The 118,680-nt window shown below is 37.2% G+C and overlaps 10 protein-coding genes and 1 long non-coding RNA gene across 13 annotated transcripts in view; 8 read left to right on the forward strand and 3 right to left on the reverse strand.

The window, feature by feature from the left end:
- EIN2 (NRAMP metal ion transporter family protein) overlaps positions 1–2,546 on the forward strand; it is a 7,015-nt gene extending 4,469 nt beyond the window's left edge. For both annotated transcript variants that reach the window (XM_089062510.1, XM_048081838.2), the window contains 2 exons: positions 1–1,672; positions 1,909–2,546. The exon at positions 1–1,672 is cut by the window's left edge and continues 923 nt beyond it. In XM_089062510.1, the coding sequence (XP_088918636.1) occupies positions 1–1,672; positions 1,909–2,307 (2,071 nt within the window). In that variant the 3' untranslated portion in view covers positions 2,308–2,546. The remainder of the gene's footprint in view (positions 1,673–1,908) is intronic.
- Positions 2,547–38,623: 36,077 nt separating this feature from the next.
- On the reverse strand, positions 38,624–43,989 carry LOC125220995 (protein FAR1-RELATED SEQUENCE 5-like). The gene is made up of 4 exons (XM_089060357.1): positions 43,980–43,989; positions 43,339–43,490; positions 39,043–39,770; positions 38,624–38,900 (listed from the first exon to the last, which is right to left on the reverse strand). Exons 1-4 carry the CDS (start codon positions 43,987–43,989, stop codon positions 38,624–38,626), a joined length of 1,167 nt encoding a protein of 388 aa, XP_088916483.1.
- A 1,233-nt stretch (positions 43,990–45,222) lies between these two features.
- LOC125220994 (protein FAR1-RELATED SEQUENCE 5-like) lies at positions 45,223–47,944 on the forward strand. Its single transcript, XM_048123118.2, has 6 exons — positions 45,223–45,268; positions 45,677–46,439; positions 46,602–46,823; positions 46,869–47,088; positions 47,181–47,405; positions 47,510–47,944. Exons 1-6 carry the CDS (start codon positions 45,223–45,225, stop codon positions 47,942–47,944), a joined length of 1,911 nt encoding a protein of 636 aa, XP_047979075.2.
- Positions 47,945–60,775: 12,831 nt separating this feature from the next.
- Positions 60,776–61,641, reverse strand: LOC125219906 (large ribosomal subunit protein uL3z-like). Its single transcript, XM_089063285.1, has 2 exons — positions 61,232–61,641; positions 60,776–61,034 (listed from the first exon to the last, which is right to left on the reverse strand). Exons 1-2 carry the CDS (start codon positions 61,630–61,632, stop codon positions 60,776–60,778), a joined length of 660 nt encoding a protein of 219 aa, XP_088919411.1. The 5' UTR covers positions 61,633–61,641.
- A 2,574-nt stretch (positions 61,642–64,215) lies between these two features.
- On the forward strand, positions 64,216–66,900 carry LOC125219905 (phenylalanine ammonia-lyase). The gene is made up of 2 exons (XM_048121999.2): positions 64,216–64,692; positions 65,009–66,900. Exons 1-2 carry the CDS (start codon positions 64,328–64,330, stop codon positions 66,756–66,758), a joined length of 2,115 nt encoding a protein of 704 aa, XP_047977956.1. The 5' UTR covers positions 64,216–64,327; the 3' UTR covers positions 66,759–66,900.
- Positions 66,901–72,629: 5,729 nt separating this feature from the next.
- Positions 72,630–73,418, reverse strand: LOC125223351 (protein S40-4-like). The gene has a single exon (XM_048126466.2). The coding sequence runs from the start codon at positions 73,348–73,350 to the stop codon at positions 72,880–72,882; it is 471 nt and encodes a 156-aa protein (XP_047982423.2). The 5' UTR covers positions 73,351–73,418; the 3' UTR covers positions 72,630–72,879.
- A 10,226-nt stretch (positions 73,419–83,644) lies between these two features.
- LOC125217796 (large ribosomal subunit protein uL11) lies at positions 83,645–84,345 on the forward strand. Its single transcript, XM_048119334.2, has one exon. The coding sequence runs from the start codon at positions 83,696–83,698 to the stop codon at positions 84,194–84,196; it is 501 nt and encodes a 166-aa protein (XP_047975291.2). The 5' UTR covers positions 83,645–83,695; the 3' UTR covers positions 84,197–84,345.
- A 9,989-nt stretch (positions 84,346–94,334) lies between these two features.
- On the forward strand, positions 94,335–95,554 carry LOC125219698 (putative aquaporin PIP2-5). The gene is made up of 2 exons (XM_048121741.2): positions 94,335–95,018; positions 95,103–95,554. The coding sequence occupies exons 1-2, from the start codon at positions 94,431–94,433 to the stop codon at positions 95,361–95,363; spliced, it is 849 nt and encodes a 282-aa protein (XP_047977698.1). The 5' UTR covers positions 94,335–94,430; the 3' UTR covers positions 95,364–95,554.
- A 1,877-nt stretch (positions 95,555–97,431) lies between these two features.
- ORC3 (origin recognition complex subunit 3) lies at positions 97,432–104,801 on the forward strand. The gene is made up of 18 exons (XM_048121739.2): positions 97,432–97,585; positions 97,674–97,841; positions 97,908–98,085; positions 98,190–98,359; positions 98,469–98,599; positions 99,309–99,582; positions 99,694–99,771; positions 100,095–100,168; positions 100,260–100,350; positions 100,729–100,928; positions 101,207–101,276; positions 101,622–101,704; positions 102,100–102,189; positions 102,622–102,697; positions 103,407–103,534; positions 103,766–103,942; positions 104,039–104,157; positions 104,591–104,801. The coding sequence occupies exons 1-17, from the start codon at positions 97,523–97,525 to the stop codon at positions 104,142–104,144; spliced, it is 2,157 nt and encodes a 718-aa protein (XP_047977696.1). The 5' UTR covers positions 97,432–97,522; the 3' UTR covers positions 104,145–104,157; positions 104,591–104,801.
- A 4,729-nt stretch (positions 104,802–109,530) lies between these two features.
- LOC148933499 (tocopherol O-methyltransferase, chloroplastic-like) lies at positions 109,531–111,510 on the forward strand. The gene is made up of 5 exons (XM_089063259.1): positions 109,531–110,074; positions 110,389–110,663; positions 110,748–110,951; positions 111,024–111,126; positions 111,198–111,510. Exons 1-5 carry the CDS (start codon positions 109,693–109,695, stop codon positions 111,305–111,307), a joined length of 1,074 nt encoding a protein of 357 aa, XP_088919385.1. The 5' UTR covers positions 109,531–109,692; the 3' UTR covers positions 111,308–111,510.
- A 1,040-nt stretch (positions 111,511–112,550) lies between these two features.
- Positions 112,551–114,116, forward strand: LOC148933500 (uncharacterized). 2 transcript variants are annotated; one of them, XR_016134469.1, is made up of 4 exons: positions 112,551–112,767; positions 112,999–113,175; positions 113,272–113,647; positions 113,828–114,116. It is a non-coding gene; the product is annotated as an uncharacterized LOC148933500 (long non-coding RNA). The 2 variants fall into 2 exon arrangements; XR_016134468.1 differs by having other exon boundaries at positions 112,619–112,767; positions 113,272–114,116.
- The last annotated feature ends 4,564 nt before the right edge of the window (positions 114,117–118,680 follow it).

A 118,680-nucleotide genomic window follows, 5' to 3' on the forward strand; every position in this document is an offset into this window, starting at 1 on the left:
CTTGAGCACAGAATCAAAAGACGTGGCGGAGAAGATGTTGAAAATTGAGGGAGATATCCAGGATGAGAAGGACTATGAATCAGATAAATGGAAGCCCCACGAGTCAATCAAAGATGTTTCTGAGAGTGGCCTGTCCTCAGATGGTCCGGGATCTTTCAGAAGTATTGGTGGAAAAAATGATGACGTGGGAAGTGGTGCAGGAAGTCTGTCAAGAATAGCAGGGTTAGGCCGTGCTGCAAGGCGCCAGTTAACTGCCATACTTGATGAGTTCTGGGGGCAGCTGTTTGATTTCCATGGACAAGTTACACATGAAGCCAAGGCTAAGAAATTGGATGTTTTGTTGGGGGTTGATTCTAAGGGAGACTCAAAGTCTTCATTGGCTTCAGTTAAACTTGAAAGCATCAGTAAAGATTCTACTGGATATATCCCTTCTCCTGGTGGTAGAGGACCTGATCTTTTAAGAACTCCTAGCTTTTTCAATTCTTACATGCAACATATCGGACAAAGTAACATTGCATCACCTCCTGGGGTTCAACAGGGGTCACCAATGTGGTCTAACCAAATGCATCTGATAGATGCATATGTGAGAACTCCCAACCACAACACCCTCGACAATAGTGAGAGGCGCTATCACAGTGTGCATATCCCATCATCATCTGATGGTCTTGGTCAACAACCAGCAACTATTCATGGTTATGATATATCATCATATCTGGGTCAAATGCCTAAGGAAAAAGGTTCTGAATATCAGAAAAGCCAGTTGGAGTCATTAAAACAAACATCGGTACCCTCAGTTAAATCAAACTCTATAGATTCGTATGGTCGACCGTCAGGGCAGAAGCCACAAAATGGGCTGCGCAAGCCACCAGGTTTTCACAATGTTCCCGCTGTCGCTCGAATCAATTCATTAAAATCTGAGAGACCTTTTCAGGACATTAGAGTTCATGAACCCGTGGATTACAATAATAACTCGCCCAATGTGAAGAAATTTTACAGCATGCCAGATATATCTGGACTCTATATCCCTCATCGAAATTCCCCTGATAAAAGCTCTCAAAGGGATAATTCAATTAGCCGCCCAGCTCGAGAGCCGATGAGTTCAAGTGCTTCTTCATGGGTTGGCACTGCATTAGGATTTAATGAATATTCTCCTCCAAAGGTTTGTAGAGATGCTTTTTCGTTGCAATTCAATTCTGGTTCAGGTGCTGGTTCGTTGTGGTCTAAGCAGCCTTATGAACAATTTGGCGTGGCTGATAAGTCACCCTCAAAAGCTCCAGAGGCTGCATCACTTATTGAAATGGAAGCGAAGCTTCTGCAGTCTTTTAGAAGTTGCACCTCGAGACTTCTGAAGTTGGAAGGATCTGAGTGGTTGTTCCGACAGAATGATGGAGCTGATGAGGACCTCATTGATCGAGTAGCTGTAAAGGAGAGAATCCTCTATGATGCCGAAACTAGGACTGTGGACAGAAAGCTTAGTACTGTCATGAGAATCGATGAAACAGACCGGTCAAAGTCTATGTCAGTTCCTAATTGTGGTGATGGATGTGTTTGGCGGGTAGATCTCGTTCTAAGCTTCGGGGTTTGGTGCATCCATAGGATTCTTGAACTTTCCCTCATGGAAAGCAGACCTGAGCTATGGGGTAAATACACCTATGTACTAAATCGTCTTCAGGTAAAACATTATTACTACTATTTACTATAATATGCCTGTGAGAACATTCTGTTATAAACTGGTAACAAGCAAGGTTTCTTTGTTTTTCTTGTTTTGTTGACATCCATAGACATTATTTTGTTGTCAGCTTTACTGATAGATAAAGGAGCATTTCTAATAATCGATCAGCTGCATATTTTTTTCATCATGTCAGTAGATTTCCATTTTGATCCTACAATGTATGTTCGCTTCTGTAGGGGATTATTGATCCAGCTTTTTCAAAGCCTCGTTCCCCAATGACGCCCTGCTTCTGCCTTCAGTTTCCAGAGGGCTACCAGCAAAAGTCAAGCCCATCTGTTTCAAATGGCAGCTTGCCACCCCCTTCAAAATTAGGACGAGGAAAATTCACAACTGCAGCAATGCTTCTAGACATGGTTAAAGACGTTGAACTTGCTATATCTTGCCGCAAGGGGCGAACAGGCACTGCAGCGGGCGATGTTGCCTTTCCTAAAGGCAAAGAAAACTTGGCGTCTGTTCTGAAAAGATACAAGCGGCGGTTGTCAAATAAACCTGTTGGGGAGAAGGCAGAAGCCGGACAAGGATTGCGGAAGGTAGCTGGTTTATCATCTCCATTATCATCTCCTCAGGGGTTGTAGTCATAGGCGCTGGGATGAATGCTTATTGGCATGATTCTGGAGGAGATGCAGTTAGTCCCCTTTCTCCTTCCCTTGTGTATTAAAATCTTCACTGCACTTTTAGTACTTTGTCGTGTATACATAGGATAAAACTGTGGTGCTGGATGCAACGCATCTGCAGAAGGAAACGAAAACGGATTAGAAGAAGAAAGGTGGAAGTCTATTTTTATTGAAAGTGGAAACTAGTTTTAACTTGGTAACTGGTGTGGTATTCTGTGGTATGGTATATAATTATTCCTACGATGAAGCAACCGCCAAAGCTATTTTGCAGACAGCTTGCTTGCTGAAGCCTTCTGTTTTCATTACACTTCACCTTTCTACGAACTTCCCAAGTTCACATTTTAGGAGTAGTATTTAAATTCCAAAATTATTAGTGACTAGAGGTTTTATCAGCTTTCATGTTCTCGAGGTTATGAATAAATGCAAAGTAGTACTCCCTCCGTCCCAAGATCCCAAGATAAGTGTATTCCTTTTTTGGGTGTCTCACTATAAGTGACCTATTTCCATTTTTAGCAAAAAGTCATCTCTCTTATTTTATTCTCCACCTACTTTATTCTCTCTTCTCTCCTCTATGTTTCCCTCTCTCATACTTTACTCTCTCCACTTTAACTTATTTAAATACCATTCCTTAAATCATGTGCCCAAAAGAAGTAGGTCACTTATCTTGGGACGGAGGGAGTATATGTTAGGAAAAGAGAGAGCTTGGGGATGAATTATTTTGTTGATTTTTTAGAGAGTACTCAAGTCAGTTACTACTATTTCATAAAAAGGTTAAATAGAGGTTACAACTAGAAGAAAGACAACAATAAGAAGAAAGGTAAAAGGTCTTCTTTCGGCAGTTTCCACCAATTATCCACATTGGTTAAGAGTCTTAAGCTTCAACCTCTTCCACACGAAAAATGTACCACTCCCTCCGTCCGCGAATAGGAGTCTCGTTTTTATATTTTAGTCCGTCCGCTAATAGGAGTCCCGGTTCACTTTTACCTTAAATGGTAATAGGGTTCCACCTTCCACTAACTCATTCCACTCCATTTCATTTAAAATTAATATATACAAGTGGGACCTCTATTCTACTAACTTTCTTTCACCCATTTTTCTTAATATTTCTTAAAACCCGTGTCATCCCCAAATGGGACTCCTAATGGCGGACGGAGGGAGTACTATATATGCATGCATGTAGGCATTAAAGATAATTCTCTAGAAATTGTTACTCCCTCCATTTCCTCATAGTTGAGGTGAAACTTTTCGGCATGAAGTTTAAGAAATGAATGTAATGTATTAAATATATAGATAAAAAAGTAAGAAAGTGAAAAAGGTAGAGAGAAAAAAGTAAAAAGAGAATAAAGTAAAGAGAATAAAATAAAAGAGAATAAAGTAAGAAAGAGAAAAAAGTTACCCCCTCCGTCCGCCATTATTTTAGTCAGTCCGTCATTAGGAGTCCCGATTCACTTTTACTATAAATGGTAGGTACACATCACTTTCCACTAACTCATTCTACTCACATTCTATTATAAAACTAATATATAAAATTGGGCCACATAATTCACTATTTTTTCTCAACCACTTTCTCTTACATTTCTTAAAACTCGTGCTGAACTCAAATGAGACTCCTAATGACGGATGGAGGGAGTACTATATATGAAAATGACTCAACTATGAGGAAACTTTTCGAAATGAAGTACTCCCTCCGTTCCATAGCAATAGAGACATTTTGTCATTTTGGTACGTTCCACAGTAATAGAGTCATTTCCCCTTTTAGAAAAGTCAACACATTTTTCCACACCTATTTTACTCTCTCTTAGGGCTCGTTTTGTAGCATGGATTGGATATAACATGATAGGTAATTTGGGATAAAATTTTCGGGCCAAAAGCAGGATAGTGTATGGATAAGGTTTTCCGGATGTTGTTTTATAGATTGGATTATTTTTAAGGTTAAGGTATGTACAAGATGTACAATGACAAAATTGTCCTTCCTATAAATATTCTTACTTAGAAAAGAATTAAAAAAAGTGTAACTGAAAATTCATCAAGTCCTGCAAATCATCTTTGATTCTATTTTCCAACCCAAAGTTCATCAAGGGTCTTATATTCTCCAAAAATTAACAAAATTCACCAAAAAACCAATTAAGCATAAAAGTTAGCTAAATTAATTCATAAAAAATTAACATAGAAGTCAAATATAACAAGCAACACTGAAAAATTGATGCAAATATAGGTACAATTTTTTTAGCAAGAATTAGATAAGGGCGAACAGCCGCTTGCTCGAAGATGATATGGTGCAAAGGTTGCAGATTACGTTGGGGAGCCTCGCATAGAGAAGAAAATGGAGGGGAGTAAGGAGGCTGGAATCTCCTTTGGAAATTCATCACAGCCGGATTTTGCAAATTTCCAATTTGAGAATGAAACCCAGAAAATCGACTCACAAACTCAGGAACGAACACAGGAAATTTTCAGAGCAACAGTCGCCACCACTACAGCCTGGTCACAAATGACGGCGGATGAGGCATCAACGACGGTGGCTGATTCGCGGGGATCGAGGCCCATCACCGCCACTATCGTCGGCGGCCATGGCACGGATGAAGGCGAGGGAGATATGAAGGAGAAAGGATTGCTGAGCATAAGTAGCTGGCTATGGCGGAGAAATCATTTGGGGGAGAGAGGAAAGAGAAAAGGGAAGGAGGTAAGAGAAAGGGGTAGGAGGGGGAAACCTACTGAAATAGTGCATAAACCCACAAAATTTTTGGGATTAATTAACCAAGCCCAATAGTGAAAAATAACACTATTCACGCGGGCCTGGCGGGCCGCTGCCTTTTTTTTCGGGCCTTGGGTTGCATTTATCCAAGCTACAAAACAGAGGTTTAACCTTGATAATAAACCTTTTCCATAAAAATCCAGTCTATAAAACGGATCCTTACTTTATTCTCTCTTCATCTGTCTAACTTTTTCATTTTCCACTTTACTCTCCCTTCACTTAACTCACCTAACATAATTTTTCTTAATCTCCGTGCCGAAAAGAAATAGCTCCATTACTATGGAACGGAAGGAATATTAAATTTGAAAGGAAACCAGAGACTTTGAATTCACTTTTTATTAGCATTAGCATAAAGCACAAATATTTCTACATATATGCACAACTATAGTATCAACGTAGACCAATAGTTAGAATCTAACTATTGCGATTGAGACTTGAAATACTATCTAGACCACAAAGTTTTGATTAGTTATTTATAATTATTAAGCAGAAACTAAATTTAAAAAAATGTAAAGATAGCAAGTACTCCTATGGCATTGCTTTTTATTGACTCTTTAATAATTTTAGTACAAATCTAATTTTTAATTACTCCCTCCGTCCCACTTTAGGAGTTCCAGCTTATTACTTTTGGGTGTCCCATTTTAGGAGTATCGGTTGGAATATTTCATAATTAGTAATAAGCCCCACATTCCACTCACTTTTTTTCACTCACATTTTATTATAAAACTAATATATAAATGTAGGACCCACGATCCACTATCTTTTTTACCAACTTTCCTTTATATTTCTTAAAATTCGTGCCGAACTAAACCGGGACTCCTAAAGTGAGACGGAGGGAGTATGACTCAAGTTATATTAGTACGATTAATAGTACTCCCTTCGTCCCATAATATTAGAAAATGTTGTTTTATGTGTTAATAAAGAAAGAAAATAGTATATTTATATTAGTGTGAGAGATATAGTAATTTTTTCCAAAAACAGAAATATAACATCTTTTGTGGAACAAACTAAAAATAAAAGTGTGACATCTATTTGGTACGGGGGGAGTATAATTTTAATACTCTCTCCATCTTTCATTATTTGTTACTACATTCCTTTTCGGTCTGTCTGTCAATACTTATCACATTTAACTTTTACTATTTTTGGTAATGGATCTATCATTTCACTAACTTATTTCATTCATATTTTTTATAAAACTAATAATATAGAAGTATGATCAACATTCTACTAACCTTTTCAACTCATTTTTCTTTAAATTTTCTTAAAATCCGTGTCGGTCAAAGTGTGACAAATAATGGCGAAGAGAGGAAGTAGTTGATTACAAACTTGGTTAAATTCTGAATCATGAGTATTTAAATCCTCCTAACTGGTCCTAAGATCTAAACATCCTTAATTATTGGTTATATAATAAAAAATACTAGTAACGAACAAGTATTATTAAAGGAAAAACGACGTCTGATTGTTGGATAGCTAACTAGACAAATATTCAAGTCAAATACTCTAAAAATTCTAGATTTCTATGAGTTTAGCTACTCATAGATAGGTAGCTTAGAATAAAAACAAAGGAAAACATAGTTCTAGTGATCAATGTACGTGATGCTTTGGTTTTATGGTTTGTGTATGTTTGTGTACTTCTCCCATTTTTTTGCTCTCCTTTTTATTTGTGGATGAAGTTTCAAGAATAAATACAGGCTTGAAGTATGCAAGTGTTTTTCAAAAAATATTCTTGACTTACATTTTCTTTTCAAGAATTATTTGACCAAATCCGAAGATGAAATGACATGTCTACTCGGCAAAATTCTTAAAGTGACCAAAAACAATGACACTGTTGCCGAAGTATGATAAGCAAGAAATACTCATGGTCAAAATCATATGTTTGGTATCCAAAATTATTTTTGTCACGAGGTATAAAAAATGATACTCCCTCCGTCTCTGATTAGGAGTCATATTCTAACCTGACACGAGTTATAAGAAATGTAAAGAAAAGTTGGTTGAAAAAGTTAGTGGAAGGTGAGATTCATTTTTTTATATTGATTTTATAATAAAATGTGAGTGAATTGAGTTAATGGGATGTGAGACATACTTACTATTTATGGTAAAAATAAAGTGCGACTTTTAATTGGAGACGGACTAAAGTAGGCAAGTGACTTCGCAGGTGAATTGCTGATGGCGCGGAAATGGCGACAAAATCGCAAAGAAAACGCAGAATTATGTAGGAATTAAATAGGAATGGTGAAATGTAAATCCAACCACGTTGGCGTGATATCATTTTGACGCCACTAAAATAGGAATTAAAAAGCAAAATGCCATTAAGAGTTTCTAATTTGTCACTCTATATGAATGAGACGTTGATCTCCACCAACTTTCGCTCCCCCTTAATAAAATACCCACTCTCAAGATTTAAATGATTTTTTTATTTCTTGGCTCAAGGTTTTATCTCATCAACATTTGGAGAATCAAGCAAGAAAGCTAAGACCGGTGGATGGGTTAGGTTGCTGAGAATAACTTTAGCCGCCAGACAAGACCACCAACCTACTTATCTATCCAATTGCAATTTTTACTCAATATGGAATGTGTGATTCTTTTCTAACACAACTATTAAATTTAATTAGTACTCCTAGTAGATTTCAATGAAGAAATTCCATAACTTTGTCCACAAAATAACTATAATCACGACTAAAATAATTATGAAAAACAAAGAATATGTATTTATAGACAAAACCTAAAGAGTGTGAAGTCACTTATAATAAAAACTCTTCAGTTCGTCAAATCAACATATTAACCAATCTTAATTCGTCATAAATCATTAATCATTAATATAATAAAACATAAAAAAAGATTAGACATGCTTTGAAAAATCTTGACATTAAAAAATAGTAGTAGTAATTTTTTTTATCTTCTCTCACTTGCAGCAATAAATAGTATTTTTGAAACTTTATAATTATAATAGTCATATATACTACTCCTAGTACTTACTTATAATATATATTTTTTAACAAAACAAAAATTTTAAAAACATTTTAGTGGTATTTCTTAAAATAGCTCTAAAACTCTTAGTTTCAATATATTGGTTAAATTGGTCAGAGTTGCTAATATTTTCAATTAGATGCACAACTGCCTCATTAAATTTTCGAAGTTCAGTTTTCCAGTTTCAGTATGATGCCTCATTTATTTATATGAATTGTCTCCATTTCTAAACACTAAACATAAACAAGTACTGTAGTACTATATACCTCATTTTGTTTCTCCACGCGTCACCCTTTTAGTTATGCGCTATAATATTTTTTAACGTGGCTGATCTATATTCCATAGCCATTATCTGATACGTGCATTAAATAAATTTCTACTTTTGTATGCAAATTGCATATGCATTAAGTGTGACTGTGTGAGAGCCACATAATGACATAAATACTCATCAGTGAGATTTGACATTATGACTGGATTTTTTATATTTAGTAAGTGTTCGCCATGGCAAAAATCATTATTCATATACGGCATTGCTCGGCCGTAGTATTAGTATTTAGTAGTATTAATATTTAAATTGAATGAATTACAAAATTGGTACTTATATTTTTCCATTCAAACGTTACATGTATCTATACTTTAAAAATATTCTCTCAAACATCCAAGTAGAATTATAATTAATATTTTTTAAATATTTTGAGTCTTTTAAATATTAATTATAATTAATTATATACTACTCCTAGCATCTTAGGACTCAGTTATTTTTTAAATATTTCAAGCCTTTTAAGTTATTAATATTTTTTCTCTCTTTTAACACTTACGCCGTCTTTCCCATTTTATCATCATTACAATCTGACTTCTGTCTTCTTCCCTTCTTTTTTTCTTTCAAATCGTGTCCAGTTTCTAGTACGCTTGCAGTTGAATGTAACATCCCGCTTTTTCGAACCTTAATTTTTATGACGTGAAATTTTTTTTGCATTAAATGCTTTTAATGCTATGGTTATGTGGAACTAAATGATGAGTGATTTATTACAATATTCTTTGTGACCTAATTGCGATATGGAGTTGAGTTTGAGTTGAATAGTCAAACTTGTTGAATATGTGACGTGACTATTGAATAGTCAATATTGTGGAAATTATGACGTGACCGTGGAATGGTCAAAGTCGTTGGAAAATGTGAAGTGGAGGTGAAATTCGAATATGTGGATATTTTAATGTGGGGAGAAATAATAATTGTGATGAATTATTTTCCTAAGGGATGAGTGAGAATTAAATAGGAGCATTATTTAATTATGTGGAATTTTCAACCCCTCCTATTTATTGGAAAGAAATCCTATTTTTCTTGGATTTAATTATTGTTTGGGATAATTATCCAAATTAAATCCAAAGTCCGGATATTCCTATTTATTCCATGAAGAATTCGAAACCCATATTATTTCTTGTAGATTTTCAAAAATCTCTTATTATGGGAGAAGAGATTATTTTTATTATATTATTTGATCCCTTGTTTATTCTCTTCCATAAATAAATTCAAATATCCTAGCATATCTTGCCAAATCTAAGAAGATCTTGTCATATCCTATTTAAATTAGGATTTTAATTAAATTCTTTGTGGAGGAATGAAAATACACGCCTAGTTCTTTATTTTTTTATTGGGGAGAATTATTATTTTTATTCTTGCTCCGTGATATTTTATTCTACTCCGTGAAATATTCAAATTAAATCATAGGCTAATTAATATAGTCTAAATTTCGAATTCCCCCTTATTTCTCACTAGAAATAACGCCAATCACTCCCTAAATCTTTCCAAATCTTTAATTTTAATTAAAGATATTATATCTTGCACTCTATAAATAAGAGAGAAGACCTAAACCCTAGCACAACAGAAATCGCCCCCCCCCCCCCCCCTCTCTCTCTCGTCGTTCTCTCCTCTCTCCCACTCTCTCAAATTTTTCTTCTACTTTCTTCATTAATTCTTCATCTTTTGGAGAAGAATTGAAGCTGCAATTCGAGAATTTGTTGAAGAATCAAGATCCTACTTGTTTCCTACCGATTGTTCTATTGAAAAGGTATTTTTATTTTGATCTTCTCTTCTTCTACCGATCAATCGGTGTTCTTGAGTCCACATGCATTTAGATCGAGTGAAGGGGGAAATTAATCGATGATTTTGGATGCATGTGTGTGTGTGTGCACGCCTCAGTAAGCGTGCACACGTGTGTTGTGTGAATAAAAACGATATGATAAATCTAGAGTTGTTGTGTGAATAAAAACGATATGATAATCGTACTTTGATTTTGAATGGAATATTGAAAATAATCGATGGGAAAAGGGAAACGTGAGAACATGCATGATATTGATCCATGATTGAGACTTATTTGAAATAGATGAACTAAAGGTGATAGCTCGCGTTCTCGGTGTGATAACAAGAAGAAGTACGTACTTGAAATCAAAGGAAATCGAGGTGGGCTTTATTCTTAAACTCTTCTATGTTGCAAATTTATGATATTGGAGAAATAAGGGTGGATTAAACTGTTATGTCATGCCTATGATTATTTTGGATATTGTGTGTGCCTGATGCCTAGTTTGCGAGTGCGCTCCATTAGGCTATAGGGCTATATAAACGAATTCGGGTCTGAGTAGGGCTGCAAACCCTATCAGGCTAGTGTACACGGGAGATCGGGAGCCGTCCTTGCTAGTCGGCCGATCTTGTGGGCGAAAGTGTGGCCACACTTCGTCGCACCATATGAATTGTTGATTGATGAGAAAATGGGAGGTATTATTTGACTGGCCAGTCCATGAAATATTTTGTGATACTCGATGCTATTCTTTAAATAAATGCTAAACCTCGAGTTCACTATGGTAAGGGTGGCATAACTATTAAAACGTTTTGGCATGAGCCCACTGAGTATGCTTAAAATACTCAGCCCTGCATGTGTTTTCTCTGTGTGTAGGTTGAGCGGCGATGGGCGGTCAGTGGTGTTGAGACAGTAAATCGAATAAAATGGATAATTGGAACTTTAAGTGTAGTCGTGTCTTCATACATGGCTCCGCTTTCTCTTGGTTTGCTTCCGCTGAATATTTTGAAACTTATTATCTTTGGTTGTTGTGAACTTATTTCTTCGATTTAGAATATGGTGAATTATTGCGCTTTGTTGGAGCTACAATAAACCTTTGACTTTTGAGCTTAGCCTATATTAGCTATTAAATCTTGTTTTTCGTATTTAAAGTCGTTGACTTATTGCCTTGATCTTCATTTAACACATGGTCAAATCTCTTTAAATGAAACCCTAGTCTACATTTTTGTCGCCTTAAGTTCGCCTAGTTAACAGTCGCCGTATTTATTATACCCTAGAAATGCCGGGCTGTTACAGTTGGTATCAGAGCCTCAGTTCTTTCCGCTCTGGACCCAAGAGTCTTGTTGTAATAAAATCTAAAATTTGTGGGAAGTGATTAAATAATATCGTCGAAAGCTCAACACCACGACTCGTCTCCGCTCAACCACGATGAATGAGGTAACATGTATCTTTAAATATTGATTTGAATTATGAAATGTTGGAAGTTGAAGCGAATGAGAGTTGTTGTGATATTTGGAAATTTGTGTTGGAGTATAAAATGATGATTATGCATGCATGCGAAAATTCAGATTGTGATTATGCAAAACAAATGATGAATGTTGTTATGCAAGTGATTATATGTTAAGTCCGTTATGAGTTGAACGAACAAAACCCTATGGAAATTCTATATGATTTGTGATTTCGTGATTGTTCGGTGAACAACGTTATGAGTTGAACCTGAGCATGCTGTACTTAGTTGTAAATCGTGTGGTGATTGGAAAATTTGTATGACGATATCGAACTTGGAGGCATAAAAACGCCGAATACGAGGCGAACGACTTACGAGAACGAAATTGCGAACTACTGAAATGCGAAATATATATATATATATATATATGTATATATATATATATATATACGAACCTTTTGCCTCGAAATGAAATTCCGTTCATTCTTGATATGATATTACCTTCACACCTCCATCGTTCGACCCATATATATATGTCTATCATACTCTCAGCATCATTTGAAACCTCATACACTATTGATATTTTCTTCGATCCTTGTACTGATGCTGAGATTTCCTTTGTAGATGCTTAACCGGTATTACGCACCGATGCGCGACCATTACGCGAAAAACAAGGTTTTCCCTGTCGAGACCTACCAAGATTTTGAGTGGGATGGAAAGTCTTTTCTCCTAACCTACGTCACCGAATTCTACGATCGCTGGATGGATGCATACGCGTATGGAGGAGCTACCCATCACGCGGGGATCTCGAAATTGATCCACAGCCTGCCTTCTCCATGGAGTGAATGGACTGCTCAAGTTGCGTTACCGTTTACGTGGTTCAGTCCGCCCAAGTACAAGACGCGAGGCGATATGATTGGCTTGATAGGAGTGCTACTCCCAGCCATGGCAGCTGCAAGGGACGGACCGCCGCTTAGTCCCCCCAGCGCACAAGTATCCGCCGAGTCAGGCCCGTCGATGGAGATATCGTCGTGACAAGGAGCCGCATGTTGATCGTGTCCCTACCAAACCCAGACTTAAGACCCGTACGTCTAACCCGTTGGTCATAAATGGGAATGTGGAGGACATGCGTGTGATAACCCCTCCGCCCCCGGATGTTGGTGGAACAAGCGAGGACGAGGAACCTTACGAGGAAGGACACGATTTGGACATGGGAAATGTTGATGAGGATTAGGACCCCGAGGAGGATATGAATGATATTGACTAGGAGTGTTGGTCGTGGAAAACGTTGTTTTGCTTCCCCCATATTTTGATTGTTTTGCTAAACTCTTGCCGTACCTTTCTACTTTTGCTCTTATGATTTCCGTTGATACTAAGACCTCATTGAGGCAATGTTTTTGATTAATATGCTATGGGGAGAATTTTTTTTTATACTCACCACCTTATGATGCAATGGATTTCCATATTGTTTTCCCTTGCCATTGTGGAAAATTATCTATCACTATGTTATCATGCCACCATATTACCATACCACTATATTTGAATACCTTATTGCGCCCTATGCTTGCCACTTAAATTGCATAATTGCCTCTTGATTACAATTACCTTGTTGATAAGGACCAATGTTTCTTTTGATACCCTATGGCGCAACCGACTTTGTGATAATAATGCTTTGACACTACTTATGAAATCCACCTATGTGACGAACTTTTTGCTTGGCCATATGCACCAAAACAATTATCCCATGCGCCTTGTTAAATCATGCGACTGTTGCTAGAATTTTGAGAATAATCCGTGTATTGATAAATCAGAATGCCGCTAAGACGCAATAACCGTCAACCGACACCTCCGCCTTCGAGCGAGGAGAGTGTGACGCAGTCAATTCAGACACCGCCGCCTCCCCCACCCCCAGTTAATCGGGAAATAATGAAGCTGTTCTTGGAGCAGAAACCACCTGTGTTTGATGGACTTGGAGAACCGGCCAAGGCCGAATCATGGATCCGCGCAATAGAACGTATCTTCGCAATCTTGGGATGCAATGATAGGGAACGGATGAGTTGCGTTACTCACCAACTAACCGAGGCAGCCGACTTTTGGTGGGATACTAGACCGAATACCCTGGCGCGAGACCAAGTAGAAGCAATGACGTGGGAAGATTTCAAGACTGAATTGTACAACAAGTATGTGCCGAAGAGCTACCGGAAAGCAAAGGCATCCGAGTTCCATAATTTGACTCAAGGACGCATGACTGTGACCGAGTACGATCGAGCGCTCAACAGCATGACCCGATACGCCCCTGATCAAGTCGACACTGACGAGAAGTTGTCTGACAAGTTCCGCGAGGGACTAAGGTCCGAGATAAATATGTCGTTGGCCAGTCGAGGGAGACTCACCTACGCTAAAGCTCTGACACTCGCATTGGATATTGAAGCAGCGATGCCTAGAGAGAGAGCCAAGGAGAACTCTACACCGTCCTTACCCCCATCACATCATTCCCGGGAGAAGAGGAAGTGGGAGGATGCTAGGACTGTTGGGACTACCGCAGCGGAAGACACGTAAACCAAACAGGTCCTTGACCGGATCTATTTAGGTGATTATGCATTCGACTCCAATTTCATGCAATAAACATAGATCTATAGATATAACATCAAATAAACACATAATCATGCATATTCGATGTAGATTCGATTGTTACCTCATAATCCATCATTGGATTGACGTTGCTAGCTGCACCACCCGGGGATCCTTGGTTTATCGACCACGAATCTTCCTTACTATTCCCTTGTCCTTGATTCTCCGTCCGTGTGGGCGGATCTTAGATTATCAATTAAATAACTTTGAATGGATCTAGGGAAACCCAATACAAACACCAAATTGTCTAGATCTAATCCTATGAATTAGGATAGATCAAGAACAATAATCAAAACCCTAATTCTCCCACGTGATAGGCACGAAAATCGAGACCAAGAGGGAGAGAGAGAGAGGCGCCGATTTTGGCGGCTAGGGTTAGGGTTTAGTGTGTCTTGGATTGTGTGTTAGGGTTTCCCTTTCATTCATTATTTATAGTGGACCTTATTGGGCTAGTAAGGGGATCCATGGAATGACTTAAGTGTTGGGCTCACCCATTAGATAAATTACTAATTAAATCAAATGAACCATGATTTAATATATTATCAATGGAATATTATTTTATTCCACTAAAGAATAATATTGCACTCCCACTTAAATCACCAAATTACAAATAACTTGGGTCCATTTTATTTTATAATATTTCCCGCGTTTAAGATTATCTTGATCCATCAATTTAATTCTTTTGTCTGCTATGTGACTAGAATTAAAGTAATTCTCCAAAGAGTTTTTCTAGTTTGAAACTTTATTTATTATTCGTGGAATAAATTCCAACTGCGCAGATTTCTGAATAATAAATTCCTCTTTCAAACACCTCATTGGGGATCACCCTTTTAGGAATTTAATCATACCACACTGGGCACGCGAATTATATGAAATAATATTCCAATACCTTCATGTTATTCAATTACTACCACCCAAGATATCATGAACTTGAGTTACGTACAAACTCTCACATATTGATAAGTCAAAGTGGCGTTTGATTGAATAAACAATATTGATATTAATATCATAGACTAGAAAATACTAAACTTTCTGAAATATATTCTTTCAGTAGATAGCAATAAAGAATACATTTCGGATTAGATCCTTTCAGTGCTTTACCACACCGGTGTTACTAATCTCTTCTTAGGTAAGAGAGAATTATCACAAACACCGCAACCGTACCAATAGGTAGCCAAAGCCTATCTAGGTTGTGAATACGTTTTTCTTCTTACTAGATCTGGCCAAGTCCCCTACTGGAAAACTCATGAGGAGATTCATCGAATTTCCCTACTTGACCTTCTTAGTAAAAAGCCTTAGACTTGTTTATCATATTTCAATAATAAACCATTATATTATATTATTTATTCTCATAATTAGGTAAACAAGTGGACGTGGCGTTTCTCGTATACATGCACAAGCTGACTGTACAAAGGCATGTACGCTCGAAGCATCTTTTAGTATACAAACCCCAACAAGGACTTCCTACGACGTAAAACCGGCACCAGTCGAATCAGCATCGATCTCAGCACGGAGGAGGGCAACATACGACTAGCCAGAGAGGAGACTATCGACCCAGGGCACCGCAGTGCAATGTGTGCTCTAAGTACCATTTCGGAGAATGCCGATATCAGAACGTCGTCAAGTGCTACACCTGCGGAGGAAACAGTCACTTCTCTAGGGAGTGTGCAAATAACAAGGTAGGATCGGGATCAAGGCAGAACGATCAAGGATCCCGTCAGCAATCGAGGGCACCGCAAAATGAATCAAGAGGAAATCGTGACCCATCGTCGCGGCAGCAACAACCTCACCGCCCAAGACTTCCTCCACAAGCTAGAGCGTTCGCGCTGGAACAAAAGAAGCCGAAGAAAGAGCAAGATGATCGTGAGAAAGGAAACTTGACAGGTATGGGCAAAATTCTCGATACCCCCGTTGTTGTGTTATTTGACACGGGCGCATCGCATTCATTTATATCTGAGCTATGTGTGCACACTTTGGGCTTGCCTACTAGCGAATCTAAACATAGAATGATGGTGTCCTCACCAGTAGGAGGAATGATAGAAATATCTAGAACATGCTCGAATATAGAAATTGTTATGGGAGAACTTAAGTTAGTCGCTCACGACCTGCAAGTTATGGCGATGAGAGATACCGACGTAATCCTAGGAATGGACTGTTTGGCCGCGAATTTCGCGACGATTCATTGTAAGGAGAGACAAATATCTCTACAAGCTCTGGGAAGGGAACCCATCGTGTATCATGGAATCTCGATGAACCAACGAACCGCTATAATCTCTGCACTGCAAGCTACCGCGATGATGAGAAAGGGGCGACCTGCCTATCTCGTCTATCTTCACGGCGATGAGAATGATGAAAGAAGAGTGGAAGACGTCGCTGTTGTGCGGGAATTTCCAGACGTTTTTCCGAAGTGTTACCTGGACCGCCGCCGGATCGACAATTAGAGTTTACGATCGATCTCGAGTCGGGAGCCGCACCCGTATCCAAAGCACCATATCGAATGGCGCCTAAGGAATTGGAGGAACTCAAGATACAACTCCAAGAGCTCATGGACCTAGGTTTTGTTAGGCCTAGTGTCTCGCCATGGGGCGCACCAGTACTATTCGTAAAGAAGAAGGATGGATCGATGAGGATGTGCATCAACTATAGGGAGCTAAACAAGTTGACTCTTAAGAACAAGTATCCACTGCCGAGGATAGATGACTTGTTCGATCAACTTCGAGGAGCCGGAGTCTTTTCAAAGATGGACTTGAGGTCCGGATATCATCAACTAAGAGTTCGAAGGGAGGACATACCGAAGACTGCGTTTCGCACAAGATATGGACACTACGAGTTTGTCGTGATGCCGTTCGGCCTAACGAATGCCCCAGCGGTATTCATGGATTTGATGAATAGAATATTCCATCCGTACTTGGATAAATTCGTCCTAGTATTTATCGATGACGTTCTAGTCTACTCGAAGAACGAGAAGAAGCACGAGGAGCATCTACGAATCGCTTTGGAGACTTTGAGAAACGAAAAGCTATACGCCAAATTCAGCAAGTGTGAATTTTGGCTGAAAGAAGTAAACTTTCTTGGACACATTGTATCGGCGGAAGGAACAGAGTGGACCCCGCTAAAGTTGATGCCGTGTAGCAATGGAAGTCACCATCAACCCCAAACGAGATTCGGAGTTTCCTAGGCTTGGCAGGATACTACCGAAGGTTTATAGAAGGGTTCTCTAAGATAGCGAGACCAATGACGCAACAACTTAAGAAGGGAGTCAAGGTGAATTGGACCCCAGAGTGTGAAGCAAGCTTTCAACTCCTAAATGAGAAGTTGACCACCGCGCCAATGTTAGCTGTGCCAGAGTCTGGAGTGAACTACGTAGTCTACACCGATGCTTCGAAGGTTGGACTAGGATGCGTGTTGATGCAAAACAACAAGGTGATCGCATACGCCTCACGACAGTTGAGACCGCACGAGTTGAACTACCCAACACACGATTTGGAGTTAGCATCAGTAGTTCATGCCCTAAAGAGTTGGAGGCATCATCTCTACGGAGTTCGATGTGAAATCTTTACGGACCACAAGAGCTTGAAATATTTCTTTGAGCAGAAGGACTTGAACATGAGACAACGAAGATGGCTCGAACTAGTGAAGGACTACGATTGTGGTATCAATTACCACCCCGACAAAGCAAATGTAGTGGCAAATGCTTTGAGCCGTAAAGACCATTCACAACTAGCTTTCCTGACGGAAGAGGAAAGTTTGATACGAGAGTTTAGTAAATTGCGATTGGAAGTGATAAAGGCACCTGAAACGGTGGAAGGACGAATCGCCACCTTAGTGGTGGAACCAGATTTGAAAACAAGAATCGTTGCAGCGCAACGAATGGATGCAAAACTCGAAGAGATTCGAGTGGAAGTGAGAACGGGCAAATCGGGAAATTTCGGTGAGGAATCCGATAATGCTCTCATCTTTGAAGGAAGACTATGCGTGCCCGACAACGAGGAACTCAAGAACGAGATCATGAGCGAAGCTCATAAGACTCCATACACTGCTCACCCTGGAAGTACAAAGATGTACCAAGACTTGAAGAAGTCATTTTGGTGGAATGGCATGAAGAAGGATATCGCGACATTTGTGGAGCGTTGCTTAACCTGCCAACAGGTGAAGGCTTTACATCAACGACCATATGGAAAATTACAACCGTTGGAGATACCCGAGTGGAAGTGAGCACATCACCATGGATTTCGTGACGGCCTTGCCATAGACTCTCAAAGGAAACACCGCCATTTGGGTGATTGTAGACCGACTCACCAAATGTGCGCATTTCATACCGATTCCCATAACTCATGGATCGGACAGACTAGCTCGTGTCTATATAAAAGAAATCGTGCGATTGCATGGAGTCCCAGTGACGATTATGTCTGATCGTGACCCAAAGTTCACTTAAAAATTTTGGATTAGTCTACAGCGCGAGCTTGGAACACGATTGAACTTTAGCACGACGTTTCACCTGCAGTCCGATGGACAATCCGAGAGGACGATTCAAACTCTCGAGGATATGCTAAGAGCCGTAGTGCTCGACCGAGGCGGAAGTTGGGAGACCGCACTACCGTTGATCGAATTCGCTTACAACAACAGTTTCCAAGCAACGATTAACATGGCGCCGTATGAAGCATTATATGGAAGAAAGTGTAGATCACCGCTCTACTGGGATGAAGTTGGCGAACGAAGGGTACTCGGACCCGATGCAGTCGAGGAGATGATTGAAATTGTTCGACGAATTCGTGTGAGAATGAAAGAAGCCCAGGACAGACAAAAGTCATACGCTAACGTCCGACGGACCGACTTACAATTTCAAGTCGGTGATAAAGTATTTCTCAAGGTATCCCCGTCGAAAGGGATAACGCGTTTTGGTGTCAAAGGAAAGTTGAAACCACGTTTTATCGGACCTTATGAAATTCTCGAAGGAGTAGGACTTGTAGCCTATCGATTAGCGCTACCGCCAAACCTTGGGAACGTTCACAACGTCTTCCATGTGTCACAGTTGCGGAAGTACGTGTTCAACCCGAAACACGTGATTCACTACGAAAAAGTTGCTTTGAATCCAGATTTGACTTACGAGGAGCGACCTCAGATGATCTTGGACCGTAAAGTTCAAACTTTGAGGAACAAATCTATGTGGATATTTTAATGTGGGGAGAAATAATAATTGTGATGAATTATTTTCCTAAGGGATGAGTGAGAATTAAATAGGAGCATTATTTAATTATGTGGAATTTTCAACCCCTCCTATTTATTGGAAAGAAATCCTATTTTTCTTGGATTTAATTATTGTTTGGGATAATTATCCAAATTAAATCCAAAGTCCGGATATTCCTATTTATTCCATGAAGAATTCGAAACCTATATTATTTCTTGTAGATTTTCGAAAATCTCTTATTATGGGAGAAGGGATTATTTTTATTATATTATTTGATCCCTGTTTATTCTCTTCCATAAATAAATTCAAATATCCTAGCATATCTTGCCAAATCTAAGAAGATCTTGCCATATCCTATTTAAATTAGGATTTTAATTAAATTCTTTGTGGAGGAATGAAAATACACGCCTAGTTCTTTTTTTTTTTATTGGGGAGAATTATTATTTTTATTCTTGCTCCGTGATATTTTATTCTACTCCGTTAAATATTCAAATTAAATCATAGGCTAATTAATATAGCCTAAATTTCGAATTCCCCCTTATTTCTCACTAGAAATAACGCAAATCACTCCCTAAATCTTTCCAAATGTTTAATTTATTTAATTAAAGATATTATATCTTGCACTCTATAAATAAGAGAGAAGACCTAAACCCTAGCACAACAGAAATCGCCCCCCCCCCCCCCCACTCTCTCTCGTCGTTCTCTCCTCTCTCCCATTTTCTCAAATTTTTCTTCTACTTTCTCCATTAATTCTTCATCTTTTGGAGAAGAATTGAAGTTGCAACTCAAGAATTTGTTGAAGAATCAAGATCCTACTTGTTTCCTACCGATTGTTCTATTGAAAAGGTATTTTTATTTTGATCTTCTCTTCTTCTACCGATCAATCGGTGTTCTTGAGTCCACATGCATTTAGATCGAGTGAAGGGGGAAATTAATCGATGATTTTGGATGCATGTGTGTGTGTGTGTGCATGATGGGGTTTGGAGCCCCTTTGCACAGCGGAAGACTTGTACAAAACAAATAAATCAGACGTAGGATCTATTTGACTGATTATGTGATTAATCAATTCACATGTTAAACAGATAATTGCATGCTAGAACGCAAATAATTCACGCTCATAGAAAATAAATCCTAAAACATAAATTCTACGGTTTAGGGTTACCGATTTGATTCTCCAAAGAATCGTCGATTGCTCGCGCCTTCTCCACGTGATGATCTTCAATACTAGACCACGAATCTTCTCTCTGGTTCCCGAACTGTATCTCGATATCAGGGTGGACTGATCTTATCAAAATACTAGGACTCGAATAAAGAAGACAAAAGAAATCCTTTTGGGAAAAGGAGTTGAAATCGAAATCTCCTTCAGCTGGGGGGCCGAAAATTTCAAAAATTTTAAGTATGAAAATTGTGATCATTCTGTCTCCTTTATTCTTCTATTTATATTAAGTTCCTTTTGGGCCCAGACAGAGATCTATGGAAGGTTTTGGATATGGGCTCCCCCAATTAGCTTTTTATTAATTAAATTGAACCCACAATTTAATACAAGCTTATATTGGAATATTACGAGCAGCCACTACAGAAGTAATATTGAACTCTCCCCATCCAAAGCCGAAATTAGAAGTAATCCGGGTTTCCGTTATTTATTATTTATTTCCCGTGCTTAAGATATAAATGTCCATTAATTAATTAATGTCTGCTATGGACTTAATTAATTAATATCTTATTAATTCTAAGAGTGGACTTAGCAAGAAACACTTATTTATTATTCATAGAGTAATAAAACTCCAACTGGCCAGTTTTCCGAATAATAAAACCTTGTTCGAGCTCCTCTTGAGGACATTATCAAACGAGACTCACCTCGTGCACGTTTCAACATAATAGCAATCCTAGCACCGCTAGATATTAATCACTACTACCCAATATATCAGGATTATTGGGTTGCGAAAAACCCGCACCATTTGATAAGTCAAAGTAGTGCATAATCAATACCGTATGCTCAATGCTAACATATGTAGATTAAGAAATAACATTTTATCAAGACCTAGTCTTTCAGTAGATAGCATAAAGACACGTCTTGCTGTTAGATCCGTTCAGTGCTATACCACACCAATGTCAAATTATTTCAGTAAGGCTTAGAAATATGCGGACTGACATTGCAACCTTTCACGATAGGTAGCCAAAGCATATCTAGGTTGTGAAATTCTTCTTTTTCTTTTGCAAAGCATTGCATAGATCTGACCGTGTTACCTTAAAGTGGACGACGCCCACAACCGGTCTACTAAGCAAAAGACTTAGACTTTGTTTACTTCTTATGCATTTAAATGTTTGTAAAACATCTTATAAATGCACAAGCAAACACAATGTAATAATAATAGTGATTCTATTCGTGCGAGACTGCTCGAATAATACTGAATCGGGTTAAAAGTGGATTGTAGAGTTTTACGTATACAAGCAAGATTCTATTCGAGCGAAACTTGCTCGAAACATGCTTTTTAGTATACCAAACCTAACAATCTCCCACTTATACTCAAAACATGCTTTCGAGTATACCCACTGCCAAAAACTCTCCCACTTATACACAAAGCAGGTATTGATACTAGATATATCGAACTACCATTCATTTCACAAGGTGAAAGAAAAATCTACTTGGTTGTTCTTTGATAATATCTTTTTCACCATAATGTCTTTGCTGCGTACTTGATCTTTAATTAATTTCATCCCCATATGTGATTGCTTAGCTTAATAAACTCGTGTGTCCCTTGAGTTAGCCTTTACTAGAGTAATCCAAAAATAATACTCGTAGGCGTACTCAAACTTACGATTAAAGCTATTAGGAAGATATTCCTAAGGTAAACACATATTCAGAGGATGACTTACTCGATCATTGATTAGTCATAAAACTAAGACAGTGTAACCCCAAGGACATTACATGAATGACTGGTAAACTAGAATATAGTTACTAGTCTTTCTCAAGCACTAGGGTATATTCATTACCTCAATCAAAATCCTTTGCTATGGTTAATATGATATATACTTGCAATGCATAAGCACAACTAATATCAAACTTAGTACACATTATAGCATACATGAGACATCTATCTCCAACACTAGTCTCATTATTCTTAATCTCACTAAGCGTCAAACGACACTTGAATAGAGACAAGACAATTCCATCTTGAGAGGTATAAACCTTTTCATGGAATTTCTAATGCTTAAATGTTCCAAACAATGTGTAGATATAGGATTCCTAAGAGAATCTCAACATTCTTTCTAGCATCTTAAAAGGACTTAGATGCTAAGAATGTTACTAGTTTCTCTTAAATCATTTATCTTAAACTGGGTAGACAACCAGTTTCCTACGCTAGATGCCAATCTTAGTTGTTTGCAACTTTTGTAGATTTCATCATTGTAGAGTACCAATAATACCACATTTAATGAACTTTCAACTTCCTAGTGCTTACAGCACTGCAATGGGCAAAAGTCAAATTCCAGACATTTGACAATTTTGATAAAAACACATATACTCTGATTTAGATGCTTGCCTAAGACCACGAAGGTCTTTATAAGCTTCCAATCATGCGTTTCTTGCCCTTAATTACATATCCATTAGAATGTTCTAGTAGATGATTTCCTCAAGACTTCTATTTATAGAAGGCTGTCTTGACAATCATAATACATACATTCTAATTTATGTAAGTTCTAATAGACAATAGGATCAAATAAATCCCGGCACAATGATAGCGAGAAAATAATTCTCTTTGGGCATAACCCATTGTCATTGTCTAGCCTTTTGAGATCCATATTTACACTTGCAAATATACTAGCTCCCACTGACTGACACAGCCTATAGGTAGTTTTGCAAGTCTTGTAAAACATGTTGTCTATCTTAGATTGTAGTTTGGAATCTATCACCTTTTCAAGGATGAATATCCAAATGAACCAATACTACATTGTAGTTAAAGGGATTATGTTCAAGTTGATCTAAGACTTAGTCTTATGACACTCTTAGACCCATGAACTTGTTGTGTTCCAGTGGAACGCTCCCACTACGATATGATTCTTACAATCTTAGGTACTGAAGTTGATTTTATTAGTGCAAAAGTTTCTAATGGTATGACTTCTTGTTAATGTGGAAAATCCGATATCTCTCTCTTTATTTTGAGAGTTATCACGCTGTTAGGCTTGTAGTTCATCTCTAGATCTTCATACAAGAATTATATCTTTGAAGATTACAGAACTTATAACCTTACATCATTTGGGAAAAACCATAAAACATGCCTCAGTACACAACTCCAATTTCTTGGACACTTTTCCAACACGTGTTGGAACAACATTACACCTTGAGATGTGCTAGACTAGAGACGCTCTAGTCCACAACTCGTGTTTTGTAGAAGGTACTGATGTTGGTAGTGTCTTTAATGCTTATCCCATCAATGATAAGATTTTAATGAGTACAACTCATCACATAATCAAACTTGTCTTAGAAAGATTTCGATTCCTTCTTACATAACTATCCCATTCATTAGATGAATGCTTGGATTCGTTAATGGAGATTAGACTCCCACTACTGATCATAACCCTTTGCTCGTCTTCTTATGGTGTAAACCATTGAGACTCGCTAGTCTTTCTATGTTGCACTTCTATAAGTATTCTGAATCTCTTGAAAAATCAAATGATTCTAACTCATAGTGCATCAAATAGACTTTCTCAACTCTCAAGCTATTTAACGAAATGTTAAAATCTGGATAGTCTAGATCAGTTCGAACAATTTCTAAGTATTTTCTTGGCCTTAAGGCCAAGAGCCATAAATACTTAATCATTCAATGATTAAGAAGTTGATGTGTTGTTGAATACTCAACCTTGTCGCACTTATATTATTTTAATACTATGATGCCTTAAGCATCAACCATAAAACAATAGTTGAGCATTAATAGCTCCCACTGCAACAAAAACCTAACTGGATCAAGATCTCTTACTTAGAAGTTGCATTGTCATGTAAGTCTTTGTCCTTCTATAAAACAGGTCAATCCAACTCACAAAGCATCTTTTCTCACTTTAAACAAACTTCGATGACAATCCAGGCTCTCCCATTTCCATATCTAGTCTTTTGTTCAAATGAACTAGGACTTAAGAAAATTGCAGCCTTTATAAATTCGTCATCTATCATGTTACTTTCCTCTAACAGTAACACAACGACTATTATTCCGAAGATTTTCTACTTTTCAGTTAAACCTTCTTATAGTCATTTCTTGTTACTTTAGGCGATGACTTGTGTCAGAAACTATTTGAGTGATCAAAAGATCCTCAAAACATTATATCACTCTAGGATATTCCAATCGAATCATCTTGACAGATTCTATTGATATCCATCTTTCATCGTCATTCACCAAGACTTGTCGAGCTACTTAAAGGAAAATAGCTTGACCTTATTCCTCAAAGAACTTGTCAAGTACATGCATAATGCATTCTCGAACATTCTTCGTGGAATTATGTCGAGGAAATGGAGGACATGAATCATTGAGCTTAGCCTATGTTAGCTATTAAATCTTGTTTTTCGTATTTAAAGCCGTTGACTTATTGCCTTGATCTTCATTTAACACTTGGTCAAATCTCTTTAAATGAAACCCTAGTCTACATTTTTGTCACCTTAAGTTCGCCTAGTTAACAGTTGCCGTATTTATTATACCCTAGAAATGCCGGGCTGTTACATTGAAGGTGGGGATAGAGCTTGGTGATGACGTAGAAGAGGATATGGAAGTTATTGGGGTTTGGATCGATGGTTGATTTCTTGTGGAAGAAGCTGAGATATTTGAGCGAAGAGAGAGAAGATTTAACTAAATTCTTTCATATTTTTGTGGGGAGCTTTGTTCTGCACGTTTTTTTCTTTTCAAAATTCTTTCATATTTTTGTTCGAATTTATCAAAATTCTTAAGGCCAGGAAAATATTTCTCTCTTAGTCATCTCTCTGACTCTTGTTTATACTATTTCTTCCACTTCTCGTTAAATCTGTAGCCAATGACGGATCCAGAAAATGAAACTCGTGGGTCGGATATAGTGAAGAGTATTATTCTCGTGTTTCGACACCGATGAGGTTTTTCTTTGTGGCTTCATTTTGTCGTTATATATCACCCTCATTATCTCCATTGAAGTAATCAAATTGTGCACCTCGGATATCATGTAAACTCTTTTTTTTTTTCCAGATAAAATACATCATCCAATTATGTGGCCTATGAATTCAATACTCGCATCGAACACCATCTCATTTTTTTTGCTTCACTTGCAAAAGTTTGAAATTGATAAAGTAAAATCAATCAAAATAAGAAGTCTTTTCCAAAAAAAATACAAAATAAATAAATTTATTAACACTGAAAATTTAATTTCAATTCTTAGTTTGAAATTGATAAAGTAAAATCATATAAATAAGAAGTCTTTTCCAAAAAAATACAAAATAAATAAATTTATTAACACTGAAAAATTAATTTCAATTCTAAAATCATTTTATCCAATCACTTCACATAACTAACTAGAGTTTTATGAAAATATTACACTATTAATTTTTAATATTTAAAATAATCTATTTTACAATTTTCCATCAAAATAAGATATATCCATAGCTACGAATCCATTAGTATTTTTTTTAAAATATGAATTACATTCTTAATGATTAATTTAATTTAATACTACTACTATTAAATGCCTTATTTTCTCAGCCCATCAACTAAAAGTTGGTCCCGCAATAAACTTTTCTTCTTCTTCTTCTTCTCAATTCATCTTTTCGCTTTCTGCAACTCATTTTTCGAATTTCTTCTTGGAAATGTTCAAGGTGTTCCTCTCTCTTGAGTTCTCGTCAAACTTATATAGACTCCAAACACTGCATGTCTGCATCTGCTATCATCTCCGCCCCGACACACCATGGGGTCAACGGCAATTTCAAAGACCGGAAATAATGGAGTTTCTCGGCCCGCGTTGGCCGGCGGTGGGGTTGGTCGACCCCCTCGACCCCACCTAGATCCATCATTGTCTATAGCATTTATAAAGATAGTTAATTAAGTTAATTGATTTATCTGTCTATACATATATAAAAAAGCTGAGTTTTAGGAGATTATGAATAATTAATTTATGCATAGGATGTAAATGGAATAAACAAAAGTTATTAATTTGGTTAATTGATTACCATCATAATCATATATATATTTGGACGGTTATGATGTTAGGAATTTATTTTTCTAAGAAATGATGAGAATAAATTATTAAATTGATTAATTGAATACAGTTATAATCATAGGGTTGTGATAAAATGCAAACCCTATATTTGTACAAACTCCAAACTCTAATCCTAGCCCTTAGATATATTAAATCAACGGTTTTGTTATAAACAAATTAAAATGTCAATAACTTCTATGAATCTGTCAACAAGGGTTAAATTAGGGACAATTGAATTAGACGGTTTTTTAATTTTGGTAGGATTGTGTAATCCCAATATTAACGGACATCAAAAACTGACTCAGTCAATCCTTCCCACAATTGGAGTTAATTATACAGTATCAATTCTCTCTTACCCCACCTTCCCAATTTCTCAATACACTCTCTGTTCGTCTTCTACAAATTTCTGGCAACTTAATTTGCTTGTGTTGATTTCACGTTGAATTTCCAATTTACCTGTATTGAAGTCGCATTGATTTTGCGTTGATTTTAATGGGGAAGATGAATTTGAGTTGATTCTGTGAAATTAACACAAATTCAGTGTTGATTTTGTGTTGCTGTTGATTTTGTGAAATTAACAAGATTTGGTGATGTTTATTTGTCGATTTCATGCGCTGATTTTGAAATTAACAAATATTTTGTGCTTGATTCCTTTTCTTATGTTCTTCCTTTTCTGTTGATTTTGTGTCGATTCTATAATAAATATCAACACGATATCAACACAATAGAATAATATCAACACGATATCAACACAATAGAATAATATCAACACGATGTCAACACAATAAAATAAACTGCAATATGTTAAATCAACATAACATCAATAAATATCAACATAGAATCAACAACTATACACATCTATGTATAAAAATGTCAACATAGAATCAACCACGTTCCATGAAATATCAACAGAAAATAACAAAATCAACATAGGAACCGCGTACAAAAATAGAAAGATCCTAAAGAAACAAAAAAATAAAATACTACTCCATTAACTAAGAATCAACGTTGTTAAATGAAAAATCATAAAAAAAAATGCAGATGATTAAGTTTTCAAATCAATTTTAATGGTGTTACGATTCTTTTCATGAAATGAATAATTTCAGTTTGGAATGTGGGAGTAAATTAAGGAACATATAAACTGCAAAAAAACTTGAGTTACAGAAATACCCTCTGTTGACAAAATACATGCTCTTGTTGATATTAAAATTCAGCAATGTTATAACCATAGATCTATTATATTTAATGGCTAGGATTAAAGTTTGGAGTTTGTATAAAATATATGGTTTGCATTTGATCACATATCCCTATAATCATATATATATATTGGTTACGAATTTATTTCTCTAAGATATGCAACAACCAGATAATTTTTCTTACAAATATGTATATATGTGTACATTGAAATTATTTTTAAACTTACTACATTTATATATTTTTGTTATATATATATATATATATATATATATATATATATATATAGGTTTGTGTTAAAATGACAACTCCTCTTAAAATGACAACGTGACAACGCTTATACAGCAATATTATAAACGCTACACAGCAATATCCAACACGTTAGACAGCAATCTATAGATTGCTGTCTAACGTGAAAAAAAAAAAAAAAAAAAAAAACCAAAAAAGACGGGCAGCAATTTTGTAGCCTTTAAACAGCAATTTTTCTTGAACAGCAATATCAACACGTTAGACAGCAATCTATAGATTGCTGTCTAACGTGTTGATATTGCTGTTCAAGAAAAATTGCTGTTTAAAGGCTACAAAATTGCTGCCCGTCTTTTTTGGTTTTTTTTTTTTTTTTTTTTTTGCCACGTGGCAGCTTATTATTCGTCCACGTGTACAAATGATTGGCTAGAAATGGTGGTATGGTGTTATTTTAAGGGGTGGTGGCACCCTAACATGCCCCTATATATATATATATATATATATATATATATATATATATATATATATATATATATAGGGATGTACTAAGATGACAACCCTCTTTATTGTAACACCATACCACCATTTTAGGCCATTGGATCTGAAAATCGTGTGCTTGTCATGCTGGCACGTGTAAAAACACGGAGGGATAAAATAGGAAATTTCTAATTTTATGTTACCAGATTGCAGTGCTGTTCATTGAATATTGCAGTCTTACCACAACAATATTGCAGTTTACCACGACTGCAATATCTAATACAGTAGACTGCAATATCTAATACAGTAGACTGCAAAACCGTGTTTTTTCACGAAACTTAATCCTAGGCGTCCATAGATGAGATCTAACGGACTATATTGGTGGTATGATGTTATTTTAACTATGGTGACACCCTAGTGCACCCCTATATATATATATATATATATATATGCACATTTATCAATATAACGATTATATAATAAAATTAGGGGTAGCTGCCTCAAAATTCATAAACTTTCACTATTTTTCGGTTTTTCCCATCAACTTTGAAAGTATCGTGTAATGTCATGAACTTAACCCCGTGTTGCCGTTTACCCATATCGGATTCTCCGGAAATTAGGTCGCTTACGAGGCATAATTTATCTGATGTGGCTGCTTAGTGGGCGTCAAATTGCTTAGTGGGCGTTAAATTGCTTAGTGGGCGATGAGTTGGTGAGGCGATTAAAATTCCACACTTAATCGTTTTTCACTCCAAAATCAAAACTCCCAAATTATACCCCAAATTGGAACCCTAAATCGACACTCCAAAACTCCTCCCAAATCGACGCTCCCATCAACACTCTCAAGCACGACGCTCTAGCCCCACCAGTTCAACTACGAGGATGGCAACAAAGGCTGTGATGGCGACCACAGTGACGACGACGAGCTGCTAGAGTTTCCTCGCCAGAAGCGACGAACTGCTAGAGTTTCCTCGCCAGAAGCGACGAGCTACTAGGGTACCCTCTCTTGAAGCGATGAGCTGCGCGATGTCAGTTAACCCGTAAGTGTGACAACCAACCTTCTTTGTTGATTAATTTGATCATATCGTTCCCCATGTTCCCCACATTTGGTTTTGTTTAATCCTTTTGGAGAAATGGTAAATAGACCCGATGTTGTATAGTTGTGTTGATTTTAGTTAGTCATATTTTGTACCCAATTGCATCGCCGTTTGCGTTAAATTTGACTAAGATTTATTTTTGAATCTATCAGGAAGTCATTTGACATTTTTTTTCATTATGGGGGCAGTTTATTCCCGATGGGAAGTTTGAGAGATATGAAGGTGGAGAACTTGTAGCAGTAGGTGGTGATTTTGATCCTGATAGGTTTGGTTATTTTGATTTGGTGGATGAATTGAACAAGTTAGGGTTTCAGAGGTGGAAGAGGTTTACCTTTCAAAAGCCATGGTCAGTAGAGCAAATAGACATAAAAGGTGATGCTGAGGTGATGGAAATGATATCTCGTTTAAAGGAAGTTAGAACTCAGATGTGCAAAGTGTATGTTGTTGATGTGCAAAAGGGTGAGCAGGACAATTCTGTGGGAACTAGTGTGGTAGAGAGTTTGGGTGGTAAAGGTAAGAAGCAGAATATTATTCACTTTGTGAAGAAGTCTAAGGTTGAGTCTGTGGCGAAGAGTAACATACATTCTATCGCAAAGGCAAAGAAGGAAACAACTGTGAAAAATGGGAAGAATAAAGCTGTTGAAGATACTGTTGAAAAGACTGTATAGAAGAGTTTGTTCCAATCTAGAGAAGAGTTAGTTGTTGATTTTACAAGTGCATCTGGGAGACAGGATGTGAGAGCTTCTAGAAGTGCATCTAGGAGCATGACTGAAAGATGCTCTGGAAGTGCATATGGGAACAAGAATGAGTGGAGTACATCTATGAGCATGACTGAGAGAGGCTCTAGGAGTTCATCTAAGAGCATGAATGAGAAAAGTGCATCTGTGAGTAAGATTGAAACAAAATGTGTGTTAGAAGGGGTAGGTGAGGGACTAGGTGCTGGAGCTTGTGAGGTAGTAGGTGCTGGAGCTTGGGAGGGATTTGATGATAGTGATGAAGATGAGAGTTATATACCATCTTGTGAAGAGAAGAAAACAAATGATGAGATGGATGCTGAGGAGTTAGTTTCTGAAGATTAGGAATACACACAAGGCGGAAGGAAACTGAAACATAAAGAGGTGTTTGTTATAACTGATGACATGTTTCTAGGGTTGGTTGATGGAGGTAAGAATATTGACTATGTATCAGACTATGAAAACTCTAAAGAAGATGCCATATACTCGGATTCAACTGATTTTGAAGATGAAGCTAGAAGAACTAGGGACAGACATGCTAAGGTAATGTATGATCCCAGGTGTGATCACAAGTTGATGAAATTATCTGTGGGCATGGGCTTTGTTGATGGTTATCAAGCTAGAGATGCAATCACAGATAATGCAGTGGAAAATGGATGGTAGATTCATTTCAAGGGAGCAAACAAGAAACAATTTGAAGCTGCTTGTCAAAAGCCTTACGAATGGTGGTGTTCAGGTAGTTTGGTTTCTAAAAATGGTGTTGTGGTAATAAAAAATTTGATTGATGTTCACACTTGTCCTAAAGCTATGGGAAATAAGATTGTGACATCTAGTTGGATTGCTAGGAAATATTTACATGTCTTTAGGCTTAATCCATCTATGAGTTGCAAGGATTTGGGTAGAGACTTAATGCAACGACATGCTTTTGATGCAACAAAATGGAGGTTCTATCATGCTAAGCGGAAGGCCATTGATTTGTTGGTGGGCACTGTGGAAGAGTATTATGCAAAGTTAAGGAGCTACACATTGTATTCAGTGGGTTAAAGAGGTTTCATGGAGAGATGTAGGAAAATCATTGGGTTAGATGGTGCTTTCCTGAAGACCTACTTAGGTAGGGGCATATGGTAACAATCAAATGTACCCTATAGCATGGGCTGTGGTTGAAGTTGAAAATGAGGTGTGTTGGAGTTGGTTCATTAAAATTCTGGCTGAGGAGTTGAACTTGGGAAAAGGAGTGGGAATTACAATCATAAGTGACCAGCAAAAGGTATATTGTGAATTCTGGACATGCATGTAGTGTACTATATTATACTAATCGATATGTAACATTGTACTTTTTTTAATTTTTTAATGTAGGGGCTTGAGAATGCAGTGAAAGAGCTCATTCCAATGACAGAGCATAGAAATTGTGCCAGACATATTTATGCAAAATGGAAGAAAACTCACAAAGGCCCAGCATTGAAGCAGCTTTTTTGGAAGCTAGTTAGAAGTATATACATGGAGGAGTATGATGGTGCATGTAAGAAGTTAGAGAAAGAAGATGGGCAGGCTTATGCTAATCTGATGGACAAGAACCCTAACAGATTCTGTAAGGCATTTCTCACTCCACTTCAACGCTCTGATGCAATTCTAAACAATGTGTGTGAATGTTTCAACACATATATTCTTGAGGCAAGGAGTAAACACATCATAGACATGTTTGAGGATATTAGAACTGCACTGATGGAGAGGTTGTGTAGGAAGAATGTAGACATTGAGAGTTCTGAGAAGAGTTCAAGCATATGTCCAAAAGAGAGGAAGAAAATTGGTAATATGATTTATGAGAGTAGAAACTGCACAACTATTCCCTCAATAGGTGGGATATTTGAAGTTAGACACTTCCGAGATTGGTTTGTTATTACTCATTCCTTGAGGCAGTGCGGTTGTAGGAAGTGGGAGTTGACTGAAATCCCTTGTGTGCATGGATGTGTTGTTATTAATTTCCTCAAGCATGATGTGGATGACTATGATCATGAGTACTTTTCAATGAGTAAGTACAAGTTGGCTTATGGTTATGGGCTGCTAGCTTTGAATGGAGAGAAACTATGGCCGTCTGCAGAAGGCTATCCTGTTGTTCCACCACCTGTTAGAAAGATGTCGGGTAGGCCTAAGAAGGTGAGGAGGAGGGATCCATATGAAAAGGATCCATCGTACCCCAATAGGATTAGGAAAATATGTGTGATGACTTGTCAGAATTGCATGCAAGAAGGCCACCTATTGTATCCCAACAGGGAGTTGCAAAAATGATACTATTGAATTGTCACCTAAACCACAGGTAAGTAACTGTCAATATTATACATATTTGGTACTACCTTCGTCCCCCAAAATTTGTCCCACTTTGACCCTGCACGGGTTTTAAGAAATGTAATGGAAAGTGAGTTGAAAAAGTTTGTGGATTGTGGGTCCTACTTTTATATATTAGTTTTATAATAAAATGTGAGTAGTAATGAGTTAGTGCAATATAGGTCCACTATCAAAAATGGTAAAAAGTGAAATGGACAAATTTTCAGGGACCGAGGTAGTATTTAGTTTGATTTCTAAGTCTTGTGAAATAACTACTCAACTCTCAGGCCAAAATGGGGAGACCTCGCAAGGCGCCACTGCAATCCACGACACGAACTGGCACCACTGTTGTTCCAGGGAGAGGCAGAGATCGAATTGGAAGAAGATGGGGGGTCGTCATGGTGGAGGTCGTGGTCGAGGTAACACTGAGGGAACTGGAGCTATAACTGGAGCTGTTCTTACAAAAGAAAGTCACACCGGCATTTGAAAATTTGACTACTGTTGTCATTTGGATTTGAAACGTGAAACAATTGTGTCAGTTGACTGATTGAGTTTGTGTATTTTGTATGGATTCCAGACAATCATACCATGTCATTTAGCTTGACTGATCTAGTTTGGACTAATGGATGGATTGTCCTATTTTGTTACTGATATGTGATAATCCAGTTCTTACTAATGCTCTGTTTCATCGCATTAGCTCATTTACAATTTTTTAGAGGAACAAGTGCATGAATATCACAAAAATATGTGATGGAATTCGACTACATAAAAACACAAGATCAAATGACAAAGTAGTTGTCCATAGTCTATTACAAACTAAACACCGGAATTGTACTACATAACCTAGATAATTAGCCAAATGACAACACATAAAAAACACAATAGCCATTTTCAGATTTTTGTTTGTGCAACGCAGATTGTCGACAACATGTTGGAGTGCTTCAATGTCATCGTTTTTTGAACAAACTTCGTCTTGATGTATATCTTGCATAGCAACTCTCCTTTGTAATGCCTTTTCCATCTTCAATTTTTGAACATAGTACTCTTTATTTGGCGACAGAAACAGATCAATCCATCGAAAAAATTTGCAATCGCCATGCTTCCATACTTGGCAACGATAGAAACGTCGTCCAGGATTCGCCTCCGTCTTCGATGTCACAACATCCGCTTCAAGGCCGTGGTTACAAACCACTACTTTAGGCGGCCTTGGCCAAATACGCTCGAATTCGACGATGTGGACATCCAACACAAATATCAAGCAAAACACACACATTATGTTCGAAATACCAAACTGAATTCAAACTTGAATTCGAAAAATTCGAATAACAAACTGAAATCGAAATTCTGAATTCATTGTTCCATGGTGTTTGAAATACCAAACTGAATTCAATCCTTGAATTCGAAAATTTCGAATGCCAAACTAAATTCAAAAATCTGAATTCATTGTTCCAAATTCGAACACCAAACTGAAATCAATTGAAATCAATTCGAACTCCATTTTGGGAGGGATGAAACCAATTGAAATCATTTCGAACTCCATTTTGGGAGGGATGAAACCAATTGAAATCGCACATTGAATTCAAGTCGAAGTCGCTGCGATATCAGTTGAAATCAATTTCAAAATCCTCACCTCAACTAGCCCACGTCGAAGTCCTCACCTCAACCAACCCACGTCGAAATCGCGGCGAAATACCCAGAAGACGCAAGCCAAAAACCGTAATTATTACCCACAAATCGATGCGAAATGGCTGAAGCTATTGGTAGACCAAATTCACCAAGGGAGGGATACGAACCCTAAAGGACATGAAACTAGGGTTCTAATTTGATTTGGGAATGGTTTAGGGATGTATATAGCTGATTTTGTAAATTACCATGTGAAACGATGTCGTTTTGTATGTTAGAAACGACGTCGTTTCACATAATTCCTCCGATTGCCACGTCCTACTTCAGGCGTGCTCTGTTAGCATTTTTAATGCCGGAAAACACCCGGGTCGGGTCAAACAATTCAGTTTCCACCCATCAATCAATTTTCAAATTAATTATTCAGTTTTATACTTATTATTCATATTTAAAGGTGAAAATTTATAGACTTTAATTTGGAGAAGTTAAATCATCTCATGATTATTTTTGACCTATAAATATGACATTTGAAGGCTTACTATCCACACATTCCTACTTATCTTACAAAACCCAAGTTTGATATTTTAGTTCATACCATAGGAAGAAAGGTCGACATCATGGAACAATTCCACAGTCCACACCTTGCTCAACGATCTAGAGCCTTCCACAATTTATTCGGTAATTTCAACGTTCGTTGTATTCACGTTTATGAAGCTACCGCTCATAAAGCCAAACAATATCCTCAGTTTATAGTGTGTATTTTTATTACCGTGATGTATGTTGTTTAACACGATGTTTTATGTTTGTATGCAAATTATATAAAATCATTAATTATAGACTTTCTCTTCCTCGGGAAGTTAGTATTCAAGCAACTTTTCCGTGAAATTCACACACAAGATTTGGTGCAATGCTTAAGGAGATGAGGGTTATTAGTACAATTTCAGGTTCATTATTTGTTGTATTTTCATTGCGGTTGTGAATTTTGTTTTATTTTGTTTTTTTTTTCACTTTTCCCGACGATAAATTATAGTATCATAGAATGAGGTAGATGGGCATGATGTGGACGAAGGTGGACGTTTTGATGAGATTTCTGTGTAGCGTCACCACTTGCATACTCATGTCCAAACATATCTGGATTAAATCTTTTTCAATGTTAATATTATTATTAGTATGATATATTGTAAATTAGATTTATTCACGAGGATGAACTATTAGACTACTCATCAAGTTTAGACTTCTCTTTATCATTGTCCTTTTGGTTTAATCTTCTTCAATATTATTTGTTTGACTAATTGTAGTTCATTCTTTTAGTTATAAGGATCAGCTATTAATTTATTCAATAAGTTTGAGCTTTTCGTCCGTCGTATATTTGGTTATGCAGTTGTCCTCATTGTTTTGAATCACTTAAATAGATATTACTTACAACTATATTCTACTATATTACTCTAATATATTACTAGCAATTTGTTTATTTTGTATTATCATAATTATAACTTTTAATGTCAATAGTAATCATTAGAATCTTAATTGTCTTTTTATTAAAGAAAATGGCCATTAGTAATTTTTTAACATATCTATATAGGTTGATTTATGGAAATACCAATGCTATTGGTAAATTAACTATATTATAATTTAATTTGTTTTTAATTTTTATTATTTTTTTATTTTAATATTATTGGAATCATTTAGCTAATTATTTTTTATTATTTATTGCACTTCAATTTTTTAAATTTGTGGTTATTACATGTATTGAGTTATAACAAAATAGTAGTAATAAGTTAATTTAAATTAATATTGATTTAAATTTATTTATTCACGATTATAAATTTTTTATACAGAAATTAGTTCGCTTATGTTATAGTTTCGAGGATATAGGAGTAGTATTTTTAATTTTGCTATGATATGTTGATTCATTTTATTCTTCTTAGACCTTAATGAAATGTTATTTCAAATGATCTCTATTCATATACTGTGAATCAAAGCTCTCCAAATTTTTGTAATTCCTTATTAAATATTTCAAGTTTAATTTATAAATAATTTAAAATTAATATTTTAAATATCTTAGTCTGTGCATCGCAAATGTGTGATACTAGTTGGTTCAAAAGATGAGATTGAGTAGATAAGATTGGTACACAAAAAGCAAAATAACTCATGCATCTACCAAAATACGCAGAAACGTTAATTTGTTGTGCTGTGGATATGAACACGTTTTTCTATTCGAATAATCAGTCACGACAAATAAGTTCTAATCTATGTGGAAGAGGTTCCTTACTTTCGTTGCTCACGTGTTTATTTAACTGTTCTGTTAATTAGTACTGTGGTATTAACTTATCAACACTCAATAATTCAATATCCTAGTAGTATTACATTAAAAATTACAGTTCGCACACACAGACTAAATCACAATGTATCTTAACAACTAAATTCTACTTTACCACTAATTATATAGTACTCCTACTATTAAAGATTCAGAAATGTATAACGCACATACATATAATAAATATAGTAAATTAACTAATTGGAATCCAAAACTGAAACTATATAGCCTCTAAACATCGGCCAGAAATATAAGTTAAATCCAAATAGAAACTTATGTGACAATAAATAGCTTGTCGGGTAGTACTCTCTATCTTTTAGGGTTGATAATTTTCAACTGACACAAAATTCGATATAAACACGCACAATATTATGGATATAGTCAAAGTTCTATTGAGTCCGTCTCCTTATCGAATTGACCCTTTAAGACTTCTTACTTTCAGATTGAGTTCGAGTTGAGTTTAGAAAATCCATTAAAAAGAAACATAATTATTATAATTATTTTTATTATTTAAAAAAAAATACTCCCTCCGTCCACAAAAAATAGATCACAATTATCATATTTGGCCGTCCACAAAAAATAAATCACAATCATATATGGAAAGATTCTCTCTTACTTTTTTCTCCTTCTCTCTTACCCCACATTCCACTAACACTACATCTCTCTTACTTTTTTTCTTTTCTCTTTACTTATTTCTCTTATCTCTTACTTTACCAATTCTACATTAAAACTCGTGTCAAACACAAAGTGATCTATTGATTGTGGACGGAGGGAGTATATAGTACTAGTACTTTAGTTTTATTCGTTAGAATGTGTAAATTAGGTTTAAATCATGCAAATCAAGTGTTTAATTCTACAATATAAGATTTTAATCATATAAATGATAAACACAGATTTTGCATATTTTTAAGGCTTAGATTTGGCTCGTTTTCAATTTAAATCATGCACATTATGTCTATTATCAAAACTATAAATATGTTAGTTTAAAATCCTATAATAATTGTTGACGTCCGAAAATATTAGTAAATTTTTTAAAAGTTAGGCTTTTTTTTGCTAACCATATGTACATTAGGTTCGGAGGTTTAAATGGAGACCAAGGGAGCACTGACCCCTGAAATAATTTTAATAATGAAAATAAAGATATAGTAGTATGTCAGTTACAATTCTAGAATCGTTAATGCATGATTAATAGGCATTAAAATGCCCAAACCTCGTCATTACTTATTATCTACATGTATAAAAAATTAAAATTCATAAAAGTCAGCCTTTTTAGGCTAAACATTTATATTAATTACTTATAGTGGGTGCACTTGATCACTGAAGTAATATTTATTATCAAAATTGAAAAAAATAGAGTTTGAGTTTGAGTTGAGTTTAGATAATTGTTCCTAAACAAAACAAATATATGGCTGCACAGATCCCTGCCTACCGAAGAGTTTGCAATCGCACGAGTAGGACTCGTCAGTCTTGTCGTGTCTCACAAGTACGAATTGCGCTTGTTGTCTCCAAGTTTGTAGGTGTCCACCATATCAGTAGAAGTAAAGCCCAACACTCGGCATCTATCATTACCCTCAACAATTTCTTCTTGTATTTTCTTTAACATACTGTCTGTGAACATCGTCGAAGCATGTTTCTCAAATGGCATGGCAATGGCCAAGATAGGCAGAGCAGTTGAATCATGGTAGTCAAGCTTTGTTCTACTATTGCGCTGAAATTCCAGAGCATTGTTAAAATTCAAGTAGAATTCGGCAATGTTGGCGCGTGGCTTCAAAAAGTTTTTATAGAAGCTGTTCTCCGATTCAGATATCGAGGTAGTCCTGATCATGGAGCCAAGTGGAAAATCTCTGAAATATGCAGGTATCCAGACTTTCCGATAGTCGTACAACGTGTTGAACCAACCAATCCAGTCCATAATGTTCCACAACTCCATTCCACTGTTCCTCGAATTCGTCGAGTTCAAGCAGGTCCGACCATACACAGGCATTGAATTCTTTTTTGAAATTTCGTCCCTCAGTAACCTGCCCGGAACTTTGACAGACAACTTATGCATAATATGCCACATACACCATCTGTGGCGAGTCCCACAAGAATCTCTTCAATCGTTGATCTCATACCCAAATCTTGATCTGTTACGATCATCTTTGGAGCAACACCCATGCATTCAACGAAATGTTTGAATAGCCAAGCAAAAGCACCTGTTTTCTCGCTGCACACCAAACCAGCAGCGAAAGTGACGGGTCTCCCAGGATTGTCCTTTCCCGTGAATGGTGTGAAGATCATACAATACCTATGTATGACTAGCACATAAGATGAATCATTAAAAACGAATAATGCATAACAGATGCGTAGTAATGCAGAGAGTCATGTAAAAATCCAACTGCTATAATGTAACCTTATGTAATGCAGTATAATTAGTAAATAATGCATACATGTTTGTGTTATAGGTAGAGTCAAACGCCACAATATCACCACACATATGGTAATTCCTCTTCATCAAACCATCACACCAAAACAGGGCCACCAACTTATTACTATCATTAACTTCATACTCATATGTGAACGCGTCAGACAGTTCCTTCTTCCTAGCCATATCATCCAACACCATTTGTACGTCGATCCCATGTGCATATGCTTTGATGTCTCGAGAAGCATTCCTGATATCCCCAACATTGCAACCAACACGACCAAATCTACCGAGAATTTCCTTCATCACCTTGAACGTAAGAGTAGGACCTATGTTAGCCTTCGAACAGTCAAGGATGAATTGGTGGTGTACATCTTCCAACTGTCGATTAAGTGACATAAACTGTTGATGCTCTGACTCAACCATATAATGGTTATGCACCTCGTTGAACTCCTGGATAATATAACCTGGAAGCCCTCCTTCAGAGAAGAACTTGAACGAAATGCTTGCTTTACAACCACAACGCTTGGATAAGCGTCTACGTTTCATAGAAAAACCAGACCGTGCATTCAATTGGTCATCGCCGTTTGACTTCTTGCTGCCTTCCCTATTGCATACCACATAAGACCAAGTAGTAACACCGTCAGTCTTCCTTGTTCCTTGCTTGCGTGTATCAAATCCAACAGCCCGGGCATACACATCGTAGAAAGCAAAAGCAAATTCTAGCGACTGGAACTTCTGACCGACTACCGGCTTCAACTCCGAAGAACAACCAAGTACAACAAGAATTGCATAAAATCATAACAAAAAAATATTATGAAACTTATGCATTGCATTACATAGATCGTACATTACTAATCACATAAAATACATTATACAAACATATTTGTACATTATATTCATCATAATACTAAACCCTAGTCGAGAGAAGAACTACACCCTATAGCAATGGCTAAAACTCGTCAACTTTGACGGCATACGTTTTACTTACATACTAGACCCTAGCCCCAACAATGGCATTATGTTTGTGCATTATGTTTGTGCAGTAAAAACTGAACTATAGCTAATATGATATCTAAACCTAATATGATATCTAAACCCTAGCAGTAATCACTGAAACTGGAGGAGATTACTGAAACTCGAGGACTTGGGCCGCTGTTGAGTGAATTAATTGATACTACACCCTAGCGCCAATGATTTGTAATCCCTAAGGAAATAAATTAAACAAGCGCTAACTATTGCAAACGAGTCAGATGAAATAATACTGCAGAAATCGTTTTTTTTTAAGATTACAACAAAGTTCAATACTTCTGGAGTGGAAGAAATTAAATTACCTTCTTCCATTGTTGGAGAACAAGAAAAAAAATCACAAAGGGTCCAACTTTTTTCGGTTCTTGTAATTCACAAATTTGTCCAACTTAACGATACATTCACCACTAGAAACTTGGAGAGAGTTATCAGAATATTCAACGGAGAAGAAAAGATTAGAGTTTGGAGAGAGAAGAAAGATTTCGTCTAATTCAGAGAAACCGCTGTGATGTGTTGATAGAGAAAATCACGCTAGTTACCATAACTAACAAGATTGTGTATTCCTAAAAGGCCCTGACCGATTTTTTTTAACATTATAATTAATTCCAAATGGCATTATTTTGGGCAATAAGATCTTGATATTGAACCGCCCAGATTGAGTTAAACAATTGAAGAAAACATGCAAAAAGGATATGAATACATCCCTAGGAAAATGATCAATACAAAAATGCATCTCAATACAAAATTCAGACCAAATCCTGACCATGAGATTTTTCAATCTAATGGTCAATAATTGAAGAAAAACACAGTGGGTCATTATAAAGCAGTTTTAGGCCATATTATAAAATTTGGGTTTGAGGTCATGTTAAGATCCTTTTATGTCATCCTTATTATAATGACATAAAAATAAGCTTACGATGACCTAAAAATGACCTATGTATGCTTGGTTCTGTATTTTTGTATTAAGAATGGGTTTTACATAGATCAAAACTCTACATCCCTATATATATATATATATATATATATATATATATATATATATAGGGTATATATATATATATAGGGGAGCATTATGGTCCAAGTGGACCTTAAGTGTTAAGTTCAAATGTATTTCCAGCCTCAGGATTAACTTGATGGATGGTTGAGATTCATAATGTACATCCTTCTCCGTGTTACATTATTAGCACTTCCGAATTACATTATAGGGGTATATTTGGAACATCACCTAAATCACACGATTTCAAAATGGAAGTTCCAAAATCTGCGCCAATTCACTGCAACCAACCTCCCACATTCCCCTCACTCTCGATTTCTCACTCCAAAAGGCAGCCCAATCGACAACAAAACCTAGTTCCCTAAAATTCTCTACACATTCAACCCTACTCTTCTTTATCACTACATTCCCTCACTCTCAATTTAGCATCGTTGACAAAGATCCTAGGCGAATCCTTCTCCACTTTGCACGGCTACGGCGGCGGTGGGACACGGCGACAGCGGTAGAATCGACCCTAGCTTATACAATTGAAGCGGCGACGGTGATTTTTTTTTTTTTTTTGTTTTTCTGCACTGTAGTCCATTGATTCGACTGAGTTAATACCATGATTGGATTTTTGGTTTACATTATTGAGATTAATTGTTGTATTGTGATGTTTTAATACCAACATAATGTTTCATTCATTTAGTTCTAAACGATGGAAAAAGGGAAGAACATGGTCAAAAGAGGGCGACCATTCAAGACCAATTTGAACACCGAAGATGGTAAGCTTTGTCTATCTGTTAAAGATTGTGATCTTGAACTCTGAATAATGTAACATCATTAACAGATTAAGGCTTGTGGTGACAATTTTTTCATGTGCTCTGTTTCATTGTTAAGAACAGACTGATACATTATGCAATAGGCAATCCAGAATAATGTATAGCATATTTGTTAACATTGTTGTCATTCGTATGAGGCCTGGAATGCAAAGTGTTTGTGCTATACGTTACATTATTAAGCCCAATCAGTACGTTAAAACAGTGCTTAGACAGTAATGTATGATAACAAAAGCAATAATGTAAACAAATGTGTCTTTAGGTTGTTGTGCATATACATTATGCAGTTGGTGTTGTTACATTATGCTCTTTTAGCATAATTATATAGTAACACATGTGTGAAATACCATATTTCGTAGTTGGTTTTAAGTCGTGTAGATTTTATGTACTTATATACAGGGTCCAAGAGGGCAAGAGTCGGTGATGGTGCTGATGATTCTTGGGAAAGGGAAGAAGATCAAAGGCAGCTTCAAAAATTGGATCGAAAATTATGGGTTTTAATGTGTTTTATGGCTAGAATTTTGGATTGTAAATCACTATTTTATTTTTAATGTATCTTTTTGGTACCCTTTTTAGAATCTAAGTATAATTATTCCAGCCTAATGATTCAGCTTTTAATAATGTAATGATGCAACTCTAGTCATGTCATGATGCAGCACATCTAATGTAATGATGTTGCACGTATAACGTAATTATACAACGCCTATAATGTAACTCTGTAAAAACCATAGGATTTGCTGTTAACAATGCAAATTAGTGCTAGTGCAGACAAGGCAAAAGGGGTCGAAAAACCTAGTACAGTTCCAGTAAATTCAAGTTCATATTTTACATTTGCGCCGATAAGCTCTAGTAATGTAATTATGCAACACGTCTAATGTAATGATGTTGCATTTATAATGTAATTATACAACGCCTATAATGTAACTCTATAAAAAAACATAGGATTTGCCGTTAAAAAATGCAGATTAATGCTAGTGCAGACAAGGCAAAAGGGGTCGAAAAGCCTAGTAGTGTTCCAGTAAATTCAAGTTCATATTTTACATTTGGGCCGATAAGCTCTAGTAATGTAATGATGCAGCACGTATAATGTAATGATACATCACGAGTAATGTAGTGTATCCTTAATTGTTACATAATGCAAAGGGTATACGTGAACAATCTTTAACAAATTCTATACAATCTAGATGTCAGGTTGGAATAATGTAACAGAAAACTCATTGTGTCAATTAATCTACAACGTATATTCATTACAACATAGATCTAGTTGAACATAATACGTGCTTATTGCAAAAATGATGCTCAGTTTAAATTATGAAAATAGCAAGCCCATAATGTACGATATGCCAGCTTTACATCCACAGCTCTTCGATAGCCGTCTCTGTTTCATGGTAAATCCACTTAGAGCGTTCATCTGATCTGACTCCTATGATGACCACTTTAAGCCTTCCCTATTGCATACTACGTAATGCCAAGTTATTACATTATCCACCTTCCCCGTACCTTGCTTTCGTGTATCAAAACCAACCGCACGTGCATAAACGTCATAAAAGGCAACTGCAAAATCCAGTGAGCTGAACTTTTGGCCGACAACTGGCTCCAACTCTAGAGAACATTCCGGAACAACTGATGATACTGCATAAATAAAAATCAAACAGCCAATGAAATTGGCCAATATTGAATCACACATGCACACTAATGTAAATCAGAAAATTGACTATTGTAAAACCACTACAGCTATGAACATGAAAATCACTCAAATTAAGTAATTTATAGTTATTAACTGGCTTGAATAATATGTTACTTATCTGGTACACAATGACACACAGTGATATGGAAAATCCGATAGGCTACCCCAAAAAAAGAAATACATTATCCTATTCATCAAGTTACATTACGTGCATCGAATTCCAATGTTTCTGTATAACTCCATCAAACATGACGCGATTAAAATTCCTTCACGATACTCATATATTGTCGTGCACATCCCAAAAAAATTAATCGCAAAACAAAACCAAAATACGATATGCATTCATCTTTCTAATGATCTGTAATATACAAAATTGGCAACGATTTTAAGAACGTAAATTCAATACAAAAATCGTGTACATAGAAAATACTTACATTCTTCCATCATTGATAACAACAAAAATAGAGTTGAGATGATGAAGAACAGCGCAGAGTTTCTTATTGCGGTTGAGTTCACGAAAAAAAAACTAAAAAGAAGGAGTATTCTACGAATTTTGGTTTCAATTACAAAATGGAAAATAAATCTTGCTTTAGAAAATTGGCGTGAATCATGGAAACTAAATAACTGCATAATATATCACAGTCCATCTGATCATATAAACCCTTTTATGGTTTTTATAAATATTAAAAAAAAAGGATAAAATGGAGTCATATAAACCGTCAGATCCATAAATTGAAGGGATGAGATTGACTTGGATATTTGACATAAAATGAGTTATGGACCTGATCACATCCCTATACATATATATATAGGGATATAGGGGTGCGTTAGGCTCCTTTGCACCTTAAGTGTCCTATTTCCTTCTTAATCTCAACCCTTGGATCCTTGAATTGGATGGTTGTGATCAATGCATTATTAGTCTATAATGTTGTATTATTAGCCGTTGTGCATTATTAGAATGAAAATGTGCATTATTAGTCTATAATGTTGCATTATTAGCCGCTGTGCATTATTAGAATGAAAATGTGCATTATTAAATGACACGTGGCATTAAACTAACCGTCAGATGACAAAATCGTGGGGCTAGGATTAAGAAGGAAAAAGGATAAAAGATATGAAAAGTATTTGAATACATCCCTATATATATATATATATATATATATAGGGTTGTGCTAAAATGACAACACCATTTAATATAACATCATACCACCATTCTAGGCCCTTAGATCTGGAAATCCTAGACTTATTAAGCTGCCACGTGGCAGCTTATTTTAATTAAGTTGAACCCATTAAAAACTCCGAAGGGTAAAATAGTAATTCTCTATTCCTTAACAATTTCAAGAGTGAATTAGACGATCAATTCAGTTTTGATCGCGACGATGAATTCTCAGTTCATTGCTCGCTAAAAATTTTCAGAGTCACGCTCAATTCATCGATGAATTCTCCATCCAGATTCTCAATTTCACGCTGAATTTCACTCTTCGTTTTCTGCAATTGGATTCTCAACATCAACAACTGAGCTGAATTTCACTCTTCAATTTCTAATCCATATTCAGCAATTCAATTTCTCCATAATTCGTTTTCTGCAATTGGATTCCGAATTTTCAATTTCAGTCCTAATTTGAGAACCGAGAAATCTCCAAATCGTTGTCTCTCTTCATAGGTTTCTGAAGATCTATGGGCGACTCGATCATCAATTTTGATTTGGATGTTTTTCCTGAAGGTGAGTATCGACATGTTTAGCTGGAAAATAATGGTCAATTATTGGACGATTGTGATGACGAATTTGTTTACTGTTTTGACGATTATTGATCTTTTGTTTGAAAAATTATGCTTCTATTTATGTTCAATACTGGTTGAAGAGTAGTTATCGATGAATACTTGTTTAGTAGAGTATGTTTCTACTTCTGTTCAATATTGGTAGAGGAGTAATGTTCGATTTCATAAAGCATAATGCAGAGTGTTAACCTATGATTTCATCGCAATACTCTGTTTCTGCTGATTCTGATTCTGTTTAGTATAGTTTGTAGTAATTGCTGGTTTATGTGTATCACATTGTTGTTCACCTTATCGTTTATTGCAGTCAATTGTATCTGAACTAATTAGCCTCATGTTTTATCTTTATATCCAGTTGCATGTGTGCCAGCATGCTCCGACGAACTCCGTCCTTATGTTGGTAAGAAATTCCATTCATTAGATGAGGGTATTGCCTTTTATGAAGGTTATGGGCGTGAAACTGGCTTCGATGTGCGTAAACGTGGAATCAAATCTACTAGAGATGTTGTTACGTGGCAATATCTTGTTTGTAACAAAGAGGGATTGAAGGTGGGGATTGAAATGGATGAGATGCATGCACAAGAGGGTTTTATAACCAAACTTAGACGCACGTCCAAAAGGTGTGAATGTAGGGCGCGAATATCACTCAAGTATGTATTTGAGGCTGGATTTTTGGGGTATGTTGTTCAAGAATTTGTGGAAGTTCACAATCATAGTATGATTGAACTTCTGTTTAGATGTTACATGCATATTAACCGTAGGTTGGGTGAAGTACACAGGCGATTCATATGGGACTGCATGAAAGCCAATATTGGACCCACCATGACATTCAAATTCTTGAATGAGTTCTTGGGCGGCTATGACACTGTTGGAATCACCGTGGCAGAACTTAGGAATTATGTCCAAGGTCTGAAAACTTATGTCGAAGGTTCTGATGCACAAATGTTGTTAGATGAAATGGCAAGGAAAAAGAAGGCATGTCCTGATTTCACATATCACTATCAGCTTGGGAGTTCAAAAGAGTTGAAAGCGCTTTTCTGGTGCGATGCAATATCTAAGCGGAATTATCAACTGTATGGTGATGTTGCCTCCTTCGACTCCACATACAATACCAATAGGTAATGCCTTGTTCGTTTATATATAAATTCTGCATTCCATGTGTTAGGTTTCTGTTTGGATAACATTGTAGATTAGGACTCTAATATTTGCAGTCTATTGTGTATTATATTGCAGTTTTTGGACTCTAATATTGCAGTCTACCATTTATATGTATGAAACAGGTATTGCATGATATTTTCACCCTTCACGGGCAAGGACAACCATGGAAAGCAAGTCACATTTGGAGCTGCACTCTTATCCAATAAGACCACAAAATCTTATTCTTGGCTCTTCAAGCATTTTTTGGAATCCATGGGTCAAGCTCCTAAGATGATTGTTACTGACCAAGATAGAGGTATGAGAGCTGCTATTCGTGATGTTTTGGTGGATACAAAGCATAGATGGTGCATGTAGCACATTATGCTTAAACTTACCGACAAAATTCCAAGGAGATGTCTAGAAAATGAAGAGTTGAAAAAAGAGATCAGTGCTTGTGTGTGGTCTGAGGTGCTAGAGCCGGAAGAGTTTGAAGATTCATGGATGGGGATAATGGAGCGTTATGAGCTTCTTCATGTCGAGTGGTTTGTAACAATGTTTGACGATAGAGAGATGTGGGTCCCTGCCTATTTTAGAGACTTTCGCATGGGGTCTCTTATTAGGACGACGTCTGTTTCCGAGTCTGAGAATAGCTTTTATAAAACATTCACCAGACCTCGCTCCAATCTAGTTGAGTTCATTTTGATCATGCCTTGGCTGCACAGAGAAATTCTAGCTCGAAGTTAGATTATATGGATTCAACTATTATACCACCGTTCTCCAGTCAGTTGGTATTAGAAAAACATGCTGCAACAAAGTACATTGATCACATGTTCAAGAGAGTGCACCGTGAGATAGTTGACGCATTGCACCATTGTAGCACTGATGGTTTGTTGAAAGATGATGTGTTAGAGATCTCCACAATAAAGGACAAGTATAGTAAATCTTGGGTTGTTACCTACACGACCAGTGAGGATTCATATTCATGTTCTTGCAAATTGTTTGGGAGAGAGGGAATTCTTTGTAGTCATATATTTTTGGTTTTCAAGAACAGGTTTTTGAAGTTATACCTGATAAGTACTTCCATGTGAGGTGGTTGAAGACTGCCTTAGCTGATGCTATTTGTGGACCAGCTCGATGTTTGGGAGATCCTGAACTTTTATCAGATCCAAACCAGTTGTCAAAGAATAAAGTTGCTGACATATTTTTCAGTTACATGAAAAAATTTGATGGTGATAGTGCCATCATTGATTTGTTTTCAGCTGGAATTGATGAGCTTGGGAAGAGTCTTATGACAAGAATCCATGAACCATCTTCAGCAGACAAGGATAAACTAGTTAAAGATTTCTATTTTGCTGAAAAGCCAACTGTGGTTAGAGTACAGCCACCATCAGTTGTGTCCACCAAAGGTTCGAAAAGTGATTCTAAAATCCGTTTGGTGTCCGCGAAGGAAAAGGCTATAAAGTTGAATAGCAAACCATTGCGTTAGTGTAAAAAATGTGGCGAATTTGGTCACCATGACTCTAGGAACTGTGGTCGACAAAAGGGAAAATAAAATTGTTAGTTCATTTTTACATTATCAGGTTGCAGTCTTATACAGAAGATATTGCAGTATTAGGGTAGATATATTGCAGTCTAATGAAACGAGTGCAGACACACTATTTTCTTCTTTCTATTCTTTCATTTCTATTAATTTTATACTATTGTTTCCAAGTTGCCTTTTATTCCATTAAATTGTCTAACTTCAATCTTTTTTAATTACAAATTTTTACAGTACCTATATTGCAGTCTTATTCAATGAATATTGTTGTGTTACCACAACAATGTTGCAGTTTACATATTATTGTTACAATTGTTCTTTCTAATGTAGTTTAATAAAACGAAACTATAGCTAGGTGGTACACAACCTTAAAGTCAGTATTCTCTACAATCGAAGTATAATTAGCTTTCAAGTGCTAGGAAAACATCACATGACTTTAAAGAAATGTTCACTCAAATTCCATTAATTTCATTCACTAGATGATTCTTTTAAGTTTCTTTTATGCAAAGTCATGACATTTACACTGCAATAATTTCCCAATAGAACTCCCTGCTCTAACTGAATCTTAGATTTCAAATCAAAATAGGTCCTAAACACTTTGTTACACCCATAAACTAATATGATCTGCAATTAATCTCAAGCATGCAAGCATATTATAAATAACTGCCATCAAAACAATTATGGATAAAAAGTCAAACCAAATTAAGTCAGTTACATTGTCTACCCCAAAATAAAACTATAAAACGAAATGTTTCAGCACAAGTTCATTCAAACATCCAAGACTTCATGGCAAACATCCAAGACTTCATTGTTGCAGCAGCCTTAGGCCCTATTTTCATTGTGAGGCACGCCAAGATGGTTTGTTCTTGTACTCCGCTACCATATTCTCCACATCAATCGGTCTTGTCTTTTTTGCCTCAGTATATTGATGTGAGGCAAGTCTTGACACACACCTCAAGGCCCTATTGTTGTTGTTATACAGCATTGTTGTACAATATTTGGCTCGAAGAAGCTGCAGAGGCCTTGATTGTTTGTTTGTCAGATCACATTTCCAGTCAGTGACCTTCATGCCCATATAAGTCTCCATATGGCGCATTGCATACAGGCCACAATCTGTAGTGTCTTTTTTAGCACTCCATTTCATTTCTAGAACCTTCACATTTTCTTTTTGGAGCATGCGACCGTAGCTAGCACAACCATACTTGTCCAGAGTGTAGACAAAGAAATCTATCTGCAATTTATTAAATAAGAATTGTCAAGCTGATGATATTTGCATATTTATATACTGTATATTGCTGACTAACATATATAACATTGCTTGCTTACTAGCCTATAGACTTGGTCGCCATATCTAACCCCAACATCAGCTTCTTCTGATCTAACATTATCTATCACGCAGATTGTTGCTTTCAAGAAATCAAAACAAACCACATAGTAGTGGTCGTTTGCATATATAGGGGAAAAAACCTGGTGCATAAAAATGAGTATATTCAATTGCATTCCACTAAGAATCATATTGTAGTTCAATGTATTGATAGTTTATTACCGGACTGTAATTTTCCCATTTGAAGTTTTGGATATACTTCAGCTCATCAATGATTCTTTCATGAAAGACCTCCTTTGTCTGATCATTGCTCCAATCAGTCTTTGGGTCCACAACTATACCACTCTGCAGCCAAAGAAAATAAGAATTAGGACAACCATATGAAAAGTCTAATATGCATTAAGTGTTTGAGACATACGAAGGTGAAAGTAGACAGAAACAATCTGCTGGGTGATGTACGGGACTTGAAATTCTCATTCAAATTTAAGTAACAACTCCACCCATCTATGACTGCAACATGGATCCTTGCATATGGCAGCATCGACATTAGTTGAGCATGAGTAATTTTGAAGTTGTTGATGTTGAATACAATCAGCTCCATGTTACAAAATGTAGGATGTTATCATTCTGTACAATTATTGAATAAATACTTGGTATTAAAAACAATTTTGTACGAAAACGTACGTGGCATTGATTTCAGTACTCATCATCCAAAAATACAGTTCCTCTCATCCCCCGAAAGTTTGTTTGACATTGTAACTACACGCACAGCATAAGGAGATTTGATCGCATCACTTACTTTATGTTTTGTCTTGTCACGGGTGGAGATTATTTTTTGTCCCTGTTGAAAATTACAGCAAACAAGATTACAATTATTAAACTTAAGAATGCATAGTATAATTTGGCAAGATGCATTATATACATGTTCCTCCTTTTCTTTGGAAGGATCATTCACATTTGATGCAGCATCAGCCTTTTGCGTGTCCTTTGAAGCTGCAGTTTTCACTCCTTGTGGAGGCTTCGAAGGTTCTTCACAGACATTCTACAATAGCCACAAACACAAATGCATTATAATGTGAAATATATAATATAGTAATCTGCAAAAATTCAAATTGTGTTATGCAATGTATATCATACCTCTACAGGAGCTGATGTACTATCATTTTGATCCTTTGAAGGCTCATTCATTCAAGTAGCTGCAGCTGGGCTCGATGAGCACGTAGCCTGTGAAGGCTCCTTTCTTGCTTCAATTGCATCACCCATCTTTTCCTTTCCACGACTTTGATCTGCAGCAGGTGATTTCTCACCTCTCGAGTGGCCACCTTGTGCTTGCACATTCTGCATATCCATAAAACCATCATTACGAACAATATCCAATTGCAAAAGTGTAGTGAAATTTCAAATACAATATAAATAAACCACATATTGTTATCAATAAGAAAAACTTACTTGATTGTCATCACCATCAAACAGATTCCAATCAGGCATATAATTTTCCAATTCAATTTTTTTATCTAGAGCACTCATCATTTTTTTCGATTGCTGCCAGCCAGTCAGGATTCTGCAGATCCTCGTCATCCAAATTTTGAGCAAGTGTTTCAACTTGATCTTTTGTTTTCATCCGTCTCTTCTCTCTCTTTCCATTAGTCAGCATTATCAACCCCGCTGCAGATGCTACCTTAAAACTATTCATTTCACGTATGTGCTCTGGTGGTGCATGTAACAGAGCAGCAAACTTGAATATTCCATCAGCCAAAAGATTTCCAGCAGGATAGACATCAGCAGTATATTTCCTTGCTTCTCATTCCTCGTTGTGTTGCTGCTTTGTTTCTGCTGAAGTTGAAGGACCAGCCATATCATTCACCTCATCCAAGATTTGTTGCTCTTGCGCTCGGATTAATGCTTTGTCATCATCAACAAGTTGTTGTGGCATTCGGTCATCATAGTAACCCAGCCCAAATCCACCAGCACTGATCTCTAGGGCTTCTCTTGCTTTTAATGCCTCCAACTCCCACATGTTAATTGATGGGAAACGTCGTTCAACTGTTCTTCTTCCTACTATCATCCTGTCCACTTAACATCCCTGACATACAGAAGCATAAAAAACTTTAGTATATGCATTTTTTAAAAATCTTTTTAAGAAAGTTACACTTACAATAAGGAAAACTATTGGACCAGTGTAGTATCTGCTAGAGGAGCTCAACCATCTGTTATGCACATCTAACAGAACATTGATGACGTATTCACACCAATTGTATTGATGGATGATTGACAAATCATCCAAGATATGTAGGATCTTTGGGATAACAGGTCCATCTGTTGGGGTCTCTATAAAACAGTATTCCATGAGTACCAAGAACAATCTCTTGAATTGGTCACCACCATCTACCTCATTCAACATCAAGATGGCAATGTCATCAACATATATATTTTTCCTTGGTTTTTTAAGAGACTTTGCAACGGCTTCCATCCACGACAAATCATGCTTCCGGAGTTTCCGTTCAATACGATTTCTTCCTTTAGGAAGGCCAAGCGTCAAATGCACATCAACTTCGTCGATGTACCTGTATTTTGTCCCTGGCCCTCCTATAGGTAACCCACAAGCAATGGGATTGAAGTATGATGCAACCCAGAATCCTAGTTTTGGAGGTATGAAATTTAACTTGAAATTCAGAAGTGCCCCAAACCCCAGGTCAATTATATCCCTTTTTTGCTTTCCATTTAGATACTCCATGGTATTTCCAAATATTTCTGGCTTTAATCTGAATAGCAGGGCATTCACACCCTTGTTTAATCTTATCAAAACTACAAAAAAAAAAAAAAAAATTCAATACTACATTATCATAAATGATGGACTGCAATATAGAACAACAAATACTGCAAGATGATGATGCATTATTCTAAATGATGTACTGCAATGTATAACAAGCAATACAACAATATATAACATTAAATAAAGCAATATAGCATGCAAAACAACAAGATGATGCATTATCCTAAATGGTGGTGCACTGCAATCTATAACAAACAAGACTGCATTATTTTAAATGTTGCACTGCAATGTATAAGAAGTAAAATAGCAATATGACATAAATTATCTTATTTGTAGGTCCCTCATTTTAACTAGTAGAATGATAAGTATCTAATCATGTCATGATTTAGGTATGAATTATCAATAATTGCTATAACTAATATCACTTGAAACAGAATTCAAAATTAACAAAAGTTCATTTAATCTATACAGTAATGCTTAGATTTTGAACACTGTTATCTATTTTGTTACTTGCACTAACTCATATATAGACTAATTTTGTCAGACAAAGATCTGTCATATAATCCAAATCAATAGTGTAAATATGCAAAACTGCAAGATCATGATGCATTATTCTAAATGGACCACTTCAATATATAACAAATAAGACTGCATTGATATAAATGACCCACTGCAATATATAACAAGTAATACTACAAGATTTTTCACAATACCTTCACCTCCCGGTCCTCTTATTTCTTCATTCGTGTTTATTCTTGTGCTTGTTTCAGCTTCCACTTCTTCCTCATTCATATTTTCATGATTACTTCTAGTTTCAGCTTCACTTGTATCCCCTCTAGTTTCTTCCTCTTCTACCTGTGATCTTGTTCTTTTTCTTGCCATTTAAATTTGTCTTTACACTGCATTAAACCAATAACATCCAAATCATCCACAAAATGAATCATGCAGTAACATAACCCCTTTTATACATTAATACAAGCAAATCACTAACTAAGCAAATCACCAAATCACCAATTCACTTCGAGTACAACAATACTTAATCCAATAGACAAAAAATCACAATAGTCTGTCACAACGTGTAAAAAAACCCTCATACATGGAGCAAATAGCTATAAAATTTCGAAAATCACGAAAAACAGACTAAAACCTCGGATCGAAACATTAAACAAGACATCAATTGAATGAATAATACACATACATAAATCTGCATTCACAACAAAGTAACATTCTGGAAACCTATTTCGTTCAACCCTAAACGGAATCCAATTAACATACCTTGTGAACTGTTTTCACCGATTACTTGTTGTAGGCGTTCGGAATTCCAGAAATCAGCCCTAAATCACGCGATTCACGGTGTAGTTGTGGCTGGAAATTGAAGTTACACGGTGTAGAGGCGGAGGCGGCGGGATTTAAAGGCGGAGGCGAAGGGATTTAGAGTTGGAGGCGGCGGGATCTAGAGGTGGAGGATCGGCGAGATTTTGGAGAATCGGAGATTTTGGAGAGTCGGGGAGAGAGAGAGAAGAGTCAGGGAGAGAGAGAGAGAGGGGCGAATTTGGAGAATGACAGTATTTTTGGGGGTAACCCTAATTTGAATCGGTTTGAAATGACTAAGATGCCCCCGACAGCAATTCGGTATACACTAGACAGCAATCTCAATTCTGTTCACGAAATTAAATCTTGATCGTTAAATTTCTGGATCTAAGGGTGGATATTGGTGGTATGATGTTATTTTAACTATAGTGGCAACCTAGTGCACCCCTATATATATATATATATATATATATATAGGGGTGCATTAGGCTCCTTTGCAGCCTAAGTGTCCTATTTCCTTCTTAATCTCAGCCCTTGGATCCTTGAATTGGATGGCTGTGATCAATGCATTATTAGTCTATAATGTTGCATTACTAGCCGTTGTGCATTATTAGAATGCAAATGTGCATTATTAGTCTATAATGTTGCATTATTAGCCGCTGTGCATTATTAGAATGAAAATGTGCATTATTAAATGACACGTGGCATTAATCTAACCGTCAGATGACAAAATCGTGGGGCTAGGATTAAGAAGGAAAAAGGACAAAAGATATGAAAAGGATTTGAATACATCCCTATATATATATATATATACATTTTATTCATGTATAATGTACTGTCAGCATAATGTACAGAATTCATATAATGTAAATGTACATTATTAGTGTGTTCAATATTTAGAACAGTACATTATACATGAATAAAATGTACATTATTAGTGTGTATAATGTACATTATTTACATGGTTTGATGTTTTAATATACATTATGGTTTTAATCTGAATACACCCCTATATATATATATATATAATTTATTATAATTATTTTTATTCTTTAAAAAAAATATAGTAGTACTTTAGTTTTATTCGTTAGACTGAGTAAATTAGGTTTAAATCTTGTTAATCAAGTGTTCAATCATGTAATATCAGGTTTTAATCGTATAAATGATAAACACAAATTTTGCATATTTTTAAGGCTTAGATTTAGGTCGTTTTCAATTTTAATCATGCATATTATGTCCATTATCAAAACTATAAATATGTTAGTTTAAAATCCTATTATCCTTTGTGTGTGATTGATAATTTTTGTTCAGCATACACTAAAATGCCTAACCCTCGTTATTACTCATTATTGACGTCTGAAAATATTATTTAAATTTTTAAAAGTTAGGCTTTTTTTGGCTAAACATATATGCATTAGGTCCGGAGGTTTAAATGGGAACCACGAGAGCACTCACCCTTGAAATAATTTCAATAATGAAAATAAAAATGTAGTAGTATGTTAGTTACAATTCTAGAATCGTTAATGCATGATTAATAGGCATTAAAAGGCCCCAAACCTCGTTATTACTTATTATTTACGTGCACAAAAAAATTAAAATTCATAAAGTCAACCTTTTTAGGCTAAACATTTATATTAATTACTTATAATGGGCGCACTTGATCACTAAAGTAATATTTATTATCAAAATTGAAAAAATAGAGTTTGAGTTTGAGTTGAATTTAGATAATTCATTAAAAAATATATATAATTATTATAATTATTTTTATTCTTTTAAAGAAATATATAGTACCAGTACTTTAGTTTTATTCGTTAGAATGTGTAAATTAGGTTTAAGTTATGTAAATCAAGTGTTTAATTCTATAATATCAGATTTTAATCATATAAATGATGAACACAGATTTTGCATAATTTTAAGACTTAGATTTGGCTCGTTTATAATTTTATTCATGCACATTATGTCTTTTATCAAAACTATAAATGTGTTAGTTTAAAATCCTATAATCATGTGTGTGTGATTATAGTTTTCGTTCACCATACACTAAAATGCCTAACCCTCGTTTATTACTCATTATTGACGTCTGAAAATATTAGTAAAATTTAAAAAGTTAGGCTTTTTATAGCGAAACATATATACATTAGGCCCGGAGATTAAAATGGGAACAAGGGAGCACTGACCCCTGAAATAATTTTAATAATAAAAATAAAGATGTAGAAGTATGTTAGTTACAATTCAAGAATCGTTAATGCATGATTAATAGGCATTAAAAGGCCCAAACCTCGTCATTACTTATTATCTACGTGTATAAAAAATTAAAATTCATAAAGTCAGCCTTTTTAGGCAAAATATTTACATTAATTACTTATAATGGGCGCACTTGATCACTGAAGTAATATTTATTATCAAAATTGAAAAATTAGAGTTTGAGTCTGAGTTGAGTTTAGATAACTCATTAAAATATGTATATAATATAATTATTATAATTATTTTTCTTCTTTAAAAATAATATAGTAGTACATTAGTTTTATTCGTTAGACTGAGTAAATTAGGTTTAAATCATGTTAATCAAGTGTTCAATCATGTAATATCAGGTTTTAATCGTATAAATGATAAACACAGATTTTGCATATTTTTAAGGCTTAGATTTGGGTCGTTTTCAATTTTAATCATGCATATTATGTCCATTATCAAAATATAAATATGTTAGTTTAAAATCCTATTATCCTTTGTGTGTGATTGATAATTTTTGTTCAGCATACACTAAAATGCCTAACCCTCGTTATTACTCATTATTGACGTCTGAAAATATTATTTAAATTTTTAAAAGTTAGGCTTTTTTTGGCTAAATTGAGATTTTTTATTCTAATTGAGATTTTGGCTAAAAGTTATAACCCATTAATATATATATATATATATATATATATATAGGATTGTGATCAATTGAGATTTTTTATTCTAATTGAGAAATGAGATGCAATATCAGCCACTCATTTTTATTAAAAGCAGATTTTTCCACATGGAAAATATCGTTAGATTAATTAATTATGAAAGGGCAGAATGGTAATATCATGGTAAATTTTATTCAGTAAATATTTTTTTTAATTTTAATTTAAATTTTTTATTAATTTTTTTAAAAAAAAATTAAATTATTTTTTAATTTTTTTTTAATTTTTTTTTTAAAAAAAATTCGTTTTTTTTTTTTTTTTTTTTTTCAACTACATATACAATTCATGTCAACTACACACATATAATGTCAATTATGTGTACAATCCATGTCAACCACACACACAATTCATGTCAACTACACACATATAATGTCAACTATGTGTACAATCCATGTCAACTACATATACAATTCATGTTAACTACACACTATAATGTCAACTACATGTACAATTCATGTCAAATAGTATTTATTGAATAAAGTTGTTGACATTTGATGTGTACTTGACATGAATTGTATATATAGTTGAAAAAAAAAATTTTAAAAATAATAATAGAAAAAACGAAAAAAAGAATTTAAAAAATATTAAAAAAAAAATTTTTAAAAATTTAAAAAATTAAAAAATTAAAAAATAATTAAATTAAAAAAAGATTAAAAAATAAAAAAAAAAAAAAATTACAATTATGCCCCTCTGTTGACATAAACTACATGCTGTTGACATTTCACAAATATTCTGGATGAGTGGCCCATATTGCATCTCATTTCTCAATTTAGCTAAATAATCACAACCTAACAAGCCATATATATATATAGGGGTGCGTTAGGCTCCTTTGCACCCTAAGTGTCCTATTTCCTTCTTAATCTCAGCCCTTGGATCCTTGAATCGGATGGTTGTGATCAATGCATTATTAGTCTATAATGTTGCATTATTAGCCGCTGTGCATTATTAGAATGAAAATGTGCATTATTAAATGACACGTGGCATTAATCTAACCGTCAGATGACAAAATCGTGGGGCTAGGATTAAGAAGGAAAAAGGACAAAAGATATGAAAAGTATTTGAATACATCCCTATATATATATATAGGATATATATATATATATATATAAGATTGTGATCAATTGAGATTATTTAGGCTAATTGAGAAATGAGATGCAATATCAGCCACTCATTTTTATTAAATGAGTGGTCCAGATTTTGCCACACAATAAATATTTTTAGATTAATTTAATATGAAAGGGCATAATTGTAATTCACATCCATCTCTCCTCTTCTCAAAATTCATTTTTTTCCAAATCGCTACCACCAATCGCCCTCCATCTTCATCTTCATCCCTCCAATTTCGCCGACGACAATGGCGATTGCCGCCGCCATATCGCTGCTGCTGATCGCCGTCAAACACTGCTCTCGTTCACCAGCCTCGTCTTCATATCTCAGTTTCTCCTTTTCGTTAATTCATGAAAAAATAATCTTCGCTTCTTCTCCGCCTATCTGTACGCAATCGGCCGCTTCTTCACCTGCTCTGGCCTGATCGATTCTTCCGACGATGAAACCGAGGCTGGCTCCTTCTCCGCCGCAACGTCTCCTTCACCACCGCCTGCAGGTACGACAAATCGTCGATCCGCGCTTCCTCGAATCCGTTTCCTTCTCCGACGACGCGGCGGAGCTCGTCCTTCGCCACCGGGTGGCGGAGGAGCTCCACCATCGCCCACTCGATCGTGCTGTTGTCATCTCCGATCTAGAGAGGAAAAACTCTTGTGGTAAATTGAATCTCAAATCGATGAATTAGGAGTTTAATTAATTATTTAATTCAATCAATTACCATGATGATAATGTGGTGTTGATGATCTTCATGATTAGAAGCAACTTAATCCTTCTAACTATATCTCAATTTCATCAGCAACAGTTGTTCTCAATTTCAGACTTGTCTCACTGATTTTGAGTGTTCAAGGTATCCTATGTTTTCAATTGAATACTTCTACAGTAAAGAGAGGTTTTGTTTCTGCATAAATTTCCTACATCTGAGGCTTCTTTATTCGTTTGGATATACCAGTTGTTGTTGCTTTGATCTTTCTGCAAATTTCTTTTTTGTTTATTAATTTTTGTTTGGCTGAATTGAATTTTTTATGTAGTTGTTCAGATTTCGAGAAATCTTGTTGCGTTTGCCTATGGGTGAAGGTTCAATTCGTAGGAGTACACTTCATATTCGGTTCAATTCGAATCTTCCCAACGCTGCTGGTGGTGGAGCTGCAGCGGCATCAGGTGCCACATTTGCACGGTGGGAGATGATTCGCAGGCTTTGATTTAGGACCTCTTGTCGATGGGGCAGCCGGTGGAGGACGGATTGGTCCCGATTGTGGCGTACACTGCCGAGGCAGAGATTGAGCAGCTGCAGTGGTCGTCTTCGCAGCCAGATTGGGTGGCGATTGCGTTTTCGAACAAGCTACAGATTCTGAGGGTATGGGTAGAGTAGATGATGATTCTGTTTGTTAATTAGTGGTGCTTTACTGACCATTGTTGGTAGCCAAACAAGGTTTATTTTATACAAACATTGTTCAGTTTTGTTTAGTCTTTCAACTCTAATTGCAGTTTCTTGATTGCACGCCAATAGAAGTCGTCGTCGGTGAAAGCTGTTGACATTTTGCTATAAACTATTGACATTTGATATTCTGGCTAGTGATATATGAATTATAAGTGTTATTTTAGTTGTTGACATTTTAATAAGAGTTGTTGACATTTGATATTCTGCCTATTGATATGTGAATTATAAGTGTTATATTTTAGTTGTTGACATTTTAATACGAGATGTTGATATTTGATATTCTGGCTATTGATATGTGAATTATAAGTGTTATTTTTTAGTTGTTAACATTTAATATTCTGGCTATTGATATGTGAATTATAAGTGCTATTTGTTAGTTGTTGACATTTTAATAGAGTTGTTGACATTTGATATTCTGGCTATTGATATGTAATTATAAGTGTTATTTTTTAGTTGTTGATATTATAATACGAGCTGTTGACATTTGATATTCTGACTATTGATATGTTATAAGTGTTATTTGTTAGTTGTTGACATTTTAATAAAGTTGTTGACATTTGATATTCTGGCTATTGATATGAAATTATAAGTGTTAGTTTTTAGTTGTTGACATTTTAATACGAGCTGTTGACATTTGATATTTTGGCTATTTATAACTGTTATTTTTTAGTTGTTGACATTTTAATACAAGCGGTTGATATTTTATATTCTGGCTATTTATAAGTGTTATATTTTAGTTGTTGACATTTTAATACAAGCTGTTGACATTTGATATTCTCGGTATTAAAATGTGGATTATAAGTGTTATTTTTTAGTTGTTGATATTTTAATACGAGTTGTTGACATTTAATATTCTCGGTATTGATATGTAAATTATAAGTTTTATTTTTTAGTTGTTGACATTTTAATACGAGTTGTTGACATTTGATATTCTCCGTATTAAAATGTGAATTATAAGTGTTATTTTAATACAAGTCATGTCAACTACACTTTCAAACTATGTCAACTATACGTACAACTCATGTCAACTACACGTACAAGCCATGTCAACAACAATTATAAGTCATGTCAACTACATATACAAGCCATGTCAACTGCACGTACAAGCCATATCATGTCAACTGCACATATAAGTCATGTCAACTACAGTACATATCGTCTCAACTCCACATACAAGTCATGTCAACTATGGTATATAATATGTCAGCTAGACGTACAAGTCATATCAACTACACGTACAAGCCATATCAACTACACGTACAAGCCATGTCAACAATTATAAGTCATGTCGACTGCACTTTCAAGCCATGTCAACTACACGTACAAGCCATGTCAACAACAATTATAAGCCATGTCAACTACACTTTCAAACCATGTCAACTACACGTACAAGCCATATCGTATCAACTGCACATACAAGTCATGTCAACTGCACATACAAGCCATTAGCTTCTCCAGTGAATCTGCAACCCTACCATGGACTCTCAACCCTATTCATAACCCCTTCCTCCACCCACAAACACAACAGCAGGGGCTTTTGACTATTTTGTAATAATTTGATATTTGAAAATTTTGTATTCTTATGTAAAGTTGATATGATTCAATGACATTTGCTTCCAGCCCAACTTAACTCATTCCTGCTGCCTTATTTCTTTATGTCATGTGCCACAGCATGCAAAGTTGAAAAATCTACGAGACAATTGGGTTAAAAAAACAATTGGAATGAATGAAAAATCAATCAGAAGATTACAACTCAATACAACAATGTAACTCCCACAAATTATCACGAAAAACAAGTTGAGAAAAAACTAAGTTGTTCAAGACTAGTGCAAAAATGAGCCGGCCATTAGATGCCAAATAATGTAATTACTTTTCAGTAAATAATTTATGCCTTGACCCGACCATAATACTTCAGCTTCTCCTCAGTGGTCTGGAAACATCCATGTCCAAACTTGGATGAGGTATCCACAAACTTCAGCTTAATCTCCTCGAGGGCAACACGAGATGTCTGTTTGAGGAGAGATTGACGAAGAGTTACAACACTTTTCGTAGGACCCACACACCCGCATTTGATCATCAAGTAATCATCCTTTACTTCACCATAGTGAGGGAATCCACCTATTGGTGTAATATCTTTCTCAGTCCTGCAATCAATCAACATACAAGTCATTAGATAAACAAGAAAAACATAGTATTTCCATACATTAGATTGTACTTGGATCTGTTCATTTACAAACTAACAAATCGTTATTTGTTTAAACTGATATGATCAATTTCAATTGAAAGAATTGACAGATGGAAGTATATATAATGCAAATTGCAAAGATGCTAGTGTTGGAACCTGTCAAACTCAGTAGAGGATGTGTGTTCTTCTTTCCCAACCTTGCCAAGCTTATAGATTTTCTTGTTCAGTTCAGTTCGATGTTGGTATCCATTATGTCCAGCCCTAGCAACAGTGAAGGAAACTCTAGCAGGATGCCTTGCACCAATACAGACGATCTTACGAAGTCCCCTGTGGGTCTTGCCGGGAAGCCGGGTGACTCCCCAACGTGTAACCACACCTTCATACCCTTTACCCTTTGTGACACCAATAATGTCAATCATCTCATCCATCTGGAAAACAGCATCAATGGGGACCTGTTTCTCAAAGAAACCATATGCAAAATCAACCTTTTGTGCTATAGTCCCACCATTCACTTGTATCTCCATCATGTGTGCCTTCTTTTGCTTCAATCCCTTCATTTTTCTTATCTGTACAATAGCAATAGAAAACTTTAAACTTATAGTCAAATTTGATGAAAAAAAATAATTAGTGATAAAATTTCAAAAAAAGGAAATTAGTTTATACCTTAGTGTGAGCCAGGACACGAATGACGCAAGAATATTTCTTCAATTTCTCCAGCTGTGCCTGGGTGTCTTTCTTCCCCTCGTTAGTCTCCAGCTTCTTCGAGTATTTGGAAAATGCCTTCTTCTTTGACTTGCACCAATTCTAGTAGAACCTTCTCTTTACCTCCTCACTCAAGTGCTGAGCCCAAACTGTATTTAGGCAGCGAAGACCACGAGGAGTCTTCACATACCCAACGATACCAACAATTACCATAGGTGGTGTTTCAATCATGGTGACAGCTTCACATGTCTCCTTCTTGTGAAGTTCTGCAATAAATATTTCAATACAGAATATTCACATTTCGTGCTTTCAATAAAACTTTAGCCTAGTTCAACACAAAATCGCTGTAATATAATAGAACATGTCTACCACTGGAATGACAAACAAATTAGAAGTCAGTAGGAATGCACATCAATTCAAATATCAACAGATTTGCAGTTATGTGAACAAGAAATTATCATGATAGCAACAGAGAGTATACATGATATCAATAAACATAGAATGTCAGCAAATCTGCATTTATGTCAACAGAGTATAATTCACCAACAAAGTACAAAAAAGTCATGATAATGAAAATCAAACCAAAATACCTTCAACATTCATCGACGCCGACTCTGAATAAGATGAAGAATCCATCAGATAACACCTTAGGCTTTGATTATGAAGCGTACTCGAACCTAAAAATGAAAAAGCAGAAAAAAAAAAAAAAAAAAAAAAAAAAAAAAAAAAAAAAAAAAAAAAAAACTGATTAGGAACAAATTTGACTGGGCAACAACAAATAAAGCATAAAAACAGAATCGAAGTCGATAAAATCAACCTAAAAACTTCAGATTCAACCAAACTCCATCGAATTAGTCGTCTGTTGTTCAAAAATTCTTCAATTTTCGGATGAACGACGATTTTGAATGCCGATTTTGAAAATTCATCAACCTGAAGAAGTCGCTTCAACCACCGCCGATTTGGAATGTCGATTCTCTTCGATCGTTGCTTCAGCCGATTTAGCTACAATCGTTGCTTCAGCCGATTGTCTTCGATTTTGCTTTTCTATCGTCATTGCACAAAACTGTTCGATTTTGCTCTTCGATTTTGAAGGTCTATGAATTGAAATTTGAAGATCAGCAGATTTTCAGCGAGATTTGCAGGTCTTCGATTTTGAAGGTCTTCGATTTTATGAAGATTTGTATGAAGATTTGCAGGTTTTTAGCGATAGTTTTAGAGAAGATTTTAGAAAATGGTTTGAAATATAATTTTATGTTTTCTGCCTTTTATTAATGAAATTACAATTATACCCCCTTTTTTGACATAATGTGTTATCTGTTGACATTACATGAATCTTATGGATTAGTGGCTCATATTGCATCTCATTTCTCAATTAAGGTAAATAATCTCAACCTAACAAGACCCTATATATATATATGTATATATATATATATATATATATATGTATATATATATATATGTATAATATAATTATTATAATTATTTTTATTCTTTAAAAAAAATATAGTAGTACTTTAGTTTTATTCGTTAGACTGAGTAAATTAGGTTTAAATCATGTTAATCAAGTGTTCAATCATGTAATATCAGGTTTTAATCATATAAATGATAAACACAGATTTTGCGTATTTTTAAGGCTTAGATTTGACTCGTTTTCAATTTTGATCATGCACATTGTGTCCATTAAAAATATAAATATGTTAGTTTAAAATCCTATTATCCTTTGTGTGTGATTGATAGTTTTCGTTCAGCATACACTAAAATGCCTAACCCTCGTTTATTACTCATTATTGACGTCTGAAAATATTAGTAAATTTTTTAAAAGTTAGGCTTTTTTTTGGCTAAACATATATATATTAGGTCCGGAGGTTTAAATGGGGACCAAGGGAGCACTGGCCGCTGAAATAATTTTAATAATGAAAATAAAGATGTAGTAGTAGTATGTTAGTTACAATTCTAGAATCGTTAATGCATGATTTATAGGCATTAAAATGCCCAAACCTCGTCATTACTTATTATCTGCGCGTATAAAAAATTAAAATTCATAAAGTCAGCCTTTTTAAGCTAAACATTTATATTAATTATTTATAATGGGCGCAATTGATCACTTAAGTAATACTAGGTATTTATTATCAAAATTTAAAAAAATATATAGAGTTTAGCTAAGTGGTGTAGAAAGAGCAAAATGGCTGGAAAGAAAACTAGTTGTAACTAACTCCCCCAACTTGTTAATCCCATTTTGCCACCAACCCCGCAAGCTTTCGGACAGATTAGAAAATCGTCCTCACCCACATCTCGTCAATCTGGAGCGTTGATGAGATACGATCAACGGCCGAGATCCATCCTCAACAAACCCCCCTCATATTGCTCACCTACCAAAATCTAAACACACACCTCCACCATTCTCTATTTAAAACCACATAACTTACTTAACCCCAATGCATATATACCTATAAAACTCCCTTTCAAACACACATCTTAATTAGCCAAAAAAACCTCTCCATCTCTGCTCCTTCCTTCCTCCGACTTTATTCAATCTAACATATCAATTAAATGGCGTCGGAGAATGATTTCTGCGTGAAGCAGAGCGATCCCTTGAATTGGGCTGCGGCGGCGGAGTCGCTGAAGGGGAGCCACCTCGATGAGGTGAAGCGGATGGTGGAGGAGTTTAGGAAGCCGCTGGTGAAGCTCGGCGGGGAGACGCTCACGATATCTCAGGTGGCGGCGATCGCGGCCAAGGATAATGCGGTGGCGGTGGAGCTGGCGGAGTCGGCCAGGGCCGGTGTCAAGGCCAGCAGTGATTGGGTTATGGAGAGCATGGGTAAAGGCACCGACAGCTACGGTGTCACCACCGGTTTCGGTGCCACCTCACACCGGAGGACTAAGCAGGGCGGCGCTCTTCAGAAGGAGCTCATTAGGTACCTTTATTTTTCTGATTTTGCATGTCATTTTGTACCAAGCGGCCGACAAATAATTATGTATTCTTATCGATTTCAGTTCTGTGAATATTTTTTAGATCAAATTAGTAATTCACTCGGTTTGGCTGTTTCGGTAAACTCTTAACGATGGTGCAATAAATGTAGTAGTTATGTCTTTTAGGAGTAAAACTGTAGACGTGTTGTTACTATTATTAAAAAGAAATTAGGTGGGAAATTTTAAAATGAACACAGTTAAGTTGAAATTAGGTGTAAGTAACGGTAACGGAATGTGATGAGATTTAAAAAATGGAAACAGGTTCTTGAACGCCGGAATATTCGGAAACGGGACGGAATCAAACCACACGCTGCCGCACACGGCAACGAGAGCGGCGATGCTGGTCCGGATCAACACCCTCCTCCAAGGCTACTCCGGCATCCGATTCGAAATCCTGGAAGCCATCACCAAATTCCTGAACCAGAACATCACGCCGTGCCTCCCCCTCCGCGGCACCATCACGGCCTCCGGCGACCTCGTGCCCCTCTCCTACATCGCAGGGCTCCTGACCGGGCGCCCCAACTCCAAAGCCGTGGGCCCCACCGGCGAGCCCCTCAACGCCGAGGAAGCCTTCAAGCTTGCCGGCGTCAAGGGCGGCTTCTTCGAGCTCCAGCCCAAGGAAGGCCTCGCCCTCGTGAACGGCACCGCCGTGGGATCGGGCCTCGCGTCCATCGCCCTCTTCGACGCCAACATCCTCGCTCTCCTCTCCGAGGTCATGTCCGCCGTGTTCGCCGAAGTCATGAACGGGAAGCCGGAGTTCACCGACCACCTGACCCACAAGCTGAAGCACCACCCGGGGCAGATCGAGGCCGCCGCCATCATGGAGCACATCCTGGACGGCAGCGGCTACGTGAAGGCCGCGCAGAAGCTGCACGAGCAGGACCCGCTCCAGAAGCCGAAGCAGGACCGATACGCCCTCCGGACCTCGCCCCAGTGGCTGGGCCCACAGATCGAGGTCATCCGCACCGCCACCAAGATGATCGAGAGGGAGATCAACTCCGTCAACGACAACCCCTTGATCGATGTTTCCAGAAACAAGGCCCTCCACGGCGGAAACTTCCAAGGCACCCCCATCGGTGTCTCCATGGACAACGCCAGGCTCGCCATCGCCTCCATCGGGAAGCTTCTCTTCGCTCAATTCTCTGAGCTCGTCAACGACTTCTACAACAACGGATTGCCATCCAACCTCTCCGGCGGCCGCAACCCCAGCCTCGACTACGGCTTCAAGGGCTCCGAAATCGCCATGGCCTCCTACTGCTCCGAGCTCCAGTTCCTCGCCAATCCCGTCACCAACCACGTCCAGAGCGCCGAGCAGCACAACCAGGATGTGAACTCACTAGGATTGATCTCTTCACGTAAAACAGTTGAAGCTCTGGACATTCTCAAGCTCATGTCATCCACCTACCTCGTTGCGTTATGCCAAGCCGTTGATCTGAGGCATTTGGAGGAGAATCTGAAGCACGCGGTGAAGAACACAGTGAGCCAAGTAGCTAAGAGAACTCTAACAATGGGCGTCAACGGCGAGCTCCACCCGTCCAGATTCTGCGAGAAAGACTTGATCCGGGTGGTCGACCGCGAGTACGTCTTTGCATACGTGGACGACCCCTGCAGCGCCACCTACCCGTTGATGCAGAAGCTGAGGCAGGTGCTGGTCGATCACGCCCTCAAGAACGGGGAGCTGGAGAAGAACACGAGCACCTCGATCTTCCACAAGATCGAGGCCTTCGAGGAGGAGCTCAAGGCCTTGCTGCCAAAGGAGGTGGAGAGCGCGAGGATCGCCCTCGAGAGCGGGAGTCCAGCCGTGGCCAACAGGATCGCGGAGTGCAGGTCGTATCCGTTGTACAAGTTCATAAGGGGGGTGCTCGGGGCAGGGTTCTTGACCGGGGAGAAGGCTGTATCGCCCGGGGAGGAATGCGACAAGGTGTTCACGGCATTGAGCAATGGCCTCATTATTGATCCGTTGTTGGAGTGTCTTCAAGGATGGAATGGTGAACCTCTGCCTATCTGCTAGTTTGTCTTTTTTTACTTTTGATTTCTCCTATATTTTTTTTTTTTTTCTGTGGTTAATTTGCTCTGTTTTTTTGTTAATCTGTGTTTGCTGGGGAGTCACCACTTATTTGTAAAATTTGAATGAAGATTCCCACGTTTGAATACTCTATGTGCTCTGCATAATATTTTTTAAATCACTTTTCACAAGATCATTTTTTTTTAGCTCAAACAAAAAGGCTAATGAGTAATGAGACATGGGATAATAACAGTGTACGCTTTCGTAGTTTGAAACTCTAAATTCACTTTTTATTAGACACTGGTAAATGAAATTAAAAGAAAAAAGAAAGACATGTCAAATTGGTGCTACTAATGTTTGCACCAAACCCCAAGGGCGGATTGACGTGAGAATGAGCTTCAACATCACGTTGTTTATTTTTTATTTTGTTTTTTAAAATCACGTCGTTTCTATGTGTCAAATTTCTTCAATTGTGGTTTGTTTGGTAGCATGTTCACATTAAAATTAAGATTACAACCTCCACAAAAACCACCAACCCCATCCCCATTCACCTCCACCTGCTACTCCCATCCACCCTCAATCCCCAAAATAAATACTAGTATCACTCCCAAAATTCAATCAAAATTCCCAACACTGCATTTGTATTGTTGAACAAAAAAATTAGTAATAATCTAATATTGACCTAACTGATCTCATCCACACCCTTGTTGAGACTAGAACTTTTTTTTATTAATAGTGAGGTAAACAAATTGGTACTCCAAAATCTGTTGATAGTTGCAACATCTTGAAATTTTGTTTTGATTAAATATTTTAGATTCGATAGTTTAATCACGTTAAGACGTGGGTAGTTCGCAACCGTTACTAAAAAAGCAAAATGAATGAATCTAGCCATCTAGGTTTATGTATATAAGTATGCGGACCGCATAAATTTAATTCTTTGGAGTAGACGTAGTTAATTAAGACCACATTGTGATTGAATGCCGCTGCTTGAACTTTCCAACTATTCACCTTACCCACTGTCGCCAATTAAGCTCTTTTTATCAGGGACTCTTTTACTAGAATCCTTCTAGAATGGAGTATAAACTCTTTTTTTTTATGTATGAATAAATAAATAAATATTTTAAAGATCGCAGTGGGCTCAAATCCAAATTTTTTGGTTTTATGTATTACCCACTCTACCATTAGATTATCTCACGCATGCCAAATAATCGAACCTCAAATTCAAATACTATCAGCTCACATTGAATCCAAAGGGTTTTGGGCTAACTTTATTTGGATTGCGGGCTAATAGGGTGCTGGTTAATCGAGTTTTATTATACTTCATTCGCCCACGAAAAATAATTATATTTTTTCATTTTGGGATGTCCACATAAAAAGTGTCATTTCTAAAAATGAAAATTTTCCCTTTCATATTTTACCCACTTTTTCTTCTCTCATACTTTACCTAGTTTTTATCCCTATCTCTCTTATTTAACCTACTTTCGCTTTTTCTGTCTTACTTTACAAATTTCTCATTAAAACTCGTGTTTTTCACAAATGAGATTATTTTTTATAGACGGAGGGAATATATGGTTATAAATATTCAACCCACCCTAAAGATACCAGTTTCGGGCCAGCCCAACAGGCTAATTGGGTTGATATTGATAACATTAACATATAATCAATCCAATACATAATGATAAAAATTAGTCATAATGTAAAACATTTAATTATAATAATTTTAGCTTACACTCATATATGATTGATTAAACACTACATTAGAATTTGTATAAATAAAATAAAATGTTAACATATTTTGAGAAATTTTAATTTATGGTTTAGAAATTAAAAAAGTATATTTGAATTTTTTTTAATTTATTTTTCTATTATTATAATAATTAAATCTAACGTGTATGAATATTTAATGAAGTTTTTTTTTAGTTATTTATATTATAGAAATTAACAAACGGTGTCAAACATGCATAACAATAGACAATAATTGTACATTTACAACCCATTGGGTTAGCTCATTAGGTACCGGGTTATCCCTACTTGGATTGCGAGCTAATCGGATTGTCATATTATCGGATTATAAGTTTTCAACCCTAACCCTCTAAATTTAGCCAGTTATTCAGATCACCCCACTGCTTATGCACTGTAATGAATCCCTGTCTAGAACCATGCATATAAGTAAGCGAGATTACTCGGTTAGTTGGTTATCCGCTGGCTAAACCGATTAAGATCGGTTAATGATCAAAATTTGACTACATAACCGATATAACTAAAATCAACCTATTATTTAATTGTTGATTTAATCATTAGGCTCATTCCCAATAATTATATTCTGGCTATAAATCTTAGCCTAACTATATACACGGAAGCTCGTTTCATCTAATAATTATTGTAATATCACCCAAGCCACAACCAAAATTTGTAAACGAATTGAAAGAAAATGTACGTATCATAGGAGTAATTGTTACTGAATTAGGCTAATTCCCTATTTGGATTCAAACATAGACAGAATATTATTAATACTGGTGGGGGAGAACATAATTAGATGTTTAAATGTCACTGTGAATTCAACTAATATAGATATCCACATATAGCTCAACGTTATATACGCTATAGTATTTGTATTTCATTGGTTATAATAATTGTGTTTCAAGCAATATATCGGGGGGTTTAACTCTCTGACAAACGTATTCAGTTATAATCAAGTAGTATTAGTTCTTGTCGATTAACCAACTAATCAAATGGTCAGTAGGCTACTGATTTCAGATTGATTTCGATTTTGATACGTAATTAGAAGGTAAACCTTAATCGGTTAATTTAACCGACTAATTAACCAACATTGCCTATAATAAGCCTCCAAAAAATTCTACGAAACATTTTAACCAAACATTGATGTTGTTAATAGAAGAACAACACATATTTTATCAACTCTGACCAGCGACCACAATGCTGAATCTCAATTAAAGAACAAAACTAAGATGATGGTTGGGGATAAGGATAAGCATAGATATTCGGTACATTTTAAGGCCATCCGCAGCGGCAGCTCGATGCTGTCTCGGTCTCGTCTCGGCGAGACGAGACAGCATCGAGCCAGCGATGTGACCACTCCGTCTCGTCCCGTATCCCTCCGCCGAGATCATGTTAGCGAGTTGGCTCGCCACGCGCGTTGGCCACGTGGCGAGCAGCGGTTGGGTCGTGACGCTCACTCGCCAACTCTGCGAGTGGCGTCGATTTTAATTATTGTTTTTCTAAAACATCTTGAAAAAAAAAATTTATCGTTTATTTTGTCCCTTTCTTTTTGAGGAACTTTTTTTTATTATTTTTTAATTTTCTTTTTTTCCTATATTCATCTATAAATAACCCAATTTCCGTAGTTTTTAATGAATTTATGAAATTATTAGGATTAATTTAATATTTCAGTGAAATATTAATTGAATTTTTTGAAAAATAAAAATAAAAATGAAATTGGATGAATAGTTAAAGGATGAGATGGTTAAGGATAGAGGGTTGCAAATGTTGTTTCTTAGTTAAGAGATGAGGTAAAAAGTGCAGTGGGACTATGAATAGTTAAGGGATTAGACGATATTGAGACAAAGATGTGGATGACCTAAATCTCGTTTAGTGAGTAGAGTTATAGAATTGCCCTGAAAAAAGGAATTAAATTTGTTGAACAAATCAAAATCTTTTTATATAAGATGACAATACGAATAGGGTAATTGTACACTTACCTCGATTTTTCTCACCCTATTATTATTTAGATTTGCTAATTTACCCTATATCCCCAAATTAAATGTTCTAATAAAAAACCTTAGCCAATATAGAGCCTCCAAAATGTGTATATGAAGATCGTACAATCCCAAAAATTAAAAGAACAGACAAAATAACATGTACCCATGACCCATCAGATTGGAATTTATTTAGGTTATTCCAAGTTTTTTTTTTTATAAAAAGAAAGGCTCAAACCATTCAACGTGGTGAGCAAAGGAGTACAAAACTTAAATAAAAAACTAAATCTCCCCAAAAGCAAAGAAATGCCGCAAAAATATCATACCAAACACAAACAACCTACAACCACCGCAAACAAAGCCAGCCCAAAAGGAACTCTCGACAAACCAAAAACTACTAGCAAAGTGCCAAACATCCACACCAAAGATGAAAAGCCACAACTCACCAGGTATACTTCATTTGTGTCCCAACCATCTTCTAATTTTAATTTTTAGGTAGGTCTTCGCATATTTGTTCGGGCGAGTAAGGAATATTTGGACACCATCCTTTAATCCATAATCCAAGCCTCCAAAGAAGTACTCCCTCCGTCCCAAGGAAGATGACCCCTTTCTTGGGCGGCACGGGATTTTATGCAACTTTATTTTGTATGTTGAGTGGAGAGAGTAAAGTAAGAGAGAGGGATAAAGTAGAGATAAATGGGTTTCCATTTTTGGTAATGAGTACTCTTGGTTGGGACAAACTAAAAAGGAAAGTGGGTCATCTTCAATGGGACGGAGGGAGTACTTGTTTCTCTACATCCCAATTTGGTTTCATCTTTTCGAAGATTACTTTATTCTTGAACCACCAGATTGACCAAGAGATCATATAGAAGAGAGAGCTCCAAATTTTCTTATCAAATCTCGTGAGCGGTGTGTCTATCCATGTAATAAAACAAAATATTGGGTCCTTGGGCATGCAAAGGTGAGATTACAGCAATTGCATCCAAAATACCATAGGCTACTGGAAAATCTACAATTAAAAATGATATGGTCAATTGTTTCTGGTTCTTCTCTACACAATACACAAAGCTCATCTTCGACTCCCGGGTAGCCAAATCTAAAGAGTCTCTGTCTGGTGTTTACTCTGCCCTGCAATATAAATCAAAGTAGGAGTTGTGCACGCGGTGGTTCTACCTTATTTTTTTCATCTTTCTAATTTTAGGACTATACTGGTTACATTTTATAATTAATGAAAATTTTGAATTTGAGACTATAAGGTGAATTAATAAATTCACTATACATAAATATTGTTATTTTTATTAAGGGAGCTATAGTAAAAAAAAATGAGCTATGTATAAAATTATGATATTATATATCTACATAAGAAATATGAGTGATGTAGGTTTATTGGGCCACCAGCCCAGTTCCAACATCACTAAAGTTAGCTGTGGTTGTGTTCAGATCTGAGCCCAACATAAAGGTTGGCCTCCAATTTCATATTCATACACTTATAGAAAGATTAGTCTACAACTGTAATACTAATAGTAACATTAATTCATTGAAATATATCTGAATAAATCAATAGTTTGGTGCAAAATCAGAATAAATCAATAATCAAATCATTTATCTGATTTTAAAAGTAAAACAATTTAGAAGTCATAAATAAATTATTTAGGAAAATGGGATACTTGATCTGACGAATATACGGAAGTTGAATACGGTGTCGTGGCATTTTTGGGTGCTATGGACAACCAAACCCGCACAAATTTGAATGAAATACAAACACACAAGTTAAGATTGAACCAAATGTCGACACATAAGTGAATTCATAAATGAGTGGATTTTACTTGAAGGGGTTGTTTCAGTTAGCCAGTTGTTTTCTTACCTATACCATTGGCATAATATTAAAATGTAAATAACTGACTTTTTCAAAAAGAAATCCACCTTTTAATTTGCAATCAATTTTATTTTAGGAACCGTATTAATTTAAATCATTTGCAATCAATCCACCTTTTAATACTTTTGTTTTGTGTGGGATTGCATTTTAGTACTATTAATTTACAACTACAATCAAGCATGAAATTTAGTTGTAAGTCAGCATTTAAAATAACAATAAACGCAACAATCTGTTGATCAATCGTTAGGCAAAGTTATGAATGACAAGACCAAAACAATCGCCAAATTAGCAAGATTGATAAGTTTATTCCGATAAACATTTTACATAAAACATAAAGAGAAAACACTAAGCAAGAAATTTGACCCCTAAATGAAGAATTAATGGCACAAAAAAGGTCGCCATTTACCTAAATCCAAAAGGTAATCTTCAATTCCCCCCTCCCTAACGTAATGAGTAGTAGTAGTAGTAATAGGAGCAATCCTCTGAAATCAAAGCTAACAAAAAAAAAAAAAAAACAGAACTCAGAGAATCGGTGCTAATCTTCGAAGCCGGTCTGTTTCCAAATGGCATTCCTGACCCTGCTCAAATCCCTGCCCTTGAGAGTCCGCCCGATCCCTTCGTGAACTGACAGCGACGCAGCTCTCGTCCTTGCCAAATACTCGTGAGGGGGCATTTGGTAATTTCCGTCGTCGTCCTCATCCTCGTCATCCTCCTCCGTACATTCACCGGCGCGTGCCCTGTACTCTCCCCTGAGGATCTTCGACCAGTCAGGAATGTTCACAGGGAGGGATTTCGCTCCGATCGGGGACCGTTCCGCCGCGGCTTTCGGCAGAGGCTTTTTAAAGGGGCGCGGATTGGAATTAATTGATTTTCTGCTCTCCGTTTGATCGGTGTTGCTGTTGTTGCTCCAGACGTCGGCTTCGTCGAATTCGAATTGATCGGCGAACTCCGACATGGAGAGCCTGGCTGCGCCGCCGAGGTAGCGGTGGCTCTTTGTTGCTGCCATTGAAGTTTAGAAATTGAGAAATATGGTTGCTGAAAAAGACTTTGTAATTGTAGGTGGGATGAGTTTGGGTGTAATAGTCCCACTATATATAATGTTTGTTTTGGATAAGCTATGCAATGCTATGCCAATAATTCTGCCTTACCTATTCTTTTTCTTACCAATAGAGAATTGTAATTAAATATATTGCAAATGGTAATAATTATTTAATGCTGAGTTTTTTTGGAAGGTAAGTTTTTTTGGGATAGGATTTTGCAGTTTGTTGCTTAAATCGTATACTCAATACGAAGTTTGTGTTGACGGGATACGTATATTAATTTGTTATTGCCTTCTATTTTCTTTGGGTTTTTGTTTAATTGACAGGTGTATCCTTATAAGCTATACGTATTAGTAGAATAAACTTTACATTGACGTTGATGTGATACTATGTAAAGCACCATTATGTAGATTAATATTGGTGTTTTGTCCTCAGCGATTAAAAAACTTTAAGCCACTTTAATAATATACAACAATATCTTTTTTCAAATTTATCATCTTCACATAAATGTATAGCTTCGTTCTATTTAGAAGTAAGGGTCAATTTTGATCCTAAATATATGATCAAAATACAAATTTAGTATAAAACGTTCACTTATTCAAAAATAGGTCCATAACAAATGAAAATGTCGACAAAGTAATCCTTTTGTTGACGGTTCCATCAAAAAATTAACGGTCAACGTTAATTGCACAATGACATAACCGTTAGTTTTTTGACAGAACCGTCAAAAAAGGACCACTCTGACAAAGGATTTCATTTGTTATGAACCTGTGTTTTCAAAAATTGAATGTTTTGGACCAAATTCATTTTTTGATCATATGTTTAGGACCGAAATTGACATTTACTCTTCCATTTAGTGTCCCAAACTTATGTCTTAACCAATTATTTCCAACTTATATTTTCTTTTAAAAAAATCCTTAACTTAGGCACAAAATTACTACTCCATTAATTCTTATTTCTTGTTTAGAGCATCTCCAACAGCGGACCGCGGAAGTCCGACTGAACGTCCGTCGTAGTGAGGAAACTGGTAGGACACGGACGTCCCGTGCGCCCGTCGGATGGGCTCGGATATCCGACCGACGAGCGGGCGGATGTCTGCCACTGTGGCGTGGGGTCGGACGTCCGACAAAAAATTATTGTTTTTTTTAAAAAAAACTCTATAAATAGGGATTGTTGAACTTCATTTCATTCACACCACTTGTGTTGACAAGTTTCTCTCTCTAATCTACAAGTTTCATTTCTACTATAAAATGGAGTACAATAGGAACTCCCCCACCACGAGCGGAGGAAACACACCCACGTTTCCCGCCGGAACGGAGGGAAACTTTAATGCGCGGATGAATCCCCAAATGGCGCGGATGAATCCCCAAATGGCAGGGATGGCGGGGATTACTCCCCAAATGTTCTACAATATGTACAATTGGATTAGTCAGATGGGTGGGATGATGCCCGGGGCAGCAGGGATGGGCGGTATGACGCCAGGGATGGCGGGGGTGGGTGGGATGATGTCCGGGGCAACGGGGATGGGGAGTATGCCGCCAAATATGGCAGGGATGGGGAGTATGATGTCGGGGATGGCAGGGATGGGTGGGACGATGCAGCACAGGAGCCCGAGGACGCGTAGGGAATCTGTCTATCGCTCATATATAGATTTGTTGTCCGACGATCCCCCTAGTATTGTTCCGAAGACTCAGTACGCCGGCATCGAGACTTTCTCTTTTGAGGAGTTGGGGCAGGAGGTTGGGCTATCGCCGATCCGTGAGACTCCCGATGAGGCGGAGCCTGCTGCAAGGGGCAGGGGCAAAGGCAAGGGCAAGGCCAGAGGTGGGGGTAGGGGCAAGGGCAAAGCCCCAAGCTCTTCCTCGCAAACGGGGGCAGAGGAGGAAGAGGGTGAAGAGGAGCGGGGGAAGAGGTCGATCTGGACCGTGTGGGAAAATACCGCGCTTGCGAAGGCTTGGGTCGGTGTAGTCGAGGATCCCTATGTCGGGGCGAACCAGTATATTGACCGATTGTGGCATCGCATTAGTGAGGTCTACCTCACACTCAAACCGGCTGGGGCGAAGCCTCGCACTCCCGAGCAATGCCGGAAACAGTGGGATCGGCTGAGGCCTAAGCTCAGTCGTTTTGCCGGTCTCTACCAAAACAACCTGCGCATGGCAACCAACGGCATGTCTGAGGAGGATGTGAAGAACCGAACCTTGTCCCAGTACCCCGACAAATAATTGAAGTTCAAAGAGTTTGACCAATGGGAGGCATTTCTCGTGGTCAGGAGTTCGCAAAAGTTTTGTGCGGGTGTCGACTCGGGCTGGAAGCGAACGAAGATCAACTCTTCCGGTGAGTACAACAACAGTGTTGGTTCGCCGAGCTCCCCGAAGTCGAGGAAGTGTCCCCGCTACCACGATCAGACTCTCGCCGTCGTCGTCGCCTGATGGGGCAAAAGGCTGCGCAACAAATGGCGAGGGGAAGTGGCAGCCGTAGCGGGTCCTTCGAGGTCGAATCGGAGGCCCCTGAAGCCCCAGATGAGTACGACCGTCTCGCCCGCGCGCAGCTAACGAAGACCCTGAGTCAGAACATGCATAGGTGGTTTAGCACGCACGATCCTATGTACAAAAGGATGTGCAAGGATGTGATCGACGCATGTCGGCGCGATTTAAGAATGCCACCCATTGATGATTATGGCGTCGAGATTGGGGACGGGGACGTCAGAGGCGGCAGCGGCACGGGCAACGGGGACGAGGATGAGTGAGAGCTGAGGGTTGTATTTCTCGACTTTATATGATTATGTAATTTTTAAGTATTATGTAATTTTTTTTAAGTATTATGTAATTTTTTTTAATGAAGTATTAGAATTTTCCCGTATTCCGTGTCGACATTTTAATTCCGTAAATTGAATAATTGTGAATTTAATTTTATTGCGGGAAGTCCTAGTGATGTGGCAGTGGAATGGGAAGTCCTAGTGATGACGTGGCAGGAAGTTTTTGTGGGAAGTCGTAGTGGGAAGGGCGCCACCGGAGATGCTCTAAGGGGAGTGATAAATGGAACGGTAAAGTCATATAACTACCATATTTATCTTTTCTCCATGAAAAATCATTCTCCAAAGGGAGAAGTATTTGAGAAAGTATTTTACTTTTTCTCACTTTATGTTTTTTAATGCATTTTGTACTACTATTTTATTTTATTTAAATGATATACCTTTGTATATACTCTTTTTCTTTTGGAATGTATTACTTTTTTGGAATTGTATATTTCACTTTTTAAGAAGGTAAATAGATAATATACCTCTTTCATTTACCTTTCCTTATTGGAGATGCTCTTACCATACTTCGGTAACGGAGTCATAGTTTTGGGTCACTTAAGAATTTTGCAGAGTAGACATGGCATTTCATCTTCGGACTAGGTCAAATAGTTCTTGAAAAGAAAATGTAAGTCAAGAATATTTTTTGAAAAACACTTGCATACTTAAGCCTATATTTAATCTTGAAACTTCAATCCACAGATAAAAAGGAGAGCAAAAAATGGGAGAAGTACACACACATACACACACCACAAAACCAAAGCATCACATACATTGATCACAAGTACAATGTGATAAATAAAGGTTAAGGTTATAATTGATGAGCAACTGTGTTCTTCCCACCTAGTTCTAGTTTCCTTTATCCTTAACTTTTCTGTCTTTAAAGCTTGTAAGAAATAACAAAATATTTAAGAAAACGTTTCATAAGACAAAATGAATAAAAACGAGAGGCATCCATCTGCGCAAAAGGCCAAAAGTTCAATCATGTCGATGCATGAACTTGCCACACCATATACTTACTATCTTCATTCTAAAGTCTGGTGAAAAGGCACACCATTTTTTCGATTTGCTAATTTTTAGATAATATGACATGATAGAAGATAAATGTACATGTACATAAAAGTTATTCTTTTCTTAATAATTGCAACAGGGTTAATATATAATACGAAGCTTTAATTTATTTAAATTATTTAATTTTATGAAGTGAAATGAAAATCGCTAAAATGGCCAATTATGTACATGAACATTTATATACATTAATCACTACCTAAATGAAATTATAACATCATAAAAATTTGGCTGAAAATTTGGGGGTGATGTAATTGCATGCATATGAAATAAAAGATAATTTTGTGATTACAATAAATATCGAGTACAGCTTATATCATTTTCTTTTTAAAAAGTCATAAATTCTCAAACAAAAAAAAATACTTAACTGACATTCAGAACTATTTGGTGGTCGGTATTGAAGTTGAAAGATAAAACAAATAAGTTATGGCTATACCTTTCAGACAAATAACAAGAGGGCAATTATTCAATTTCATTATTTAATACACATAGATGAGATTCAAATTTGACCAAAACTTGTGTAGGCCGGAAATTTCCATCTTCTACAATATCATACGATAATCATGATGTGTCCGATCTATGTGTAAAAAATAATTATGATTAATTGCCTTTTTCACGTTAAAGCTTATCGGTTACAGTTGTAGGTAAAGGAGTTATACAAGTGGCAACTCAACCAAGAATTTGTCTAGTCAGGCAGTACATGCTAACATAATCTTGTGTGGCTAATTGTTCAATATTGCAATAGTTATATCAATTCAACCGGCTTGGCCTATATTCAGTGCACCATAATTCACAATAAATTAGATAGTACAGAAATTTACACTAAATAAATGGATGTTGATAAATGTACATGTATATAATTGGGTAATTTAGATATATTTTTTATATTGAAGTCTCTTCATAAGCATTAATTAATTTAAAAATAAATTTATAATTCATATTAAATACTAATCCTTCTGAAATAATTTAATATTGTATTAGAGCATCTCCAATGCAAATAGGCCAGCTATAGGTCAGCCATTCTCTCTCTCTGCCACGTCAGCAGCACAAAAAATCCACCTGCCACATCAGATTTAGGCCAGCCATAGGCCAGCCGCAATAAAAATAATTCAAAATATACTATATTTAAGAAATTAAAATTACGATTAAATTACGGAATTAAATTTACGACACATATACGGGAAAATTAACCCATTCCATTCAAAAAAAGTACAAAGATTTAAAAAAAAAGTACATGATTTTTTTATTTAAAAAAGGGCTTCCACACACGAGCCCCGCCACTCTCTACTCCTCATCGCCGTCGCCGCCGTCCTCGCCGTCGCCGCCGCCGCTGCCGCCACCCGTGGTATCTGAGCCCACGTCGGAACCCCCTAGCCGTGCCCTCGCGACATCCAAATCAACCCGCATGCTCTCGAGCATCGAGTGAAGAAACATCTTCTCCGTGGGGTCAGTGGCGGTCCTCCAATCTTGGAAGACCTTGTACATCTGATCCCGCGTTTGGTTACGCGAATAGAGAGTGTACTCGAGTGGGGCGGGTGGGAGGGCGGAGGACTGGACCTCGCGGGGCGATAGGGGGGATCCTCCCCTCGCAGCCCGTTGCGCCCGCTTCTGTCCAACCGGGCGAGGGCGACCAGCAAATGAAGGAGGGGATGGAAACTCCTCAGCATCCGGGGGGAGGTCGTGGGATCCGCCGCTGCTGCCGCTGTAGTCGCCGGTATAGTTCAGCCTCTGCTTCTTCGGCCACCCAGCGTCGCACCCCGCACGGAACTTCTCGGAGTCCTTCAACAACTCATAGCACTCCCAAAAGTGGAACTCCTTGTACTTCCCCGCCAAGGGGAACTGACTCTCGGCTATCCTTCGGGCGTCCTCCTCATTCTGCCCACTAGTGAGCTGACGGAGGGCGTTGGCGTACAACGCCGAAAAACGGCCGACCGCGGCCCTGATGCGCTCCCACCCCTTCCGGACCTCCTCCCCGCTGAAGTCCTTCCCGTGCGGGCAGTGCCTCCTGTAGGCAGCTCTAATCTTCGCCCACATGTTGACGACCCGCTGGTTGTTCGCAACCAGCGGATCGTCGCACACCTCCAACCACCCCCTGGCCACCCCGACCCCGGCGTACTCATCCTCCGTCCACTTCCTCCGGCCGAGGGTGTCGTCAACAACGGGCTGCGACGACTCGCCGACTGCCTTGGCCTTCCCCCTCGTCTTCTTCTTCTTCGCCGCTGCCCGCCCCGCTGGAACGGGAGTGTCCGGATCGCCGAGATCGATGCCCATGTCATGCAATGACAAAAGGTCATCGCCAGTGAACTGCGTCTCCACTAGGGTCGACGTGTGAGACGAAGCCGTAAAAAAATCCAGAGAGGGACGATAAACCGTGTCCCCCCCCCCCGGTGACCCCTGCATCCCGGGATGCATACCCATCATCTGCTGCATCTGGGGCATACCTCCCCACCCCTGCCCGCCGCTGGCCTGTCCGCCGCCCGGCATACCCCACGGCATCCCCCCTGGTTCCCACCCCCTGGCGCTCCGGCCATCATCCCCATCAGCTGATTCCAGGGGACGTTAAACCCTGGGCCCATCTGCCCGCCCATCTGGCCCCATCCAGATCCCACGGGTACCGTGGGAGTCTGAGATCCACTCGTCGTTGGACTGGACTCGTTGTTGTGATCCATCGCTCGATGATGCTCTTGTACAGAAAGTTAGAGAGAGAGAAAACTCTTTAAAACAAGTGGTGCAAATGAAAATGAAACTAAAATCGCGTTTATATAGGTTTTAAAAAAAAAAAAAAAAAAATTCGTCGCTGGCCGATCGGGCCGCCACAATGGCGGCCAGCGCTTCGGCTAGCGACGCGCGTTCGGCTAGCCTACGCCGAAATTTCCGCTGGCCGCCTCCAATGGTTCGGCTAGCCGATCGGCCAGCGCCGCGAATTGGCTAACCGGTCGCTACCCGACCATTGGAGATGCTTTTAGAAGAGGGTAGAGTTGGATTGCTTGGTGATGAAATTCTTTAAAATAATTAATTATATCTGTATTAGGATTAAAGGGTAAAACTGTAATTTCAAATGCTGAAAGTGAGGTGGTCCTAATGACACATCTCGCCTGCCAAAATCAAAGTCGTTGTCGCGTACAAGGATTTTTCCTTTCCATTGTTATATGTGGCATATTTTTTGTCATTACGCTAAAACTCCTCGAATCTATGAAATGGAGTAATTAGTAATGCTCATCTTCTTGTATGTATCCGTCAAATTTTGATTTGGTATGTGATTATCTAAATGCATCTTTGACTTAGAGTGGTCACTTTACATATTACTGGAAGAAAGGGAATATTAGGCATTATCTATAAACATGCTATACATTTAACTTAAATACTTTGACATTTCTTGTTATGGTAGTATGGAATGCAAATGAAATAAAATAAACCGGTATTATAAAATGATGGTACAGTGGAATGAAATAAGGTGATTAATGGAACGAAGACGATATCTTCACATTTTCATTTTATTTCTTCATTTATTGTGCCGTATAAAACAAATTAATTATAAGTAGTAGAATAAAAGTTCATTTTATTTCTTCATTTATTGTGCCGTATGGGACAAATTAATTATAAGTAGTAGAATAAAAGTATGAATAACCATCTATTCCATCATTCCGTTCCATAACATAAAAAATGACCTTAATACAGTAATTACTTTAATCTATATATAAGTACTATTACATTTGGTAAACATCCTCTAATAGCATCCAAAATACTCTCTTATCCACTTTTCCGTAGGTCTATGATTGCTTTGTTTTGGTTGGTTGTGGGTTTGCCGATTTACTTGACCTTGTCTTTATTTGGTGTTTAATTTGTAGTAGTAGTATTCTTTTATTTTGTTTATTGTCAGATTTTGTGGCATTTGACTCGTCATCTCTTAGCTTTTATTTATATCTCTTTATTTTGTTCTGTGGGCAAAGTTTGTGGCAGTAAATATTTGTGATGTCCTACTATTTTTTTTAGCTGCCCATATTTAGTTTGAACATTTTGTATTTCATCTAACAAAGATTAACTTTTCAAATTTAAAAATCAATATTTTTTTTTAATTGGACATGTTGATTATAAGTGCATTTCAACTCATATGCGCATTTTATTTTACATTTTTTAAATTTACCCCTCGCTACTTATACAATTCAAACCAACACAAATGTATGCTGCTATTAAATGATAAGCTAGTAACTGCTTTCTAGACATAAGAAGTAGCGGTTTAAACAAACGCAAGGAGATTGTATTTTAGTTGAAAAAAAAAAGATATGAGCACTATTTTTTATAGAGGTAATCGATTAAATTTCAAATAATTTATGAGTCACATATATGTATCTCAATGCGTTGGTGGGCATGCATGTTTGTGTAATCATATTGTACGTGTCTTTGTGTCTATCCCTCAATTATTATAACCTCGCAACACGTGATTCACTTTTATCTATAAGTTTAAATTACGAATTATTGTTGTCCATCTTTTTCTTGCACTTTAATTTAATCAATTCCTAATCAAGCCAAAACCAGCTATATGTCACCATAGTCTTCAGTTTAGTCAATGCGATCAACTTTAGCGGCCATATTCCATGTAGTTACGGGATTTAGTACTTTTAAAAAATGCAATCCCACATTTTCATATTTACATTTATGAAAATGCAAATATGAAGGTTTCCCACTAGTATTTTACTCGAAATTTTATTTAGGTACTCTTAAAAATCTTGGTGTAGTGGTAAACACCAAATCATAAATATGTAATCAGGCCAAATTTCCTATTCCTCATGGGATGGACCCTGCTTGGCTACCAACCAATAATATTTCGAGAAGTGGGAAACAAATTTAATTGAGCTAGAAAGTCTAAACAAGGACAATTCCAACTGCTTATATTAGACTTATCATACACAACTAATTAAAAAACTAAAAACAACCTAATAGAGAGAAAGACGTGATAAATATAACTCAATAATCAAGAATTCCATGGTAATAAAGTTGAGCAACAACTGATTACTGCAGTAAAATTGATATTCAGGTCTCACCTTTTGATTTCCAAAGTCACGTGGCTGAAATAAAACACATACTATGTGAGTCGACCTAACATAAAACAGATGCAAGATTAACGTGTCTAAATTAGACATTTCCACCCCCAGATTGATCACAATAATGGAGGAGCAATTATCTAACATAATTAACTAATCCCACTTATTAACCATATCACTATGAAGATTTCATGCAAGATTGACTTCGCTAAATAATGATAGGGTGATGCTTGCGTAGCATCTTCAAACATTTAGAGATTATATAACCATATACAAGTATGGCTGTCATCATTGGTTCACTAATTATTTAAATATTTCATTTATTTACTTTTTTATTTTGAATTGTGTCATTTTAATCTCTTAATTTCTTATCTTAAACATGTTTGTATAATGTGCTTGGCGAGAAAGTGAGAAAACATTATTACTCTTTAGCCTTTATTTACCTTTTTACACTTATTAGGGAGTACTAATTAGAGGTTTAGCCTTCGTTCCCAAAAAATTGAGGATCAGTTTTTCCAATTTTACTTAATCTGGAATCGGGACGGATTAATTTTCAATTAAAGTTAATGGCCCTTCAAAGAATCATGCCTAGCTCAAATGACAAAATTAATAATCCCTTCGTTTGCAGTAGTGTCGAGATGGTTGAGTTGTTTCATTTTTTTTTTGATAAAAATAGTAATTTATCTCCTATTTTATTATTTTTTTTTCACTTTTACTTAATTTGATTTTCTACTTTATTCTTTATTCATTTAACTTCTAATCAAACATTTGGCCGAAAAGAAATATCCAAACCAAGGTTAGTCGGACTCGGAGGCAGTACAACTCAAGATTGTCCGTAACGAGAAGTCTTTATGTGAACAGTGTTTATTTTCCAATAAGTTATTGTGAATTTGTGCTTCTAAAAAAAGCAATTGCTTGGGTGTAATGATAAGTTTAAGTATATGCACGTCTTGATTAACTTATCCCGTCACTTATAGTAGTACTAAAATAGAGATATAGAATTCACGTGCCATGGGTTAAGCTATACTATTATTAATAAGGAATGGATGAGTACAGACTCTTATTTAACATGCGTTGCATTATTATTGACCTAGTTTAGCGAATCAGCAGCAGGAGATGTACTTTATGGCTGCCTAACTATTTGACTTGGTGTCCATCTGTATTAGCAAATCCACAATTCTCATGCCTGGTTAACAATTACACCCCTATAGGCCCATCGATAGTCCATACCTTATCTGTAAACTATTGGGCATTTTATTAGTAAAACTTGTGCCAGAAGAGTAGCTAAAGAAAGCCCAATGCAAGCCCATCTACGCAAAACCCTAGCTAATTACTCAATATAAGCAAAACCCCTCCAATTAAATTAAGCGCACCCTTCATCCTCTTCCATCAACCCTAGCCGTCACAATGGCGCCCAAGTTGGACCCGTCCCAAATAGTCGACGTCTACGTAAGGGTGACCGGAGGAGAAGTCGGCGCAGCCTCTTCCCTCGCCCCCAAAATCGGTCCCCTTGGCCTCTCCCCGAAGAAGATCGGTGAGGACATCGCCAAGGAGACCGCCAAGGACTGGAAGGGTCTCCGCGTTACCGTCAAGCTTACCGTCCAGAACCGTCAGGCTAAGGTGACCGTGGTTCCCTCCGCCGCCGCGCTGGTCATCAAAGCTCTCAAGGAGCCCGAGCGCGACCGCAAGAAGACCAAAAACATTAAGCACAACGGCAATATCTCCCTCGACGACGTGATCGAGATTGCCAAGGTCATGAGATCTAGATCCATGGCCAAGGATTTGAGTGGAACCGTGAAGGAGATTTTGGGGACTTGCGTCTCCGTTGGCTGTACGGTCGACGGGAAGGATCCTAAGGATCTGCAGCAGGAGATCACCGATGGAGACGTCGAGGTTCCTCTCGATTGATCTGCTTTCGTTTTTCTACACCTTTTTGGTTTTTGATATCATTTTCTTCTTTTCAATTTTGTCTCGATTGGATGATTGGTACGGATATTCACAGCTTTTTCAGCTGTGTTTTTTTTAATATAGTGAGACTTGAGTTCAATTTTGGTAAACCGTGTTTTCATTACTTTGTTTAGTCAGTAAAATGCATGATGATTATAAATATTGTCAACAAATCTTTTTTTATTAAACTACCAATTCTCATTGTGAGACTCTAGCTCTGCAAATTTTGGTGTCTAATTTATGGAATCATGCTACTGTGATTATAATTTTTAGTGTGATTATACTTTTTCAATTTGTTCTCACAAAGCAGATCTTAATCTTATTAGATTGGTAATTCTGTTTTTCTTGTTAATCGCATGAATGTGTTTATTTCTTATTACGTTGTTAGCATCGGATGATTGCTTATGCTCTGTTTGTCTTCTAGCATTACTAAATAATTTGTCCTTCCAAATTTTAAATTTCTTCTCCATGCCTTCCCCTTAAAAATCCGAAATGAAATAATATTAATAATAATAAAAGTGTCCACGTAAAATTCTTTTCTTTGAAATGAATGTATTCTTTTTCCAATATTCCAAATTCCAAACAAGCGTAGACGTGCGCAAAAACACTATTTGGAGGGTGAGAAAAATTGTGGCTATTAACGCAGCACGTTTTGCACATACGCTTAATATTGAAACAAAGTGGTGATTCCACCAAACTTTTGCCGACATCTTCGCCTCCTATAAATCCCTCTTCAAGACTGCAACTACACTCACACTACTTGCCTTATCTCCAGACAGACTAAAACCTAAAGCGTTCGATGGCCAAGCATGTTAACTTATTGAGTTGTAGGTTTGAAGTTGCGCCGCAGCTGATTGTTCTTCCTCGTCGCCACTCCACCCCTCCTAGGCTGGAGACCATTGCAGAGGAGGAGTCTCATCAAATCCCTTCTCACCAACATCTCATAAACGAAGTAGCTTCGTCCCCCTAATTTTGTTCTCTTTCCACTTTTTTTGGTTATAAATTAATGGCATATGCTATTGCTTCATGTATTCTTTGTTGATTCCTTTCCATGCCGAGTTTTTGGTGCTTTTGTTTGCGTTTGCCCTCGTGTATGTATCCAACTCTTTATTTCTTTGACAACATTTGCATCGGACGATTTGAGGTGCTTTTACAAGCTAAAAACAGATTGTTCTATTGGCTTTTGTCTTCTGATAATAACCACCAAAAATCACGCTAACTCAATGTAATTTGAGAATCAAGCAGATCCACATTGTAGCGAACTAGCTGTTTGTATGAAATTAGTGAATTTGGCTGCATGAGTGAATGTTGTTGTGATCAAGCTTTTGGTCCTATTTCATCTAATATTATATATAACACTTTTATAGGGAGTCGGTATTATCACAATTCACAAATTCACAAGTAAAATCATAAATTAACATCTATAAATTGGCAGTCACAATGGGAATTAGGAAGGTCACCAAAAGGTGTTTTGTGTGTTGCGGATAAACTACGAATGGGCCTTAAACAGACTTAAAAATGTACTTGGGCTTATGCCATTGGACTCAATCCATAAGCATACCAGATCTAAACTTATTTTTCCTATTTCCTTTGTTAAGCAACTAAACTCGTACTGTTACTAGTGCAATAAATATAAGTTAATAAATAACGTTCTAGGAGTATAAATTTGTTAACCCGACTTAAACATCAAAACCGCCCGATTATAATTCTATAAATATGAGACTAGACATGAGTTATAAACCTCACACACCTATTCTTCTTGAAAAATACTTTTTGGAAATTTGAATTTCAAGCTGAAGTTTTGTTTCTCTCCTACCCAAGTCCTATGCTCCATCGTCCCATAAAAAATGTCACACTTGTTGAATGACCCGTCCCATAAAAAATGTCACATTTGTGGAATGACGCGAAATTTTAGAAAGTTTCTTTTGTGTGTTAAAAGGAAAGAGAAAACATATTTTTATATATTAGTGTAAAAGAAGACTTTTTTTGAAAAATGGAACTAAAAAGGAAAGTGAGACATATTTTATGGGACATGTGAAGTATTATTTTATAAGATTTGCCTACAATAAAGGTCAAAAAAAGAGTCTAGGAAACAGATGGAGCCATCGCGCCATCTTCGAATCTTTGGAGAGTCATTAATGATTCAGCATTATGTTTAACTAACAGTAGAAATCTTGTATTAGGATTTACACTACAAAACCGCTTGCTTCCAAACACTTTTTTCCAAGCATATGTGCGCGCATCATTCCGAGCAATCAACAGACCACTGAGCATTTCTTAAACTACCGTGCGGTTCAAGCACCACTAAGGTGCTCAAAAATTTCCATGACTTTTCCAAGCATTTATAAATCGTTCATGAAAATTTTTCGAGCAGAGTATAGGTGCTCGAAAATTTTCGAGAACAAATGCAGGATCTCGAAAATTTCCTATCACAATTATATGGGTGCTCGGAAATCATTTTACTCATGCACAGATCCAGTTTCATCTCTCTCATTTCCTAGCATTTCTATTTCTTTTTTCTTCTCTTTTCTTGCATGCGATTTCTTCGAATTGGAAATGTTTCCTTTGCCTGTGGTCGGTCATGCTTGTTACTTTCCCATTATATAAAGGTACAACTTTTATTTGGTAGCTATTTTCCTATATTTATGGGTTAAATAATTTTAAATATTATTATTTGGTTTGGTTTATACTCTCTCCGTTCCACAAAAGATGTCACACTAGTGAGACGACATGAGATTTTAGGAGGTTTTGTTTTGTGTTAGATGGAAAGGAAAAAATAATATTTTTATTATTGTGAGAGATAACTTTTTCTAAAAATGGAAATGTGACATCTTTAGTAGGAGACTAAAAAGAAAAATGAGACATCTTTTATGGGACGAATGGAGTATTATCTTTGTATGATAGAATAGTGAAATTACAAAATTTGGGGAAGAGAGTGGATGTATAATAAAAAAACTTCCCACCGGAGAATTCAATCGGGGTTTTGTTGACAAATTAGATATGTTTATAAATTTTGTTGTGCTACACCCCTATAGAATAGATGGATTAAAAATTAGATATCCATGTGCATGTTGTGATTATAACAAATATATTCATATACACAGTGAAAAAGCATCTTGTAAGAAGGGGTTTACTCGTAATTATTTTGATTGGAGATTTCATTGCGATGTCGGAGCAGCGTCCAACTCAAGACAAACAGAATCCATGCATTTTTATCGACCGATAATCCATACGAACATATGGTGCACGATGAGTTGGGACAATCGGGGAACTTAATGTGATTGTGTTTGGTCCGAAGAATCCAAAATAGAATATTGATCGTTTTCTAGAACCTATGATTGCCGAACTCAACAATTTGTGGATTGAAGGAATTCTAACCTATGATATATTAAGAAAACAAAACTTTCAATTGTCCGCAGCATTAATGTGGACTATTATCAACTTCCTTGCATATTCAATGTTATCGGAATGGAGCACATTTGGACATTGTGTGTGTCCGTGTTGTATGGAAGACTCACATGCTTTCTCCTTGAAGTATGGATGAAAAACCACTTGGTTTGATTATCACTATAGGTTTCTCAACAATAACCACCGGTGTAGGAAGATGTAACACCTGGATATTTCTCTATAGTGATTTGAACAGCTTACATGCATAAACACTTTGGATAAACTGACAATCATTATTTTTTTTTTGTGCATAAACATGCTAACATATAGGTTGATGATCAAAACTTCCACAAGATTGCTTTTGATAGAAATATAAAATTAGATACGGTAATTATATCTATAATTTGAAACAGAAGAAGAAGAAGAAGAAGAAGAAGAAGAAGAAGAAGAAGAAGAAGAAGAAGAAGAAGAAGAAGAAGAAGAAGAAGAAGAAGAAGAAGAAGAAGAAGAAGAAGAAGAAGAAGAAATTGACCTATTTCACCGATGATTTGTGAAATGATTACTCCAATGCACGAAAGACGCTTGATCATATTGAGGCTTCCAAAAGATACTCTGAAAACCGCAAGCAATGTCAGCAGACGGCCCCTGGAACATACAACAACAACAGTGTTTCATTTGTAGAGACAACGAAAAAAATAGTTAAAATTTTATTTTTCTAGTTTAACTTGTTTACATCTTTAAATAATGTTGACTTCTTTTTAAATAATGTTTGTAGATCAAAGAGAATAAGGGGAAGCGCCCTACATTCTGTGAACTCTTTAATAAGACTCACAAGCTAACTAGAAAGACTCAATGAGAAGTTTTTGCACCTAATAGGGAAATTGAAGAGACACCGTCGTAGACGACGACGACCGCTATGGCCACCGAGACAGTGACAACTCCACCCCAAGAGCAGCCGACGACAACGTATACCACGCAAGCAACGACTTCTGTCATATTTTTTTTCGGAATTCTATAGGGTTCGGCGACGCCGTCACCACCGAATACCGTTCGAACTCCATTCCAACTCCGAAGGATTTCCTCCAAACCCTAGCACGGGACAGCCGAAATTACATCTGTCACAACAGTCTGCCTGAAAAGACCACACTTTTGGGCCAATATTGCCTCAGCTGCTTGATTTTATATTAGTAAATTTTTAAAATTTCTCAAGCTTACATAAGAACAACTTCTGTTATTGTTGAAGAATTCGGCAACAAGGAGGAATATGGATCTCTGTTTATGTGTACATTTGTAGGACTTACTTGTTCACCATCAGTAATGGTTCTTACTTCATCATATATCTATCATCAAGAACCAGATCTAGTTGAGGCATAGTTTTCATAAGGAAATATGCTACTAACAAGGAGATCGAAAGGAAGAAATGGAAGGTCAAGAAGCTCTTGTAACAATAGGAAAACAACCATTAGTTCATAAATGACAAAATGATGATGAAGAGCTTATAAAAGGAAGAAAGAAGAGAGCAAGGACTTAAATATGTCACTATAAAGCTGTAAAGAAATGTTCAGGTTCTTTGAAAGGGACAATGAGCACCGGATGATTAGGAAGAATTCTCGATTTGTAACTGTTGATTCCTGTAAAAGTTGTATTAGTATTATAATAGTATAAAATAATAATTGTGATGTATAATTAGTAGTTAAGAAATTAGGGAATAAAAATAGGCCCGCAACTCAAAAAAGATTTTTTTTTAATTCCCCAACTAGAGTGAAAAAACCTCACGCTCCCCGGCTAAGCATGCTAGTCCAAAAATTTGCCAAAAAGAAGTCTTAAAATACAGTTCATTTATTACACAGTCAGCATCTCATTTTACCTCCAAAAAGGGTAAAAATGTCATTTCACCAAACTGGTACTTTAGATTATAGTAGATTTAATTATTTTTCAGGTAAGTTGCATGAAAAAATAAATAAATAATTGCATTTTAATTTACTTAATAGTTTGTTTCTTTCCTTGAGTATGGTAATATAGATAACTTATTTACTATATACTACATTTGTCCCGGTTAAAATGATACAGTTCTTAGTTGTCATGAGATTTTTGGAGTTGTTGGTTAAAGTGTTTAATTGGTGAGAGAAAATGAAGGTGTAAGTATTCCCTCCGTCCCACTCAATATGTTCACCTTTCCTTGTTAGTTTGTCTCATTCAAGATGTCCACTTTCTATATTTGGAAAAAAATCTCTCTAATGTCTCTTCTCATTAAAATATTCCACTATATTTTTTCTCTCTACTTACTCCATCTAACAACTCCTCATAAAATCTCGTACCATTCAAGAATGTGGATATCTTGAGTGGGATGGAGATAGTATTAAATATAGAGAAAGGGAGTTGAATATTTTAATTGGAGAGAAAAAAATGGCTGATAATATTAGTTGGAGAGATAAAGGGAGTTATTGTTTTCTAAAAATGGAAATGTGTCATATTAGTTGGGACGAAGGGAATATGTGTATGTTTGCTCGAAGGAACAAGTTATTGCAAAGGCTGAAGCATTATGGGTTTATGGGGTTGAAGATTTGGATTATGATGTCATCTTCGCTTTGAAGAAGAGAAAGCAAATCCCCGGTGTCGAAAAGTAATGAGTATATATTTTCCTTTTGCTACCAGCTCGCCCACCTCTGCAGTTGCGGGGTTCAGCCGACATTAGCACTTACGAGGTTGAGCGACGAGTACAAGAGATGCGTGAACAAGTTAGGATGAGTTTATGATTGGCGTGCAACAAAGAATACAGATAGTGATGCACGACGAACTTGCAAAAGTTCGTGCGGAGTCGGATAAGCAAACAACGTCGTTTCAATGACAATTGAAGATCCTTAGAGAACCATTCAACCAATTGAGAAGAGGGTAAATAATAAAATAGGGTTGTGAACTCCTTTTGAAGTGAAACAATTTAGTATTTGATGCATAAATTATTATTACTACAACAACCTCCAAGTATACAACACAGAAGTAGTATAGCTAAAAGTAAGTATAAGGTATCGAATACAGGGAATAGTCACATACTGTTTACCAAATACTCAACTTCATACACTATTTGAAGAAACAAGATTTGGTTGGATATTAAACTAATTAAAGTGATGAAATAAGTAAACAAAAACAATTAAACAAAACTGAAGATCAAATTTATGAGAAAATAGTGAAAACAAGGAATTACAGGGATAAGATTTCACTACTTTAGTTTATTCAAAACACAATTATGATATCCAAACAATGACTTCAGGGTTACTAGGCATAGTCACCTAATCATTGTCGTTGCCTGGTCAACATTAGTAATGTAAGAGACCCCACATTCCGCTAACTCATTCCACTCACATATCATTTAAAACTAATATATACAAGTGGGACCCCTATTCCACTAACTTTCTTCCACTACTTTTCTTAACACCTTAAAACCCGCGCCATTTAGAAATGAGACTCTTAATCGTGGACGGAGGGAGTATAATCAAAACTGGCCAAATCTATGTTGAAATGAGCCCCAATTGGGCTATTTTTTTAATACAAGCTGATACGCTTGGATTTTGCACGGTTTTAAAGCCTTTATTTGGTCCGTTTTGAATGTCAAAGTTGCATTACATGTCTATTATTTGCTTATTTTATACATTTTGGTATTTTGACATATTTTGTGAGAAATGTGCATATTTGAGCCTAAAAAGGGAGTCAAAATGCGAAGTAGGGAATCTGGAGTTTCAACCACCACCCAAGAGTCGGAAACTTCGGATCAATGCATGGCGACTGCTGGACAAGGTGCAGCGGTCCGCCACAAAAATGCGGCGCACGACAGAATGTGTTCAAACTCATTTTTCCAACGATCCTGGTTGATAAGGGCGTTCTGCATGTCATTCTCTTTGTCTTCGAAAGATCTTCGTGTTAATTGGTACCAAGATCATCTCAATCGGAGTTCTTTGAAGAAAGTTATGGCCGTTCTACCAAAGTCGCGCAAAGCTGTCAAGTGTAGAATTTTAGGCAGAAATTTAAAGAAGGAAAGAAGACATTACCTTGTTAAAACAAATATTTTCCTTATACCATGGGGCACGAAATTTCTATCTTTATTATTGCTTGGAGGGAACTTTTAACCAAATTTAAATCCTTTTCAAACCTATATATACCCCATAACCTAATTCAATATTCACCCTTCCATAGCCCCAAAAGGGGAGCCTCCAAGGCTCCTCCCTCTCCACTCCTTAACCTAATTCTTCCATCATTCTTGGATATTAAAGCAAGGCAAGAGGAGCATGAAGGCTTCAAGATTCAACCTTGGGTTTTGTTTGTTTATTCCATGTCTCGTACTTTAATTATTGTTTTAGTTCGTCTGTCTATGGATTACTAAACAATAGAATTTTGAGGTTTGATAGTAATTAATTTTATGTAGTTCTTTTTATGTTTAATGTTCAGAACTTGTTCCACTTGATTTTTCTTGAACTTTTGTTCGACTGATTGGTCGTTATCTTGATTATTCTCAATCTTTGATCGGTGATAATTTTGATTGGTTTATCTTATATGTTCATACAATAATTGTGACATGAGTATTGATGCACGATGGGGAGAAATCGTGGTAAAACTTGAGTCGGATGAACGTAGAACTAATTAGAATAACTAAAGAGTTAGTGAAATCATTATGCTTCAAATTCCTCTATTTGCCCGATTCTATATTCTTTGCTTTTATTGTTTTACTTTATTGATTTATCTCTAGTTTTAAAATTTCAAACCCAAATCTATGTTTCTCTAGATAGTATTTGATGCCTAGTACATGATAGTCAGTTGCAATTCTATTCCATGTGTTCGATATCTCGGTACTGACCTTTAGCTATACTATTTCTGCCTTGTATACTTGCAAGTAGTTGTAGTGCTAAAAAATAGTGCATCACAAGCTCAGGCCCTGGACCATTAGAAATTAGCCTAAGCTCGGCTTTGATCATCCCAAATAAGACCTAGAATTACAAATATTATTTTATACTCCTTCCGTGTCGTGGTAGTTGAATCGTATTACTTTTTGTATCATTCCAAGATAGTTAAGTCGTTTCTTTATTTGAAAAATTTATATTCTTTTTCTTTCTCTATTTTACTTTCCTACTTAATTCTAATATTCACTTAGCATTTGCAACTCATTTCTTAACTTCTATGCAAAAACAAAAGGCCTCAATTAAGGTGGAACGGAGTGAGTGATTATTTATCTTATACTAATAATATAATAATTATATTCTTTTATTTTTGGACTGATACAAATTTTAATATATTATTGATAAAGTAAGAGAGTGATAAAACAAATTCGAATATTGTTAAATGTTAATAAAAATAATGAAGCTCACTTCATTTAGAGGAAAAAAAGTTACAAAAGGAAATAACATATTTATAAAATAAACCAAAGTAAAAAAAAAAGGTATCTATGTTATACTATATTTTTAATAACATTACTTTCAGGAATGAATGTAATCAAATATAAATTTTAAATATTATACAAACTTCAAACTATGTGTTAATACTGTATTGACATATTTTATTATTGTTATTTAATTAATTTTTTTATATATTTTGATAGTCCAAATTATAATTTAAAAGTTACTATAATATTTAGAGTTTTGTGTTTTATCTATCCATTAATTTCATGATAAATAAACGAAGTGGAATGCGGCTTCATTTTATGTGGTGCCAAAGTCGCAGGATTGGATTATTTTACTACCGCCAACCGACCAAATAAGGTAGTCCACATCTATAAAATAATAATTTAAAAAGTTCAAACGCATTAGACAGTACCACTATTCTCTCGACACGTGGCAGTTAAACAGCAGATATTAGCTATTTGCATGGGCTGTTTTAGGATGAGTTGATTGGGTGTTTTATTTGTTGTTTAGCTTAAATGATTGTTGGAGTGAGGTGGCGGGAATCTAGTGGTTGGGAGGATAGTGGTGGGCCAAGGGGCGGTGGTGCTGACGATGACTCTCTACATTCTTCCATTTTTTCCATCATAATTCATGGTCGGTTCTGTCACACTACCACTGTTATTTGATATGCCTTCAATATACATTGTATATGAGTTTCAACTTTCAATCAGGTTTTTGTTATTCACATGTAACATATGTTTTGATTGTTCGTGTTCCCTTGATTTTGTTTTCTTGCCTTCACACACCGTAGTGATTGATTGAGGTTATTTGATCGAATTCGAAATTATGTTGCAAGAGAGGGTATAGCAAATCTATTTGTACAAGATTAATGTCATACATTTAGGAATTATATTTATTTTATTTGTTAATTTCACCGATAAGGAATGGACTAATGCTACAAATTCAGAAGCTTTCAAGCGGAATGCCACCACACAAATTGTCCATCTGCTCTCATAAAAGTAAAGCAGAACACTTTCACTATACATGTAAAAGTAATATTCGGCACATCCCATTAAACTAGTTTATCGATATTACTATAAATTATTAGAGCGAGAGATTTGTTCAAAATTAGTGGAAATTATGTTGGCGGATAATTATTAATTTCCAGTGCTGTTGGATGCATTTCGCCTGTTTACCAATTTATTTTTAATAATAATAAAAAAAAAGAAACAGGGCGAGGTTGTTGATGTTGAGTGGTAGTAGGGTCGAGTGAGATTAAAATGACAAAATGGGGCGGCGAAATTCAACCCAATCAATCATTCCAGCTCTTATGAGTTGAGTTCTCCTCGTATAAATAGCCCCAAATCCCAATCACTCTCATCATCAACAAAGAATCATTTCATCTATTTACCAACTTAGAAGAAATTAATCAAGAAATTAAGATGACCAAGGATGTAGAGGTCGGCGGCCACGACTACGGCGCCAAGGACTACCAAGACCCGCCTCCGGCGCCGCTCATCGACATGGAGGAGCTGGGCAAATGGTCACTGTACAGAGCCGCCATCGCCGAATTCATCGCCACCCTCCTCTTCCTCTACGTCACCGTCCTCACCGTCATCGGCTACAAGAGCCAGAGCGCCGTCGACCAGTGTGGCGGCGTGGGCATCCTGGGCATCGCCTGGGCCTTCGGCGGCATGATCTTCGTCCTCGTCTACTGCACCGCAGGCATTTCAGGGGGCCACATCAACCCGGCCGTCACGTTCGGGCTGCTCCTGGCCCGGAAGGTGTCGTTGGTTCGGGCCGTGCTCTACATTGTGGCGCAGTGCTTGGGAGCCATCTGCGGCTGCGGCCTCGTCAAGGCTTTCCAGAAGTCCTACTACGTCCAGTACGGCGGCGGCGCCAACCAGCTCAGCGACGGCTACAGCACCGGCACCGGTGTGGCCGCCGAGATCATCGGCACATTCGTCCTCGTCTACACCGTCTTCTCCGCCACTGACCCCAAGAGAAATGCCAGAGACTCCCACGTCCCTGTATGAACATCACATCTTCCTAATTCAATTTATTTTAATAATAAACTAATCATAAGTACTTAATTTAAACCCTAATTGTTGTAGGTTTTGGCGCCGCTTCCAATTGGATTCGCGGTGTTCATGGTTCACTTGGCCACAATCCCGGTCACTGGCACGGGCATCAACCCTGCCCGGAGCTTCGGAGCGGCGGTGATTTACGGCAAAGACGAGGCATGGGACGACCAGTGGATTTTCTGGGTGGGACCGTTTGTGGGGGCAGCCATTGCTGCGATCTACCACCAGTTCGTGTTGAGGGCAGGAGCGGTCAAAGCTCTGGGATCATTCCGAAGCTCTTCCTACAATTAAGGACTCGGACTCGGACTCTTTTGTTTAGTGTGTGCAAATATTTTGTGTGCTACTTTAATTTGGCACTTATTTTAAAAAAAGAGTGCCGTCTTTTTTTTCTTTTTTTTTTGGTTATGGTTTCTCCTCTTTCCTACTTAAGCACTAAATATAGTGCTTTATGCATAAAGTAATAAAATTTGCTATTTCACCCATTTGGATTTATTTTCTTATGAAAGACAACTATAAATCAATGTGGAGTTGGACAAACATGAGCTCTTTTCGGTGGGATACACTCACTCTTTTTAGTCGACAGTTTTCAAGAATAAAGAGAGTTGGGGGTGCGTGTTATGTAGAAATTAGAAAATGTGATCTTGCATAATTAGTTATGGGCCTGATGTGGTAACTAGCAGAAGGTTCATACAGCCCAATGTTTATTTGAACCACATTTCAAATCACAAAAAATGGCAAATCAAAGCTGTCGCCCTTAACTCCTTCATAATTCATATGGGATTATTGGAACCTTTAGAGCACCTCCGATGAGACCATTGGACTTCCCAAAAACACCCCATGCCACGTCATAAGGATCTCCTACTGCACTGCCACATCATACGGACATCCCACTGCACAATGGTGGACATCCCAGCGGACATCCATAATAACAAAAATTCACAAATTAACAAATACAGTATATAATTTATTACAGAATTCAAATTTCGATACGAGCCGTATATATAGAATTTTTTAAAATAAAAATAAAAATCGGGACGTCCATCGTGGCACCGCAATGGCGGACGTCGCGACGAACTTCCCGCACAGCGGTCCAACGTCCGCCGGGACATCCTCCATTGCGGATGCTCTTACAAGTTCCAACTCACCACATCGCCGCATTTAATTGATCGCTCTAATGAATAAATTAAAGGTTAATTTGACTCCATTCATTACAAATAATAAACCTAGACCAATGTCACACGAGTTTTGAAAAAAAATAGTTGAATTTATTATGAATAAAAACTATGTCTCACCTTAAGAATTGCGTTAAAAAGTGATTAAGTGAATTGTAATTGGAGAAAGAAACTACTATGTGCTACAATTAATAAATAAATTAATATCAGTCATTAGTACGTTATAGGGCAATGTCAATAAATAAAAAAGGAGTTTATTATGTGAATATATTGCAAAAAGAATTTAATGTTTAGGGACGGTAATAAACACAAATTTTCATATATTTTGGTTGTGTATAGAATTTTTTTTCAGAAGATATGAATTTTTTCCCATTTATTACAATATTTTAAAATAAAAGTAAATAGAGTCTAATTATATTACATAATTTTATTTAGAGCATCCACAATAAGAATAGGCCACCCACTCTCTCTCTGCCACGTCATTAGCACTAAAAATCCACCTGCCACATCAGCATTTTACTCAAATAGGCCAGCCGCAATAAAAATAATTCAAAAACAACTACATTTACGGAATTAAACACAAAATACGGAATTAAATTTACGACACATATACTGGAAAAATTCGTTAATTTTATTTAAATAAAAAAAGTACATTAACTAAAATCAAAAAAATTACATAATAAAAAAACAATCTGGACTTCCACACACGAGTCACCGCCCCACTCTACTCCTCATTAATTTATTAAAAAAATACATTAAAAAATGTTAGTATGCCTTGAATCCGTTATAGTTTGTCGCTAGCCGAATGGGGGTCTCGCTGTGTGCATATTTTTAAATTACACGAGCCACCGCCCCGACGCTATGACATGTTTGTGTTTTAGGTCTTAATTTTGTATTGGGCCTAGCCCGTCTTCTGTGTGCATATTTTAAAATTACATAATTAAAAAAATACATTAAAAATGCAATAAAAAAATGCATAAAAAATACATTAAAAATGCAATAAATAAAAAAAATGCATAATTTTTTTTTTTAAATAGCGCTGGCCGATCGGCTTGCCACAATGGCGGCCAGCGCCCTCAAATCGGCTAATCCACGCCGATTTTTTCGCCGATTCACGGCTGGCCGATTTCAATAGCCGTGGATGCTCTTAGCAGTTAAGTTTAAATTAGTGGAGGTAGGGGTGTGGTTACTAATTCTCACCCTTGTCATTTCCCGCCAAAGAAAGCGATTTCCAAACCCTGCCCATTTCCCGTGGGCGACAAACAAAGAAAAATCAGAATGGCGCCGTCAGCCGATCCAGAGACATCGCCGTCTATTTCCACCACCAATACTGATCTCCAGGTAAGTTTCCCGGTTAATCGTATTTCTTTGGATTATATCGCTTATAATTGGTGGAAACAAATTGTTTGAATTCGCGCCTCCTCTGCAGCCTTTCTTCCTTCTCCACAAAGCCGCTTCGCGGAAACCCTCCTCTAAAACCCGACGGAGAATCGACCTCTCGCCCAAAGCTTCCGATGCTTCTGCCCAAGAATACAATGACAACTCGCGATTTGAGACCTTTAAACTCCTATGGTCCAACACTGAATCCATTATTAAGGTTTTCCTCTCTACCCGCAGCACCCCTATTGCCCATATATTCTTAACTTTGCACTTTTAATTTCAGGACGTCTTGAAAAATCTCAACACTACCGTGTTTGATGGAATTGATAAGTGGGTTCACGCGTCCTTCGATGCAATTCGCACCTCTCGAACTCCTGACTTCACTACAGCCTCGTCTATGTATCCTATTCCGAATAACGTTCCTATTGGCGCACAAATCTTCACCGCATTGCTTTTTACAAGTAATTCCTGCTTCCTGCAAAATTGATGATATTTATTTAACCGAATTAATCCACCTCGTTTTATCAAAGCATCTTCTTGTTGTCTAAATCGAAGGGATTTGCAGAAAATGTGGAGTCCGTTGATGACATATCGACATTTGCTGACCTTGGTGCACATTTGAGATCGAGTGGATGTTTAGTAGCAAATCTTACATCGATTGACTTCTCTGCCAAGAATGGAGTTGGCGGTTGTCTTAAAACTTTGCTAAGACAGTTCCTGTTGGCCAGCATTGATGTAAGCATGTCAGCCAACTTTTTGCCTTAATTTACTGGGGGGGGGGGTTATGTGATGTGAAATTGTTTATAGAGCTCACAATTGTTCGTGCTTTCTTTTTATATATTAGGCACCTGAGATGTCCATTCTGGCGTCATGGTATAATGAACAAGAGAACTATGACAAACCGCTAATTGTTATAATTGATGATGTGGAAAGATGCAGCAGTTCTGTATTGAACGATTTCATCTTAATGCTGAGGTATAACAGCTTTTTGCTTCTAAATGTGACATGCTCACAGTGTTGATTGAATTTTTAGTTTCTTCTAATCATACATACACTAGGTTTATTTACTTGTGAGTTCAAATTTTCTCTCCTACCCTTTGATATCATCTTCAGTTGGTTGTTGGACAGCATACTATAGAATAGTTACATCAATCAACCTAGCCATACCGTGACCAGCTTTTATACTCCTTACTAGAAAGAATTCCTTATCCATGAACTCTCTACATGAATAGTTCTATAATCGTGGATTCAGTTATGAGTATATTTTTTCCGTAAGACCATCAGAAAGCATTCCCCAGTGATCATGATATGGCTTTGCGTGGGTTGAGGGAGGGCTACTCTAGGACGATGCAGGAGGAAGGGAAGAGAGATTTTGTAGTGCAAAGGTGAATTTGGCTGTTCTCAGTGTACCCAGTAGGTCTTAAATTATGAAATAAGGACTAACCATTCATCTTAGGACTAAAGCAATAAAAATTGTAGTTGTTGGACTATGATGTTTTATAACTTTATGGATCAGGCACCCTTGAAGAAGGCACGAGCCGAACGACAGACTATCCTTTTTGCCAACTACCATCCACAATATGCCTATAGTTATTTCACTCATTATTTCATATGCTTTTGTAAGTGCTGATTTGAGGCTTCAATATCCTCTTACCTGCAAATGGAAAAACCTTGCTATTGACAGGGAATGGGTAATAAAGGTCCCAATAATATTGGTACTAGGAGTTGCAACAAGTGTTGATGCTCTAAGGAACATTCTGTGCTCAAGTGCATGCTTGTATCTTTCCGTTTGCGAGTTCAATTTGGGAACCCCAGCAGAAAGGATGGATGCTGTCATTGAGGCTGTTCTCCTCAGAAGTTGTCAGAGCTTCAGCATTGGGAAACATGTATCAGCTTTCCTAAGAAACTACTTCTTAAGACATGATGGAACACTAACCTTATTTGTTAAAGCTCTAAGGGTTAGTAGCAGGCTTTAGTTATTTTTGCTCTATCTTTGTATCGGGTAATCAGCTTATCCTATTTTCACAACTTCACTTCACATAACTATTGTTTGTAACAACTGTTTCCAGATTGCTACGGCACAGCAGGTCTTCTCTGAACCTTTAAGCTTCGTTCTAAGGAAACTAGTTAATGAAGAAGGCACTGAGGCAAGATTAACCTATCTGTTCTTTTTTTATTCGTGTACCATCTGATTTAACTGATTTGTTTGTGATCTGTTAAACTTCTTGAAGTTTGAGATTTCATTCTCAAATCTCAGGATAGCAAATTAAAGTGATTTAGAAATTAAACTTTCATCATAGATGATTATGTCTTCATTACATGGATTCTGTTTTCCGCACTAGATCAGGGTTTTCTGTTGGAATTTTCCCTAGAATATAATTAGTAGGGAAATGCTTCCATGTTTCATAAACTTCTTTAATAGTTGAGGAAAAGTCTGCTCCAACCAGATACACATTATTTAATATTTCAGGGATTGGACGGGGACAATAATTCACTCAGAGAACCTGCTATGAAGCGAGCTCTTGAACTTCCATCCTTACAAAGGTTCTCAATCAATAAACGTCTTTTATTTTAATAAACATGTTAACATTGAGTTGCGTAGGTTTACGATGGTGCTTTACCAAATTTATGATAGGTTTTGCGAGACTAGAGGCAACTGCATTGATTGGGTCTCTGCTTTGTCTGAACTGAAAGGACTACATCAGCTTTGGAGCTCTTTAGTTATGGTAAGAATTCAAATGAAAAACCACAAAATTCCGTAAGTTTTAAAGTGGAATGTAGTTTGCTCTGGAAATCTTGATTATTTCCTTCAACTTATAGTAAAACCCCCTTCTAGTTTTTGTTTTATACAGTGACTGTATATTTGTTGGGGAAATGCTATGATCTTTTATGTTCTGTTTTGTATTGGTAATTTGATTTATCTTCCCTGGAGACCACATTATTCTTGGAAATACTTTATTGCCAAGCCTTATGATACTACATTCGTGAACATCTAGACGTACTAGCGCGTTCTGTTTTGAATATTTTGCTGAAAACGTCACGTAGTCACCTACAGAAACTAAACAAAGAGATGATTTAGTACTTTTGATAATCATATGTTGCAGTGCCTGTATGAAATTGGAAGATGCCGCAAAATCTCCCTTTTAGATTTATACTGTGAGATGCTCAAGCCTAAGCCGCAGAATTTTGGTGCTAATGATCTCAATCTAGTGGGAAAAGATTATACAACCTCAGTGCATAATTATCAATCACCTGGCTGCTTACAAGATAAAGGTTGCGTTGTTCGGGCATTTCAGATGTTGAGGTTATTTCACATTTTCACTTATTTTTGTTAAAAAGATTTCATATTGCCACTCATTCTCCTTGCACACACATAACCTACAATTAGATTGATATTAAGAGCTATAGCTTTTAAGGAGGAATTATTTGTATAATAATGTATTGGAAATGGATTAATTTTCTGCACTTTTAATATTTGAAACCATGGATATCCATAAGGAATCATAGTAATATTAAACACATGTCACATCCCTTTCATTTCCTCAAAAAAGGAAACAAACAGTGTGGCTTTGGTTTGTGCAGGGATTTGTCAGCTATGGAGCTGTGCAAAATACTGGATAGGTGGGAAATGCTTACTAGAGGCATTGAAGAGGTATGGTTTATTTTTCTTGGGGTTTCCGGCTGGTATACTATATTATGAATGCTTAGTTTTTAAGATTTCAATCCTGAAGAGATTGTATGGAGCTGTAGAAGAAGAAGACATAAATTCTCCTACGGTGTAAATTGTTAGTTTTTTTTTAAAAAAAATTGTTTCAAATAACTGGTCTTACAGTTTGCTCTGTTGGCTTCATGTCTCCCCTGATGCTGCTTTACATACAGAACACATATTTCCCCCCATTTATGTTATGGATTTTACTCCAGTTGATTCCAGATTGATGATTTACCCATATAGTGGCAAATATGTATCTGATCCCCACTTGAACGTTGATCTTTCCAGATTCATGAAAAAGTAAAGGAGCTACAATCCCAAATAAAATCGGAGGTCAAGCAGTCAAGACATGATTTGCGAAAGGATTCTAAGTATTTCTCAATGCCTTTTTTATAACTTAATGATGTGATCTGGTTAACTCTTTTGTGTAGTCCCTCTTGACGTGGACTTGCAAAAAAGTAAAGTTATTGAGGCTATTAGATCATTTGTGACCTGACATTTGCTCTTCCACATAATGGTGACATATAGACTTCATCAATGCATCTTCAGGTTGTTCATTGGGTGAAATTGCTATGATTACTAAAATACATGGCCAGCCTACTAGACACAAGTTGGTCTAGACTAGATGCTTCATTGATATCCTATAATTTGGTATATTGAAGCATATAGGACCAATCTCTTCATCTTCTTATTTTTTTCTGGACATGTTGATTGACAGGTCATAGTTTAATAGAACTAATCAACCTCGTTGCTGTTTTTTTATCAGGAGACCTACAGCCAGGACTTACAAAAATGACAAGACAAGTAATTCCACAATTAATGAAAAAGTTGCCTCATTCCTACAATCTATGTTCAGGTACCAGTTCTAAGTCTATGTATATCCTAAACCTCTTATAGAACTGTAAGCGAACATGTGGTATTTTTTTATTTTTTGAACTGTATCATTGATCAAGTGCAATACAAAACTCAAGAACAGTGTAGTCATGAGTGGACAGGTGTGATTTAAATGATGCGCCAAATAGCTTGACCTGAATGAAAGTAATAACAGAGTAGCTTTTAACCTTGTGTAATCTCGAATATAAGCATTGTGCATTATGCTTTGTGATGTCACATGTAATGGTTTACATTAGATATGAATATTTTCAAACTAATTAAACTCATATGTTGGTATAGTATATCATGCTTATCTTATTGTCCATATTTTTAAATTATCTGATCTTTATACTCCTACTTCATTTCGGTATCCATTCAATAGTTTCCAACTTTTTTCTGTTTGATTTCATTACAGGGAATATATTCAGACCATTGAGAGTATACCTCTTCATGAAATAATCTTCTTTGATAATGTTGACAATCTCAATACAGTTAAGTATTGTGGAAAATCTTCTATTCTGTAATTTATCGAGCTTTCTGCATTGTCTTGCCAATGAATGCAGAGTTCCTTATACTTGTTCATTAAGCTAATTTATACTATTACTCCATCCGTCCCATGAAAATAGACACTCTTTCCATTTTGGTCCGTCCCATAAAAATAATCCACTTATATGTTTGGTAACTTTTTTCTCTCTAATGAGTTGGGCCCATTCTCCTTAACAGTACTCCAATAACTGTTTCTTTATATCTCTCTCCTACTATATCAATCATGCATTAGTGTCATTCCAAAAGTGTCTATTTTTATGGGACAGGGGGAGTCTAATATTATCTAAAACCTTATGCCTTCATTAAATATTTTATAAGGTTTGTCAGGACTTCAATGCATACTTTTTAATTAACTTGACTGATCTCAGTTTTTAGGATAACTAAGTTTTGTTTAAGCATTTTGATAAGTGATTACTGAAATACAGTCCATACAAGAAGTGTTTCCTGAAAATTACTTTATGGAAAGCCATATAACAGGAAAGATAAAATAACACAAGACTCTATAAAATTGAATAAACTTTCAGAGTATAAGCTGTGCTATGCATTACTTATACTATATGATTGCCAATAGCGTAATGGTGTGTAAAATGATGTTTGAAGTTTTGGTATTGCATGCAACTATAGTTTGATAACATTCTTCTTTTGTCGTATCAGGCTTTGATTGGAGATCCTAGAAGAAGAATCCAAGCTGACCTGTTGGAGTCAAGAAAACTCCTCAAGTGTTCTTGCTGCAGCAAGAATGACGGTGTTCTAGTTCCATCGATGCATGATACCTCTATAATGTAAGTTGTGCATGCCTTTTCTGGCTGACATTTCATCTTTTCAACTAGTTTGCCTTCATTGGATCACTTCTTCTTTTTTAGTGTTATTCTCATTTCACGCCGTAGCGTTCATTGGATCAGTAAGGCTTGATTTTTCATTGCTGTTCCCCCATAGTTCTGTGACAAATGTATAACTATTCCACAAAAAAGTTCGATTGCCAGCTGGTTAAACTTTTCATTCGCTTGGTGTAGGTACACGCTGGTGCAAGAACATGGTGATCTCATCAATGTTCATGAATGGTTTCACTCCTTCATGGCAGTCATTTCAAATCCACCTTTAAAAGCCAAGAAAAAATTGAGAATGTCCCCATCACCTAAAAAACGGAAAGACTCAAAAGAAGCTCGGACCAAAACTGATGCATCAATACAGTATCCTTTGCCTCTGATCTTAATTACTACATTTTCTGCCAAGTTATTAATTAATACATTATTTGATATAAGTAGTCCTTAACATGAGGATTGAAGAGCCGAGTTTTGCAGAGCAGTAACAGAGCTACAAATCACAGGGCTGCTTCGGATGCCCACCAAAAGGCGCCCTGATTATGTGCAGAGAGTGGCTTTCGGACTTTAAAAGAATTGGATAAGTATGTTGCTACTTCCTGTGTCTTAATCATTATCTGTATCTCTTCACAAAGTTTTGGTGTAGAAGCAGTTAGCGTCCTAAAATGTGATTCCAATTTGAGATGGGATATGTGTCTGTCAAAACCACACGTCTTGTCTTCCTGAGAAATATTGGGATACAAACACTCACACAAAATTACAAAGCAGAAAATTCTGGTTTGAAAGTGATTACTTAGGAAAGAGAGTTTCACCCACAGACAAGACTTGATTGGTTGCCTAGGTTAATTATTGAATGCATTTGATTTCTAGATAGTTACATGTCTCTTTGGACTGGCATTTTCTGCACTCTTGTAATTAATAGTTCATTTCATTTATTTTGCGTTCGAATACCTGAAACGTATTCAATGCTCGATTTAGTTTAGTATGAGTTTAAATCTTAGATTTACTTGACCATAGGTTGAAAAATGCGCGACCTCTATGAGCAAAGTTGATATGCACAAGGCCATTGGTTGTAGTCGCTCTGACAAGTCCCGATTTCTTAATTGGTTGTTGATGAAGATTGTGGCACATTTGTAACTGAGTTCCTATTCTATTACAATTATATATTCAGTGTAATGTTTTGTTAATTTATTTATGTGGGGTTCTATGCATGTTTCTTTTTTTTTTATCTCTATTATTTCAATCTTAAATATACATTGCGGAATACTGAACTTAGGTACCAAATGCTTCGTCATATTTGTCGAGGGGAATTTATTACTGGGTTCACAAGAACCTCTATAAAACGGAATAATAAATAGCACTGGAGTCGTTCACCTTCCTTGAAATGCCCAGAAATGGGTTCAATTAGGGGCTCTATCAGTTGTTCAGTTTCTTACTTAGCATCCACGATAGAATGGACTAGGTAGCGGACTAGCACTAGGTTTAGCCAAAAACACCTTCTGCCACGTCACTATGATTAGCCACTGCACTGCCACATCACTATGACATCCCAACTAACAAAAAAAAATTCACAAATACGGAATTAAAAATTCAACGCGAATACAGGAAAAATGCAACCATTTTATATAAATTAAAAAAATAAAATACATAGTTAACAAAATGAAGTGCAACGAGATGTATATATAGAGTTTTGAAAAAAAAAAACGACAAAACAGCTAGTCTGTCCGCTCGTTCGTCGGGAGCCCACTATTGTGGGACTAGCCGATGGACTAGCGCGTTATCCGAAGGACAAGAGGTTGTCCGTCGGGCTCATCCTCCACCCGCTAGTCCGCCACAATAGTGTACTAGCGCGCGGACTAGCCGCTAGTCCACGAGCTAGGCCACTATTGTGGATGCTCTAAATGAGTGAAAGCCCGCATCGTTCATTCCACATAAAGCTAGAAACAAAACTAGGGATTGAGGTGGTTTTCAAATCTCGTTGAATTTGTTACATCAAGAAATAGTTGTACAATTACAAGTGTACCCATCGTCTTGCATTTCAATCTCCAATTCTCTCTCCTTCACCCTAAACCCTTTACCCCATTTGTGGACAACACTGGTTTTACTGAGAAATTGGTAAAGTAAGAGAGATGGGGAGAAAAAGTAGATAAAGTATGAGAGATAAGAAAAAATAGGTTAAATGCGAGAGAGATGATTTTTATTTTAAGAAATGAGACTATTTTTTGTGGACATCCCAAAATGGCAAAATGTGACTATTTTTCGTGAACAGAGGGAGTATATTAGTGGAGTATCAATTAACAGTCCTTTCCTCAAATTGCTCCTCGCCATTACACTGCACCGGCGTCGGGGATGCGAATGTTGTCGTCGGCACCCAGCGTTCAGATTGAAGGTTTGAGCGTGGCAGAGCCTACATCGTCGCCACCACCAGGGGGTTTCTTCGGCAGCCCAATTTTGTGAAGATGATGCGAGATATCCAAAAGAATCCCAACAATTTGAACTCGTATTTTGCAAGATCATAACCCGGGTTATGCAGTCATTAGGGGCTTTGTTGAACTTGAAGTTCCAGACGAGGGGGCTGGAGGAGGAGGGTTTGGAGGTGCCATCGGTGCACAATAAAAAAGAATTGCCACCGTTTTTCCGCATGTATTTCTCTTTACTGACAGCTAATTTTTGTTTATTTTGGGGGTCCTGTTGTTCCTTTCTTTCGTCTCTCTATGTCCCACCAACTGGTACTACTGTTGCTTATTCATTCCAATAATACCCCCAAGAGAGAGAGAGAGAGAGTTGAGCTGGGGTCTTATGCTCTGCACGAAGAGGAAGAAAAATGGAGAGTGTGTGGATGATGGGGATGGAAAGGTAGAAAATTATGAGGGCATTTTCGGCAAGTCAAGCTCACTCAAACTGAACGCATGTGTTTAACCTTCATTACTGTGGGACCCACATAGTGAAATCTCAATAAGATTTATATCTACAACTTCCACTCCAAAGAAGATAAAATCTAATACTCCACATGTTGAATTCCTACATCCAGTGTGCATAGAAAAATTATATAACCACCATATTGGCCAATTAATCCATGATAACAAAAGGAAATTATTTTTTTTGGGACTTAATGGAGCCTCAAACAAATGAATGTTTCTTTAAGGGCGTTGGCAATGGGGGCCGATAGCAACGGCCTATCTATCAGCCCCCTCATCGGCTCCGGTAGGTCACCGTTGTGAGGGGGAGGGTTGATTCCCCCTCCCCAACGCCTCTGCCCCTTGACCGATAAATCGCCCAGTCGATGGCGCATCGACCCTGCGATGGGCCTCCATTGCGGAGGCTCGGGCCGATGACGGAGCCAATTCATTTTATATCATAATTTTATTACTTCTATATATACATCCTTCCTCCATTTCACACATTTACTCTCATCATTTTACTTCTATTCATCCATTTCATTTCACACATTCATCTCTCTAGCAAAATGAATCCCAATGATGACAATAATTCTGGCGAAAACCAGTTTACTGGCCAAGGAGGTGGGTTTTCGAACCTACTAGAGGGAAACCATTATCCCAGAGGTGGCCAATTTCCTGTGGAAAACATGTTCGGGTTGGGAACCCAATCATCCCAGTTTGGGATGGGTTCAACTCAGATTCCGTCTAAAGGAGGTCTACCTTTTTTCCACGGCACCCAATACGCCGGCTTCCCAAAAGCGGCTACGTCGGTGCAGGTAGACCGATGAACACATCGAATTCCGGCGATGATGTCTACTGCCCAATGATGAGCCCAAGCGCGTTTGGTACTCCTGGGACTGACGAATCCACTGTTCTGTTAAGAGACTTGAACTTCAACACCGACGAGTAAAGGTGTCCGATATGGAGCCATCTCCTCCTAGGGCGAAGGCGGCGGCGAAGGGGAAGAGGAAGGAGAAAGTGGGAGCCAAGTCAGGGCGGGCAGGGTGGGCGCACAAGGAGTACCTACTCCATCGAGGAGTCAACTGCTCTTGCTCGTTGTTAGGCAGATATCTCCGATGACTCAACTGTAGCCAACAATCAGGGTGAGGGCGGTTTCTGGGAGCGTATCACGCAACGATACGAACAAGTCAAGCCCGATGGAGCCCCGACACACAAGCTCGGCGATCTACACAAGCATTGGAAACGCCTGGTGTTCGAGTTTCATGGTATCTACGATGGCAACTTGCTGGAAATGCATAGCGGAGAGAACGAATTCTCTGTCAGAGAGTTGTCGATGAGGAGTTTAGGGCCACTGTCAACTCAAAAGGATTCAAGTATTGGGATACATATCATCAACTGAAGGATTTTCCTAAATTCAAAACGGGTATGTCGGAGGCGTTGCAGACGAGATCGGTGCGAACATGCCTCACGCTCTCCGGGAGCTATAACAGCAGCGGAGCAGAGCCAATAGACTTGTCAGAGGACCAATCACCCATTGAGACTACTCCTCAGCACCCAATGGGCGTGAAAGTAGCGAAGGCAAAAGCGAGGAAGGAGAAGGGGAAGGCAAAGTCCAGCGTAACGAATGCCCAATCCGCACCGGTCCAGGTTGATAATGCATTATTGGGTCATGTCGCCTTCGCACAATCGATGGTGGGCCTCTACAACATGCACATGAAATCCAATTCTCGATCCATCTGGAACACCATCCAAGGGTTGAAGAAGAAGATGGGTCTTGACGAGGATGACGAGCCAGAACCCGATGATTGATGTGTGTTTGTTGTTTTTATCTATCTTTTTTTTAATGTACTTAGTATGTTTTTTTTATAATGAAGTATTGTTTTTTTTATTGTAGTAATTTTTTTTTAATGAAGTATGTTTTTTTTAAATGAAATTTTCTCTTTTTTATATTATCTTGTCTTAAAAAAAAAGAAATATATAAAAATAAAAATAATGATGTGGAAATGAGATAGGCTCTAGGATGAGTTCTCATGGCAAGAAGATAGGCTCTGGGATGGGCATGCTGATGTGGCAGGAAAATATGGAGATAGGCTCTGAGATGGGCTCCGGAGATAGGCCCTTATTGCTAATGCCCTAAAAATATTATAGTACTCCCTCCGTCCTAAAGAAGATGACACTTTCTTGGGTGGCACGGAAATTTTTGCAATTTTATTTTGTGTGTGTAGTGGAAAGAGTAAAGTAAGAGAAATAGTAAAGTAACAGAAAAGTATTTCTATTTTTAATAATGAGTCATATTAGTTGGAACAAACCAAAAAGAAAAGTGAGTCATATTTAATGGAACGAAGGAAGTACTAAAAGTATCCACAACCATTATCCAATATCTATTCCGTCTCTTAACTATTTATGGATCTTATGGATCTCATATCATTATTACCACGTCCTTTACAACCATTTATCCCTTAACAAACCGTTCATTCACTATTCATGATACAACTATTTCATATTTAAAAAAAAATTAACAACTAATTTAATTAAAATTAAATATTATATTTAATAAAAACGTCAATATCCAATGATTTGTGCTCGCGGCATGGTGCCAGGCTGCCAGCGCACCCTGGCATTGGAGACTGCTTGCAGTGGAGCCGTTGGGGGTATGTAATTGTGCTAGTATGGCACTACCACATGTCCAACAAATTCCCCAATTATTTTGTCACTCTATTATTCGCATACCCAATACGAATTAAAGCTCAATTAAGTTCCCACTTGTGTTGAGAGATAGTGATTGGTGCATAAGTTCTGGAACTTGTGGAAGTATGAAAGTCAGAAAGTGATTGGTGCATGAGGTACTGAAATCTCTGGAAATACGACACTCATAAATTAAGCTTTATTTGTAATATGACTAATATCTGATCTGAAAGCAACAAATTTAAAATATACCATACCAAGACCTGAAATTGACAGCTTACAAAGGACTTGGCTACATGAATCAGTGATTGGAGTAAAACCCATGATTTTTTAATTTTTATATAGAGGTGTTCCACCATCTATAAAATCCTCGTGGACGAATACCATCCTACAGTTTATCAGCATCATCATCTTCATACACTAATACTGCTAGAACAGTTTTGCCATTGGATAAAAACACAGTTCTACAGCACTACTAATATTGTTGTTTTGATTTTTGAATTTTTGAATTAAAATAATCGGCGTGCGACGACCATGTGGATGGAAGGAATCTGCATCGGCGGCTGGGGCAGCCACGTATACGCCAGGGGCCACCTAGCCACGTCCTCTCCCACTCATCCTATAAAGCCGGCCCTAGCCCTGCCCATTCGGGAATACGCCACCTACTCCCTCAGTACACGTGGTAGACGGCGCCGGAACAACATGAGCGTCGGAGCGGCATCGACGACGGCACCGGATGCCTTGCGGAAAGGCATCGCTGAGTTCTACGATGAATCCTCTGGTGTCTGGGAGGACATTTGGGGAGACCACATGCACCACGGCTTCTACGATCCGGCCTCCGATGTCTCCATCTCCGACCACCGCGCCGCCCAGATCCGCATGATCGATCAGTCCCTCGCCTTCGCCTCTCTCTCCGGTACCCCTCTCTCTCTCCATCTCGACTCACTACAGACTGGACTAGCCTCTTTTTTTTATTTTATTTTAATTTACTAATTGTTAGCTGAATGTTGAAAATGAATGTTTGTGGTTGGTTTTTGTTGTAGCAGTATGTTAATGATAGTAATTTCACAATCAAGTTATAGACATGAACCTACTTATTAGTAGTAGATTAATAGATGCAATTCATGAGGAATTGGTATATTCATCAACGAAAACATGGATCAAATTGTTTTGGAGTTGAGAAATTTAATGATTATCGGATTGTATAATGTGGGATAAAAAATTTGGCAGATGAGTCGAACCAGAAACCAAAGAGTATTGTTGATGTTGGATGTGGCATAGGAGGCAGTTCTCGATATCTGGCAAGAAAATTTGGGGCTAAATGCAAAGGCATTACTCTCAGTCCTGTTCAAGCACAGAGAGCTCAACAGCTTGCTGATGCTCAAGGACTCAGCGCTCAGATTTCATTTCAAGTTGCTGACGCGTTGAACCAGCCCTTCCCCGATGGCCAGTTCGATCTAGTTTGGTCCATGGAGAGTGGAGAGCACATGCCTGACAAGAAGAAGGTTCACTCCCCACATATATTCTCCTTGTATTATACACCAACATACATACATCTATGAATGTCATTCAATTTGTGATGGTTGTAGTTTGTGAACGAGCTGGTGCGTGTGGCTGCTCCTGGTGGAACAATAATCATCGTGACATGGTGCCACAGAGACCTATCTCCTTCGGAAGAGTCTCTGCGGCCAGAGGAGAAAAACTTGCTAGACAGAATATGCCGCGCTTTCTATCTCCCAGAATGGTGCTCCACTGCTGATTATGTCAGCCTGCTCACCTCCCTATCCATGGAGGTGCTGCTTCATCTTGCTTCTCATTCCATTCAAATGGTTAATCAAATCATAACAAATATTGTGGCTGTGCAGGATGTTAAGTCTGCAGACTGGTCCGACAACGTTGCTCCATTTTGGCCTGCTGTTATTAAATCAGCATTGACATGGAAAGGCATCACCTCATTGCTAACCAGTGGTAACTTGGATCTCCCTTCTCAATAACTATTCCTCACCTTTCTTCTTGCCTTATCTCGTTTTTCGCCTCAGGGTGGAAGACTATAAGGGGAGCGCTCGTCATGCCATTGATGATCCAAGGATACAACAAGGGTCTCATCAAATTTGCTATCATTACTTGCAGAAAACCAAATACTCCCTAAATCTTTCTCTTGTTATGTTAATGAAATAAGCCAATGTTGTGACACGGTGATGATGGTTACACTATATAGCTTATTACAGCGGCGCTTCTTGTGATATATGAACATTTGAAGATACCATCAATTCTTAATGCTCATCCTCGTAGGTATATATCATATATGTAATGCAGTTTCTCTTATAGGCTATAATCAACCTGTATTTCCTACTCCCTTCATTTTATCAGTCTAGCTATATCTCTCTCTCAAAGACAGTAAATCCAGGCTACCGGCATTTATTAATAAGTACAGTACTTTACAGTGAAACAACTCTGTTTATTTGCTGTCTGCAAGCCACAAGGTACCTGGTTTTGACGGTGGCTTTGACGCTCCACAAGTTGAGAAGATAGTGGAGAGATGCAGCTTTGAGATTTCGAGCAATCAAGAGATTAACAAATCGAGTGAGTTGCCTGATAGTGGATTCCCCTTGCCGTATAATTCTTTCTTTAGGAAGGGCAAAGTTGGAGATCATTTGAGCTATCTTGAAGATGAAATGATTCGGAAAATAGATGGTGTTACCAAACTCAAGTTTCATGCATCTGGCTTTGTTTATGGGATTTGAGATATCTGAAATTAATATGACAACTGCTTTCTTGAATTACTTACGTATGCACAATAAATTGTTTTGATCTTTGTATAAAAGATTATTCAATATATTTTGTTTTTGGATTTTTTTTGCCTGTTATAATAAAAATATTTGTGTAGAGTGTAGACCATTTCCTAATCCACTGAAACCCCTAAAAATAATGTGGATTGGCATCGATCTTCCTACAACGCTCATCGATCTAATGAGTTGGGCCCATTCTCCCTTAACAGTACTCCAATAACTGTTTCTTTATATCTCTCTCCTACTATATTAATCATGCATTAGTGTCGTTTCAAAAGTGTCTATTTTTATGGGACAGAGGGAGTCTAATATTATCTAAAACCTTATGCCTTCATTAAATATTTTATAAGGTTTGTCAGGACTTCAATGCATACTTTTTACTAGTAATTAACTTGACTGATCTCAGTTTTTAGGATAACTATGTTTTGTTTAAGCATTTTGATAAGTGATTACTGAAATACAGTCCATACAAGAAGTGTTTCCTGAAAATTACTTTATGGAAAGCCATATAACATGAAAGATAAAATAACACGGGACTCTATAAAATTGAATAAACTTTCAGAGTATAAGCTGTGCTATGCATTACTTATACTATATGATTGCCAATAGCGTAATGGTGTGTAAAATGATGTTTGAAGTTTTGGTATTGCATGCAACTATAGTTTGATAACATTCTTCTTTTGTCGTATCAGGCTTTGATTGGAGATCCTAGAAGAAGAATCCAAGCTGACCTGTTGGAGTCAAGAAAACTCCTCAAGTGTTCTTGCTGCAGCAAGAATGACGGTGTTCTAGTTCCATCGATGCATGATACCTCTATAATGTAAGTTGTGCATGCCTTTTCTGGCTGACATTTCATCTTTTCAACTAGTTTGCCTTCATTGGATCACTTCTTCTTTTTTAGTGTTATTCTCATTTCACGCCGTAGCGTTCATTGGATCAGTAAGGCTTGATTTTTCATTGCTGTTCCCCCATAGTTCTGTGACAAATGTATAACTATTCCACAAAAAAGTTCGATTGCCAGCTGGTTAAACTTTTCATTCGCTTGGTGTAGGTACACGCTGGTGCAAGAACATGGTGATCTCATCAATGTTCATGAATGGTTTCACTCCTTCATGGCAGTCATTTCAAATCCACCTTTAAAAGCCAAGAAAAAATTGAGAATGTCCCCATCACCTAAAAAACGGAAAGACTCAAAAGAAGCTCGGACCAAAACTGATGCATCAATACAGTATCCTTTGCCTCTGATCTTAATTACTACATTTTCTGCCAAGTTATTAATTAATACATTATTTGATATAAGTAGTCCTTAACATGAGGATTGAAGAGCCGAGTTTTGCAGAGCAGTAACAGAGCTACAAATCACAGGGCTGCTTCGGATGCCCACCAAAAGGCGCCCTTATTATGTGCAGAGAGTGGCTTTCGGACTTTAAAAGAATTGGATAAGTATTCCTTTGTCTTAATCCTTATCTGTATATCTCTCCACAAAGTTTTGGTGTAAAAGCAGTTATCGTCCTAAAATGTGATTCCAATTGGAGATCGCATATGCGTCTGTCACTCAAAACCACACGTCTTGTCTTCCTGAGAAAAATTGGGGTACAAACACTCACACAAAATTACAAAGCGGAAATTTCTGGTTTTAAAGTGATTACTTTGGTAAAGAGGGTTTCACCCACAGACGAGACTTGATTGATTGCCAAGTAGTAAGTTACATGTCTCTTTGAACTTTGCAAAAGCATATGGGTTTCTGGCATTTTCCGCACTCTTGTAATTTATAGGAGTAGTTTTCATTTCATTTATTTTGCGTTCGAATACCTGAGACGCATTCAATCCTCGATTTAATTTAGTCTATGAGTATAAATCTTAGATTTACTTGACCATAGGTTGAAAAATGTGCGATTGCGCCTGTATGAGCAAGTTGATATGCACAAGGCCATGGTTGTAGTCGCTCTGACAAGGCGCGATTGTAAAGTTTTGTTAGTTTATTTATGTGGGGTTCTGTCTTCTGTGGATGTATTTTGTGTAGCTCTATTATTTCAATAGAGCTACAAATGGAGGGACACAAGAACCTTTATCAAATGGAGTAATGAATAGCATAGGAGTCGTTCACCTTCCCTGAAATTGCCGGAAATGGGTTCAATTAGGGGCTTTATCAGCTGTTCAGTTTCCTAGGGATTGAGGAGGTTTTCAAATCTCGTTAAATTTTATACATCAAGAAATAGTTGTGCAATTACAAGTCTACCCCTCATCTTTCATTTCAATCTCCAATTCTCCCTCCTTCATCCCATATTAAGGTGTGTTTGAATTGGTAGATAGGAACATAGTGCATTTAAGTGATTGATTTGATGATTAATGGTTGTTTTTATTATCTTGAAAAATTCAGTGATAATAAAATATGCAATACTATTTCAATCTTAAATTATCTGAAATTACTAATATAACCCTCAATCTTGGAAATATAAAAAAAATAGAGGATAGTTTTGGAATTTCCTACTATAGTGTGGCTTTAAATAACAAACCAAACATGGATAATATTAAGGACTATACATAACATACCATCAATTCAAACATCACAAATAGAAATGGAAAATCAAGAAAAGCATGGTTGAAAGATAAACTCCAATTCAAACACACCTTAAGTAGTACTCCCTCCGTCCCACTTAAAATGAAACATTTGGGAATCGGCACGAGATTTTATGTAGTGTTGTTTTGTGAGTTAATGAAGAGAGAGTAAAGTAAGAGAGATGAAAAAGTAGAGATAGAGTTGTTTCCATTTTAAGAAACGTTTCATTTTTAATGAGACAACCAAAAAAGGAAAATGTTGCATTTTTAGTGGGACAGAGGGAGTACTATATTACTGGAGTATTACTCTCTCGTCACTAATAATTTGTCACCATTTGACCGGGAACGAGATTTAAGAAATGTAATAGAAAGTAAGTTAGAAAAAATGTTGGCATATGGGTCATATTTTTATATATTAGTTTTATAATAAAATGTGAATGTAAATGAGTTAGCAGAATGTGTGGTCCACGGAGTAAACGTGAAATGTGACAAATTTTTAGGGACAATAATTAGTTGTCATTCCTTTCATCAAATGTTGAACTCGTTTTTAAAGGATTAGAAGGTTATGCAGTCATTAGGAGCTTTGTTGAACTTGAAGTTCTAAATGAGGGGGGCGGAGGAGGAGGGCTCGGAGGCGCCATCGGTAGTTGGTACACTATAATTTCGCCAAAGAATTGCCACGTTTTTCTGCATGTATTTTTTATTTACTGACAGCTAATTTTCAATTGTTTTGGGGATTGTGTTGTTTCTTTCTTCTGTCTCTCTCATCAACTGGTACCACAATAGCTTATTCATTCCAATAATATACCCAAGAGAGAGAGAAAGAGTTGAGCTAGAGTCTTATGCTCAGCACCAAGAAGAACAAAGGGAGAGTGTGTGGATGATCAGTTTGGATCCACCTGGGATTATGTTTGTGAGGGTAGAGTAGGGGATGGAGTAGGAAAAGTATTAGGTGATCCCAACTGGTGGATGATGGGGATGGAAAGGTGAAAATTATGAGGGCATTTTGGCAAGTCAAGCCGTATTTGTTATAGACTCAAACTGAACGCATGTGTTTAACCTTCATTACTGTGGGACCCAGGTAGTGCCAGTAAAACTCAACCAGATTTATATCTACAACTTCCACTCCAGAGAAAGTAAAACCTAAGAGCATCCGCAGCGGTTTGAAAATCGGCGTCCGTCCGTCCGCGCCAGTGGCACGGCGCTGCTCTTAGCTAAGAGCATGTTCGTGTCGCTGAGCACCCTTACGTGGCGCTCTCTGATTGGCCTACGGCTTAGCCGTTGGCATATTTATTTTTATTTTTTTTAAAAAAAAAATTTGAAATTATTTTTCAAAAACGTTTTTAAATAAAAAAAAAATTTCCCACTTCCCAAAAAATTATATTCGTTTTCTACCCACTTTTAATTTATTTTTCAATTTTTTTCCCCAAAATTCACATTTTCATCTATAAATACCCCCACTTCAACAAAAAAAATCACATTCTCATCTATTCTATCGTTTACATTCTCTCATCTTTTTTTCTCATATTCTCTCATCTAAAATCCCACCACACTACACAATGTCCGGCTCTGGCGATCATCCCTCCGACAATCGCGGTTGGAACCACGATTCGTTCAACTCCGACTCATTCCCTAGTCCGGAAACGCAATTTACGGCCCCTCCTCAAACCCAAGGCTCGCAAGTTGCGGGTGGCTACCGCCCTTACCCGGTGGACAACCAAAATGCCTTCGGGTTCGGGTGGGCACCCGAACCCGGATCGGGAGGGAGCAGCAGCCCTACTCCTACTCCTACTCGTGGAACCCGCACTCCGTACACTCCAGGTGAGATGATGGCGATGTTCAAAGCCTACTTGGCAGTCTTCGAAGATCCGGACGTTGGCACGAACCAAATCGAGGAAACGTATTGGTGGCGCGCATCACTCGTCTTTACAATGAAACCCGGCCGGAGGGAACCATCTATCGCAATGATAGTATGGTGCGCAATTGCATCTTCAGATGCACCGAGGCAATTGGTAAGTTCCAGGGGTACTTCCAACAGGAAGAGCGGGTGGCGGGGAGCGGCAAGAGCGAGCTCGACATCATCAGTGCCGCCTTGGCGGCCTACCAAAGCTTGGAGTTCAAAGCGTTCAAGTACCTCGCTTGTTGGCAGGAGGGGTGCCTTCATCCGAAGTATAGGGGTAGCGTAGTAGCATCCTCCTCCAGCTCCTCTAGCAAACAGTCGAGGCCGGTAGCCCTATTCGACGGCGCCTCCGATGATGTGGCTACCCAGCTTGCCGGAACTAACTTGGGTAGCCCCGACGCTGGCCCGAGCAGTTCCCGCCGGCCGCAAGGAAGGAAGAAGGCGACGACCACTCGCCGTCGCGCCCCGACTCCATTCGCCCCCGCTCCCGCTCCCTTTGTGCCTCCTCCACCCTCGAACAACTCGTTTTGGGCCCTCTTGGGTCAACTCTATATGAACGATACGTCTAAGATGACTCCCGAGCAACTTGCAACACATGAGGAAATGATCCGGGGTCTCAAGAGAACATTGGGAATAGAGGACTAGTCTTCCACGAGGGTATTTTTTAGTCTTTAATAATGTAACTTTTAATTTGTAGGATTTTAATTATGTATTTTTTTATTTTCTAGGATTTTAATTATGTATTTTTATTTTTTAGGATTTTAATTATGTAATTTTTATTTTTTAGGATTTTAATTATGTAATTTTTATTTTTTTATGTATTTTTATAATGTAGAAAAGATTTTAGTAATTGAAGTATTTAAATTGAATAATAGAATGGTGGGGCTCTTGAGCTTGTTCTTGCGGAAGAGCACAGATGTGGGTGTTGTGCTCTTAGCTAAGGACAAGGAGTAAAAATGAGTCCTGGCCCACTTCCGTGCTCTTAGCTAAGAGCACGGATGGGGATGCTCTAAGGGCTACTACTCTATCATATGCTGAATTCCTACATCCAGTCTGCAAAAATTATACGACCATCATATTGGCTATTTTAATCCATGATGAACAAACGGAAATTTTTTTTTTGGGACGTAATGGAGCCTCAAACAAATTAATGTTGCTTTTAAAATGTTATAGTACTCCCTCCGTCCCATGGAAGATGATACTTTCTTGGGTGACACGAAAATTTATTATAACTTTTAGTTTTTTTGTAAAGTAAAAGTATGAGAGATGGAATAAAGTAGATGAAAAGATATTTCCATTTTTAGTAATGAGTCATCTTAATTGTGATAAACTAAAAAATAAAGTGGGTCATTTTTAATGGGATTGAGAGAGCACTAAAGAGTATCCACAACCATTGTCCTTCATTTTTACCTACAACCAATTATCCCTTAACAAACGGTTCATTCACTACTCATGGTACAACTAATTCCTTTTTTTAAAAAAAAATTTAACAACTAATTTAATTAAAATTAAACTTTATATATAATAAAAACATCATTACCCAATTATTTGTGCACGCGGCATGGTGCCTGGCTGCCAGCGCACCCTGGCATTGGAGACTGCTTGCAGTAGAGCTGTAAGGGATATCATCGTCGAATCCCCTTTGTCTTTAATTATCATGTTGTACTATATGATCATACACGCATAGATAATGTCGGTTGGGTTTTGCACATATCAGATATGACTCGAGGCTTAGACAATGTTGAAGGTGTTCCACACTGAAGGCTTTGCAAAAGCCTCTGCAAAACTTTCCCAAGCATTCTAGTCCATTAGTTTTCGCAAGTGTAAGTATCGTACTAGTATGGCACTACCACATGTCAACAAATTTCCCAATTATTTTGTCACTCTATTATTCGCAAATTCAATACAAATTAGAGTAATGATAAACAACTAAATTTTGTACAACCAAAATAAGGTTATATTAATAATTTGATGTATTAATTATATATTAAAATAATAAATGTAGTAAGTGGACAAGTTAAAAAGACTTATTAGCCTTAATCTCATTTTTTATTTTTATATTTGAATTTTCTTTTTATTGTTTCAAAAATTTGAATTAAAGTATGCACTAATTACATTTAGAGCATCCACAATGGGGTGGACGACGTCGCATCGTCCGCCACTGTGGCGTCGCGGACGATGGCTTCTCCATCGTCCGCGGACGATGCGCGTCCTCCGCCCCTTCTTCCGTCGCATCGTCCTCCACTGTGGGAGACACGGACGATGCGACGCGTT

Source organism: Salvia hispanica, chromosome 1 (assembly GCF_029641045.1).
Source record: "Salvia hispanica isolate PSC_SH4W2 chromosome 1, Shi_PSC_v1, whole genome shotgun sequence".
In the NCBI taxonomy this organism is placed as follows: Eukaryota; Viridiplantae; Streptophyta; class Magnoliopsida; order Lamiales; family Lamiaceae; genus Salvia; species Salvia hispanica.

Excerpts from the sequence above, each read along its gene's own strand:
- LOC125220995 (XM_089060357.1), bottom strand. Across the intron at positions 39,771-43,338 it reads GTACGGGGAAGGTGGATAAT|CCGGTAGTCGGTCAGAAGTT; the intron begins GTAATAACTTGG and ends TCGGAGTTGAAG. Across the intron at positions 38,901-39,042 it reads TCTACCTATAACACAAACAT|GTATTGTATGATCTTCACAC; the intron begins GTATGCATTATT and ends AGTCATACATAG.
- LOC125220994 (XM_048123118.2), top strand. The coding sequence starts at position 45,223 with ATGGGCGACTCGATCATCAATTTTGATTTGGATGTTTTTCCTGAAG. Across the intron at positions 45,269-45,676 it reads TTTGGATGTTTTTCCTGAAG|TTGCATGTGTGCCAGCATGC; the intron begins GTGAGTATCGAC and ends CTTTATATCCAG. Across the intron at positions 46,824-46,868 it reads GTGGATACAAAGCATAGATG|GAGATGTCTAGAAAATGAAG; the intron begins GTGCATGTAGCA and ends CAAAATTCCAAG.
- LOC125219906 (XM_089063285.1), bottom strand. The coding sequence starts at position 61,632 with ATGAAGGGATTGAAGCAAAAGAAGGCACACATGATGGAGATACAAGTG. Across the intron at positions 61,035-61,231 it reads TCCTCTACTGAGTTTGACAG|GACTGAGAAAGATATTACAC; the intron begins GTTCCAACACTA and ends GATTGATTGCAG.
- LOC125219905 (XM_048121999.2), top strand. The coding sequence starts at position 64,328 with ATGGCGTCGGAGAATGATTTCTGCGTGAAGCAGAGCGATCCCTTGAAT. Across the intron at positions 64,693-65,008 it reads CTTCAGAAGGAGCTCATTAG|GTTCTTGAACGCCGGAATAT; the intron begins GTACCTTTATTT and ends AAATGGAAACAG.
- LOC125223351 (XM_048126466.2), bottom strand. The coding sequence starts at position 73,350 with ATGGCAGCAACAAAGAGCCACCGCTACCTCGGCGGCGCAGCCAGGCTC.
- LOC125217796 (XM_048119334.2), top strand. The coding sequence starts at position 83,696 with ATGGCGCCCAAGTTGGACCCGTCCCAAATAGTCGACGTCTACGTAAGG.
- LOC125219698 (XM_048121741.2), top strand. The coding sequence starts at position 94,431 with ATGACCAAGGATGTAGAGGTCGGCGGCCACGACTACGGCGCCAAGGAC. Across the intron at positions 95,019-95,102 it reads CCAGAGACTCCCACGTCCCT|GTTTTGGCGCCGCTTCCAAT; the intron begins GTATGAACATCA and ends TAATTGTTGTAG.
- ORC3 (XM_048121739.2), top strand. The coding sequence starts at position 97,523 with ATGGCGCCGTCAGCCGATCCAGAGACATCGCCGTCTATTTCCACCACC. Across the intron at positions 98,600-99,308 it reads GATTTCATCTTAATGCTGAG|GGAATGGGTAATAAAGGTCC; the intron begins GTATAACAGCTT and ends TGCTATTGACAG. Across the intron at positions 103,943-104,038 it reads AAAACTGATGCATCAATACA|AGCCGAGTTTTGCAGAGCAG; the intron begins GTATCCTTTGCC and ends TGAGGATTGAAG.
- LOC148933499 (XM_089063259.1), top strand. The coding sequence starts at position 109,693 with ATGTGGATGGAAGGAATCTGCATCGGCGGCTGGGGCAGCCACGTATAC. Across the intron at positions 110,952-111,023 it reads TCACCTCCCTATCCATGGAG|GATGTTAAGTCTGCAGACTG; the intron begins GTGCTGCTTCAT and ends GTGGCTGTGCAG. Across the intron at positions 111,127-111,197 it reads CACCTCATTGCTAACCAGTG|GGTGGAAGACTATAAGGGGA; the intron begins GTAACTTGGATC and ends TTTTCGCCTCAG.